Raw genomic sequence first — 144,179 nt, 5'->3', positions numbered from 1 at the left:
CTTAAACTTCAACAATCACATCGATAATGCTGTGAGGGCGCAAACCAATCACTGTTTTATTGGCAGAGAATGCAAAAAATTCACTACAGTGACTGTGTACACTACACTAGTGCGTTCTCTTCTGGAGTACTGCTTTGTTGTGCGGTATGGGATCCTTACCAGACAAGATTGACAGAGGGCATCGAAAAAGTTCAAAGAAGGGCAGCACGTTTTGTACTATCGCAAAATAGAGGGGAGAATGTCACGAATATGATAGGCCAGTTGGAGTGGCAGTCAGAGACGTTTCTGATTGCGGTAAGATCTTTTCACGAAGTGTTGAATCACCAACTTTCTCCCTCGAGTGCGAAAACATTGACTATGCCAACCCACATAGAAAGCAAAGATCATTGCAAAAAAATGAAACAAATCAGAGGTTCCACAGATATACACTACTGGCCATTAAAATTGCCACACCACGAAGATAACGTGCTACAGACGTTAAATTTAACCGACTTGAAGAAGATGCTGTGATATGAAAATGGTCAGCTTTTCAGAGCATTCACACAAGGTTGACGCCGTTGGCGACACCTACAACTTGCTGACATGAGGAAAATTTCCAACCGATTTCTCAAACACAAATAGGAGTTGACCGGCGTTCCCTGGTGAAACGTTGTTATGATGCCTCGTGTAAGAAGGAGAAATGCGTACCATCACGTTTCCGACTTTAATAAAGATCGGATTGTAGCCCATCGCCACTGCGGTTTTCGTATCGCGACATTGCTGCTCTCCTTGGTCGAGATCCAATGACTCTTAGCAGAATACGCAATCGGTGGGTTCAGGAGAGTAATACGGAAGCCGTGTTGGATCCCAAAGGCCTCGTATCACTAGCAGTCGAGATGACAGGCATCTTATCCGCATGACTGAGTCAACAGATGGGGCCGTTCGCAATACAACAACCATCTGCACGAACAGTTTGAACGACGTTTGCAGCAGCATGGACTATCAGCTCGGAGACCATGGCTGCGAGTACCCTTGACGCTGCATCACAGACAGGAGCGCCTGCGATGGTGTACTCAACGACCAACGTGAGTGCACGGACGGCAAACCGTCATTTTTTCGGATGAATCCAGGTTCTGTTTACAGCATCATGATGGTCGCATCCGTGTTTGGCGACATCGCGGTAAACGCACATTGGAAGCGTGTATCCGTCATCGCCATACTGGCGTATCACCCGGTGTGATGGTATGTGGTGCCATTGGTTACACGCCTCGGTCACCTCTAGCTCGCATTGACGGCACTTTGAACAGTGGACGCTACATTTCAGATGTGTTACGACCCGGGACTCCACCCTTCATTCGATCCCTGCGAAACCCCACATTCCAGCAGGATAATGCACGACCGCATGTTGCAGGTCCTGTACGGGCCTTTCTGGATACAGAAAGTGTTCGGCTGCTGCCCTGGCCAGCACATTCTCCAGATCTCTCATCAATTGAAAACGTCTGGTCAATGGTGGGCGAGCAACTGGCTCGTCACAATACGCCAGTCACTACTCTTGATAAACTGTGGTATCGTGTTGAAGCTGCATGGGCAGCTGTACCTGTACACACCATCTAAGCTCTGTTTGACTCAATGCCCAGGCGTATCAAGGCCGTTATTACGGCCAGAGGTGGTTGTTCTGTGTACTGATTTCTCAGGATCTATGCACCCAAACTGCGTGAAAATGTAATCACATGTCAGTTCTAGTAAAATACATTGGTCCAATGAATACCCGTTTATCATCTGCATTTGTTCTTGGTGTAGCAATTTTAATGGCCAGTAGTGTAGATGGAAGATGGGCTCAAAATAATCTTCCATCCGGCTTCCCTCCACCGCCGCCGTACGTCAATAAATCGCCCACGAGTCTCCTCGATAATGCTTGAAGAGAACGGAAGGTGCCGAGCAACGCAGTGAAGCAGTCTCCGTCGGTCAATACTCTGCTCAACGGCAACGTCCGACAACCAGGCGGTGCTTGCGATTCTGCGTATATGAGTTTTTTACTCTGTGCAATTTATCTACCGCAGCTTACGCCGACTTTGCTCTGCAGGTAGCTTTCCGTAAGCACCGATAAAGCGGTTCCCACGGCACGGTCGGGCGCAGTATACACTACTATCGCCCCTGACTGTGACTAGTTTATCTGCTAGTACGACTGAATATGTATCAGTCGATCACAGTGCTGGTAGACGTGTCCGTCTCGCTTTGGTCTGAAGTGTCAAAGACACAACCCCCCTTGAACAATCAAACCAATCAGGTATCTACAGAGAATAACATAATCCCGTATCTGTATCTACATCTACAGCTACGTTCTGCAAGCCCTTCTACGGTGTGTAGCGGAGGGTACTTCTGGTGCCTCTAACTGATCCCTGTTCCAATCACGAGTAGCACCTGACAGGAACAACGGTCTCTAAATCTCCTATGAGATCTAACCTCTCTGTTTACTCGTTGTGGTCATTTAGTGGGAGGTTGTTACTAAGAGGAACCAATAGGTTGCTCGACTCTTACCGGAAGGTACTTTCTCGGAATTACAATACCAAACCTCTCCGTGATGCTTGATGCCTCACGTATAGCATCTGCTATATCTACATCTACTCTGCAAACTACATTTATGTGTCTGGCCTTCACAAATCTCTATTATTCCAATCTCGTATAGTGCGCGGATAGGACGAACACCTAGATGTTTCCGTACGATCTCTGATTTCCCTTATTTTATTATGATGGTCGTTTCTCCTTGTACAGCTCAGCGTCAACAAAATATTTTCGCATACGGAGGAGAAAGTTGGTGATTGGAATTTCGTCAGACGAAAAACGTCTTTGTTTTAATGATGTGCAGGCCAAATCCTGTATCATTTCAGTGACACCCTCTCCCGTATGTCGCGATAATAGAAGACGTGCTGCCCTTCTTTGATCTTTTTCGATGTACTCCGTCAGTCCCATCTGGTAAGGATCCCACACCGCGCAGCAGTATTCTAAAAGAGGACGGGCAAGCGTAGTGTAGGCAGTCTTTTAAGTAGACCTGTTACATTTTCTAAGTGTCTTGCCCATAAAACGCAGTCTTTGGTTAGCCTTCGCCACAACATCTTTCTATGTGTTCCTTCCAATTTAAGTTGTTCGTAATGGTAATTCCTAGGTATTTAGCTGAATTTACGGCCTTTAGATTTGTTTGACTTATCGTGTAACCGAAGTTTAACGGATTCCCCTCAGCACACATGTGCATGACCGCACACTTTTCGTTTTTTAGTGTCAACAGCCACTTTTCGTGCCATTCCGATGTTTCTTCTAAATCGTTTAGCAGTTTGTTTTGATCTTCTGATGACTTTATTAGTCGATAAACGACAGCGTCATCTGCAAACAACCTAAGACGGCTGCTCAGATTGGCTCCCGAATCGTTTATATTTGGAAATTTGTGCTGAGTTCCTACGGGACCAAACTGCTGAGCTCATCGGTCCCTAGGCTTACAAACTACTTAATCTAACTTAAACTATCTTACGCTAAGGACAACACACACACACATGCCCGAGGGAGGACTCGACCCTCCGAAGGAGGGAACCGCGTGAACCGTGGCAAGGCACCTCAGAATACGGAGCTGCCCCGCGTGGCAAATCGTTTATATAGATAAGGAACAGAAAAGGGCCTATAACACTACCTTGTGGAACGCCAGAAATTACTTCTGTTTTATTCCATTACTTTCCGTCAATTACTATGAACGGTGGCCTGTCTGACAGCAAATCACGAATCCAGTCACATAACTGAGATGATATTCCATAAGCACGCAATTTCACTACAAGTCGCTTGTGTGTTACAGTGTTAAAAGCCTACCGGAAGTCCAGAAATATGGAATCAATTTGAAATCGCTTGTCGATAGCACTCAACACTTAATGTGCGTAAAGAGCTAATTGTGTTTCACAAGAACGATGTTTTTTTAAATCCATGTTGACTGTGTGTCAATAGACCGTTTCCTTCGAGGTAATTCATAAAGTTTGGAGTTTGTTGAGCATCTCTGTAACACGCTTCCGCGCCCTCAACGTTTCGGTCACAAAACCCGCCGCTCTTCTTATTATTTTTTACTTTTATTTTATTTATTTATTCATTTATTTATTTTTTTTTTTGTCATCAGTCTTGTGACTGGTTTGATGTCGCCCAATGTGAATTCCTCCCCTGTGCTAACCTCTTCATCTCAGAGTAGCACTTGCAACCTACATCCTTTATTATTTGCTGGATGTATTCCAAGCTCTGTCTCCCCTACGATTTTTGCCTTCTAAAGCTCCCTCTAGTACCATGGATGTCATTTCTTTATGTCTTAACAGATGTACTATCACCCTGTCCCTTCTCCTTATCACTGTTTTCCACATATTCTTTCCTCTCCGATTCTGCGTAGAACCTCCTCATTCCTTACCTTATCAGTCCACCTAATTCTCGACATTCGTCTGTAGCACCACATCTCAATTGCTTCGTTTCTCTTCTGTTCCGGTTTTCCCAGAGTCCATGTTTCACTACCTTACAATCCTATACTTCAGACGTACATTCTCAGAAACTTCTTCCTCAAACTAAGGCCGATATTTCATATTAGTAGGCTTCTCTTGTCCAGGAATGACTTTTTTGACGTAGCTATTCTGCTTTTGGCGTTCTTCTTGCTCTGTCCGTCATTGGTTATTTTACTGCCTAGGTAGCAGAATTCCTTAACTTCATTGACTTCGTGACCATCAATCATGATGTTAAGTTTCTCACTCTTCTCATTTCTACTACTTCTCATTACCTTCGTCTTTCTCCGATTTACTCTCAAACCATACTGTGTACTCATTAGACTGTTCATTCCGTTCAGCAGATCATTTAATTCTTCTTCACATCACTCAGGATAGCAACGTCATCAGCGAATCGTATCATTGATATACTTTCACCTTGTATTTTAATTCCACTCCTGAACCTTTCTTTTATTTCCGTCATTGCTTCCTCGATGTACAGATTGAAGAGTAGGGGCGAAAGGCTACAGCCTTGTCTTACACTCTTCTTAATACGAGCACTTCGTTCTTGATCGTCCACTCTTATTATTCCCTCTTGGTTGTTGTACATATTGTATATGACCCGTCTCTCCCTATAGCTTACCCCTACTTTTTTCTGAATCTTGAACAGCTCGCACCATTTAATATTGTCGAAACCTTTTTCCAGGTCGACAAATCCTATGAAAGTGTCTTGATTTTTCTTTAGCCATGCTTCCATTATTAGCCGTAACGCCACAATTGCCTCTCTCGTCCCTTTACTTTTCCTAAAGCCAAACTGATCGTCACCTAGCGCATTCTCAATTTTCTTTTCCATTCTTCTGTATATGATTCTTGTAAGCAGCTTCGATGCATGAGCTGTTAAGCTGATTGTGCGATAATTCTCGCACTTGTCAGCTCTTGCCGTCTTCGGAATTGTGTGGATGATGCTTTTCCGAAAGTCAGATGGTATATCGCCAGGCTCATATATTCTACACACCAACGTGAATAGTCGTTTTGTTGCCACTTCCCCCAATGATTTTAGAAATTCTGATGGAATGTTATCTATCATTTCTGCCTTATTTGACCGTAAGTCCTCCAAAGCTCTTTTAAATTCCGATTCTAATACTGGATCCCCTATCTCTTCTAAATCGACTCCTGTTTCTTCTTCTATCACATCAGACAAATCTTCACCCTCATAGAGGCTTTCAATGTATTCTTTCCACCTATCTGCTCTCTCCTCTGCATTTAACAGTGGAATTCCCGTTGCACTCTTAATGTTACCACCGTTGCTTTTAATCTCAGCAAAAGTTGTTTTGACTTTCCTGTATGCTGAGTCTGTCCTTCCGACAATCCTATCTTTTTCCCCCATCACAATTTAACATTCATCTCTCTCTTAACTCTCTCAATAATTCCTATTTTCATCATGCACTCTTTCAGTCTCTTAATCTCTGGAACTAGTTGGCTTGTGCTACTGTGATAGGTATTGGCTTCATATCGAATTTGGTTACGATAATGCACGACTATGCTGTTCATAGTAGCTTACCCGCATTCCTATTTTCTTATTTGTTCTTAGAGCTACTTCTGCATTACCCCAATTGACTCTGTACTTACAATCCTGTATTCAGGTATTGGTCCTGCCAGCGAACTTCACCAATTCCCACTATATCCAACGTCAGTCTACCATGACGCTTTTTAAATTTTCTAACCTGTGTAAACGATTTAGGGGGTAATGTGAGCAGCCCTCTTAGAATTTTTGCAGATAGTACTGTCGTTGATGTGTACTAAGTCATCAGAATATCAAGAGCAATTGCAAAATGATTTAGACGTGTTTAAGGCGAGAAGTGGCAACTGACTATAAATAAAGAAAAGTGTAAAGTCATCCACATGAGCACAAAACAGAATCCGTTAAATTTCGGTTACACTATAAATCGTAGAATTCTAAAGCCTTTCAGCTGAATACCTAACGATTACAATGTACATCTTAAACTTCAACAATCACATCAATAATGCTGTGAGGGCGCAAACCAATCACTGTTTTATTGGCAGAGAATGCAAAAAAATTCACTACAGTGACTGTGTACACTACACTAGTGCGTTCTCTTCTGGAGTACTGCTTTGTTGTGCGGTATGGGATCCTTACCAGAGAAGATTGGCAGAGAGCATCGAAGAAGTTCAAAGAAGGGCAGCACGTTTTGTACTATCGCAAATGTCACGAATGTCACGAATATGATAGGCCAGTTGGAGTGGCAGTCAGAGACGTTTCTGATTGCGGTGAGATATTTTCATGAAGTGTTGAATCACCAACTTTCTCCCTCGAGTGCGAAAACATTGACTATGCCAACCCACATAGAAAGCAAAGATCATTGCAAGAAAATGAAACAAATCAGAGATTCCACAGATATACACTACTGGCCATTAAAATTGCCACACCACGAAGATAACGTGCTACAGAGGTTAAATTTAACCGACAGGAAGAAGATGCTGTGATATGCAAATGGTTAGCTTTTCAGAGCATTCACACAAGGTTGGCGCCGTTGGCGACACCTACAACTTACTGACATGAGGAAAATTTCCAAACGATTTCTTAAACACAAATAGGAGTTGACCGGCGTTTCCTGGTGAAACGTTGTTATGATGCCTCGTGTAAGAAGGATAAATGCGTACCATCACGTTTCCGACTTAAATAAAGATCGGATTGTAGCCTATCGCCACTGCGGTTTTCGTATCGCGACATTGCTGCTCTCCTTGGTCGAGACCCAATGACTGTTAGCAGAATATGCAATCGGTGGGTTCAGGAGAGTAATACGGAACGCCGTGCTGGATCCCAAAGGCCTCGTATCACTAGCAGTCGAGATGACAGGCATCTTATCCACATGACTGAGTCAACAGATGGGGCCGTTCGCAATATAATAACCATCTGCACGAACAGTTTGAACGACGTTTGCAGCAACATGGACTATCAGCTCGGAGACAATGGCTGCGGTTACCCTTGACGCTGCTTCACAGACAGGAGCGCCTGCGATGGTGTACTCAACGACCAACGTGGGTGCACGGACGGCAAACCGTCATTTTTTCGGATGAATCCAGGTTCTGTTTACAGCATCATGATGGTCGCATCCGTGTTTGGCGACATCGCGGTAAACGCACATTGGAAGCGTCTATTCGTCATCGCCATACTGGCGTATCACCCGGTGTGATGGTATGTGGTGCCATTGGTTACACGCCTCGGACACCTCTAGCTCGCATTGACGGCACTTTGAACAGTGGACGTTACATTTCAGGTGTGTTACGACCCGGAACTCCACCCTTCATTCGATCACTGCGAAACCCCACATTCCAGCAGGATAATGCACGACCGCATGTTGCAGGTCCTGTACGGGCCTTTCTGGATACAGTAAGTGTTTGGCTGCTGCCCTGGCCAGCACATTCTCCAGATCTCTCACCAATTGAAAACGTCTGGTCAATGGTGGGCGAGCAACTGGCTCGTCACAATACGCCAGTCACTACTCTTGATAAACTGTGGTATCGTGTTGAAGCTGCATGGGCAGCTGTACCTGTACACACCATCTAAGCTCTGTTTGACTCAATGCCCAGGCGTATCAAGGCCGTTATTACGGCCAGAGGTGGTTGTTCTGTGTACTGATTTCTCAGGATCTATGCACCCAAATTGCGTGAAAATGTAATCACATGTCAGTTCTAGTAAAATATATTGGTCCAATGAATACCCGTTTATCATCTGCATTTGTTCTTGGTGTAGCAATTTTAATGGCCAGTAATGTATTTAAGTGTTCCTATTCCCGGAGCGTTTTTCGAGAGCAGAACGGGAGTTGAATAGTCTCGAGGTTGTTCATTGAACCCCCTGCTAGGCAGTTAGATGAGAATTGCAGAGTAGGTATAGAACACTAAGATTTTTTTTCTTTTGTTCTTTCTATCACTATCAAACCACAACAAGATATAGATGTTCTATATTGCCTTGATAGTTACAATGAGCCGTCCCATTTACTCACGCTCTGACACTCCACTCTTTTTCAGACTCGGGAGACAGCAGCAAAAAACACCCTGTGATTGCGTTAGCGTCACTAGAATAAATTAATGGGGTAAGAGGTGACCCTTATACAAAACTGGTTTATTTTCCATATTATCTTCAATGAAGCACACTGGTCTACACAGAGCGTGACAAGACAATTTCAGGACAACTGTCAAGATAACGTATTACCTCCTGATTAACAGAAATAACACTAAACACAACGATATTAAATTTAAATGGAGGTTCTCTACAAGTTGTTTCTTACACCTAGACAGTGAAGCACTGAGTTGGCCAATATTACGTCAAATCATCCTATTCCAGGTTCTAAGTTTGGTGCTGTTTAGAGTGACAATCAAGTATATGGATGGTGGTTAGTTTTTGAGATAAGGTAGGCAAAAGACTATTCAAGGTTGTTCTTGTTCACAGAAGACGCAAGCTGGTGATCCAATATGTTTTTCGCCTCTGGCAGCGGCATTTGCCTTTACCTGCGACGTGTTGTCGCCTGTATGGCTGTCCTCGCCCTCTGAAAATCCTATAAAAGGTTAATCAAAAAATTTTATCAGTTGAAACTGCCCTATGTTTCTCATTAGGTGATAAAACATGCACTCATCCCTAGTCTAGAAAATATGGCGGTATACAGGCGCATAGATGGAGCAGCATGTACATTTCAATGGTCTCTCAGTTCTCATGAGAACAAGTAACTACGTGGATGATTCGTTTCTCCGCTATTGGAGCTCAACGACTCTTCAGCTAATTTCTTGGTGAATATCAGCCGAAGTGAATGCAGTGTTCACACAAAATTCCTTTTTTTGCGTCATGCAGAGCGTGAAGCGCCCTGTTCTACACTTGATGCTGGTTCAGAGGACAGTCGTCGAACTTTTCAGTATTCTGTCTTTCGTAACAAATTGGCCCTACTTGTGTACTTTCGTGCTTCGTGTCACGGCTTTTTTTTTTTTTTTTTTTTACCAATGGCAGCGTTTCGTTCATCTCGTGGAAACTACCCCGTCAATCGCTAAGGGTGTACCTTAACATTGCTGTAATCTCGCCACTTCTACTCCTTCCGAGTTTATTTCAGCCAATCAGATATATTGTGCCCACTCCTGAAGCTACACGCGTACATCATGTGAGCACCACGGATCTTTCCAGCGATCAGAAAATGCGAGTCTCTTTTAACTGCATCTCAGGCCTGTTTGTATCCATCTTGTAAGTCCCCAACACAACTTTCTAAAGAATTTCTCCGTTACAGGCAGCACTTGCCGGTCACCTGCTCCCTCCAGTGGAGTGCCTGTTGCGTTCACCACAGGTCACACTCTGCTAAGAGTCTCCCACTGTACGTGGGCCATGGCCTGTGCAACAGGCTGGATCACAACGGCCTCGTATCACTAGCAGTCGAGATGACAGGCATCTTATCCGCATGCTGTAACGGATCGTGCAGCCACGTCTCGATCCCTGGGTCAACAGATGGGGACGTTTGCAAGACAACAACCAATGGCAAAACGTCATTTTTTCGGATGAATCCTGGTTCTGTTCACAGCATCATGATGGTCGCATCCGTGTTTGGCGACATCGCGGTGAACGCACATTGGAAGTGTGTATTCGTCATAGCCATACTGGCGTATCACCCGACGTCATGGTATGGGGTGCCATTGGATATACGTCTCGGTCACCTCTAGTTCACATTGACGGCACTTTGAACAGTGGACGTTACATTTCAGACGTGTTACGACCCGTGGCTCTACACTTCATTCGATTCGCGTACATTTCAGCAGGATAATGCACGACCGCATGTTGCAGGTCCTGTACGGGCCTTTCGGTATCCAGAAAATGTTCGACTGCTGCCCTGGCCAGCACATTCTCCATATCTGTCACCAATTGAAAATGTCTGGTCAATGGTGACCGAGCAACTGGATCGTCACAACACGCCAGTCACTACTCTTGATGAACTGTGGTATCGTGTTGAAACTGCATGGGCAGCTGTACCTGTACACGCCATCCAAGCTCTGTATGACTCAATGTCCAGGCGTATCAAGGCCGTTATTACGACCAGAGGTGGTTGTTCTGTGTACTGATTTCTCAGGATCTATGCACCCAAATTGCGTGAAAACGTAATCACATGTCAGTTCTAGTAAAATATATTGGTACAATGAATACCCGTTTATTATCTGCATTTGTTCTTGGTGTAGCAGTTTTAATGGCCAGTAGTGTAGATGGAAGATGGGCTCAAAATAATCTTCCATCCGGCTTCCCTCCACCGCCGCCGAACGTCAATAAATCGCCCACGAGTCTCGTCGATAATAACGGCGCACTTACCGATGCTTGAAGAAAACGGAAGGTGCCGAGCAACGCAGTGAAGCAGTCTCCGTCGGTCAATACTCTGCTCAACGGCAACGTCCGACAACCAAGCGGTGCTTGCGATTCTGCGTATATGAGTTTTTTACTCTGTGCAATTTATCTACCGCAGCTTACGCCGACTTTGCTCTGCAGGTAGCTTTCCGTAAGCACCGATAAAGCGGTTCCCACGGCACGGTCGGACGCAGTATACAGTACTATCGCCCCTGACTGTGACTAGCTTATCTGCTAGTACGACTGAATATGTATCAGTCGATCACAGCGCTGGTAGACGTGTCCTTCTCGCTTTGGTCTGAAGCGTCAAAGACACAACCCCCCTTGAACAATCAAACCAATCAGGTATCTACAGAGAATAACATAATCCCGTATCTGTATCTACATCGACAGCTACGTTCTGCAAGCCCTTCTACGGTGTGTAGCGGAGGGTACTTCTGGTGCCTCTAACTGATCCCTGTTCCAATCACGAGTAGCACCTGACAAGAACAACGGTCTCTAAATCTCCTATGAGATCTAACCTCTCTGTTTTCTCGTTGTGGTCATTTAGTGGGAGGTTGTTACTAAGAGGAACCAATAGGTTGCTCGACTCTTACCGGAAGGTACTTTCTCGGAATTACAATACCAAACCTCTCCGTGATGCTTGATGCCTCACGTATAGCATCTGCTATATCTACATCTACTCTGCAAACTACATTTATGTGTCTGGCCTTCACAAATCTCTATTATTCCAATCTCGTATAGCGCGCGGATAGGACGAACACCTAGATGTTTCCGTACGATCTCTGATTTCCCTTATTTTATTATGATGGTCGTTTCTCCTTGTACAGCTCAGCGTCATAAAATATTTTCGCATACGGAGGAGAAAGTTGGTGATTGGAATTTCGTCAGACGATTCCGTCCCGACGAAAAACGTCTTTGTTTTAATGATGTGCAGGCCAAATTCTGTATCATTTCAGTGACACCCTCTCCCGTATGTCGCGATAATAGAAGACGTGCTGCCCTTCTTTGATCTTTTTCGATGTACTCCGTTAGTCCCATCTGGTAAGGATCCCACACTGCGCATGCGCAGCAGTATTCTAAAAAGAGGACGGGCAAGCGTAGTGTAGGCAGTCTTTTAAGTAGACCTGTTACATTTTCTAAGTGTCTTGCCAATAAAACGCAGTCTTTGGTTAGCCTTCGCCACAACATCTTTCTATGTGTTCCTTCCAATTTAAGTTGTTCGTAATGGTAATTCCTAGGTATTTAGCTGAATTTACGGCCTTTAGATTTGTTTGACTTATCGTGTAACCGAAGTTTAACGGATTCCCCTCAGCACACATGTGCATGACCGCACACTTTTCGTTTTTTAGTGTCAACAGCCACTTTTCGTGCCATTCCGATGTTTCTTCTAAATCGTTTAGCAGTTTGTTTTGATCTTCTGATGACTTTATTAGTCGATAAACGACAGCGTCATCTGCAAACAACCTAAGACGGCTGCTCAGATTGGCTCCCGAATCGTTTATATTTGGAAATTTGTGCTGAGTTCCTACGGGACCAAACTGCTGAGCTCATCGGTCCCTAGGCTTACAAACTACTTAATCTAACTTAAACTATCTTACGCTAAGGACAACACACACACACATGCCCGAGGGAGGACTCGACCCTCCGAAGGAGGGAACCGCGTGAACCGTGGCAAGGCACCACGGAATACAGAGCTGCCCCGCGTGACAAATCGTTTATATAGATAAGGAACAGAAAAGGGCCTATAACACTACCTTGTGGAACACCAGAAATCACTTATGTTTTATTCGATTACTTTCCGTCAATTACTATGAACGGTGGCCTGTCTGACAGCAAATCACGAATCCAGTCACATAACTGAGATGATATTCCATAAGCACGCAATTTCACTACAAGTCGCTTGTGTGTTACAGTGTTAAAAGCCTACCGGAAGTCCAGAAATATGGAATCAATTTGAAATCGCTTGTCGATAGCACTCAACACTTAATGTGCGTAAAGAGCTAATTGTGTTTCACAAGAACGATGTTTTTTTAAATCCATGTTGACTGTGTGTCAATAGACCGTTTCCTTCGAGGTAATTCATAAAGTTTGGAGTTTGTTGAGCATCTCTGTAACACGCTTCCGCGTCCTCAACGTTTCGGTCACAAAACCCGCCGCTCCTCTTATTATTTTTTACTTTTATTTTATTTTATTTATTTATTTATTTTTTTGTCATCAGTCTTGTGACTGGTTTTTATGTGGCCCACCGTGAATTCCTCCCCTGTGCTAACCTCTTCATCTCAGAGTAGCACTTGGAACCTACATCCTTCATTATTTGCTGGATGTATTCCAAGCTCTGTCTCCCCTACGATTTTTGCCTTCTAAAGCTCCCTCTAGTACCATGGATGTCATTTCTTCATGTCTTAACAGATGTACTATCACCCTGTCCCTTCTCCTTATCACTGTTTTCCACATATTCTTTCCTCTCCGATTCTGTGCAGAACCTCCTCATTCCTTACCTTATCAGTCCACCTAATTCTCAACATTCGTCTGTAGCACCACATCTCAATTGCTTCGTTTCTCTTCTGTTCCGGTTTTCCCAGAGTCCATGTTTCACTACCTTACAATCCTGTACTTCAGACGTACATTCTCAGAAACTTCTTCCTCAAATTAAGGCCGATATTTCATATTAGTAGGCTTCTCTTGTCCAGGAATGACTTTTTTGACGTAGCTATTCTGCTTTTGGCGTTCTCCTTGCTCTGTCCGTCATTGGTTATTTTACTGCCAAGGTAGCAGAATTCCTTTGTATACTGCTTTGTAAACGATGTGCAGTAGCCTGAAGCAGAAGAGGAAACGAAACTTCACGGGTTGAGAGGTTTCGTGGTGTTATTCCAGAGATTACAAAAAAAAAAAAAAATGGTTCAAATGGTTCTGAGCACTATGGGACTTAACTTCTGAGGTCATCAGTCCCCTAGAACTTAGAACTACTTGCCGGCCGGTGTGGCCGTGCGGTTAAAGGCGCTTCAGTCTGGAACCGCGTGACCGCTACGGTCGCAGGTTCGAATCCTGCCTCGGGCATGGATGTGTGTGATGTCCTTAGGTTAGTTAGGTTTAATTAGTTCTAAGTCCTAGGCGACTGATGACCTCAGAAGTTAAGTCGCATAGTGCTCAGAGCCATTTGAACCATTTAGAACTACTTAAACCTTACTAAGCTAATGACATAACACGCATCCATGCCCGAGGCAGGATTCGAACCTGCGACCGTAGCGGTCACGCGGTTCGAGACTGTAGCGCCTAGAACCGCTCGGCCACCCCGGCCGGCCCAGAGATTACAATATTGAATCTAGGCCACAAACAATTTGGCAGTTGAAGCGCACATATCTGTACGATTTGTAACTCTCTCTGTCCTGGATGCATGCCCTGATTGCATTTGAAAGCGTGTCGTAAAGCCTTTTGTATCTCCCCTTGAGACCAGATGGCCCATAACTGTTGTGTCTGGACATTTATATCCTGTATATTGGCAGTGGGACTGATTTGACATCAGAACTGGTCCCACACATAGGCTATTGGGGCAAGATACGGAGATCTTGCTGGCCCAGGGAATGCCTCAATATCAATCAGACAGTTCACAGAGACACATGCTATGCGTGGACGAGACTGTTGAAAAATGGCACCGCGATGCTGTCACGTGATAAGTAATTTCTGAGGAAGAAGGGTGTCATGTGGCGTAACACTGTGTTTCCGAGTGGTTACCGGTACTGACCTGAATTCGTACCCAATGGCTCCCCACACCGAGACACTGTCTAAAACGTTGGAAGAATGGGACGTCTCTGGAGGTAGCAGCCGTAGTCGTCGACTGGTCATATGGGGCAGTGCAGAAGCGCAATTTACCGCTGAACGCATTGCGGCGCTATTCATAAGCACTCCATACTTCCCATGACGACACCATTACAATCGCAACCGTTTCTGTTTCGACGTTAACGGTATCCCACGCATTGGAAGGTAATTCCCGAGCCAAGATGGTGCTAGTGGCTGGCCAGTGTTGGAGGATGACACAAAATGTTGCAACCACTGCATTATCTGCTCTCACATGGCAAGAGCACGTAGTTGTGAGAGTTTACGATCTAATCGCCGCACTAAATGGCTATCCTCCCTTCTGGTGATCAGACGTGGACGACGGGAGCCTTAAGTGTGCCTGCCATCGAGTTCCCATGTACTCCGACAGCAGGCAACTGTCACATCCGGATGCCTTGATACATGCCGATTTTGCACGATTTGACCAGCCGGCCAAATTGACACCCACAATGAGTCCCCTTTATAACTGTCACGTGCTGATAAGCTGTCTCAGATGCGTACTCTGCACCTCCGTGTCCTTCACAGTGATCACTCAACATGTTACGCCGTTCGCACCCTGTATATATCCCACCAGACGTGGTAACAAAACGCTAATCTCGAACAACACTAAGGCACTCTGGTGGCCGTTTTACCAGTTCAAAATGGCTCTGAGCACTATGGGACTTAACATCTATGGTCATCAGTCCCCTAGAACTTGGAACTACGTAGACCTAACTAACCTAAGGACAGCACACAACACCGAGTCATCACGAGGCAGAGAAAATCTCTGACCCCGCCGGGAATCGAACCCGGGAACACGGGCGCGGGAAGCGAGAACGCTACCGCACGACCACGAGCTGCGGACGCCGTTTTACCAGTCACAGAGATGGTGTATTCGTGTAGAATTATACTGAATCCGACTATGTTGCCCCGATGCTTTGGATTTTTTATGAGGCAGTTTATTTTTGTATTACTTCTACTAATGCAAACTGGTAAAGAACGTACGCTAACGAGCAATACTCAGACTTCTGTTTTGGGATCACGGGGGTCAGGATTCGAAAATTCATATCGATTCAGGTGTTTGAAGACACGTCGTGACCCAGGTACTAAATGTGGCAGATGGTACACAAAGCGGGGATGGCACATCAAAGGACTGACCGGCTTATTTGTGGACCTGGGTTACTTTGGAGCCTAATAGGTAAACATACAGGGGATGGAGAAATGTGTGGAAACAGCGCTACAAATGCAGTTTTGAATATAATGGCAAATGCTAGACAAGCATGTAGGTTTCGCTACTGTATTTGACTACAAACGGTCCTAATGCAATGTCCTCAATACGTTGCAAATATCGGTCGTGGTCAGAATAGTATTCCGTGTGGTTGTGAATCCACTATGTCGGAGATAAGAGGATCCGAATGTGGTCCGATTGTTGTTGGTGCTGTGGTGAGCGTTTCGGCAACCAAGTGTAGCGGCACCACCGTTTAGGATAGGGAAAGTTAGTTTTGTGCGATATTCTGAGCACAAGTTATAGCCAGGTGTGGGCCAGATTGCAGTAAGTTACCTGACCAGCGGTTGCGGAGTGGGATGGAGGCCACAGGGCTGTCGAACTGATGAAAAGAGTAAACGCAGTGGTTTGCATGGTGCAAGATATGGGCAGAAGGGGCCCACTGGCGCAACCAGGGTGTGGGGCGTGCGTGACTCGGAGTGATGATTTACCAAAACAGAGGTGAGCAGCTGAGTATAAATAGGTGTTGTTTTCTAACGAGATTCATTCAAGTGTGGCAGCTCTCCTGGATGGCTGGGTGTCTAACTCCTCTGGGCTACACACAGCAACAGATGGGGCGGCAGCATCCCAGTCCATGGCGGGTCGTTGGTTCAACCCTCTGAGGCCGTGAGCAGTCGTCTCAGCTCCCAACACACGCCGGAGACTTCCAAGGCGCCGGATCGTGGGCAGTCTTTGCCACCGTGTTCCCAGCTACACCAGCCAAGGAAGAAGCAGCAGCGGGGCCGGCCTACAGCTCCTGGAGGAGCAGCGCGGAGTCAACGGGGACGGTGGCCGCTGAGTCGGCGGCTGGCGCAGCCATCCTGACGTAACTGGAACTCTGCAGCTGGCGTACAGGGCCGGCTCGACACAGCACTGCGTGCACAGGCCACTGGGGCGCTACCTCAGCAATGCGGGGGCCTTGCGACGCAGACCGAGGTGAATGCAGCAATGTAGTGGAAACAATAAATCATTTTGAAAGTTCTCGCCGAGTTCTAACATGCCACATTCTGGCACCAGACTACACAAGGTAGCCGAAGTGTTTGCTGTTTCAGGAGGCATCGTATCGGCTTGCATATGACAGCATGCATATCTTATTACGCCATAAAGTCAAGCGCGGGAAAGCTAGTCGGGAACGACAGAGAAGAGAAGGCTGTGAGAAGACGTCAGACGTCACATGCTGACCGATCCCTCTCCAGGACGCTAACGCAACAGCAGCGGCTCCTTCGCGAAGAGGACACAAGCGCCACGACCGACTGGTCGCGGCTCAGTTGGGTAGTAGCTTCAAGACTAGCGAAGAGTCAACGCTCGTTACTTCACTTGTGCACTCTATGTAACAAATTTGTGATTCTATATGCTGAAGAAATTAGTTCCAATGTCGCCCTTTGCTTGCTACACATCCGTATAATTGACAAAGTTAAGTTTTGTCTCTTTTCATTTTGTAATAAAACTCTTTAACCCAATTTATTTGATCTATTTGTCTGGCGAACCGAGTACGACGTATTCACTAGACACCCCATACTTGACGTCAAGGCTGGAGCCATAATATATCTAACGTTCTCCTAAACGCCTCGCATAACAACGGGATTTTACGGTGCATATACTTCAGGTTCTGTTGGTTCTATTGGAAAAAAAGGGAGGGTCTAGTGTTTCGGATGGCTCTTGGGCTAAGTACCATTTGTATACTCAACGCACGGATCGTCTTACTGTCACTATCCTACACTACAGACCTGAAGTATGAATATTCGTACTACACACTTCCTCCTACTTAGACAAATGGAGTGAATCGGTTGGTTCTTTTTGCATTTCATGCCGTCTACGGTGGGTTGGATGGGACTTAGGCAAACCCTTAATGTGATTTCCTCAGTCGCACTGCGAATGTTTGTTTTCAGCTCTTCAATTGTGAGTCAGTTGATACTGTAGACTTTACCCTTTAAATTACCCCACAAATAAAAATCAGAGGTGGTTCTAGGCGCTTCAGTTTGGAACCGCGTGACAGCTACGGTCGCAGGTTCGGATTCTGCCTCGGGCATGGGTGTGTGTGATGTCCTTAGGTTAGTTAGGTTTAAGTAGTTCTCAGTTCTAGGGGACTGATGACCTCAGACGTTAAGTCCCATAGTGCTCAGAGCCATTTGAACCATTTTTGAACCAAACCCTTAATCCACTGACTGGAATTTTTAATATTTATTTCTAATATCCAGTTTCCGAGATACAGATGTTCAAAATTACGTTACCTGTACCTGTAAAATACACACGTAAAATCCCGGACGAGGTGAAAACGAAGTCCATAAAGTGACTTAACAAAGAGAAATATGATTTCAAGGGTCTCCTTTCTCATCTAGAAGCCCCATGATGTGGTATTGAAGTACTTCCAATTTTTTTAACTTAAAATTCGGCCTGAGGTGTAAAACTAATTTTGCATTATTTGAATTTCACGTACCTGAACTAACAACATTTCTTTTGATATTAGTTTCATGACCTGCTGCAGCATGGGAAAGAAGGGAACCAGTAGAAAAATGCTCCTATCTGAGCTCAAAAAAAATGCAAATATGTTCCTGTTTATTTTAAAAGCTCCGTCTGAAATGTGGGTAACACGTGCAACATACTTCCTTAGCATATTCAAAAAATTTTCAGAAGTTTTGCCATTTGAACATATTCGCGCTTTTTATGCGGAAGAGAGGTAGACATTACCTGTGGCAAAGAGACAGAAAAGTAATAAATAATGGACGACGAGGGAGGAAGAGATTAGTTTTTAACGTCCCATCGACAAGAGAGTCGTTAGACATGGAGCGCAAGCTCGTGTTACGGGAGGTTCAAATGGTTCAAATGGCTCTGAGCTCTATGGGACTTAACGTCTGAGGTCATCAGTCCCCTAGAACTTAGAACTACTTAAACTAACTAACCAAAGGACATCACACACATCCATGCCCGAGGTAGGATTCGAACCTGCGACCGCAGTGGTCACGCGGTTCCAGACTGAAACGCCTAGAACCGCACGGCCACACCGGCCGGCTGTTACAGTAGGATAGAGAAGGAAACCGCCGTGCCCTTTTGAAGGAACCGTGCCGGCATTTTCCTTAAGCGATTTAGGGAAATCACGGATAAACTAAATCGGAATGGCCGGGGGACTGGTTCGAACCGTCGTCCTCCCGAATGCGAGTCTAGTGTGCTAGCCACTACTCTACCGCGCTCGGTAAATAATGAATGATATTAGATACTGACTGTGTTATAGAAAGAGTGAAGGAGACAATGGGCAGAAAGAGAGGAGCACAGTGGACGTAGTTGACAGTGAGAGAACAGTGCTAGGCAAAGAGTGAAGGAGACAGAGTTAGGGGGAAGAGGAATAAAGAGAAAGTGGAAGTGGGAGTGAGCCAGTGACAATAAGAGACAGCCTACATGACAGTGACAGCGAGGAAGAGAGAGGCAGTGACAGAAGAGACAGCAGCGGTGGGAGAAAATGAATGAGATAGTAGCAGTAGGAGGGAGGAAGAGGGAGACAGCGACAGTGTGAGGAAACAGTTGTAGTAGGTCAGAACGAAAGGGACAGTGGCTCTGGCACAGGAGATAGTGACAATTAGGGAGACACAAAGAGATTATCACAACGAGTTGGACTGAATGAGTGAGTGAGATTAGGCATGGGGGAGTTGCATGATACAAAGAGCCTCAATATGTCCACATGCCAAAATTTTTGGGAAAAACTTTAAAGATTCCGAGGAAGGTACAATGAGTCAGCTGAGACCCCACTTTTCAGTGAAGTCTTTAAAATAAGCGTATTCGCATTTTCTGCGCTTCGACAGGAGCATTTTTCCGTTGGTAGTTAATTGATGGTTAAGAAATATTTCACGCGGATAGTATTGTCAAATTACTGTGAATATTGCTGCTATTCGTGGGAATATGAAACGGTCTCGAAGCTTTCTTTATTTTTTACTTTTTCTATTTGATTTTGTATTCCCGCAACATTTCGATCTAACGATTTACTATATGGCTTCTAATCCGGGAAAGAGGTATCGACACTCTGAAAGTAAACAAAATTAGTCAGTTGCAGGCGCCTAAATTTAGAGATGCAGTTGTTGAGAACAATGGGATGAAACTTAATTTCTGGCAGTGTTAAGACGTACCCTGTGCCGAAATTGCTACCTGCGAATGTCCAAGTAGTTTGCCGCGCTTAAGACGCTTAAGCGCAACCTCGTCCCAGCACAATAGAATATCGAGATAAACAGTTAAATAAAAAAATAAGAAACTAACGTTGCTAGATGTCAGTGGAGAAACGCAAGAGAGGCGAACCTGGTTTATCAGTAGTACGCAGGTAAGGATAAGTATTGAATTAATGTAGACGTACGCAACACGTAATAGAGGAGTTCTCTGAAATGGTAATTATTCCTCCCAACCTATTGCAGAACTCCGGATTAAATAGATCTCCACTCTTTCATAATTTTCTCTTTAGCATGAACATAAAGTATTGCGGGTATCGATCAACCCGTTGCTATGGAGGAAACTTCGTAAACGTAGAACTCGATAAGCGTACCAGAAAATACTTTCACATACGTTTACGATGTGCTTATCGTACTACTAGAAGTAAATTTGAATTATCTTGAACCAATAATCTCCCCTTCTCCTTCCAGTATTAATTGCCAAAAATAAGTATCGTACATGATAAGTAATTCAACCAGTTAAGCCTATCTCCAATACCCTCACAATAGCTTCCTTAGCTGTACTTCAGAATACCTTTGTCGTCGAAATAAACAATTCTCACATACCGTACGTTAGTTAAAACTCCAAAATTATCACTTAATTGTTGATATAGGACATTTGTGAATTAAAAAAAAAAAAACAGATGTGGAATAAACTTCGCTAAACGCAGCCTCTGGTATTCAGTTATCTACTTATTCCTTACGTGTTACTATGTTAAGACTGAAAATTATGCTCAGTTCTTTTGAAAAAGTTTTAATACTTTCTTAAATAATATCTGCTTTTTCTATTAACTCAATACTTCACTGAAATCTCTTTTTACTGTCGTAATGACTCGTGGCGTATTAAGCGACTCTTTGCGCGTTAATCTCTCTATATACACAACTGTCAGCTGGCAGTCTATATCTCACCTCTGACCTTAACGAGCTTCCGCTAGATGTAAAACAATTTCGTTAAATTCTCTCCCTTTCAAATTTGTTATAAAGTAATATGTATATTTGAACGGATATGAAAACTAGTGGGACTTTAGATTTCACCTGCTATAGTTAATTACACCTCTTTATCTGCAAAAACTAAATTTCAGTATTAAAATCTAAATGGTAAGAGACTTTATAATGTCATGGGATAGCGATATGCACATAGAATGGTTCAAATGGCTCTGAGCACTATGAAACTTAACATCTGAGGTCATCAGTCCCCTAGAACTTAGAACTACTTAAACCTAAAATAACCTAAGGACATCACACACATCCATGCCTGAGGCAGGATTCGAACCTGCGACCGTAGTGGGATATGCACATACACAGATATAGGTCGTAGGGCGGACACAAAATACAAACGAGCAATGCATTGGCGGAGCTGTTATTTGTACTCAGGTGGCTCATTTGAAAAGGTTTCAGATGTGATTATGACGGCACGACGGAAATCAACAGACTTTGAACGCGGAATTGGACGTAGACGTATGGGACATCCCACTTGCTAAATCGTTAGGGAATTCAGTATTCGGAGATCCAAGGGTCAAGAGTGTACCGAGAATACTAAATTTCAGGCATTACTTCTGACCACCGACAACGCAGTGGCCCACGGCGTTCACTTAACGACCGAGAGCAGCGGCATTTGCGTGTAGTTGTCTGTGCTAACAGACAAGCAACACTGTGAAATAACCGTGGGAAGAATAACGCACACGTTAGGATAGCGTGGCGAAATTTGGCGTTGACGGGGTATGGCAGCAGACGACCGACGCGAGTGCCTTTGCTGTCAGCAGGGCATTGCCTGCAGCGCCTCTTCTGGGCTCGTGACCGTATCATTTGGATCCGCTTCTTACTTTGTTTTTTGTGTCACGGTGGTTCCAACTGGTTTCATGCGGCTCACCACGAATTCCTCTCTACTGCCAACCTCTTCGCCTCAGAGTAGTACTTGCAACCTAGATCCTCAGTTATTTGCTCGGTTTACTCGAATCTTGTCTTCTTTTGAGCTTTCACCCTTTATAGCCCCCTTTAGTACCGTGGAAGTTATTCCGTGATGTCTTAACAGGTGTCCTACCATCCTGTCCCTTTTTCTTTTCAGTGTTTTCCATATTTTCCTTTCCTTGTCGATTCTGCGGAGAACCTCCTCATTCTTTACCTTACCGGTCCACGTAATTTTCAACATTCTTCTGTAGCACCGCATCTCAAATGCTTCTATTCTCTTCTGTTCCGGTGCTGTGTTCTAAACGTACAACCAGACATCTCTTCCTCGAATTACGGCCTATGTTTGATACTAACAGACTTCTCTTAGCCAGGAATGCCCTTTCTGCCAATGCTTTTTATGTACCCCCTGTACCATCCCTCATAGGTTATTTTGATGCCTAGCACTATTCCTGAACTTCATGTACTCCGTTATCACCACTCATGTTCTCATTTCTGCTACTGCTCATTGCTTTCGTCTTTTTCTTCCATTTGCCCTCAGTCCATGTTACACACATCAAAAAATATTTTCCATCACCGCGGTTCCCAGAAATCGTGAAGATAGACGTTGACTGTGGTTATTGTATCACAGACACACTCCCTTTGACTGTTCGAAGATGTCACTAAACCCTCCCAAAGATGTAAACAACCATGAATGAGCAGCGTCTATTAGACGGAGGGGTCCGACAGCCGATCACTTCCAGTCATTCCACCAGGAAGGATGTACACGGCTCGGCTGTAGTTCAGCTACGCCTAGACGGTCAATACCGCGGTTCGATTGCGTCCGCACTGTTACTTCGTACCAGGAACAGCTCTCAACAAGAGAAGTGTTCGGGCGTCTCGGAGTGAACCAAAGCGATGCTGTTCGGACATGGAGGAGATACAGAGAGACAGAACTGTAGATGACATGCGCCAGCCCCAAGGGCTAGTACTGCAATAGATGACCGCTACCTACGGTTATGACTCGGACGAACCCTGACAGCAACGCCACCATGTTGAATAATGCTTTTCTGTGCAGCCACAGGACGTCATGTTACGACTCAAACTGTGCGCAGTAGCCTGCACGATGCACAACTTCACTCCCGACGTCCATGCCGAGGTCCATCTTTCCAACCACGACACCACGCAGCGCGGTACAAATGGACCCAGCAATATGCTAAATGGACCGCTCACGATTGGCATCACGTTATCTTCACCAATGAGTGTCGCATATTTCTTCAACCAAACAATCGTCGGAGATGTGTTTGGAGCCAACCCGGTTAGGCTGAACGCCTTAGGCGCACTGCGAGCGAGAGCAGCAAGATGGAGGTTCCCTGCTGTTTTGGGGTGGCATTATGTGAGGCCGACGAGCGCCGCTGGTGGAGAAGAGGAGTTTGTGGCACAACTTGACTAGAAGAAGGGATCGGTTGATAGGATATGTTCTGAGGCATCAAGGGATCACCAATTTAGTGCTGGAGGGCAGCGTGGAGGGTAAAAATCGTAGAGGGAGACCAAGAGATGCAGATGCAGAAGGATGTAGGCTGCAGTAGGTACTGGGAGATGAAGAAGCTTGCACAGGATAGAGTAGCATGGAGAGCTGCATCAAACCAGTAACGGCTGTACGATACGTGAATGCCATCCTCCGATCGATAGTGCAACCATATCGGTGGCATATTGGCGAGGCATTCGTCTTCGTGGACGACAATTCGCGCCCCCATCGTGCACATCTTGTAAATGACTTCCTTCAAGATAACGACATCGCTCGACTAGAGTGGCCAGCATGTTCTCCAGACATGAACCCTATCGAACATGCCTGGGATAGATTGAGAAGGGCTGTTTATGGAGACGTGACCCACGAACCACTGAGGCATCTACTCTGAATCCGTTAAGGAGTGCGACAATCTGGACCAACAGTGCCTTGATGAACTTGTTTATAGTATACCACGAATACAGGCATACAACAATGCAAGAGGACGTGCTACTGGGTATTAGAGGTGCCGGTGTGTACAGCAATCTGGACCACCACCCCTGAAGGTCTCGCTGTATGGTAATACAACATGCAATGTGTGGTTTTCGTGAGCAACAAAAAGGGCGGAAATGATGGTTATGTTGTTGTCTATGACAATTTTCTGTACTGGTCCCGAGGTGATGCAAGACTTTTTTGGTGTGTGTACGTACTCACTAAATCGTTAATTCCGTTCAGCAGATCCTAGACCACTCACTATAAAACCGTGACCAGGACAGATGAGTTCCGATTTCTTTGTTAGGAGCTGATGGTAGGGTTAGAGTGTGGCGCAGGCCAATCGAAGCCATGGACGGAAGTTGTCAACAAGGCACTGCGTGGGCTGTGGTGTGTGCTGCGTTTACATGGAATAGGTTGGATCCTCTCGATGTTCGGCTACTTGGAGATCATTTCAACCATTCATCGACGCTAAGTTCCCAAACAACAATCGAATTTTTGTGGATGACAATTTGTCAGGTTTTCGCGATTGCTTGAAGAACATTCTGGACTATTTGAGCGAATGGTTTGACCACCAGATCGCCAGGCATGGATCTCAGATCGCCTGACATGGATCCTATCGAAAATTTATGGGACAGAATTGAGAGGTCAGTTTTTGCACGAAATCCTGCACCGACAACACTCTCGCAATTATGGACGACTATAGAGTCAGCATGGCTCAATACTTCTGTAGGGTACTTCGTACGACTTGTTGAGTTTTTAATGTAACTAAACATTTTCTTAAAAAATTTCATCATTCATTCCACTACCATAGGTGTTCAGTTTCCAGAAACTGTGATACCCGTGTTCTTTTATTTCCAACCGAGAACCCAAACATAATTTTTTACAGGTTTAGCTTTGATAATGCTTTCATAAACTTATGAAATTTTCCATCCCCTATTTCACTCACTTAGGGGACTGAACTTCCAAAAAACACGGTTTTTTCTTAATTGCCAACCGAGATGTCATACCAGTTTTCATAGACGAAGCTTCAAACATTCTTTGGTAGTTCTTTAATAATTATTTGTTTTCAAAAACATTTCGCACATTATTTTACCCCGTTATTAGTTGAATTTTCAAAAATGCTGAAACACTTGTTTCTTTATTTCTGACCGAGACACCAAATACCAGTTTTGGTAGCGCTAGCTTCAAAATTGCCTTAACAACGAGTATTTTCAAAAAATCTTTCATCCACTATTTCACTCTTTTAGATGTGGTATTTCGAAAAATACCTTCTTAAACGACGTTTACAGTATAAGAACAACATCCTCTCCTAATTTCACATTTCGGGCATTAACGTTTTGGGCTGTGCGTTAATGAGTCAGTGAGTCGGGACGTAGCCTATTATACACTATGTGATCAAAAGTATCCGGACACCGCCAAAAACATACGTTTTTCATATTAGGTGCATTGTGCTGCCACCTTCTGCCAGGTACTCCATATCAGCGACCTCAGTAGTCATTAGACATCGTGAGAGAGAAGAATGGAACGCTCTGCGGATCTCACGGACTTCCAACTTGGTCAGGTGATTGGGTGCCACTTGCGTCATACGTGTGTATGCGAGATTTGCACACTCCTAAACATTCCTAGGTCCACTGTTTCCGATGTGATAGTGAAGTGAAACCGTGAAGGAACATCTACAGCACAAAAGCGTACAGCCGACCTCGTCTGTTGACTAACGGAGACCGTCTACTGTTGAAGAGGGTCGTAATGTGTAATAGGCAGAGATCTATCGAGACCATCACACAGGAATTGCAAACTGCATCAGGATCCACTGCAAGTACTATGACAGATGGGAAGTGAGAAAAGTTGGATTTCATGGTTGAGCGGCTGCTCATAAGCCACACATCACGCCGGTAAATGCCAAACGTTGCCTCGCTTGGTGTAAGTAGCGTAAACATTGGACTATTAAACAGTGCTGAAACGTTGTGTTGAATGGCGAATCACGGTACTGAATGTGGCGATCCGATGGCAGGGTGTGGGTATGCCGAATACCCGGTGAACTTCATCTGCCAGCGTGTGTAGTGCCAACAGTAAAATTCGGAGGCGGTGGTGTTATGGCGTGGTCGTGTTTTTCATGGACGGGGCTTGCACCACTTGTTGTTTTGCGTGGACAGGCCTACAGTGATGTTTTAAGCACCTTATTGCTTCCCACTGTTGAAGAGCAAATCGGAGGTGGCGACTGCACCTTTCAACACGATCGACCACCCGTTCATAATGCACGGCCTGTATCAGAGTGGTTATACGACAGTAACAGCCCCGTAATGGACTGGCCTGCACAGAGTTCTGACCTAAATCCTATAGAACACCTTTGGGAGGTTTTGGAACGCCGACTTCGTGTGAGGCCTCATCGACCGACATCGATACCTCTCCTCAGTGCAGCTCTCCGTGAAGAATGGGCTTCCATTCCCCAAGAAACCTTCCAGCACCTGTCTGAACGTATGCCTGCGAGAGTGGAAGCTGTCATCAAGGCTAAGGGTGAGCCAACACGATATTTAATTCCAGCATTGCCGATGGAGGGCGCCAAGTGTCCGGATACGTCTGATCACATAGTGTATATACACCGATGAGTCAAAATATTGTGACCACCTGTTCCATATCCTGTTGGTCCACTATGTAAACACAATACAGCAGCGATTGTGTTTTGCATGTATTCTGCAAGTCCATGGCAGAATTCCAGAAGTATGTGGCACCAGATATTTACGTACCGGTCTAGCAATTCCCGCAAATTACGGGATGGTGATATGCAGGCCCTTAGCTGGTGACCGATATGTGTTCCATTTGGTACAGATCAGGCACATTTGCTGGCCAAGACATCAATGTCACTATAATGTCCTCAGACCGCTGTAGCACTATTGTGACCTTGAAACACGAACAGTTATCCTGCTGAAATACGTCATCGCGGTAGGGGGGACACATCAAGTAGGAAGCGATGCAGTTGGTCCACAATAATATTCACATAGTTCAGTGCTGTCATGATGCCTTCGATTATCACCACAGATCCAATGGAAGTCCAACCTAGTGTACCCCGCAGCATAGTTCCGCCCTCACTGGCCTGCATCTGTGGCGTGGTGCATGTTTCGTGCAGCCGTTTGCCTGGAAGGTGGCGTGTAAGGACGCTGGTGTAACAAGAAATGCGACTGATTCGGTAGGAGTCACATTTCTATTGATCAACGGCGAAAGCTCAGTGATGTTGTGCCCATTGTAATCGTAACTGACGATGTCGCTGGGTCAACACGGGAACACGTACAGAGCGTATGATGTGGAGCTCCATGTTCAACAATGGCCTTTGAACGGTGTGCTTCCGGCCGCTGGGGGGAGAGGTTCTGCCTCGGACATGGTTGTGTGTGATGTCCATAGGTCAGTTACGTTTACGTAATTCTAAGTCTAGGGGACTATAGTGCTTCGAGCCATTTTTTGAATGGTGTGCGAAACACTTGCGCCTGCACCAGCATTGTGCTTTGTCTTCAGGTGTGCCACAGGTCGCTGCCTGTTCTGGATAACACAGTGGGGGATCCTCCGACTTCTACGTTTTGTGATGAGGCGTGGTCGTCCAATACCACGCCGCCTACTCGTTATTTCACCACCCTTCAACCACTCTCCATAGCTGCCTGGGACAGCACTATGCCAATAGGCGACCGGCTCCGTAGTTTCAGAGATTCTTTTTTCCAGCCGCAGAGCCATAACAATGTGCCCTTTTTCAAAATCGACCAATGCATTTCCGCGTATTGGCCGGTATTTCCGTTGTAATGATAGCCCATTCGTCTCCCTTCGTCTTAAAGTCTTTCCTCACTGCGTCACATGCCCGCAAAACCACCAGGAGCGATTCAGCTTCGCAGTGGGCAGTGGTCATAATGTTTTACCTCAACACTGTATAGAATCGGCTATAAGTGATGCGAAACAATAAAATTTAAAAGTTATCTGACTAATGTCACTTGTATAATTGACAGGGAGTGAGAAGAAGAAAAAGAGTGGTAAATACGTAGTAACTCATAGAATGAAAGAGGACTACCCAATTTTGTGAAAATATAAAAATGTAGAAAATACACCAAATTCTGTATCAGTACATCAAGAACTTTACTAAAACAATAGTAAAAGAAGAGCTGCAATATTTTATAACAAGTCGCCAAACAAGTCATACAAGTGTTTGTTTCTAAAAGAAACTTCCTCGTCCAACAAACTCAAGAGTTGTTTTTTATGATGAGCATAAATTTCAATTACGTCGAGGGTATCTAATAAGTGCACTTTAACGGTGTTATGTAAAATTTTTAGCTTGTCTTGAATAGCACCCCCAGGATGTTTACTTTGTGTTAAGTGCTGGCCAAAAAGTGAATTGTTGCAAGCAGCCCCAGTTGTATGTTCTTCAAAACGAATGAAGAAACTACGACCAGTTCTCCCTATATAGGAATGAGTTTAGACAAATGGTGGGAAACTTGCAGAGTTGCACGCTGGGAGAAGAACTGAAAAGGTGATGGCAGCCTCTGTCAGAAGACCGGAAGAAAGCACTGGCTGAATGGGCTCGGAAGATGCCGACAGCACGCCGAAGCTGGCAGACGAACAAGAGCACAATGTGGAAAATAGTGTTGATCGTGAACGCGTAGTGCACAGTAGCTCAACTACAGTGATATTAAAAAACTGGCCAGGTGCGAGTAGGACTCGCGAACTGAGGATTCTGTGCAAACTTAATTCATGCAACCCCGGAATCGAGAACTGAACGATTTTTGCCTGTTTTACATGTAGATACAGGCAAAGTACCGGTACTGGGAATTCCAAGAAGGTATCAAAATCGCTACAATAGTTCTTCAAACTAGCTCGAACATACAAAAAGAAGCGAGGAGGAGTCTTCAGTTAATACAAGAGCAAATCAGAAAATCTTTGCCTCGGGGTTACTTTTTTTTTTATTTTTTTTTTAGCCGGTTTACGGCTGGAGCAAGGGACGAACGCCTATCGCGATCTACCGGGAAATGCAGCCCACATGCCACATGTGGGGAAAACTGTCTTGCTTTGAGAACTTGAGGTGGTGGTGTTGTGACGGCCGTGAAGTCTGATAATGAGCGATTGGGGAGTTCCACGTTCGTCTCTGTCTGACAGCAACATCTCCTGCGTTGATGCAATGGTGAAAGCAGACCGGCGTGTGCGCATCACTTCTGAGGGCAGCCGTCAGGCGAAGACGCCGAGGGATTCTCCATTTGGGCAAGGTGACTCTGCTCTACGACAATGCGAGACCACATGTGGCAAACAGAACTGCCGAAAAGATCTGGGCATTTCACTGGGAGATGTAGGACCACCCAACATACAGTCCAGACCTCACTCCTAGTGATTTCCACGTTTTCGGGCCGCTGAAGAAATTCCTGGCAGGGCAGTGATTCACAAGTAACGATGAAACCAAGACAGCAGCCCGATGGTGATTGCTCAGTCAGCTGGACGGATTCTACCGCAGGGACATCTTAAATTTAGTGCTGCGATGGGACAATTGTGTGAACCGGTGTGGGAACTGTGTGGAAAAGTAGTGTAATGCACTTAGAATAGGATGTATATTTCTATACCTTACTATGCCTAGTAAAAAATAGAGGACAAGAGTTTCCAATTTGCTTTGGTAGATGCAGAAAATGTAGTAACATATTTTTCATCTGCTTACGAAAACATGACTGCAACTTACAATTTACGTTTGCATGCGGTAATTCTCGTCTACGACCCATCTGACGCATGATGAATGCAGCCTACGTTCTAAAGGCAAAAACATCTTTTTTATGCGATAGAATTACAAAGTAAAAATTTTCAGACTTTCTACTCTACTTGTAGTCTACTGTGGAACCTTGCTTCTTGCTACATTTCAAGATTCTAGGTCCATGGGGTACTGCAGATTTTATGACTGGGTTTCGAGTATCAAAATTGTGGCATAAATGGCAGTATCTTCCGATTGCATTGACAGAAGCTTCAAACTTTTACAACGCCAAGGCACCATGGGCTTTAGCATGTGACATAAATTTCAATTTGATATGCCACACTCTTCCCGAGAAAAAGGGGTCTTAACAGACGGACAGACATAGAGATCGATGAAAAATGATAAGAAAGTGTTATTTTAGTGTAATACCTAACAATTTTAGAGTTTTTTCCTTCACTTATACCGTAAAATTTGCGTGTTGCCACATTTCATGATGAGTGAGTTTTCGAGTATCCAAGTATGTCACGTAAGCTATCGCATCTTTTGTTTGAACTGACATACAAACTTAAAATTTTTACACCGTTAAGGGATCACAGACATTACTATTTCTAAAAATTTGAATTTGCTACATCCATATGTTTAAGAGAAAAAGGGGTCTTAACAGAAGGAGAGACAAACAGGTAAAAAGAAAAAAAACGACAAAAAATAATTTTTCGTGTTATGTACTTATGAACTAACAATTTTCGGCCCTTTTTCTTTTCTTGTACTGTTAAACCTTGCCCATTGCCAAATCTCGTGATTCCAGGTCAACAGTTGCTCTACCATCTAAACTACCCAAGCACGACTCACGCCCCGTCCTCACAGCTACACTTCTGCCAGTACCTGCAATTGCCCGCGAAAGGCAAATGTCCCGAGTTCGAGTCTCGGTCTGGCACACAGTTTTGATCTGCCAGGAAGTTTCAGTTGACCGCCAGTTTAGAACTTTCAAGCCCACGTCGTGGCTGCTCTCCACAAGTTCTTCACTTGTCAGAAGCTTCCGTCGCAGTCTCACAAGGAATAGATCGCTTGCCTTCGAGGACTCTCCCGGGACTGCCGGTTCTATTATGCCAACCCAGGGTGTAAGCAGTTGTGTGGCTCGGCCGTCGTTCACGACGATACCCTGCGAACAGATCTGTTGAAGCAGAAGGATCCCTCCCCGTTCATCTGCGGCGCTCCGAGGTGTTTGCCGCACGGCCGCCCCATCGTCGCTCGGAGCTTCAGTCGCCGGGACGGCAGCCACACTGACGGCCCGCAGCGGGCGCCGCCGCTGCCGCCGCCTCCCGACCTGGTTACAGGTTCTTGGGCTCAGCACCGTCAGAGGTTACCCTCCTGTCGTCAGTGCTTTGTTACGCACAAGCGCTGTGATCGTCGTTTTCGGCGGGTGGTCTGTTTTGCCTGAAGGATGAAGGGTCATTAGTTTGACGTTTGCTGCACCTCTTCATCAATGAAGTTGGACCTCACAGCGTTGGACCCTCCAGACTCAGGGGATTCTGACCAGCTGCCGAGCGTTTCCTTTGTCCAGACGGTCCTCCCACGTATGGCAGGGTCCATTGCTCTGATAGTCCAGATCAATGGGAGTCTAATGAAAAAATAGCTAGATCTACAGATGCACCCCCATGTGCGATAGCTCCTGCTAGAGGGGGTAAACTGTCCACCCTGTACCAGCACCATTATCTACCGTAGAAGATGTAAGAAGAAGGCTTAGTGTTTCCTGTTGGACATATGGTCCTCAGCTACTATTACTGATGGTGACTCTCACCGCCGCTTGGGTGCTCCGACACTCTGCCCATTCAAGACCCCCTTGAACAGCTATAATAATAATAATAAAATTATCTGCGTGCAGGGGTGGTTCCTTGAGCAGGTGCAGTATCTCTCTCATGATGTCACCACCCACGTTTTGGTCCTGGTCGCCCCACAGCCACTAATCTGTTGGGGATGGATCTTTTTCATTCTCTTGGCCTTGAGATCCATGATTCGTCCCCAGCGGTCCAATCTGTGTTCCCTGACGCTCTTTCATAGGAGCTTTTCGATTCCTTCCCTGACATCTTCTCTGATTCCTCTCCGGGGGGTGTCCAGTTTCGAAGCACATATCGAATTACTTCCGTCAGCAGTTCTGAAGTTTCACAAGGCTCGTCCTGTGCCTTTCGCCCTGTGGGGCACCTTACACAAGGAGCTGCTTCGTCTCGAGGAGGCGGGAGTTTTGACACCAGTTCACCGCTGTCGCTGGGCTTCACCCATTGTCATCCTCAAAAAGCCAAATGGGTCCCTCTGGCTTTCTGGCGATTTTAAGGCCACCATCACTGGCCAGTCATTGACTCTTATCCAATCCTGAAGGTGCATGATATTCTGTCCAAGTTGGCAGGTGGAAAGATCTTCGCCAAGATTGATCTTAATGAAGCATACCTCCAGCTGCGAGTCGATGCCCCCTCTAAAGGGGTCCTATCACCAATACTCCCTTTGGGCTCTTCTGGTACAACTGCTTGCACTTTGGGATCGCCAGCGCGCCAGCCATCTTTCAATGCTTTTTGGAGTCAGTGAGTCAGAAGGTCGCCGCCACCGCTAGTTACTTAGACGACATCTTAGTCGCAGGGATGTCGGCCCCAGACATTTTGACGACTAATCGAGGTTCTGCACGCTGCAGGGTTGTAGTGCAACAGGGCCAACTGTCAATTTTTTGTGCCTCAAATGACCTATCTCGGTCGTGTCTTGAGTGCTGCGGGCATTTACCCCACACTGCAATACCTCGAGGCCATTCAGCGGCTCCTTAGGCTGTCAAACGTCTGCCAGCTCAAATCCATCCTGGGTCAACTCAACTAAAATCGGCGTTTCATCCCACATGCTGCGACTCTGGCGGATCCTCTGCATCGCCTGCTTCGCAAGATGTTTCCTGGACCTGGTCACCGGAATGTGATGGGGCTTTCAATCATCTCAGATCTGCTCTTCTTGCTCCATCATGCCTCATCATATACGATTCCACCAAGCCTCTTATTTTGGCCGTTGATGCGTCAGATTATGGGCTGGAGGCCGTGTTGCCTCATATCGTTGACGATGTTGAGCGTCGAGTGGCTTTCGCCTCGAAAACTCTATCACATGCAAAGTGCAACTATAGCCACACTGACGAGGAGGCCTTAGCCATCGTATTTCGCTTCAAGAAGTTCCACAGCTTCATCTACGGCCGTCTGTTCACGCTCTACAGGGACTGGAAGCCCTTGGTCTCCATGTTCAGTGCCATATCTGTCATCTCTACACAGACCACTCGCCACCTGCCCTGCTGGGGGTTGTTCCTTGCAGGATACACCTACGACATCTGTTACCGGGTCACGACCCTCCACGCCAGTTTTAATCTTCTTTCTCGACTGTGGGGGTGGATTCAGACTTCAATGCTGATCCGGTTGCTTGTTTTCATTTGAATGACATGGCCTCCTCCTCTGCCACTGCCGCGCTGCAACTGAAGACCTGGCTCGTAGCATGGCACACAGCCTCAGACTCAGTTCTCATGATGGTTCTGCACCACGTTCAACTTGGGTGGCCCTCCAATCGTCATCAGCTGTCAGACCCAGAGGTTTGGGCTTAGTTTCTCACTGCAGTGACTTTTCTGTCTGTGACGGGGTTCTTCTTCTCTAAGGGGACACTGGTCATTGGCATATCGTGATTCTGTCCTCCCTCCCTCAGCAGGTTCTCGTGTTCCTACATGTCGGGCACTGGGGAATCATCCTGACGAAGCACCTCGCCCACTGACATGTCTAGGGTCCTACTGGCTCATTTTGATGGATGCCAGCAGTGGTTTTCCGTATGTCACACACATGTCTTTCACGACCACCACTCGCACCATTCCAGCCCTTTCTCATATTTTCGCCATCAAGGGTCTACTGGAGGTGGTTGTGATGGACAAACGGCTTCACATCAGCAGAGCTTACTTCCTTCTGTGCTATGTCGAGGATCCAGCTGCTCCATACAGCACAGTTCCATCCCACATCCAATGGGTTGGCTGAAAGGTTTGTCAGCACATCTAAGTCGCAGATGGCCAAACTGTGTCAGCATTACTCGCAGGCAGCTGCCCTCGACCTCTTCCTGTCTACTTATCATTCTTCTGGTGACAATGGGTCTTCTTCGGTGGAGAAGCTGCGCGCTCGCCTTCATCAGACACTTTTGTCACCCTGTTTTATGCTTCCCCTCGTCAAGTTGCTCTGGTCTCAGCGCACCTGCAGTTCTCTCTGCAGGATCCAGCCTGGACGTTGGTGTTTCCCAAGTACCACCCCCACTGGGTTCCCACTAAGATCTCCACGCTTCTCAACCGCACCATGGCAACTGTCGTCCTTGACAACGGTTCCCTCTGTTGGAAGCTCTTCGACCAGCTATGCTCCGTCGTGGGCTGAGTATGGGGCTGTCATTGTCTCTGGCGCCGCGCCGACAGTCTGAGGTCTTCTGGTAGGCCATTGGCTCATCGGACCTCCCTTCGCCGCAGCCTCCGCCATCACAGCCGCCTATGCCGACTTTTGCAGAGTCCCGGTGGGCGGGTCTCTCGCCTGTGGATGTCGATGAGGTTCCCCTCGCCACCAGCATCTCCACTGCCAACCGTTGCCTCGTTCCACCAGCCGTACCTGGGACCGACGTCGAGATGTGCCTTCGCCTCGCCTCTGGGAGGAGTGGCGGGAAGGACTGCTGCAGTCACTACAGACGCCTACTGCCGCGGCAACACACCAGACAGACTAGTGATGCGGGTTGCCGGCTTTGCTTTGAAGTCTGGCCGACGCAAGAGTGTTTATCAGCAAGTACCACAGTTGACAACAAACACGTAGGTGCGGCCACCGTCCATCAGAGGGCATCAACCAACAGCAGAGCAAGGGGGCGCGACGATCAACGAACTATTTCGTGGCGATCACGTGTGTGCAAATAGTCGCGGATGTATCCTTCCGCCTGGGGCTAGATAAGCCGGCGCCCAGCTGTTCAGCGGGCAGTTCTGGACTTGCCTAGTGCGCAGAAGATCTGCCGGATAAGCGGTGTGCCACCTCGACTATCATCTCTTCTGCAGCGATTCCGATACGTATCTTCCGTCGTGTTACGCAAGCGACCAGCTGCTAACTGCCGACTTCGACGTGTAACAGTTGTACAGGTATAGAGTCGAAGGGAATTCTGATTGCAGGAATTAGTTGTTATTTGCTTGATCCGCAGAAGGGATCCTTATCGTTTTGCTGGTTTTGAAATGTGCGCTATGTTCGTGGTTTATCGTAGTTTCCTTCATAAATATGTTAGCAAAACGAGTTGGTTCTTGATCTGTAGATTTAGTAGAATTGTTACTGATGTGTCGACAGATGTGCCGACACAGTGTGGTTTGAGCAGACCGAAATGCACGCTATAAGCTCACGCAGGATGGCGTGAGGTCTGAAACAGGATACGTGATGAATGCTATAAAGAAAAGTACGTAGCTTCTGGAATACTTAACTTTAATCCATCATTTGTATACATCGTTCTTGATGAGACATGCTTCATACGATAACTATCAATTGCTATGGCGCCTTGCTAGGTCGTAGCCATTGACTTAGCTGAAGGCTATTCTAACCATCTGCTCTGCAAAGGAGCGAAGCTTCGTCAGTGTAGTCGCTAGCAAAGTCGTCCGTACAACTGGGACGAGTGCTAGTAAGTCTCTCGAGAGCTGCCGTGTGGTGGCGCTCGGTCTGCGATCACTGACAGTGGCGACACGCGGGTCCGACATGTACTAATGGACCGCGGCCGATTTAAAGCTACCACCTAGCAAGTATGGTGTCTGGCGGTGACACCACAGTTACTACTGCATTAGTGAGATGAATTGGTCTCTCTAAGACAGCTTCCGTTATGTCTCTAACTTCTCTGGTTATCTTGCTGCGCCCATATCGGGGCATATGTGCAGCCAATTAGTGCAGCAAGTTGCTCGTCTCTTCCCGGAGCGTGTGCTCTCAGTTTCAGAACAATCTTTCTCCTGGTGAACAATGCCTCTCTTGTTGGTCTGCCACTGCAGCTTAACATCCCACAAACACGATTGCAATTACTAAACTATCGAATGAAGGACCGCGATGATCTTCTTTAGATTTTACCTGTCTTCTGTGTTACTACTACCGGGTAATGCTTAAGAGTCCGACCAGCAAATGTCAAGAATTGCTGAATGAGCATTTGGTGTTATTGTGAAACATCAGTAGTTACAGGCGCATGCGGTCTACACTAAGGCGACAAAAGCCATGCAGTACCTCCTAATATTGCATCGGACCCCCTTTTGCCCAACGTAGCGCAGCAACTCGATATGGCATGGACCTGACTAGTCATTCGAAGTTCCCTGCAGAAATACTGAGCCCTGCTGCTTCTGTAGTTGTCCATAATTGCGAAGGTGTTGCTCGTGCAGGAGTTGACCTCTCAATTATGCCCTATATATGTTTGAAGGGTTTCAAGTCGGGCAATCTGGCTGGCCAAACCATTCGCTCCAATTGTCGAGAGTGTCACACCAGTCGCGAACAATTGTGGACCAGTGACATAGCACATTGTCATCCATAAAGATTCCATCCGAACATTAAGTCCATGAATGGCTGTAAATGGTTTCAAAGTAGCTGCACATAGCCATTTCCAGTCTGATCGGTTTAGTTGGGCCAGAGGGCTTAATCCACTCCATGTAAACATAGCATTATGCCGCCGCCACCAGCTTGCTCAGTGCCTTGTTGACAACTTGGTCCGTGGCTACGTGGGACCTGCGCCACACTCGAACCCTACCTTCAGCTCTTACCAACTGGAATTGAGGCTCATCCGACCAGGCTACAGTTTTCCAGTCATGTAGCGTCCAACCGATATGGTCCCGCAGTGACGCTGCAGACGATGTCATGGTAGCAAAGACACTCGCGTCGGTCGTTTGCTGCCGTAGTCCATTAACGCCAAATTTCGCCGCACTGTCCTAACGGCTAAGTTCGTTGTACGTTCCGCAATGATTTCTGTTATTTCTGCATTGCTGTTTGCTCTTAGCACTGATGCACAATGTGATCAAAAGTATACGGACACCTGCCTGATAATGACTTAAAAGTTCGTGGAGCCCTCCATCGGTAATGCTGGAATTAAATATGGTGTTCGCCCACCCTTAGCCTTGATGACACCTTCCACTCTCGCAGGCATATGATCAGTCAGGTGCTGGAAGGTTTCTTGTGGAATGGCAGCCCATTCTTCACGGAGCGCTGCCCTGAGGAGAGGTATCGAAGTTGGTTGGTGAGGCCTGGCACGAAGTCGGCGTTCCAAAACATCCAAAAGGTGTTCTATAGGATTCAGGACAGTCCATTACAGGGATGTTATTGTCGTGTAACCACAGCGCCACAGGCCGTGGATTGTGAACAGGTGCTCGATCGTGTTGAAAGGTGCAATCGCCATCCCCGAATTGCTCCTTCAACAGTGGGAAGCAAGAAGGTGCTTAAAACATCAATGTAGGCCTGTGCTGTGATAGTGCCACGCAAAACAACAAGGGGTGCAAGCCCCCATCCCCCCCTCCCCCCCCCCCCCCCCCCCCATGAAAAACGCGACCACACCACCGCCTCCGAATTTTACTTTTGGCACTACACACGCTGGCAGATGACGTTCACCGGGTATTCGGCGTATCCACACCCTGCCATCGTATCGCCACATTGTGTACCGTGATTCGTCACTCCACGCAACGTTTTTCCAGTGTTCAGTCGTCCAGTGTTTAAGCCTCTTACACCAAGTGAGGCGTCGTTTGACATTTACTGGCGTGATGTGTGGCTTATGAGCAGCCGCGCGACCATGAAATCCAAGTTTTACCATCTCCAGCCTAGCTGTCATAGTATTTGCAGTGGATCCTGATGCAGTTTGCAATTCCTGTGTGATGGTCTGGATAGATGTCTGCGTATTACACATTACGACCCTCTTCAACAGACGAGGTCGGCTTGTTCGCTTTTGTGCTGTACGTGTCCCTTCACGTTTCCACTTCACTATCACATTGGAAACAGTGAACCTAAGGATGTTTAGGTGTGTGGAAATCTCACTTACAGACGTATGACACAAGTGACACCCAATCACCTGACCACGTTCGAAGTAAGTGAGTTCCGCGGAGCGCTTCATTCTGCTCTCTCACGATGTCAAATGACTACTGAGGCCGCTGATATGGAGTACCTGACAGTAGGTGGCAGCACAATGCACCTAATATGAAAAACGTTTGTTTTGGGTGGTGTTCGGATACTTTTGATCACATACAAGGGTCGCTGCTGACGGTGAAGACCGTCGGCCACTGCGTTGTCCGTGGTGAGAGGCACTCTCTGAACTTTGGTTTTCTTAAGACACTCTTAAAACTGTGGATCTCGGAATACTGAATTCCCTAATGATTTCCGAATTGGAAACTCCCATGTGTCTAGCTCCTACTACCATTCTGCGTACACAGTCTACTAATTACGATCGTGCATACATAACCACATCGGAAACCTTTTCATATCATATGTATGTCACTATCCTTTAATTTTTGGCAGTTCAGTGTAATTTTGATGAACTCGTGAAAGCACTTTTCATAACTTCGAGATCGATTGCAAATCGATTGCTTCAAATGAATAATCATTTGTAAACTGTAATGTAAAATTCTACTTAATAAATGTGCGTAGCGAGCGGAAGGTGTGGGTTAGGGAGTGGCAGTGGTGATAACAAAGTGCCGATGCTGACGTCAGAATTCCTGGTATGGTCTCAGTGCACGTGGCCGGATGCGATGATGTCATGGCTTTTAATGGTAACAAAGCGCTGATGCTGATTAAGAAGTTGCTGATGTTCATTTCAGCATTTTTCTGCCCAGAGACCACAGTGATTCGCTACTATCGTAATGCAGTGGAACTGCTTCTTTCAGAAACGGTGAAAACCATTGGATGCTCAACGTCTCCTGATGAAAGTGTTCACTAAAAAACCTGAAATACCCTCTAGCAATGTACACCATATTTAATTGTAAGAGCTTCTAGGCAATAGGTCTACACACGGAGAGGAATAGAGCGAATACTCTCACCTTTTTTAAAAATATCAGTGGACTTATGTACAGGGACAGATTACTGACTGGAAATGAAGGAAAAATGGTCCTGTGAACATGTGTCCGGTAATGCATCGTGCCACGGTAGATGGCGCTGACGAACGAAAGTTCCTCTGACGACTTGCCGTCTGTTTTTTGTTGTGTTGAAGACTGTGTGATTGACGCAGCGTACTGTAAACAGCAGAATGGTCCGGTATTAACGTAGGAGCAAGCCGAGATGGTGTTTGTGTATGGCCAAGCAGATGGTCGAGAGGCAGAACGGCTGTACCAAAACAAGTACCCTAACAGACACCAACCACTTCGCGCTACATTTATAGTCCTTTTTGGGCGTTTGTGTGATCGTGGGTCTTTTCAGGCAGACGAACGTACAGGAAGGCAGCAGACTGTGCGTACACCAGATTTGGAGGAACGAGTTCTACAGAATTTTGTGACGAACCCTAGCACAAATTCAGGCAAATGGCCCGCAAATATGGTGTAATCCATGATCATACAGACGGCTTTAAGCGTTGTGTTACGTGGTTGCTCTCTGTGGCGGTACTTGTAGTGGTATACCCGTGCTGCCTCTAGACCGTTTCCATCTGCTTGCCCGTACACAAACACCATCTCGCCTTGTTCCCGACATGGATACCGGACAATTCTGCTGTTTACAGCTCGGTGCGTCAGTCACACAACCTGCAACACACGGCACGTGGTCAGAGGAACTTTCATTCGTCAGCGCCATCTACCGTGGCACGATGCACTACCGGACACACGTTCGTAGGTCTTTTTTTTCCTCACTTCCAGTCAGTAATCCGTCCCTGCAGTTTGTCAGTTTTATTACTGTTCACCCTGTACACCCAGGACGCTCAAAAATTTAGTGCCCAACCTTAAATTCAGGACGCCCACAATGTTCCAGTTTCAAAACAATGTAGGAAGAGAATCATTGCACAGAATAACGTCAAATTTGAGCAGGATATTTTTGATGCAGCAATAAATTTACTGAACAAAAGAATTAACGAAAATTTTACCGAATCATGGCACTGCAAGTGTCGTAACGTAAATGGGGTCATCCCAAAATGACAAATTACTCGCCATACGACAACTGTAGTTCGAACTGCACATTACACCATCCATTCTGTTCAATGTGCATGACTGCACATGTGTGGTAGTCAACATTTGTGGCACTGTTGCTTAGGCAGGCCCTTCCTCCACAGCGAGGTCGCACCACATGGGATGGGGAAAATCCATTTATAATTGTCCTGAGGCCAAAAACCGCAAAAACCGCATCCCCTCCCAGATGATACCCTCTCTCCTATCAACTCTGGTCCTCATCTTCCTCTCCTTTCCTCTGTCCTTTCCCCAGGCTCCCTCTTTCCCCCCTTCATCCTGTTTTCTCCTCACCTAACTTCTCTCTGCCTCTCTTCTCCCCCCCCCCCCCCCACCACCGAGTTCTTTTGCATTTCCCCTCCTCTGCCTTTCCCCACTCCCTGTCGCGTCTGGCCAGCCCCCCCCCCCCCCTCTTCCGGGTCCTCACCTCCATCGGCTCCACCTCCCTCCCCCCACTTCGTTTTTCCTCTCCCTCCCCCCCTTTTTTTCCCCATCATCTCTCCAGGTTCCCCCTGTCTGCCCTCGGCTGTGGTATGTCATAGTTGTGCCAACTTTGTAGTGCAGTGTTCAAGCGAGGTACAGTGTTGTGTGTCTTTCCAAAGTGTTGTGGTTCAAATGGCTCTGAGCACTATGGGACTTAACTACTGAGGTCATCAGTCCCCTAGAACTTAGAACTACTTAAACCTAACTAACCTAAGGACATCACACACATCCATGCCCGAGGCAGGATTCGAACCTGCGACCGAAGCGGTCACGCGCTTCCAAACTGACACGCTTAGAACCGCACGGCCACACCGGCCGGCCAAGTGTTGTGAACAGAAATCATGCTGTCGCTGGGTGCGAATTTTATATTTCTTGGGAACAGAAACCAGATTGTCGCCGTTTTTTATTGTGTATTATTTTACCTGTCTGCTTCCCTGGTATTTTATTTGTTATATATTTTAAGTTCCACAGTTTTCCTCCATTTTACCATTTAAGTCACCGATTTTATCGCCTGCTTTTATTTTTTATTATCTTCTTCTTTTTAAAACAAATTCTGTAGGCTGAAGAGCGGCGTACTAAGCTGCTGCCAGCCCGCCCCCTTCGGGAGGAATCGAAACTGAATAAAGAAAAAAAACGCATAAAATGCAAAATGGCATCGGTTTCTAATAGCCGCGAGACTGGCGCAAGATGTGTTCAGTATTATGTGCACCGCATACTGCCACAATTTGAAATCCAGAAACCGCATGTTACATAAGAGATCAAGAGATCAGTGTCTTGGGGGTCACGTAAGGAATGCGTTGCACAATGCGGGTCTTCAGTTCAGCCACGTTCCTAATTAGAGCGTGAACACAACTTCTCTCAGACAGCCCCACAGATCACAAGGTTTAAGAACAGGAAATCTGGACTGCCAGACCGTATGGAAATGACGGCTGATAATTCTGTAGTGTCCGAAATGCCTCTGCAGCAGCCGCTTCAAGAGCTGTGAAGTGTGAGGAGGAACGCATCTTGCATAAAAATGATCCTACCCACAAACACATGCTGTTGAAGGGCTGGAAGACGTTGGTGCGTAAAACAGCGTTTACCACTAAAACATACGGCCCGACCATAAACGATTCCGTCAACACGCACAACACAGACCCCTTTGAAGAATTAATTCGTATCGGTTGATGTGCGTGCAGATATTCTACAATTCTTCATATTGACATGTCTCTGGGAACGAAAATGAGCTTCGTATGTCCACAGAATGCTCCATGGCCATTCATTGTCAACTTCCATGTGAGCAAGAAATTTCAGAGCGAACATTTGTCTTGCTGGCAGGTCATCAGTAAGAACGCAGGATGTTTCGTAGGATGTTATGCATAGTGCTCGCAGGCATGTCCAGTTTTTCGAAAATTCCCTACGTTCACTACATTGCTCGAACCCTCCCGCAACATTGTGGCTAACATATTCGACAGATGGCGGATCAACTGCTTCCCTCCCTCTGCCACATTGCACTTCAAAGTAACCTGTCTTGTCGAATTTTGTAATCACTTTCTCCAGACTCTTAGCAGACATCAGAACAATGCCTTTTTTCATACCGTTGAGCGTCCGGAACTTCTGCAGGATTACTGGCGCACAGCCACCGCTCTTGAAAAAGAGCTTTACCAGCAGCTTGCGGTCCTTCATGGACGCACTCGTGTTAAGCGTCTCGGGTGCGACCTGTGGAACAGGCGCGCGCCGCGCTCTGTTGGTGTGCGTATTCTGACACTTGAAGCTCCGTCTATTGGACAAACTTTTTTTTGTGTTCCGTGCCGTTTCCCCCTGTGTCAGTAATACGCTGCTCAAGTCTGACATCTTCTGAGCTGTGGTTCCCTTTCTACAGCGTTTTAGACACCCCGCATATTATGACGGAGCCAACGACATATGTGTTGCTTGAGGCTTTCCCGACGGACATGTTCTATATGGTTCTCGGGCGAGAAGTCGGATGTCATGGTGAAAACTCCACAATATTTCATCAGCGCAACTGGCCGACCTCTTCAGGTGCGACGAACACACAGCTAAGTCCTGTTTTTTTTTTTTTTTTTTCTTTATTGTTTTTTGACACCTTATACAAAAGGTGGGCCGGCAGCACCAATATTACGCCGCTCTTCGACCACAGTCAGTAAAAATAGAAACAATGAAGACGTAGAAAAACATAACATAATGGTGGACAAAAAAACAGTAGACACATGAGTAAAAAACATGGGGCCATTCACAGGTGTAGTAAAAAATAAAAACCGGTCAGCACTGTACACGAACACTGATGACTGAGATAACACACGTGAACGGTGGAGCGTGGGGCGGTGAAAACACTGAAGCACTAACACGATGGCACACACACAGAACCGATGGTGGTGATCTCCGGCTTGCGAATGTTCACTTGACGTGTGTGAGTCTGGGGACCAGCCGAAAAAAGGGGAAAAGGTGGGGGAGGAGGGAGAGGGTAGAGTGTAGATGTCAGTGGCAGAGGAGATGGGGGGGGGGGGGGGAAGAAGGTACGGGGTGGTAGGGGAAGCCAGGGGGGAGGAAGGGAGGAGGAGTGTGCCCAAGGAAAAAACATAGGATGTGGAAGAGAAGGATCAAAGTTGGTAGGAGGGGTAGATGGAGGGATGAGGGCATCATCAGGGAGGGGGAGTTGGCGGAAACCACCTTGGGCGAGGGTATGGAGAGATGGAGAGCAGGTGGGACGTGGGAATACAGGCATGGCAGTGGATGGGGGTGGGAGAGGATGGGAGAGACAAGAGGGTGAGGGGGATCAAGTTCACGGGGGTGTAGAGGATCTGTATCTGTTCGAGGAAAAGGAGGAGGTTTGGGAACGGAATAAGGTCATACAGAATCCGTGAGGGGGAGGGGAGATGGATGCGATAGGCAAGGCGGAGAGCATGGTGTTCTAGGATTTGAAGGGATTTGTAAAAGGTAGGAGGGGCGAAGATCCAGGCAGGGTGGGTTTAGCAGAGGACAGGGCGAATGGGGGATTTATAGGTGTGGAGGATGGTGAAGGGATCCAGACCCCAGGTGCTACTAGAAAGGAGCTTGAGGAGACAGAATTGGGATCGTGCCTTGGCATGGATTGTCCGGAGATGGGGGGGGGGGGGGGTCCAGGGGAAAAGACAGTCAAGGGTGACGCCAAGGTACTTCAGGGTGGGGGTGAGGGTGATAGGACGGCCATAAATGGTGACATAGAAATCGAGGAGATGGAAGGAAGTGGTGGTTTTGCATACAGTGATCGCCTAGATCTTAGAAGGATTGACCTTGAGTAAGCACTGGTTGCACCAAGTGGTGAACCGGTCAAGATGGGATTGGAGAATTTGTTGGGAGCATTGCAGGGTGGGGGCGAGGGCAAGGAAGGTGGTGTCATCGGCGTACTGGAGAAGGTGGACGGGGGGTGAAGGAGGCGGCATGTCCGCCATATACAGAAGGTAGAGAAGAGGGGGGAGGACAGAACCTTGGGGCACACTGGCAGAGGGGTAGAAGGTGTAGGAATCCGTGCTATGGACGGTGACATAGGAAGGACATTGGGAAAGAAAGGACCCGATCAGATGGATGTAGTTGATAGGAAGGGTGAAGGTTTAGAGTTTGAGACCGGAATGCCATACATGGTCGTAAGCACGCTGAAGGTCGAGGGAGAGGAAGATGGTGGATCGACGGGAGTTGAGCTGTTCAGAAAGGAGATGAGTGAGGTGAAGATCATTGGCAGAGAAGAATGGTCGAAAGCCACACCTGGTAGTGGGAAGGAGGCGGTGCTGGTGGAGATGCAGGTGGATGTGTCGGGTGAGGATGGATTCCAGGACCTTGCCGAAGACCGAGGTAAGACTGATGGGATGGTAGGCGGAGACAGTGGATGGCGGTTTGTCGGGCTTAAGGAACATCAGGATATGGGAGGTTTTCCACAGGTCAGGGTAGTAACCTGTGGACAAGACCACATTATGTAACCTGGCCAGGGTGGAGAGGAAGGAGGCGAGAGCTTCACGGAGGTGGCGATAGGTAACACTATCATGACCAGGAGCAGTGTTGCGTTTCATGCAGAGTGTAGCAATGATATCCTGAGTAGTGATGGGGGCATTGAGTTCGTTGTGTGTAATGTTGTCCAAGTACTGGAAGCCAGGGGCGGCAAGAGGGACAGAGGTGTCAGTTCGATCGCGGACATCTGGGAAGAGGGAGTAATCGAACTGGGGTTCATCAGGGAGGGTAAAGATATCGGAGAGGTAGGAGGCAAAGTGATTGGCCTTACTAAGGCTGTCAGGGAAGGGTTGGTCATTATAATGGAGAGGGTAGTAGGGGGTTGGTTTAGATCTTGTAAGGCAGCGGAAGGCTGACCAGTACTTGGACGAGTTGATAGGAATTGTAGCATTAAGAAGGGTGCATGTTTGTCGCCAGTCCCGGCATTTTTTAGCCGTGAGCAAGTTCCTGATGTGTCATTTCAGTTGCCGGTGGTGTCGTAGTGTGTCCAGGTCACGTGTGCGAAGGAAGGCATGGTAGAGACGGCGGGATTCATGGAGGAGGAGGACAGCCTGTGGGGGTAAAGTGGGATGGTGGGGCTGGATGGCAATGGAAGGGTCTCCACGGCCTCAGACAAGGTCTGCTGGAGAAAGGAGGGGGCATGGGTAACATCATAAGGGTGGTGGTAGGTGAGGGGGTGGCTATCGACCTGGGTAGAGAGGGTATCCCGGTAGACATTCCAGTTGACACGGGAATAATTATGGACATATTTCGGGGGAGGGTCGATGTGAGGATCAGGATGGGGGTGATTGTCTGAAATGGTGAGGAGAACAGGGAGATGGTCACTACCAATGGGGTCCAGGACATCCCCCGCTATGTGGCCAAGGAGGTAAGGGGAGTAGTGGACGACATCTGGAATGGTATTGGATTCAGGGTGGGTGTGCTGGGGAATGGTAACAAGGTTGCCTTGAAGGGAGGAGAGGAACCAATGCTACCGCCATAAATGGGCGGCGGAACGACTATGGATGTTGAGGTCGGTGGTGATCACGTAGGAGGAGAAGGGATGGTCGATGTGGGAAAGGAAGTCAAAAGGAACAGGGGCGTTAGGGCGGACATAGATGGTGGCACAGGTAATGGTAAGGCCGGGGAAGAAGAGACTAAGGATCAGGTGTTCCGTGGGGTCGGGAAGGAGGAGTTGGAGCAGAACAGGGATCTGGCGGTGGTGGCCAATGGCTACCCCGCCTCGCGCTATCGGGAGGGGATTGCCAGAGTGGTGGAGGAGATAGGGCGATGTGTGTATGGTATGCTGGGGCTGAAGAAAGGTTTTATTGAGGAGGAAGGCATCCACGCAATGGGTAGTGAAGGTGTATGCATGAGGAGGTTCTTATTGGTAGGAAGGGAACAGATGTTATTAAACAAGATACAGTGCTGTCACACCATGACAGGGATTTAGACAAGGGTGTTGAGATGGGAGAAGGTGAAGTGGGCTTGGTTATGAGAATAGCTGTCATAGGTGTTGAAATGGAAGACAGATCGGGCAATGATGGATATCTGCTGGATGGTGTGGGGGTGTTGGAACAGGTGGACATTCTGGGGGACGATGGTAACAAACATGATGATGCCCTTAGCAGTGGCGGGAGGTGGGGGACGAAGGGAATTGCCAGGAGGGGTGGGGGTGTCCAGAGGGCAGACGGGGACAGTGAGTTCAGGTGTGGTTGGGGAGGGGGGGTGGGCCTTGCACTTCTGGGAGTAGGTAGGGTGCAGGTGGTTGCAGATGTTGCAGGAAGGAGGGGACTAGAGGTAGGGACACTGCTGGAGAAAGTGTGCCCGTTTACAGTGTGGGCATACGGGGGCCTTGTGGCACTCAGATGTTGTGTGTGCATTGTAGCACGGCCATGTCTGGCATCGGAAGGTTTGAGGAGGGGAACGGGAGTGGTCGACTTTGTTCCATCAATCAAATAGGAGGGCACCCTCCTTCAGGAGATGGTCGATGGAAGGGGCATGTTCAGAGAACACTCCCATAAGGCAGGTGGGGCTGGCAGGGTTGAAAATCCGGCGTAACGCCCATATTTCTAAGTATGGGTGCACCTTAAGCTCCGCCAACACCTCCTCCTCCGTGATCGTCGGACTAAGCAGTGAGGGTCAGCAGGTGACGTGGTGGTTGGGGTTGGCGGGAGGGGGATGGGGAAGGAGCAGGGGTGAGGGGAGGCATTGGGGGTCAAAGCAGGTAATGGGGATTCTGGAGAGGGTGTCTGTGTGAAAGTTGGGGCTGGGGGTGTTTATAAGAATGGAGTCTCGGCAGGGAGTGAGGAGGGAGATGGGGCTCTGGGAAAGTGCTGGCAGAAGAGTAGGGTGAGGTTCCAGGCTTCGAGCAGTGTGGGATCCGGACGGGACAGGAGGTATTTGCAGAAGGAGGAGGAAGAGGAGGAAGAGGAGGTGGTAGAAGGGACAAGTGGGGAGACATCCATGGCATCCACAGGGGTGGGAGGAGGAAGAGGCTGAGATTTTTTGGGAACAGAGGCGGCGGGTGTGCCGCTGGAACGCTTAACAGCGACGGAAGCGTGAGAGGGGGCATGGGGGACAGGAGCAACCAGATGGTGGCGTGAGGTGGCAGGTCCTGGTGTGGGAGCCGGAACTGGTGTGCTAAACCTGACTAGAGCCCCCTATTTATGCCAGTCTTAGGCAGGAAGTGCGCATGTGTGCAGGCGCCAAATTCGATGGCCAATAGCGACGAAATCAACTGATAGCTGGATGGACAACAACGCTACCTGCAAGACGAAGAACCAAAGACTTCGGCGCACGTGCGGAGGCTGCCGCTGCTGGTCTGCACTGCCATCGGCTGCCCCAGCAACCTCTGTCGGAAGCAGCAAGCAGAAATGCGCGTCTGTGTTGGCACGTGACCATCCTCCCATTGTCAACAGAATATTTATGTTGCTGGCGAAACGTCATCCATCGTATGACCAATAGTACTCCTCTCTGCTCGATGCGACTTCAATATGGCCACTGCTGGATCCCAAGCTGTACTGCGCTGAAAGCCCGTGTCTGTTTACAAGACTCGCCGAGCCACGTATTTCCACTGCTTCCTTAATAACACTGTCCCAGTACGATCTCGTGAGACTCTTGGTGTGTTGATAATTCATAGAATGGCCTGTACTGAGACAATGCTCGGCCACTGCAGACTTCTCTGGTTGCTGCAGCAACGTAAATATTCTGTTAACAACGGGAGGATGGTCACGCGCCAACATGGACGTGCACTTCTGCTTGTTGCTTCCGACAGAGGTCGCTGGGGCGGCCGATGGCATCGCAGAGCAGCAGCGGCAGCCTCCGCGCGTGCACCAAAGTCTTTGGTTCTTCGTCTTGCAGGTGGCATTGCTGTCCTTCCAGCTATCGGTTGATATCGTCGCTATTGGCCATCGAATTTGGCGCCTCCATGCATGCGCACTTCCTACCTAAGACTGGCATAAATACGGGGCTCCTGTCAGGCCTTAGCAGTGTGTTCATCGCACCTGAAGATGTCGACTAGTTGCGCTGATCAAATATTGGTGAGTTTTCACCATGACATCCGACGTCTTGCCTGAGAAACATATATACAACGACATATATATATATTTATATATATTGCTGAACAACCAGGCATCGGAAAGGCATATTGGGTGACCACTAAGCATTTTGCTCAGAGCAGTGCTTCGAAGCTTGTGCAACAGAAGTAGTATTTCATAATAAGTCCTTCATAATAGTAGGTGTATACAGATCACCTTCAGGAAATTTTAACCTCTTCAAAATAAAATCTCGAAGCTCTGCTGTCCCATCTCATAGTAAAAAAAAAAGGAAATAGTGGTTGCTGGGGATTTTAATGTAGACTTACTGAAAAGCTCTGTCAATGAACAATTATTGCAGTCAGTAAAACTATCATTCACTTTAGTTCCTACTGTGAATTTTGCTACTGTTGTTGTTGTTGTTGTTGTGGTCTTCAGTCCTGAGACTGGTTTGATGCAGCTCTCCATGCTACTATCTTGTGCAAGCTTCTTCATCTCCCAGTACCTACTGCAATCTACATCCTTCTGAATCTGCTTAGTGTATTCATCTCTTGGTCTCCCTCTACGATTTTTACCTTCCACGCTGCCCTCCAATGCTAAATTTGTGATCCCTTGATGCCTCAGGACATGTCCTATCAACCGATCCCTTCTTCTAGTAAAGTAGAGCCACAAACTTCTCTTCTCCCCAATCCTATTCAGTACCTCCTCGTTAGTTACGTGATATACCCACCTAATCTTCAACATTCTTCTGTAACACCACATTTCGAAAGCTTCTATTCTCTTCCTGTCCAAACTGTTTATTGTCCATGTTTCACTTCCATACATTGCTACACTCCATACAAATACTTTCAGAAACGCCTTCCTGACACTTAAATCTATACTCGATGTTAACAAGTTTCTCTTCTTCAGAAACGATTTCCTTGCCATTGCCAGTCTACATTCTATATCCTCTCTACTTCGACCATCATCAGTTATTTTGCTTCCCAAATAGCAAAACTCATTTACTACTGTTAGCGTCTCATTTCCTAATCTAATTCCCTCAGCATCACCCGACTTAATTCAACTACATTCCATTATCCTCGTTTTGCTTTTGTTGATGTTCATCTTATACCCTCCTTTCAAGACATTGTTCATTCCGTTCAACTGCTCTTCCAAGTCCTTTGCTGTCTCTGACAGAATTACAATATCATTGGCGATCCTCAAAGTTTTTATTTATTCTTCCTGGATTTTAATACCTACTTCAAATTTTTCTTTTGTTTCCTTTACTGCTTGCTCAATATACAGATTGAATAACATTGGGCAGAGGCTGCAACCCTGTCTCACTCCCTTCCCAACCGCTGCTTCCCTTTCGTGTCCCTCGACTCTTATAACTGCCATCTGCTTTCTGTACAAATTATAAATAGCCTTTCACTCCCTGCATTTTACCCCTGCCACCTTCAGAATTTGAAAGAGAGTATTCCAGTCAACATTGTCAAAAGCTTTCTCTAAGTCTACAAATGCTAGAAACGTAGGTTTGCCCTTCCTTAATCTTTCTTCTAAGATAAGTTATAAGGTCAGTATTGCCTCATGTGTTCCAACATTTCTACGGAATCCAAACTGATCTTCCCTGAGGTCGACTTCTACCACTTTTTCCATTTGTCTGTAAATTATTCGCGTTAGTATTTTGCTACTGTGAATTATTAAACTGATAGTTCGGTAATTGTCACATCTGTCAACACCTGCTTTCTTTGGGATTGGAGTTATTATATTCTTCTCGAAGTCTGAGGGTATTTCGCCTGTCTCGTACATCTTGCTCACCAGATGGTAGAGTTTTGTCAGGACTGGCTCTCCCAAGGCCGTCGGTAGTTCTAATGGAATGTTGTCTACTCCCAGGGCCTTGTTTCGACTCAGGTCTTTCAGTGCTCTGTTACTCTCCACGCAGTGTCGTATCTCCCATTTCATCTTCATCTACATCCTCTTCCATTTCCATAATATTGTCCTCAAGTACATCGCCCCTGTATAGACCCTCTATATACTCCTTCCACCTTTCTGCTTTCCCTTCTTTCCTTAGAACTGGGTTTCCATCTGAGCTCCTGATATTCATACAAGTGGCTCTCTTTTTTTCCAAAGATCTCTTTAATTTTCCTGTAGGCTTTATCTATCTTACCCCTGGTGAGATAAGCCTCTACATCCTTACATTTGTCCTCTAGCCATGCCTGCTTAGCCATTTTGCACTTCCTGTCGATCTCATTTCTGAGACGTTTGTATTCCTTTTTGCCTGCTTCATTTACTGCATTTTTATATTTTCTCCTTTCATCAATTAAATTCAATATTTCTTCTGTTACCCAAGGATTTCTACTAGCCCTCGTCTTTTTACCTACTTGATCCTCTGCTGCTTTCACTACTTCATCCCTCAGAGCTACCCATTCTTCTTCTACTGTATTTCTTTCCCCCATTCCTGTCAATTGTTCCCTTATGCTGTCCCTAAAACTCTGTACAACCTCTGGTTTAGTCAGTTTATCCAGGGCCCATTTCTTAAATTCCCACCTTTTTGCAATTTCTTCAGTTTTAATCTACAGTTCATAACCAATAGATTGTGGCCAGAGTGCACATCTGCCCCTGGAAATGCCCTAAATTTTAAAACGTGGTTCCTAAATCTCTGTCTTACCACTAGATAATCTATCTGATGCCTTTTAATATTTCCAGGATTCTTCCATGTATACAACCTTCTTTTATGATTCTTGAACCAAGTGTTAGCTATGATTAAATTGTGCTCTGTGCAAAATTCTACCAGACGGCTTCCTCTGTCATTTCTCTCCCCCAATCCATATTCACCTATGTTTCCTTCTCTCCCTTTTCCTACTGTCGAATACCAGTGACCCACGTCTATTAAATTTTCGTCTCCCTTCACTATCTGAATAATTTCTTTTATCTCATCATATATTTCTTCAATTTCTTCGTCATCTGCAGAGCTAGTTGGCATATTAACTTGGTACTACTGTAGTAGGTTTGGGCTTCGTGTCTATCTTGGCCACAATAATGCGTTCACTATGCTGTTTGTAGTAGTTTACCCGCACTCCTATTTTTTTATTCAATATTAGACCTACTCCTGCATTACCCATATTTGATTTTGTATTTATAACCCTGTATTCGCCTGACCAAAAGTCTTGTTCCTCCTGCCACCGAACTTCACTAATTCCCACTATATCTAACTTTAAACTATCCATTTCCCTTTTTAAATTTTCTAACCTACCTGCCCGATTAAGGGATCTGACATTCCACGCTCCGATCTGTAGTATGCCAGTTTTCTTTCTCCTGATAACGACGTCCTCTTGAGTAGTCCCCGCCCGGAGATCTGAATGGGGGACTATTTTACCTCCGGAATATTTTACCCAAGAGGACGACATCATCATTTAACCATACAGAAAAGCTGCATGCCCTCGGGAAAAATTACGGCTGTAGTTTCCCCTTGCTTTCAGCCGTTCGCAGTACCACAACAGCAAGGCCGTTTTGGTTAGTGTTACAAGGCCAGATCAGTCAATCATCCAGACTGTTGCCCCTGCAACTATTGAAAAGGCTGCTGCCCCTCTTCAGGAACCACACATTTGTTTGGCCTCTCAACAGATACCCTTCCGTTGTGGTTGCACCTACGGTACGGCTATCTGTATCGTTGAGGCACGCAAAACTCGGTACTAACAGCAATGTCCATGGTTCATGGGGGGAGGATTTTGCTACTAGGATATGTAAGTGCTCTGACTGCTATTGATAATATCTTTATAGACAAATCTAGGGAAAAAAAGTCATATCACAAAACCAGTAGTAAATGGGCTATCTGATCATGACATGCAGCATCTTGTATTAAATGTTGAAACTTGTCAGGATAAAAAAATCTATTAAATCTGAGTACAGTAGGGTAACAGGTGAGTCAAAAATTGAGAAATTCAGGAAATTGCTCGAAGACTTAACAATACATGTGACTCAAATGGAAAATACAAAGCATTCATTAATAAAGCTGCCTCCACTTTTGCAAATTTTTTTCCCCTAAAGATAACTCAAATCACACAGAAGTCAAAAAATAAACTTTGGATTACACAAGGTAACAGTGTACGTGAAGGATAGACCACAATGTCTTTAACTGGAAGGACGTCCGTGTTGAGCTGGATAAGGGTAGGTGGCCACTGGTGTGGCCGGGTGTAGATAACTGTTCACTTTTAACCAAGTTCAAATTGGATGAACTTGTCCACACATGGTCGCAGTCGGCAGAGTTGGTGGGGCACATTGTGCCAAAAGTCACTGGTAGATCCACTGTGGCGAAAACAATGTGGGCTGGCACACGAAGTTCATAAATGACGAAAACAAGCACAAAATAACTCACGATGAGACGATGGTGGTTATCACTTAGGATCTGTTGGAGATAACATACACTAAGTATCGAATACGCATTTATTAATCACTTATGTATAACAAACATGGCAGTAGAACGAGTTACGCGCCGAAAGGAAAACAGTCCAAAGAAGCAAAGTTATGAAGATAGGGTGCTCTGCGCCAGAGACGCCACATGCTCCTCTGCTAAATTTTTGTAGCAGTATCACATATCCTACCTCATCTTCATCTGCTTCCTTTTCCCATTCCATAAAATTTTACCTTATATAGACCCTCTGTGTATTCCTCCTGCCTTCCCTTCTTTGCTTATAACTGGCTTGTCATCCAAGCTGTTGTTACTCATGTATGTGTTTCATTTATCTGCAAATGTCTCTTAGTTTTCCTATCGTTGACACCGACCCTTCTCATAATCATGCAGGTTTTAAGTTTTGAATTTCTCCTCTGGCCAATCGTGCTTTGCCATTTTTCACTTTCTTTCAGTCTCAGCTTTTACAAGCCTGTAAAACATTTTCCCTGGTTCATCAGTTGCAATTTTATATTTTTCTGTTTTCGTCTGTTTTATTAAATATCTCTCGTTATCCAAATGTTTCTACCGCGCTTTGCCTTTTTTGCCTGTTAGGTCGCATTTTGCTTCTGCCATATCACCTCTGAAAGGACCCAGTTTTCTTCTGTTGTAATCCTTTTCCCTGTTTCAGTTGAATGTTGCGTAATTCTCCCTTCAGAACTCTCAACAATCCCTGATATTTTAACTTATCCGGTACCCATATCCATAATTTCCAACATTTTTGGTCACTTCTTCAGTTTTAGTCTGCAGGTCATAAACAATATATTACAGTGAAGGTGCATGTCTACCATTGTAAATCATTTACAGTTAAAAATCTGATATAGAAATCCCTGTCTTACCATTTTTCCATTTGCCTGAAACTTTCTGGTGTCGCCAGATAAAATTGAGGAATACAATAAACCAATTGTTAACAAGGATCTAATTATGCTCTGTGCAAAATCCTACCAGGCAGTTTCTCCTTACAATCATTTGGGTTATTGTACTATTTTTTTTCTTGTTTTCCTGATACGAAAATATTTACGTCCCTAGAATCAGAAATGGTTGTTAAATATTCTACAAACATGGCAACTGGAATTGATCATATGGGTTAACCTATAATATTCAAATTATCAACAACAGATTAAACGTGCTTCTGTAAGTTTTCAGTGTAACATAAATAAAAATTTAAATTCTTGAGGTCTGAACAAAATTAATTATTGTACCTGTATTCAAGCCCATCAAAAATACAGGTGAACACTGCTGAATTCAATTTTATATTTTGGTCTCTATGAGTGGTTTTGAGCAAAATATTGCATTGCTGGATCAAAGAAATACATGAAGGAGTGGGTGTTGGTGTCACTGCCTGGTATATGTAAGAGTTCCTAGTGCTTATGTGTCCTACAGCATGCAACAGTTTAATCAGCGAGAAATTGGGCTGCCTGTTAGTTTCCTCTTAATGTCGCATCAGCATTTATTCTGACTATACTTCTTAGTAATTTCAGTGACAAATCTATACTTATAAAAATATGTGAGTGTGTTTGTTCCAGCAAAGCTCTGGTACGCCTGGAGTAACTTCAAATGGTCTTGGTTCACTTATACATCTTAATATATGGAAAGCATGCTGTTGCTGAAACACACCCTTAGCGGCTATAATGGCGGTGTGAATGTAGGAACGTCGCGGCATGTAAAAATAATGACACAAAGTACATTATTGTCCCATCCTCAGTTTTGTGCTTGTTGAATCTGTTGGTAAGAGTAAAAATGATATTCAACCCTATATGTCACCAAGGTTGTTAAGAGTACACAGTTTCGCTGGGAAGCCCTTACACATCGTCCACACAGTCCAGATCTCTCCCCATGCCATTTCATAGTTTTGGAGTCCAAAAGAGATAAATTCACGGCTGCTGATATGCTTTGGATGAAGAGCTGCACACCTGAGTACACTCATGGTTCCGTAGGCAGCCGCAAATATTTTTCCTTGAATACACTGACGACCTTGTCGCACAGTGGGGTAAATATATACAGTTATTACGATTATCTTTAAAATAACAAACAGTTTACTTACCCTGTTTTTCCAACAGTCTTGTTTCCATATGACTGTTCCTTATATTTTGCAATTCAGCCATTATGTTGCACTGTGTTAGTTCAAAATGGTTCAAATGGCTCTGAGTACTATGGGACTTAACTTCTGAGGTCATCAGTCCCCTAGAACTTAGAACTACTTAAACCTAACCAACCTAAGGACATCACACACATCCATGCCCAAGGCAGGATTCGAACCTGTGACCATAGCAGTTGCGTGGTTCCAAACTGTAGCTCCTAGAACTGCTCGGCCACCCCAGACGGCCACAGTGTTAGCATTTACATGAAAAATACTAGTTTTCACACACAGTCTTGTTTGAAAAAGATATGTTCCTACTGCTGAATGCATGGCAGTGTCGAAAACCTGCTTAAAATATCCACCACTTGGGTGGCAATGGAAATCTGCTCTTCATTATTGCACTATATAGTTCTGTGTGTTGTTTTTGAATACTTGGAACATCCAAGTAGTAAATGATTTCCCATTTCCTGTTTATGCTCTGCACATTAAGGAGAATTTGTTTGTGTTAGTCTATACAATATCACTTTATTTGAACAATGCACCAGCCCTATGCTAGCATGTTAATTAAGGAGGTCACTATTTTTCAAGACTAGAAACAGTGACTGAACGCTGAAAGGCATAATCAGTCTTAAATGATGATGATGATGATGTAGAAACAGTGGATGTACAAGTTATATGTCGGAATGGATGACCTGAATGTATCACAGTGTCTGCCATTTCTGTTCATGATCAAACCACCACTGAATGAAGCACCGCCTGTTATTGTGCATCCAGCCTGTAGAAGAAAGGAGTCCCATCCTGTGCTTTGTTTTGTAGCTGGCCTATAATTTCAGTGCAGTGTATGCCCATGTTGGCCTTAGCCCACACTAGGTTACTGATTTCACAGCATGTGTTTGCCTTTCTGATTAGCTCCAAAACGTTGTTTGTACATGACATAACGGGTATAACTGCAGATATTATTATATGTGGTGAGTTACTATGTACATACATGAGTGTGTTGATTGTTTTTTCTTTCTGTCTCAAACAGTCTTCCTACAAACATGTCGCAAGCTTTATGACCTGATATTTTCCACATGGTCGTAACTGCATTGTGAAGGGGACTACTCCTGTCAGTATTCACTAACCGTCTTGCGTCCACACATGAATATTTGAACACCTGACCTGGTGGCCAGAGGAAAACAGAGATTAATGGCTTGCTTCTGCCATGTGTACTTGGAGGTACTACAAAACCTAAAAACATACTACTTGTAATAGTATAATTATGTAATAGTATTATTATATAATAGTACTACTACTCTGCAAATGACATACATTCTGGCATAATGTTATTCAATGCACCATCCCTAGTCACCGATTGAAGCATCTGTACTTAAACCCATTGCACCCTGTTTATCTGCACACTCCATATTTTATGATCTAGATATTTTAAGGTATTTTTGGGTCTCAAATTTCGAATCTCAACATGGTGCAAAAATTGGTAACTTACTTTAAGTGCTCATAAATATAAAATCATGCACTACACAAAACAGAAAAAATGTAGTATCATATCACCACAATATCAAATCCCTACTGGAATCGATGAACTCACAAAATATGTGGGCACAACAATTTGTAGCAAATTTATGGCTCCTTTAACACTCAATGAGAAACGTTGATAACAGGAGAGCTTAGCCAGGAATAGATTGTGTACTTCTGTGGAAACAAAAGCTACAGGAGATCAAAATAAGCAAGTCAAAGGATCTGTCAAATTGAATAACAAACACGAGAAATGCCTTAATTCTGATGAAGAAAAACAAATTACGAAAGACTGTCAGAAGACAACGGAAAGAGCTTAGAACTGATTCCCATATGCCTGATAGTCTTTCCAGCACTCAAGCACATATGAAAGAATGCTTCTTTATTTATTTATTATGGCTTTTGGTTTCATGACTACACAACCAACCCTAGGGTAAACACACCAGCAGCAATTGCATAGTTTGAATTATTATCTAAGTACAAATTTCAGTGTGGTTATGGTGAAAAAAGTTTAAATTTTATAACACTGATATACACACACTCCACTTATCTCTGTGCAAAATTTAATTTAAAGTCAGTTACAACAAAAGATGCATTACTTTAAGTTAACAAATGCATACAAATACACTGCACTTTATGTGCCCAATTTGCCTTCTGGCTGGCAAGTGATTGGATCATAGATTCAGCAGCCACTGATCACACAACATATCATGATGAACGATTTTCAGCACTTTTCCATCCCCTTCTGAAGTCCATATTGCTAATAATTCCGCTAAAATGCTATTAGGTGATGATGAATCTAGTTGAAAGTATTCATGATTAGCACTGATATTAAAATGAAAATGAATATTTCAAGTACATGAAGAAATCCATTGCCAGTAACATTGGCACCTTCCCTCTGCACTGCACTGACCAGTGGCTTATCTCCATCCCCATCCTGCCAATCAAATTCTGCCCGCTGTCCATGTTGCCTGTCTTCCATGCCGGGCCATTGCCATGTTTTGCCAGCACATCCAAATCTGCTTTCATGAGCAGCCAGAGAGCTGTCCAGCTGAGATGGACTCTCAACCGTATCTCTTTCTAAATTTGTAAGCGCACGTTGATTGTTGGCATCACCAGTTTCTGCACTGTGATATAGTGACGAGTATATGCCACTCTCGTCACTATACTTCAAGTGCCACGGTTGTGTCTGGCTACTGTAACTGATGTCACTCTCATTGCTATACTTCAAGTAGGTGTGCTGCGGTTGTGTCTGGCTACTGCAACTGGCGGCTGTTGAAGACCTCACTTCCTGCAGCACCATGTTACCCTCTACCCGGAGTGCAGTGACCCCAAACAGGATCTCTGTGGCACAGCTAGGTATGTGGCTCTCTCCCCACATAAGTCCATGTGCTGGAGGTCGAATCCTCGACCATTGTGGATGAACATATTTGGGCTTCACTTTCTTCCCCTTCTGCGAAAGAGTCGTTCTGATCTTCCCATGTAAGAGCATGCTGCGCACCTGAAAACAAATATGAATCTTAAACATATAACTGCAACACAGTGGTAGACCTGCATCTATTTTGTACTGTTTTTACGATGGGTGTTGAATAAGTAATGCTAGACTACTTTTTTCTGGGGCTATTTAAGTTGAAGAAAATGCGGAATTTGTTTTGGGATCGTCGAACATTACTGCTTCAGCCCTTATAGTTTCATAAAGTTCCAATAGCTGGTGGAACTATATGTTGCCTTCAAAATGTCGTCTGTAACGGAACTGCGCTCGAAGCACAGAGCTGTCACTGAGTTTCGTTTGACAGAAAATCACATCATTGCAGATATTCATAGGTGCTTGCAGAATACCAGTGAACGAAAGCATGGCAAGTCGTTGGGTGAGGCATCTGCCATCACAACAAGGAATAATGTGTATTGGAATCTTGAATAACACCAATCTGCTTTTAGGAAAAAAAAAAAAAAAAAAAAAAAAGTGTTGCGTTACTTATTGAACGCCTCTCATACATAAAATAGTGCATGTGCTGACTGTTGCCACTAATCTATGTTTTTCCAAAAAACACATCAGCTAAACCAATCCTGGGTCATCCCTTGTGTTCTACAATACATTTATTTATTGTTTAGAGTGAACCCTTCAGTGCACTGAATTCAGTAGTATTAAATTCGAAGTGGAGTGTCACTACTACAGTATGATCTTAGCTCAGCGATGACGGAAGAGTCCAGAGATATTCTGCGACAATCAGTGGTATTCAACGAGAGGTAGGTCTTCTCAGAATATGTGTTTGATGGCAGCCAAAACATTAACAAGAGATTCTTTACGATGGCACTCAATGATGCGATCATCACTTAATGAATTTACAGAAGCAAATTAATGAAACACACACACACACACACACACACACACACACACACACACACACACACACACACACACACACATCCATCTGCACATACACAGACACAAGCAGACATTTGTAAAGGCAAAGAGTTTGGGCAGAGACGTCAGTCGAGGCAGAAGTACAGAGGCAAAGATGTTGTTGAATGACAGGTGAGGTATGAGCGGCGGCAACTTGAAATTAGCGGAGGTTGAGGCCTGGTGGGTAACGGGAAGAGAGGATATACTGAAGGGCAAGTTCCCATCTCCAGAGTTCTGACAGGTTGGTGTTAGTGGGAAGTATCCAGATAACCCGGATGGTGTAACACTGTGCCAAGATGTGCTGGCCGTGCACCAAGGCATGTTTAGCCACAGGGTGATCCTCATTACCAACAAACACTGTCTGCCTGTGTCCATTCATGCGAATGGACAGTTTGTTGCTGGTCATTCCCACATAGAAAGCTTCACAGTGTAGGCAGGTCAGTTGGTAAGTCACATGGGTGCTTTCACATGTGGCTCTGCCTTTGATCTTGTACACCTTCCAGGTTACAGGACTGGAGTAGGTGGTGGTGGGAGGGTGCATGGGACAGGTTTTACACTGGGGGCAGTTACAAGGGTAGGAGCCAGAGGGTAGGGAAGGTGGTTTGGGTATTTCATAGGGATGAACCAAGAGGTTACGAAGGTTAGGTGGACGGCGGAAAGACACTCTTGTTGGAGTGGGGAGGATTTCATGAAGGATGGATCTCATTTCAGGGCAGGATTTAAGGAAGTCGTATTCCTGCTGGAGAGCCACATTCAGAGTCTGATCCAGTCCCAGAAAGAATCATGTCACAAGTGAGGCACTTTTGGGGTTCTTCTGTGGGAGGTTCTGGGTTTGAGGGGATGAGGAAGTGGCTCTGGTAATTTGCTTCTGCGCCAGGTCGGGAGGGTAGTTGCAGAATGCGAAAGCTGTTTTCAGGTTGTTGGTGTAATGGTGCAGGGATTCCGGACTGGAGCAGATTCGTTTGCCACGAAGACCTAGGCTGTAGGGAAGGGACCGTTTGATGTGGAATGGGTGGCAGCTGTCATAATGGAGGTACTGTTGGTTGTTGGTGGGTTTGATGTGGACGGATGTATGAAGCTGGCCATTGGACAGATGGAGGCCAACGTCAAGGAAAGTGGCATGGATTTGGAGTAGGACCAGGTGAATCTCATGGAGCAAAAGGAGTTGAGGTTGGAGAGCAAATTCTGGAGTTCTTCTTCACTGTGAGTCCAGATCATGAAGATGTCATCAATAAATCCGTACCAAACTTTGGGTTGGCAGGCCTGGGTAACCAAGAAGGCTTCCTCTAAGCGACCAATAAATAGGTTGGCGTACGAGGGGGCCATCCTGGTACCCATGGCTGTTCCCTTTCTTGGTATGTCTGGCCTTCGAAAGTGAAGAAGTTGTGAGTCAGGATGAAGCTGGCTACAATAATGAGGAAAGAGGTTTTAGGTTACCCACCAGGCCTCAACCTAAGCTAATTTCAAGTTGCCGCCGCTCATACCTCACCCGTCATTCAACAACATCTTTGCCTCTGTACTTCCACATCAACTGACATGTCTGCCCAAACTCTTTGCCTTTACAAATGTCTGCTTGACTGTGTGTGTGTGTGTGTGTGTGTGTGTGTGTGTGTGTGTGTGTGTGTGTGTGTGTGTGTGTGTGTGTGTGATGTGGAATGGGTGGCAGCTGTCATAATGGAGGTACTGTTGGTTGTTGGTGGGTTTGATGTGGACGGATGTATGAAGCTGGCCATTGGACAGATGGAGGCCAACGTCAAGGAAAGTGGCATGGATTTGGAGTAGGACCAGGTGAACCTGTGACAGGTGTACCTGTCGTTTTTCCCCCCTAAGGTAAGTCTTTCCGCTCCTGGGATTGGAATGACTCCTTACCCTCTCCCTAAAACCCACATCCTTTTGTCTTTCCCTCTCCTTCCCTCTTTCCTGATGAAGCAACCGTGGGTTGCGAAAGCCTGAATTTTGTGTGTATGTTTGTGTTTGTTTGTGTGTCTATCAACATGCCAGCGCTTTCGTTTGGTAAGTTACATCATCTTTGTTTTTAGATATATTTTTCCCACGTGGAATGTTTCCCTCTTATATATATACACTCCTGGAAATTGAAATAAGAACACCGTGAATTCATTGTCCCAGGAAGGGGAAACTTTATTGACACATTCCTGGGGTCAGATACATCACATGATCACACTGACAGAACCACAGGCACATAGACACAGGCAACAGAGCATGCACAATGTCGGCACTAGTACAGTGTATATCCACCTTTCGCAGCAATGCAGGCTGCTATTCTCCCATGGAGACGATCGTAGAGATGCTGGATGTAGTCCTGTGGAACGGCTTGCCATGCCATTTCCACCTGGCGCCTCAGTTGGACCAGCGTTCGTGCTGGACGTGCAGACCGCGTGAGACGACGCTTCATCCAGTCCCAAACATGCTCAATGGGGGACAGATCCGGAGATCTTGCTGGCCAGGATAGTTGACTTACACCTCCTAGAGCACGTTGGGTGGCACGGGATACATGCGGACGTGCATTGTCCTGTTGGAACAGCAAGTTCCCTTGCCGGTCTAGGAATGGTAGAACGATGGGTTCGATGACGGTTTGGATGTACCGTGCACTATTCAGTGTCCCCTCGACGATCACCAGTGGTGTACGGCCAGTGTAGGAGATCGCTCCCCACACCATGATGCCGGGTGTTGGCCCTGTGTGCCTCGGTCGTATGCGGTCCTGGTTGTGGCGCTCACCTGCACGGCGCCAAACACGCATACGACCATCATTGGCACCAAGGCAGAAGCGACTCTCATCGCTGAAGACGACACGTCTCCATTCGTCCCTCCATTCACGCCTGTCGCGACACCACTGGAGGCGGGCTGCACGATGTTGGGGCGTGAGCGGAAGACGGCCTAACGGTGTACGAGACCGTAGCCCAGCTTCATGGAGACGGTTGCGAATGGTCCTCGCCGATACCCCAGGAGCAACAGTGTCCCTAATTTGCTGGGAAGTGGCGGTGCGGTCCCCTACGGCACTGCGTAGGATCCTACGGTCTTGGCGTGCATCCGTGCGTCGCTGCGGTCCGGTCCCAGGTCGACGGGCACGTGCACCTTCCGCCGACCACTGGCGACAACATCGATGTACTGTGGAGACCTCACGCCCCACGTGTTGAGCAATTCGGCGGTACGTCCAGCCGGCCTCCCGCATACCCACTATACGCCCTCGCTCAAAGTCCGTCAACTGCACATACGGTTCACGTCCACGCTGTCGCGGCATGCTACCAGTGTTAAAGACTGCGATGGAGCTCCGTATGCCACGGCAAACTGGCTGACACTGACGGCGGCGGTGCACAAATGCTGCGCAGCTAGCGCCATTCGACGGCCAACACCGCGGTTCCTGGTGTGTCCTCTGTGCCGTGCGTGTGATCATTGCTTGTACAGCCCTCTCGCAGTGTCCGGAGCAAGTATGGTGGGTCTGACACACCGGTGTCAATGTGTTCTTTTTTCCATTTCCAGGAGTGTATATAAAATGAAATCATAAAAGTTACCGGTATTATAATTTTGCAGTACAAAAACATTTACCATAACTTCCTTGAAATTGAATGGTATGAAATTTCAATATATCCATAACCCATTAGATTCATATTATTGATCATTTTTATTCGAAGACACATACCTCATTCTCGTAGATTGAGCGCTTTTGAGGCAGAAGTCTTTATTATTTCATCATGCCAGTTTGACTTAAAAGCAGACTGATTAGCAATTTAACATATAGTCCATCACCTACCCAGTTAATTATTACTATTGTAAATCTACTTTCTTTGTGTTTAGTATGCCTTGTTGGTGTGTGACTGCTTGAGCCTGTGACTGAGTGTTCGTATTTGGGGTCCTTATAGGAGTGTCAGGCAGTGCAGTAACAGAGAAGTTTGTTTATGCATGTAGTTTGCGATTGATTAGATGTATTTTAGCAAACTAGTACCAACGTTTTGCGGATGTTCAGATTAGTAGTAAAGATAGTGTTGCTACAGGTTCTGGAAAACAGGGAATATCAGGGAATTTCAAACACGTCGGAAAATATTAGGGAAATTTGAATTACTATTACTTCTCCCCATCCTACAACTCCTCTCAGCTTGCAGTCAGTGCTGCCACCATTTCTTGCCGCTAGCCTAGCAGTGCCAACGACAGGCAGGGAGATATGAGAAGGGTTTGTTTGGGTCTGAGTCTCAGAGACAAGACGGCACGGCCGGAGACTGCAGTCATGTATGCATGAGCTGTCTGAATTATTGTGTGAATGTGTGTGTGCTCTTGTTTTCTGACAAAATATGTGGCTGAAAATTTAGTCTTGACAGTGTGATTCTTTTCTATGTGGCTGTCTGCAGCTTGGCACCGTCTTTATGGTGAGTTCCTACCTATCAGTATTATTGATTCTCAGAGTATTTGAACAACTTATCTGTTGCATGGATTAATCACCATGGTCTCATTTCATCAACATGGTGTCTGTGGCTCGCCAATAGCTGGTGGCACTATTGGATTTCCATGACGGGCCAAAACTGGAGGCTGTTCCTGCAGTTATCTGTAATGGGTTCGGCCTGCCAGTCTGAAGCCATTCGGTTCTCACTAATGTGTAGGCCCTGCCCATCGGATCTAGTCTCACCCATCTTCCCACAGGCCAAGTCTGTTTGTATGTGCCATAATCCAGTGAATTTTCATGGTTTTTCCATGGACCCAACATTGTGCTGCTCCTCAGCAGGACACACTCAGAGATTGGGACTGTCTCATCCCCAAGTACATTGTACAGCGTGGCGTTTTATTCACATTATGGCACTTCAAAAGTAGTTTATATGTTAAGAAGCATCGACAAGAAGAAGAAGAAAATTGTTTCAGCCACTGGCGGTTCTTAGGTTATGAACTCATATATTTGTCGAAAGAGAAATTACACAATACCTGTAAATTAACAGATATAAAACAGCGGGTAATAACCGACAATAATGATCATAGTAGAACGAACATTTGATTGGCAAACATCTACAATGTTGGTTTACACAATTCTTGCCAGCCTTATACACTTCTTTCAAGAGGCCTGAGGTTATATCTCAAATCAGTGAAGGTATTATACATCTGTCTTGCAACTCCAAGGAAATCCATATTTCTGTCACCACATGTGTTTCATTTTATTGAAATAAAATAACATCAGTTATCTAAATGAAACACATACGATATACCATTTGGCTTGCTTTCTCCATCTAAAAGCGCTTCATTACAGAAGATGTTCATGTTAATTCTTAAGATTTTTACTCACATAAGGAAACGCCATCTGCTTGCTTTTTTTTTTTTTTTTTTTTTTTTTTTTTTTAGATATTTCCTCGTTTGCAGTTTTGTTTCTTGTACTGTAGCTACAAAGACACATTGTCAACTTATCAAAATTTGTCCACGAGAAATGCTAAGGCATTCCCAGAGTCCAACGAAAGCTTACAGAAGTCACCACTGTCATGTGAAATTTTACAACAACTGGTAAAGACACATCAGAATCAGGTTTTGTGTCAATATTTTTTGAATGAACACAACACACATCATCTTAACTGAACTACTATATAGAAACACACTGCACAAACCGCAAATTTTCTAGAATCTGTTCATCACATGCTTAGAGAAACACAAGCTGAGAAAAAAATCATAAACCACTTAGGGAAGAAATAAAAAAAAATCATAGGAAGAGAACAGAAAAATCACAGAAGGAAATGACATTGAAAATACAAAATTTATCAGTAATGGAAGAAATTAAAAATGATAATCAGCCAATAAACAGTTCTGTAAATCAGCGTAATGACAAGGACAAATTGTCAGCTAAAATCAACACTGTAGTTCTGAGTGAAATAGTTACACAGATAAAAGAACAGAACAAACATATAAACACAACAGTAAAAGAAAGTAGTGAACAAGTGGAAACTTTGACACTAAGTTCTGAAGAATTAATCAGTGAAACACATTTGCGCAATGACAAAGTAAAAAAAAAAAAATTCAAGGAAAACAATGTATCATTGCAGCTAATGGAGAACAAGAAATTGAACATCTGGCTGTCCCAACCTGTGAAGAACATGAACAAAAAACAGCTGTCATTTCGAGTAAGATATGCCGAAACTCAGATAACTCTTCACTAGTTTGTTCTTCACATATAAAGATACACGAAGCTTTGATGCAGCATACGGACAGTCATGTAAGACTTTATGGAACAAAAGCTTACACACAGTAAAAGAAATTGCAATTGCAATGATCTTGGTCATTCTTACATTTTTTTCATTTTCAGTACCTATTCATGGCATTTAGGTGACTTTGTTAGAACAGTTTCTCTCGCAGTCAAAAACTGAACAGGATTGGCGGCATACCAGCAAAGGTTTGTGGATACGGAAAGGTTACAGTTATGTTTACAAACATTTTCATACAGTCAACTTAGGCAATTATTTTCTTATACAAAAATGCACTCACACATAAGACATTGAACAGACCTTGCGCAGTTATACTTACCATTAGAGCACAATAATAACGGAAATTCAATTTCATGGTAGACTCGTCTTCTGTCGCTAACCATTTAGTCGATAAGTACAAGGAACTTTCTTCTACTGTCCTAATGTCAATATGTTGTTGTTGTGGTCATCAGTCCAGAGACTGGTTTGATGCAGCTCTCCATGCTACTCTATCCTGTGCAAGCTTCTTCATCTCCCAGTAACTACTGCAACCTACATCCTTCTCAATCTGCTTAGTGTATTCATCTCTTGGTCTCCCTCTACGATTTTTACCCTCCGCGCTCCCCTCCAATACTAAATTGGTGATCCCTTGATGACTCAGAACATGTCCTACCAACCGATCCCTTCTTCTAGTCAAGTTGTGCCACGAACTTCTCTTCTCCCCAATTCTATTCAGTACCTCTTCATTAGTTATGTGACCTACCCATCTAATCTTCAGCATTCTTCCGTAGCACCACATTTCGAAAGCTTCTATTCTCGTCTTGTCCAAACTATTTATTGTCCACGTTTCACTTCCATACACAGCTACACCCCATACAAATACTTTCAGAAACGACTTCCTTACATTTAAATCTATACTTGATGTTAACAAATTTTTCTTCTTCAAAACGCTTTCCTTACCATTGCCAGTCTGCATTTTATATCCTCTCTACTTCGACCATCATCAGTTATTTTGCTCCCCAAATAGCAAAACTCCTTTACTAATTTAAGTGTCTCATTTCCTAATCTAATTCCTTCAGCATCATCCGACTTAATTCGACTACATTCCATCATCCTCGTTTTCTTTTGTTGATGTTCATCTTATATCCTCCTTTCAAGACACTATCCATTCCGTTCAACTGCTCTTCCAAGTTCTTTGCTGTCTCTGAATTACAATGTCATCGGCGAACCTCAAAGTTTTTATTTCTTCTCCATGGATTTTAATACCTACTCCAAATTTTTCTTTTGTTTCCTTTACTGCTTGCTCAATATACAGATTGAATAACACAGCCCCATCTCACTCCCTTCCCAACCACTGCTCCCCTTTCATGTCCCTCGACTCTTATAACTGCCACCTGGTTTCTGTACAAATTGTACATAGCCTTTCGCTCCCTGTATTTTACCCGTGCCACCTTCAGAATTTGAAAGAGAGTATTCCAGTCAACATTGTCAAAAGCTTTCTCTAAGTCACCAAAGCTAGAAACGTAGGTTTGCCTTTCCTTAATCTATCTCCTAAGGTAAGGTGAAGGGGCAGTATTGCCTCACGTGTTCCGATATTTCTACGGAATCCAAACTTCTACTAGTTTTTCCATTCGTCTGTAAAGAATTCGCGTCAGTATTTTGCAGCCGCGATTTATTAAACTGATAGTTCAGTAATTTTCAGATATGTCAGCACCTACTTTCTTTCGGATTGGAATTATTATATTCTTCTTGAAGTATGAGGGTATTTCGCCTGTCTCACACATCTTGCTCACCAGATGGTAGAGTTTTGTAAGGACTGGCTCTCCCAAGGCCATCAGTAGTTCCAATGGAATGTTGTCTACTCCCAGGGCCTTGTTTCGACTCAGGTCTTTTAGTGCTCTGTCAAATTCTTCACGCAGTATCATATCTCCCATTTCATCTTCATCTACATCCTCCTCCATTTCCATAATATTGTCCTCAAGTACGTCACCCTTGTATAGGCCCTCTATATATTCCTTCCACCTTTCTGCTTTCCCTTCTTTGCTTAGAACTGGGTTTCCTTCTGAGCTCTTGATTTTCATACAAGTGGTTCTCTTTTCTCCAAAGGGCTCTTTAATTTTCCTGTAGGCAGTATCTATCTTACCCTTAGTGAGATAAGCCTCTACATCCTTACATTTGTCCTCTAGCCATCCATGCTTAGCCAGTTTGCACTTCCTGTCGATCTCATTCTTGAGACGTTTGTATTCCTTTTTGCCTGCTTCATTTACTGCATTTTATATTTTCTCCTTTCATCAATTAAATTCAATATATCTTCCGTTACCCAAGGATTTCTACTAGCCCTCATCTTTTAACCTACTTGATCCTCTGCTGCCTTCACTACTTCACCCCTCAAAGCTACCCATTCTTCTTCTACTGTATTTCTTTCCCCCATTCCTGTCAATCGTTCCCTAATGCTCTCCCTGAAACACTCTACAACCTCCGGTTCTTTCAGTTTATCCAGGTCCCATCTCCTTAAATTCACACCTTTTACCAGATTTTTCATTTTTAATCTACAGTTCATAACCTATAGATTGTGGTCAGTGTCCACATCTGCCCCTGGAAATGTCTTACAATTTAAAACTTGGTTACTAAATCTCTGTCTTACCATTATATAATCTGTCTCAAACCTGTCAGTATCTCAAGGCTTCTTCAATGTATAGAACCTTCTTTTATGATTCTTGAACCAAGTGTTAGCTATGATTAAATTGTGCTCTGTGCAAAATTCTACCAGAAGGCTTCCTCTTTCATTTCTTACCCCCAATCCATATTCACTTACTAAGTTTCCTTCTCTCCCTTTTCCTACTACCGAATTCCAGTCACCCATGAGTGTTAAATTTTCGTCTCCCTTCACTATCTGAATAATTTCTTTTATTTCATCATACATTTCTTCGTCATCTGCAGAGTTAGCTGGCACATAAACTTATACTACTGTAGTAGGCCTAGGCTTCGTGACTATCTTGGCTACAAGAATGCCTTCACTATGCTGTTCGTAGCAGCTTATCCACGCTCCTAGTTTTTTATTTATTATTAAACCTGCTCCTGCATTAGCCCTATTTGATTTTGTATTTACAACCCTGGATTCACTTGACCAGAAGTCTTGTTCCTCCTGCCATCGAACTTCACTAATTCCCACTACATTTAGCTTTAACATATTCATTTCCCTTTTTAAATTTTCTAACCTACCTGCCTGATTAAGGGATCTGACATTCCACGCTCCGATCCGTAGAACGCCAGTTTTCTTTCTCCTGCTAACGACGTCCTCTTGAGTAGTCCCCACCCGGAGATCCGAATGGGGGATTATTTTACCTCCAGAATATTTTACCCAAGAGGACGCCATCATCATTGAATCATACAGTAAAGCTGCATGCCCTCGGGAGAAATTACGGCTGTAGTTTCCCCTTGCTTTCAGCTGTTCGCAGTACCAGCACAGCAAGACTGTTCTGGTTAGTGTTACAAGGCCAGATCAGTCAACCATCCAGACTGTTGCCCCTGCAACTACCGAAAAGGCTGCTCCCCCTCTTCAGGAACCACACGTTTGTCTGTCCCCAGATACCCTCCATTGTAGTTGTACCTATGGTACGGCCATCCGTATTGCTGAGGCACATAAGCCTCCCCACCAGTGGCAAGGTCCATGGTTCGTGGGGGGGAATGTCAGTATGTTGAAAGTAATTTACTGACTTGAGAGCCATGATTAAGAATGAGTCATACTTGCGGCAAAGAACATTCCGAAACTGAAAAATTGAAAACTTTGATTACAAGCATTTTATGACTTTAACAAGATGTGACCCAGTTAAAAGTAAAAAAAAAAAAAAATGAAAAATCACTGGCATTTAATAAATATTTTACCCCATTAGCAAAGATGTAGAGAAAAACAAACGGCATTTTCATTTAAGCTTGACTGTGGCACACACATAAGAATACACAACAGGAATGTACCACAGAACAGCACCTTGGAATTCCAGCAGTAATTAATGAGTCACATCACACAAAATATAATGCTCCTACAGCACTAAACTTTTTTCACTCGTAAAAATATCTAGAACATCTTACTGATCATCCCAGGAATTTTGCTCTCAGTAAACATTTTGTAATATGAAATTTTCGAAAGTAAAACGCAGACTGGCGAGACAGGGATGCAGCTTTGAACACAATTATTTTTACGTACAACATTAGCAGTCATGACTTACAAAATGAAAGTTGCCTATTATATTTATGTCATTTATTGTGTTTGATCAAAATGTATGTTCTCTGTATAAATTGTTACTATAGGATGTGGCACCATTAGTACAAAAATTATGTAGAGTATAGTACTGTTGGGAGCTCTCATGAGTCATTTAAGATGTGTAAGGAGGAAACAAAGAGAAAAAGGTAAGAAAGATAAAGAAATGGCTGGATGACAACAGTGAATGAAGGTATCGTGACTTGAGACAATACAGGCTACCGATATTATTATAGGACTCGTAGAGTTGTACATGACAATGTTGTAGAAACTGAAATGATTCGGACACACAAGAGCAAGGGATGTCATCATATTTCGCATGTCAAACCGTATATAGAATAATTAAATTGAAATGATTCAGACCCACAAGAGCGAGGGGTGTCATTCTATTTGGCATATCAAACCATATGTGGAATAATTCTATTTACCAATGTTGTACCCATGTAGAGGACTACATGTCACCTATTCAAAAATATTTCTTGCATTGCAGAGCACAGCAACAGTTAGCAATAAACAATGCTATAGCACTGCATGACAGAGCCACTCCCGTCGCGCAACAAACTTAATTTATTCCGCAACAGATCAAGTGATTTGCTGCAATGATGCATACGCTGGAGAAACTGCTATGAACTTTGAAATTTCATCTAGAATCCAAATAGAAATAAATAATTTCTAATAAAATGAACATTGACAGTATTTTTTTAAAACAGTTCAGAGAGGGAACACTGGTTATCAGCAATGCACTGTCCTCTCCAATATTATTTTTGGCTATACACAGTGTTGTTAATACAGAGACATATAACATTTTCTACCACTTTTGATGAGGTGTACATGATGTTATAGGATGGTAATTGTGTTGTCTGGAAAGAAAAGTGATAGGTATTTTGATGTAAGAAGTTTTTCAGAATGAGGTGTGCTAGTGAATCTATGTTTACTGAACAGTAATATTTATGATTATAGGCAAGGGGTGTTGTTTGTGTGGAAATACGTTGATGAAAATAGAGCAGGGAATTGTTATTTGAAGTGTATATTGAGACAGAGGCAGCGAATATTACAATAAGATAATGTTGCAATAGGACACTGAGATTTCTGTTGGTGAGGTACATGAGATTTATGATACATACTGTAATAGAATGAGGCAATGATTATGATGATTAATGAGGAAAAAGAGTGAGTGAGTAATGGTTAGGGCACAGGGACCCTCTTTCTTGTTGTAGTCAGTTTTTATGCCATGCGGATGCATTTTGTGTCTATAAGTGTAAAACGTAAATTTTTAAAAAGGTGTGGCTGGATGACAATAGTGAATGAAGGTATCGTGACTTGAGACAATACAATTATTTCTTTCATGTGGAGTTCATAAGTATATGTTGCAAATTATTCAACCTTTTTACTAAACAGATACTGTCACTTTTTTCATCTGAGCAACACAGCATGTAAGAGTTACGCTTTACAATAATTTGAGAAGTGTATATTTTTGTCTCCATTTGTGCACAGAAAATGTTTTGCAAAGATGTGGCTCAGCATTGATTGCTACTCTGTACTGTGAAACACTCTTTAATATGTGGTACCACATTGAATTTTTTGTGATTTTGTCTTTGTGGTAATGTCTATTTTCTTGTTTATACTGATGAATGACATTGTTTTTTTCTGATTTATATGCAGCCCAAATTTAACTTCTACTGAAATCTGTAAGCTAATCTCTCTTTTCTTTGTCTAACATATAAACTTTATGTATGTACAAAATGAATCATTTTTTTACATTTCAGCTTTATTCTTTTTGCAATGGCATAGTATAAGATGCTTCTATATCTGTTTTTCTAATAACATGTGTGGCATTGCAGACTGTCCCCTTCTATTTACATATGATGTAACACAATTACATAAATTACTTTAACTTAAGGAATTTTCAGATTGTATTTGCCTATTATATTTACGTCATTTATTGTGTTTGATCATAATATGTGTTCTCTGTATAAATTGTTACTATAGGATGTGGCACCATTAGTACAATAATTATGTATAGTACTGTTGGGAGCTCTCATGAGTCATTTAAGATGTGTAAGGAGGAAACAAAGAGAAAAAGGTAAGAAAGAACAAAGAACTAGCTATAAAGATTAATATGACAAATGGTTAGGTAGGACAAAGATGAGAAATGGCTAGGTAGAGCAAAGACAACAAATGGTTAGGTAAGGCAATGGTGCTAAAAAGTATGAACTTGTGAGAATGCCTGATACATGTGACAGAAATAAGCAGAAAGTACAGTAAACAGTGGTATTTGTTGAAAGTCTGATGAAAATATAGGCAAAAGTATTACAAGGTGCATGAACTAAAGCATGAAATATATCTAGATAGCAAGCTAATTACTGACCGTATTAGGTATAATCATAGGCTCACATTTGTCTGATTGCATAAACTGACTGCATAAAATATTCTTTGATGTGAACCATGGTTAGTCTCTAATCCATGTTTTTCCTACTTATATATTTGTGTTCTCCTTATCTGTTGGTGTGACCACTATCCTTATTTGTTTATTTTTTGTATGTGATCACTATCCTTACGTGTCTCTTTCTACCTTGCTCCCTACACTTTTTTGTATTTCACTGATGTCCACACAAACATATATGTTTGAATAGATTTAGAATCTCCTATAGGGCAATTCTGTACAGATATTATAATTGTTTATTATCATGCCTATTACAGTACACTGTGTCACATGACTTACATGTCTAATGTTTCTGTACTTCATTATTATAAAACAATGCTGCTATATTTCTCTGAGTTTTTTTAGAGACATACAATTGAGAGTTGCCAGGGCAGAAGAAATATGTCTATTGAAATATTGTTGGGTCACATGTTGACATACTTTACTGACACAAGTCGCAACTGACTCTTACAAAGAACTCTATGATACTGCAAGATGGTTTTGGAGTTATCAATGGACCTGCAATCTGCTTCAAGCAGATACAATGATGTTTTACCGTTTGTGCATGTGGGGCTATCAGCTGAGTGTTGTGTTTAGTCTCACTGAGTCTGCTTCCACATCATTCCTTACAATAGCGACATAACTGCAACAACCTACAGAAGGACACTCTTCTACCTACTTTCATCATGCAAATCACTATTCACATATGTGACTATGTAAGCCTTGTGTGATACAGACACGGTCACCTACTTCCTGCGTGCTACAAAATACTACTTCAATACAGAATGTGACATATAAACTTTGAATATAACCCTATGCAGTAATCATTCACACAGTGGTGAATATTGTATAAATTTTCACTTATAGTCTTTTAACTCATATTCCTGTAAAACAATTTTACCCCTTTGTATTTGTAACGTGTTTTGTTTGTTCCAGTCCACAATGTTTAGAATTTTGTCCTCATCCCATTCCTACCTGAAATGAACCTCATACAAAATTCTACTGGGGGAAGGTGGGGGATATGTAAGGTGATCACATCATTTTGATTTTTGTATGTCACTGATGTGCATGTCAGAGAGAGAGCAAGATATGTTACTGTTAAATAATCTTTGGTCATATGCAGTTTGATACATTCTTAGTTTACGTGTGGTAGGTGATGGTGCTGTGTTGACTTGTGATTGTATCTGTTAGATAAAGATTTATTGTAAACGACAACAAGAATGAATATAAAGGTGAAAGGAAAATAAATTTTTAATAATGTAATAGTTTTGAAGAGAAGAAGTTCGAGGTAAGACTGCAGCACTGTGCATCTAATTTTTCGGAATGATTATTGTCAGCTAGTTAACTTGCTCAAAGCTGAGAGAAAGATCACCTCACTTCCCTGAGTCCTGGATTAACATATGAATTGATTAAGCTATTTGGTTTTTATAGAAATTCTGTTGACACTGTACCCTCTGTAAATCATTGTTCACTTTGTTGAGCATAGTATTGTTCAGACCCATGTTATGTGTGTAGATGATGTGAAGTATTACTCTGTCTTTCTGAATATATACTTCATTCTAAAATTTTTGTCTTGTTATCATTTCATAGGAATAACTCTCCCAAACCAGTTGTTTGTCATTACGCATTACCACAACGTACAGTTTGGATATGTATTTAGAAACAGAAATCTAGCTTAGCAGCTGCCTGCTTACTGTTTGCCATTGTGCTTTTGAGAAATATGCAACATTGTTGTCAGGATGTGAGATAAGTAAAAATTTTGATTAGGGTCAGATAATTGTTTTACTTCAGTTGTGCTTTTAACATAAAAAAGTTGCATCCAGATCAGTTCAGTTCAAATTAGGTTGTGTTTAGTCAGAGGTTAGTACACTAATTTAAGTCGAACAACAGTTCATGGGCACATAGTTTTGGTACATAGTTTATGGAGTGGGAGGTAAAGTTGCGCTAAATTTCAGACAGGAACAAATATAGTGGGGAGATTACAATTGATTCCCCATTCCTCAATGGCCCGATTATATACTTTCCTTGCCGCTTTGACTCACCAGATGAGTACATAGGCTAAGTGTAATAAAATACATTGTACATTTAGTCCTCCTGCTGTTTTATAATATATCATACTATCTGCAATACCCAGTTTTCCCTGGTTCACAATATATCGCACGTTTGACAGCATGTTGACCATTTTCCCTATCAGATATATTCAGACATACATTCCATTAGACCTAGGATGTATACAGAACATTCTAAATTACAATGATACAATAGAATATAATCTAAATAAAACAGATGAGAATAAAAAGTTACTTAATTTAATAATAAATTTGATTTTTATTGTATACATCGATTTATTTTTCATTTTTTAAACTACACTTGCATGCACAGTGTATTTGTAGTTTTGTTGTTCAAAGTATAAATGAACAAATTTTGAGGTGACCCAACTCTTGAGGATGTGACTTAAAACTGGTCTTGTGAAAACGCGCGATTCCTTTAAGTTAACACCACAATATCAGAATCTTTGAACTTGTGTTTTGCTGATGGTCATACTATAAGGCAGATTTACTGGAAAAGACAATCACATTAAACTGAAGGGCAGCCCAGATGCGACTGACTAAAGCAGGCTGAGCTGCTATTTATATTGGCAATCTAAATTTGATTTCGATATTCTATAACATTCGGATATATTTGATTTTGGGAATTGTTACTCCCAATCTGACATTACTAAAAGCTCTCTTTTACATCTGCCATTAACGTTTTCTCCTTTCTGATGATTCTTGCACCACATTTTTTGGGATCCTGCCTCCTTCCAATCCCATTTCTTGTCCACTCAACATAATCCTTTTAAGTTTTGTATTTTCCATAATGTTAAATTCTTTTATTAGATCATACTCTTTCACGTTTTCTTCGATTGCTCCATCTTCCAATGATGAGACCCTTCACCACTCCAAAAATTTTACGTACTACTTTGCTCTTAAATATCCTTTAGAGTCCAGATTTTTACATGCATATGTTAAAACTGGAGTGAAAGTGTTCTATAAAGGGTCATCTTGGCGTTTCTTTAGACGTATTTGCTCTTTCTGATATCACAGAAGGCATAAAAGGTTTCGTTTTAATGTTATCTTTTGCATTATGTCTGTACTTACAAGGGGAGCTCCTCATCGAATCCCCCTCAGATCTATTGGTAAGAAGGTCCAATGGATAGCCCATCAAAAGGTGAACACAGATCAAGCATGACAACAGGAAGAAGGTGTACTGAACTGTGAAAAAAGACGAAAACTTGAAACAGTGAAACGGTACAAGCTCAAGATGTGCGATATCGAGTGAACTGGTAGAGCCACCGCGTGGTGGCCATGTCGTCATGGTATTGGACAGCAAAGCAGGAGACTACTCATGCCCAACCCCCTTTTTTTCCCCACATAATTATGAGCTTTCCATGAGGTCACTGGCGTGTCCATTCACCGTATTTAAATTTGTGTTTGTGTCGTGGTGTTAAAGTCCGTTTGCAATAGCGAGGTGTAAGGAAGGGACCTATAATGAAACATGATTCTGCACACTGACTCTATTAGCAAACAAAAGGAAGTGGTTCTCGAATGGGAATTGCAAACATTTGATGACAAGTTACTTCGAAATGCTGCCACCAGGTTTTAGAGATAGTATTCCTGTGGACACACCAATACGTTGAAGTGCCCGAACTATCTGATCAGTACAGTCCCTTCCACACAACGGCCTCCCAGTAGCGTGGGATTACAGGACTACGCCACAACTCCCAGCCAACCGAACTCTCCACCGGAAAATACGCCTGGTGTGTCATTCACAACATTGGTGACATACACGTCATATGATAGGAATTTCTTATCGATGCACCTATTTTTACTCCTGGTGAGTTAGTGAAATACGCCCCCTTGCCAGATCTAGACTCTCCTATGGATGTGGATGCAATCACTCCAAAAGAAATTATGAAAACGTAGTACTTTGTCGCAGAATCTGCAACAAATGAACGCAACAGTCTCACAATCACACAGTCTTCCCTGTGCGCTATCAAAATATGTTTTTAACATTTTTGAATCTGTCTACATGTACACCATCAAATCCGGCATATGTTCAAGCAAATTTGAACTTGTCCTGAAATTTCAGAAAGCGAAGCTGATTATGTGTGAGAGCTTGGACATTGATAATAGGTGCTCCATCATTTAAATAGTACTGCTCTGTATATCCGTGCAGCTTTGTAAAATGGTAGAGTCTTCTCACAAAATATTTCACTTGTCTAGAGCCACACACATTTAACAGTTGCACAAGAGATGTACAACTTGGACAAATAGGAACCAAGTCCACTCCCACATCAAAATAGTATAATTCCTGATCCTTCTGTCCGGTGTAGCTGCCAAGGAGTAAAGAGAACTCCTTGTTCGCTAAGCAGCATTCATTAAAATCTTTCACTAGTATTTTCTCCATTCTGTCTGACGCACTATAATTCACAATGACATTGGGGGTTTGCACAAGTATCCTATTGACCTGTTGCTGAACTTAGAGCCCAAATACACCATTTTACCTGCAAACTTGAGTAAAATTTAGGTAAAAGAAATTCTGCTTGGTCAAGGCAATATTGTATGGTGCAACTGTGGGAAGTGGCATGCAGCTGGTCTACACTACATTTAGTGACATCTCCTCCAATGAAGGACTATGTGTGGGTCATTTTCATTTCATAGTAAAAACAGGACTGTTTTGCGTTGATGATATATCTGTATTCGTATTGTTGGAATTTGACGTTAGGTTCTGTAACAAACTTCTTGGAACAGTCTACAAATGAGCGTAGTTTTTGCTTACATATTTGCTAATCTTTCTGCTCGTAATTTTGTATTTCGTTTTGAAAGTGAATAACTTTAAAGCCCAGACCGATTTTTTTAGCATAATGCATCACCAAATTTGTGAGTCTGTATCATGCAATGCACTTAATTCATTTCTGGCTTCAATAAATTGTTGGTATTGTACCTATATGGTTTTCTAATTCACTTAACTTCCATCTTCAGGTTCCTCCTCGTTCCACGAATTCTTTACAGTATTTAGCTGTGCTTTCTTCGTCCATCGCTTTAAACTTCTTGAATTTATTTGTAACTCCACTTCATAACCTACGTTTGCGTCTTTTAATTGGTATGGACAATACTGTGTATTGGAGCATTTCTTTCATGTAACCCAACAAAATGTCATCAGATTGACATTGCAGCGTCTCTTTTTCATGTTCTTTGTATGGATCATCAACATTCTCATCATCTGGTACACACAGCCCTGTGTAAATCAACACCGCATCTTTATCACCATTTCATCAATAAATGTTGGAAACAATCATACAAATATTACACAGTTATCCAATCGCTTAAAGAACTTGTACTTTAGGTTGCATAAGTTCGGAAAATGTTCATGGATCTTGTTATGCAAGCCGTGAGCTATATTTGCTGGATTCATATTACCCACGGAATATCACTCATGTATTTAACACGCCCACATGTAGAGGCACAGACAATCCACTGTCAGCCAGGTAGCTTCGTCAACAGGAATCTTCTCTCCGCCGTGCACTGTAGTCAGTTGATATCCGTTGTGTGTCTGATCCGTTTTGTTTTGATGTTTGTTTGTTTAGGCGTAGTGTCCTCATACCACAGTGCGGTTATCTTGCACTGGACCTACAGCTTACAGTGGTGTCTGAACCATCACCAGTTTTGTATCCGAGATCTTGTGTGTTTTCACCAGAATTCGACACTGGACTCCCATGATTAGGTGGCTATTTGTACTTGCGTTCCAGTTTGGAAGCTTTGACTCTTGAACTCCTATGTTGTAACATAGTTCACAACAGTTTATTGCCGGCCGCTGTGACCGAGCGGTTCTGGGCGCTTCAGTGCGGAACCGCGCGACTGCTACGGTCGCATGTTCCAATCCTGACTCAGGTATGGATGTGTGTGATGTCCTTAGGTTAGTTAGGTTTAAGTAGTTCTAAGTTCTAGGGGGCTGATGACCTCAAATGTTAAGTCTCATAGTGCTCAGAGCCATATGAGCCAGTTTATTTGTTGTTTTCATTTCTGTGAGAAGTCTATGCAGCATATCACCTGCTCTCTCTATACATCACATTTACTTGGAACTGTAATACGTTCTTACCACATTATTCATATTCTATAACCAATGTACAGTATGACAATTTCCCAGATTACAGGAGAACAGACACGTCAATGGCTGGATGAACAGTTCATAATTTTGTGGATACAAAATATGGGGCGCAAGGGAGATCTGAACAGGAATCTCCCTTTTTGCAGTCCAACATCGTGACCATAAAGTACGACGTGATGCCTCTTCCAATTCGCTCTGTGTTGCGCATCTTGAGATTAGACGGTTCACTGTTTCCAGTTTGCTTCTTTTTTCACACTTCGTTACACCTCCTTCCTGTTTTCAGGCCTGATGTGCGTTCAGTTTCTGACAGGCTATCCACTGAGCAATCTTACCACTAAATGTGATGGGGAGTTTCCCTTGTTAGGAATCCCCTATTCACACATATTAAATTTCATTTATTTGTTCCAATGTTTACACTTTTAAAATTATCATTATCTTGGTTGTTGACAGTGTATAGTTGACAGTGTATGTGAGCACAGAATATTTTATTTTATTGTTAACTTACATTAACTTCACTGTAAACCAACTGAAGGTGAAAATAAGAAACGGAAATTTGGACCCTCAGGAACACTAGAACATTTTCAGGTATCAGATTATTTGAATATTGCAATTCTAGTCAAATAAAATCATGTACAATGCCAAAACGACAATCATCATGGTTTATGGAGACAGTAACTGATCTCAAATGAGCAAACAATATAATAGACTCACATAACATGAATTTATTTAGGACAAAATTCAGAAAGTGGTCTTCAGAGATGAATAAGAGAGAAGGAGAAAAGACCCTCTTAACATCTACCAGCTCTGGAAAAAGGGATCAGAATATATAAAATGAAGTGAGTCATGAGAAAGAAGAGTGTACGTAGCAAGAACTGAAACATTCACTTAATGTGGTCTTTAAAAGACTGTTCGAATAAATAAATAAACATTAAAATACTGTGAATTTTCTGTACCCATGATATGATCACATCACAATACCAGTACAGCAAAACCACAACCAGAACAGCACTGGAGCACAACTGGCCACATAATGTTACAAGAGCTCTATAGAAGTTAATGTGAGACTGTAAAAGTCAATAATTTTTGCTGGACCAGGCTTTCAACCCCTATCTCCTGCTTAATGCGAGTAGTTGCCTTAACTACCTCGACCATCCGGACATTGGAAGCATGTATTAAGTTGAGAATTTGAGTCAGCTGGGAAGCATGTCCAGAAAGCTGTGGCGGTTAAGGAAATTACTCATGTTAAATGAGAGATACGGGCTCGAGAAGTAGTCTGGTTCAAATTTACAGTTTTCACCATTGAATTACTGCAATGCTCAATTGTAGTTAGCATCGGGCTTTGTTTAGAAACAGGTATTGTAATCTATTGCTATGCTTACCGTATGGTGTTCTTCCTCCCTGGCCTTTTCGGCAATGACTCTGAGCGAATGTCTTGGCATTTTTGCAGAGATCACGGACAGAGCAAACTGGAAAACATCAGAATACGTCAGTAGAGTGAATTTTTTCACGATATTACTGATGATAAACAAAATAATTAGTAAGAAAGAGTTTATAGAATAAGAAATTATTCATTGATACCATAAGACTTTTCCAACAAAATACAATGTAGATTCAAACATAATTATGAAGCACCCTTCAAAGTATATGGAATTTGTGGCACGCTTTTATGGAAAACATGACAAAGACCTGGATAGTAAAGTGACTTCAGTGGCTTTTTATGTTGTGTTACTGCAGCACAGATAAAATGAACATGTTGCAGCATGTCCACGTATTGGCCTTGTCAAGTGAGTCTACTGTTCTGCTCACCTGTGATTTAATCATGTGTCTCACCTCCACATTTGCACTTTTAAGAGCGTATGAAAACACAGCACCATTGGTTTTGGGAAAAAAAAGACGCCATGATCTGTTAACATATACTGTTTCGAGCAGTGTTGGGTTTTTTGGCAAAGAATAATTCATTTACGACTGTTGTGAATCTACTGGTCATAATAGTTGTCAGTTACACGGCATTGTTTATTCAGTGAGCTGTGCTTCTATAATCTTTAATACCATTCACTACTAAACACTGATTGCACATAAATGCAGAGTTTGACAGAAGCATGACCTTTAAGTGTGGCAGAATGCGCCTTCAGATTTTAAAATCACTGTTATTCAGTTGTAGCTATTCCAGGCATGGAGGTGTGGTGTTTCCCTTGCAGAAGTGAAAGGCGATTACGTAGGAAAGTTAAACATGTTCGTAGAAAACTAAAACCACCAACAAAATCTCTCTCTAGTGCAGTGAACATATAAGCTTCTCTTGTAAAATGGTTATTACTTTCCAAATACATCTCGTAAACATTGAAATGAAATTGCGTGCAAAAACCTTAAACTACAAAACCCCTCCTTATTTTCGTTAGTCACGTTAACAAGACTCTTGCGGCATCCTGGTAGGAATGATGTGTTATGTTACGGGAACGTTGTTTTGGTGACTTATGATGTACATAATAATTTTAATTTTCATGTGCCACTGCATTGCTCGTTTCATCTGTCCTGTACCTGGAAATGCAATGGAAGGATTTTGTGTGTAGCTGGGACAAGATGTTTGTAATAACCTTTGTGAAGATCTAGAGATGGTAACCCAGTTTTACTGAAATCAGTTATCTGCAATAAAGTTTTTATAGCGATCTCGGCTAAGAAGTTCTTCTTCTTCTAAGTAATCACTACAGATCACCCTTTGTGCTCAACATGAGTACACCAAACCTTCCAATCTGTCGCTGGCGATATGGACTACGCAGAGGAAGTGCGATTTGGAAATTTCCATAATTACAGCATTTTGACAGAGAGGTGCGACTGGGAAAGAATAGCAACCACCAAATAACTGACATCAAGAAACAATTCACGAATATGTCTTAATTTATTATTTGCTCTACCAACATTTATTGAAGGGGTTAAGTTCGCAGGTCGGAGAAAGGTAGGAAGGCATGCTGTAAGTGACGGAGGGACGCAAAGACCCATTAAAACAGTGCATAGAAAAAATAAAGCAGACTTCTTGGCCCGAACATCAGGGAGGGCCAAACCTCTCACCAGCTGGGATCTCACCATAACCTCACAGCGCACATGGAGAATAGAGTTTCGCCAGATAAACTTGCTCTATAATCGTTGTAGCTCCCAGGACATCATTGCAGGAATGTGAAAAATTTGGCCGAAAAAATAGGCTTTGCTCAACACACAACTTTCCAAGATCCAAATCCCATGAAGTAACGAGAGAACAATGCTTGTGTTGAAGGATCACTCCTTGAATCCTGTCAGTGAGGCACTTCCCGGCAGACAACGATCAATTGTAACGCCCAACAATGGATGGCGGGCGACCGCCGCAGCCCATGGAATGTCAACTGCGGCACATTCCAGCAAACTGTTTAACCGACACTGCCGATCGGTACTCTGTGGTCCTGTAAGATGACAAAATGTATCCAAAACGTCCTCGAGCACCAGTAGTTGTCATGAGGAAAAAGAAGTACCATAAGGTCATCGGCATATGCGTGAACGATGAACCTTTCTCCCAAATACGACCGTCCACCCAATCGAGCAGCTATGGTTCGTAATAAGGGTTCCAAGAATAGCACAAATTATAACATAGATAAAGGGCTCCCCTGTGGGACACCTCGACACATTTCTATAGGTGGAGTAAAACGACCGATCACATCAGTAGATGCCTGAATACCAGTAAGTAGAGAGGTGAAGTTCCGTCGGGCAGAATCATTAAAACCAACACCCATCAGAAAATCATGACTAACTCAGTCAAATGCATGATAACATCATTAGAATGCAAAGCTCCCAACACAGGAAATGTGGAAGCAATCGAAATGGGATCACGACATTCAGCAATGGTAGCCAGGAGACTACGACCTGGGAGACAACTTTGATAACACGCGGCAGTGCCAGCAATCAAAGCCTAAAACAGCTATTTATCACTACGATTTTATAATAAATATTGAGTATCATTAGCGGTCAGACCTGAATCATGGACAGACATCCGGTCTTTTGTAGAACTGAAAAAATTTTTCCGATCTTAAATGAGGGCGGACTGTGTACCCTGATACCACTTCATTCACCAAGAATGTTATCATGTCTCCTTTCACAGGCTGAAAACGAAAAAAAAATTCTTTGCAAAGCCCATCTAAACACGGAAATTTGCGTGAAGGAGAGCGAACTACAATGTTATGATACCTCATTACGATAAATGCTGTCAAAAGCTCCTCATGGAGAGCTAGTGTAACAACACCATCAAGGAGGGCACTAAAATCAGCAGATAATGTACTGTCTGATACCACTTTAGTGTAAAGATTGGAAAAATACCAGTAGAGTTCACGCATTATATCCTGTTGGGATGACCACTCAGGACCATCTATAGAACGAAGTGACAGAGACATGCCAACTCATCCTGGGGAGTCGAACGTGGCTGGGTTCACAGAGGCGAGATTGGGGACAGGTGACTATAAAATCTTCACCGTTCTGAGTTCGCCGGCGTTTAAACTGTAGTATCAGTGCCGGCGCCAAATGACAGCAGCAGAGCCTGCATCTGAACATTCCGATAATGACAGAGAGTCGCGCGGAGTGGGGGACAACGTCTCCCCAACGTCTAAAGCTAAATCGGTTTTTTCGCAATAACTGAAAAAGTAGATGAGGTATCTTCATGGAAACGCCTACCGTATGTTTTATGATGAAGTTAACCTGATTCCAAAGTATAGCTTTAATATTGCGTGATTCTAACATTTCAAAAAAATGGAATAATTCAAAAAGTAAAAGAGCTTGCTGAAAACTTTTATCATGCATTTTTACGATAAACTGCATCCAGTTCCTAAAGTAAAGATTCTTAGCTTTAATATTATTTGCCCCTTAGAATTTTACAAAAAGTAGGTTTTTGAAGGCACCATGTTGAGATTCACAATATTTTAACTTTCCATACTCTTATACTATACGACCAGTCTCTGAGACAATACTTAAACATTTTATGTCATTTAAGCAAAGCATCTAGTGCAATCTCTTTGCTAGTGGCTCAAGTGATTCGTCACGAGCCCTATTGGACTGACTTTGGCCATGCAACTGAGAAAAAACTCAATACTTCACTTGTCGCACTATTGCCGGCTTGTTTTCCCACAGGTAAAGTATTTACCCACAAAATGCAAAGGTACAGAAACCAGATGGCAGTTATAAGAGCCGGGGAACATGAAAGGGAAGCAGTGGTTGGGAAGGGAGTGAGACAGGGTTGTAGCCTCTCCCCGATGTTATTCAACCCGTATATTGAGCAAGCAGTAAAGGAAACAAAAGAAAAATTTGGAGTAGGTATTAAAATCCATGGAGAAGAAATAAAAACTTTGAGGTTCGTCGATGACTTTGTAGTTCTGTCAGAGACAGAAAAGGACTTGGAAGAGCAGTTGAATGGAATGGACAATATCTTGAAAGGAGATAAGATGAACATCAACAAAAGAAAACGAGGATAAGGGAATGTAGTCGAATTAAGTCGGGTGATGCCGAGGGAATTAGATTAGGAAATGAGACACTTAAAGTAGTAAAGGAGTTTTGCTATTTGGGGAGCAAAATAACCGATGATGGTCGAAGTAGAGAGGATATAAAATGTAGACTGTCAATGGCAAGGAAAGCGTTTCTCAAGAAGAGAAATTTGTTAACATCGAGTATAGATTTAAGTGGCAGGAAGTTGTTTCTAAAAGTATTGGTATGGAGTGTAGCTATGTATGGAAGTGAAACATAGACGATAAATAGTTTGGACAAGAAGAGAAAAGAAGCTTTCGAAATGTGGTGCTATCGAGAAATGCTGAAGATTAGATGGGTAGATCACATAACTAATGAGGAGGTATTGAATAGAATTGGGGAGAAGAGGAGTTTGTGGCACAACTTGATTAGAAGAAGGGATCGGTTGGTAGGACATGTTCTAAGGCATCAAGGGATCACCAATTTTGTATTGAATGGCAGCGTGGAGGGTAAAAATCGTAGAGGGAGACCAAGAGATGAATACACTAAGCATATTCAGAAGGATGTAGGTTACAGTAGGTACTGGGAGATGAAGACGCTTGCACAGGATAGAGTAGCATGGAGAGCTGCATCAAACCAGTCTCAGGACTGAAGACCACAACAACAACATGCGTACACAACTTTCCCACTAGAGCGCGCCCCGCTAAGCACAACAGCACAGGCGCAACGCTTATCCGTCTCCGCACTACGAGATGACGCTGTCTTAGAGACGGACCAAATTCTGCTTCCGCCGATCCGCGTATTAGTATGTAACGCAGCCTGTGAGATTGCTGCTAATGTAGAACCTTTTCTCCTCGCAGATCACACTCGCGCAGTGATACAACAACGCGCGAAGTATTATAACGAGTGTACAGACCTCCGATTAGTAAGTCTGCATTAGTCTGCATTTGTCTGCATTAGTCTATAGTCAAGTTTCAGTCTGCGCCTAATAAGATTATCATATTCCTGTACGTAGCCATGAAGAGAAATGTATAGACACTTTGTCACGTATCAGAGATATGTGAGAATAAGATTAACGTACCAAGACCAAAGGAATTTCAGATTGTCAATTGTAAACAGCATCCAGAATCAAGTTACGTAATGACTATATTTTATATTATTTTAATAAATGTGTGTGAAAATTAATCAAGTTCTATTTAAAGTTGGTCACCGTCAATCTGCTACTCTAAGCGTGCAAGTTGCGTTTCTATCGTCTGACCTAAAGGCAGAAGATAAACACGCCACGACAAGTCCACGAGACATATTGCTGACACTCGCCTACTTCGTTAGAGCGACAAGTCAAATAATCTGATGGTGTGTATACCGAAGGTCTTATAGTATGCACACCACACAAAGGTTCTGGGTTATAGTCCCAGCCAGAAAGGTTTATGTTAGTTACAACTACGTAAAATGTGATGCGTGAATTTTTTTTTGTTTACCTGCATTTGAGTACCTACGCCCTTCCACGCTGCCTTGGCTCTCCATGACGTATTGTTCAGCGAGAAGATGTGTTCGTACAGGGCCCAGTACCCGCCCCGTTCGAAGGCGCCCAGCAGCTCTGCGGGATCGTGCAGCCTCAAGCGGAAGTCCCCCAGCTGTGTGACGTCACCTCCCGCCTCCAGCAGTGCTTTCACGGCGGCCCAGCGACCGCCCTCGGCGGCGTACCTCATCGGCGTCCACCCGAGCAGGCGGTCCTCCGCAGACAGCGCGCCCACCGCCGCACGCCTGCACAGCCGCCGCAGCAGAGGCAGGGGGCAGCGCAGGCGGTGCGCCGCCGCCAGGTGCACGACGTTGCGCCCGCACGCGTCTGCCTGCCCGACGTCGCCACCCTCGCCCAGCAGCGCTGCCATCTTGCGCTCGTCGCCATCCAGCAGCGCCTCCAACAGTGGCAGGCCCCTCGCTGCCCTCCGGTCGAAAGACTCGAGGAAGAACTCCAGTCTCTTGTTCACGTAGGCCTTGCGGTACACCCTCGCACGAAACTGTTTTCTATCTGTGACGAAGCACAACTTGGCAAGGAAGTGTTCGGCGAAGGTCCTGTGCAGGAATGCGGGTTTCCCGTTGGTGAACTGGTACACGATTCCAGATTTCACAAAGTAGTCCGTATCGAATGGCAGCTTTGTCGGTACAGCCGCAGTGTGCGACAGAACTGATTCTGCGAGAGCCATCAACTGTGCCTCGTGCTGCTCCTGCTTCTCCACGACCTCTGCCTTCTTCCCGGGAACGGAAATGTTTTGACACAATTTCTCCTCGTAAAGCCTTCTGAAGTTATTTCGGAAGAAAGTTTCGTACAGAGTCACAATGTCCCATGTCTCAGCTACTTCCTGTGACAGATTTACGAACATTTCGGCGAAGAGAGGGATTCTCAGAAGATCCCTTAAGCTCTTGTTGAGACCGGCGATGGGTGGAATGTTTCCCCTCAGCGGGTGGAGTGTGAAGAATTCTTTCAGCTCTGAGTCACTGAAAGGCTCCAGCGAGTGCGCCAATACGCCCATCCGCGCCGCCAAGACCTTCAACGCTGCTGGCCTCGTCGTCACCAGGAGCTTTCCCTTGCGTGGGGCCACGAGAGCCAGCACTTCGATACACTTGTCGACGTAATCCGGGCACACCTCGTCGAAGCCGTCCACGAGGCAGACGACTCGCGGGGACCGCAGCAGGCTGTGGCGAAGCAGTGCGCACTCCAGTCTGGCCAGCTCGTCCTTGTTAAAGACTGCTGCCCTCAAGATGTCTTCTACAGAACTGTCACTGTCATCTAAAACTGTGTAAAACTCCAACAGATTAATTCTCAGTATCCAGCAGGCAGGGTCCCTTCCTTTTATTTGCTCCGCCACATGTGACAGCACCTTCGACTTGCCCACTCCGGGCCTCCCCTCTACAATTACCGTATTGCTCGCGGTGTCTAATGCCTTATACTGCTCTACCTTCTGCTTGACTCTGTGCTCTCCAATCCTGTCAGGATGCCCAAAATAGTAAACAATGTTCCATTTCTTGTTAGAAAACTGTAATACGTAGATTTTCAAAACTGGCCATGTTCTGGCAGCTTCACGAATACTCTCCAGCTCCTCAGTTAACACAATTAGTGGCCAATCGAATTTGAATTGAGTGCGGAACCAGCTTTTCATCTGCGCAAAACTCGTGACCGAATGTATGCCTATTTTACATGACAGTGCCCCATAGGATGCGCTGTCGATGACGCACACATCCCAGCGCCCCAGAGACGAGAAGAACTTGTTTGTCACCAGGCGACGGTCCACCAGCTTCCTGGGCACGTAGTAGGCGGGCAGCGTTTCCAGCTCCCGGCCCATCCTTAGAGGCGGTGACAGCTGCGCCAGAGCCAGCAAGAGCCTCGGCTTGCCGTCCAGAAGCGATTTCAGGGCATCGACATCTGCCACCTGGTCCCCTAGGCGGCATTCGTAGCAGTCCCCATTCAGTCTGACTTCGACATCCAGAAGCTTATTCCAACTGTTATCGCTGACGTCACATGTTTGGAAGGTGTCGTCGAAGCCTTTATTTTCCCTCGACGACACAATGATGAGGCGGCGTTCATTTTCTATCTGGGCCGCCAGCTCAGACAATATGTCAGAGTCTTTTTCGCTGTCTACAAGCACCTGTAGATGATTGAAATAGGTTAATTACATTTAAATATTTTCAAACTTTCCTTTTTTATAAATGGGTCATGCAAGATTATTCCAGAAAATATGAAATTCTACTCACCTAAATTTTTGTATACTCAAACATACACTAGTGATAAATAACAATTTTTGCAGCCAATATCGTATGTTAAAATATTTTCATCCGAAGATGACAGTTAGACCAGTCAAAATTGGTCACTCAGGACATAAAAATATTTCAAAATGCAATCATGGCTACAAAACTTCTTATAAAAAATTAAAGACCAGATCACACCCAGCAACATGTGCAACATATAAACACTTTTGACTTCAATATAAAAAAAGAGCCTTCAAATTTCTTGTTTCTTCTCACACCAATAATTTTTACATAGAGTTATTCTATCAGTTATCTTCATACGATTCAATTTTTAATTTTGATTTCTTTCCAGGATAAAAGATAAAGCCCGATAAGATGTATTGGCACTAAGAGCCACCATTTGTTCCCAGTGAAATAAGAGGTTTTGTGGGGGACAGCCATCATCAGCTAGCTGCACCAAACTTATGATACAAGAGAACTGAAATTCCTAGTATTAGGAGACTTTGAGAAGCAGCTTATTCAAGAAAATGAATTATCTGGAAAGTAGTAGGAAGTCATCTTCAATAAAATTCTTCAGGGTATCAGACCGCATCGTCATAATTTAAAATGCGCCAACGTTTCGGCCAGCGTTACAGCTAGCCTTCATCAGGGCCTTACGTTAACTGCTAAATGAACACACTTGGTTCCTTAAATAGCTGCACGAGAAAACCGTGTCGTTACTTGATTGGCTGTAGAAGGTAGAGGAGGAGGGGTGAAAGGTATGCTTTATTGGTGTTTCCTTTATTATCTGTCATTGGCTGAAATAGGTGTTTTCTATTGGTCTTTATATTAATGCACCCCGTTGGAGGAGACGGACGAATAGCGAACAGGTGATGGCTGTGACGTCACACTGTTTCCATACTGTCCAGAAGCCGGCTGCGGCGTGCCATTGCTTTGTGTGCTCGCGACCATTAACTGCGGCTCTCCGCGTGTCTGCATGGGCCGCCACGGCTCTGCCGCCGCTCCGTAGCCCTGCTATTGCAGCCAATCAAGTAACGACACGGTTTTCTCGTGCAGCTATTTAAGGAACCAAGTGTGTTCATTTAGCAGTTAACGTAAGGCCCTGATGAAGGCTAGCTGCAACGCTGGCCGAAACGTTGACGCATTTTAAATTATGACGATGCGGTCTGATACCCTGAAGAATTTTATTGAAGAAGACAACGGCCGCGGAAGCCTACGCTTACATTTAGTAGGAAGTCACATTATGTCGACTCATACACTTTCCCACTCCATCATAACTAACCTGAATAATTTACGATGTGGATTACCTTCCAAATATACACTCCTGGAAATTGAAATAAGAACACCGTGAATTCATTGTCCCAGGAAGGGGAAACTTTATTGACACATTCCTGGGGTCAGATACATCACATGATCACACTGACAGAACCACAGGCACATAGACACAGGCAACAGAGCATGCACAGTGTCGGCACTAGTACAGTGTATATCCACCTTTCGCAGCAATGCAGGCTGCTATTCTCCCATGGAGACGATCGTAGAGATGCTGGATGTAGTCCTGTGGAACGGCTTGCCATGCCATTTCCACCTGGCGCCTCAGTTGGACCAGCGTTCGTGCTGGACGTGCAGACCGCGTGAGACGACGCTTCATCCAGTCCCAAACATGCTCAATGGGGGACAGATCCGGAGATCTTGCTGGCCAGGGTAGTTGACTTACACCTTCTAGAGCACGTTGGGTGGCACGGGATACATGCGGACGTGCATTGTCCTGTTGGAACAGCAAGTTCCCTTGCCGGTCTAGGAATGGTAGAACGATGGGTTCGATGACGGTTTGGATGTACCGTGCACTATTCAGTGTCCCCTCGACGATCACCGGTGGTGTACGGCCAGTGTAGGAGATCGCTCCCCACACCATGATGCCGGGTGTTGGCCCTGTGTTCCTCGGTCGTATGCAGTCCTGATTGTGGCGCTCAACTGCACGGCGCCAAACACGCATACGACCATCATTGGCACCAAGGCAGAAGCGACTCTCATCGCTGAAGACGACACGTCTCCATTCGTCCCTCCATTCAGGCCTGTCGCGACACCACTGGAGGCGGGCTGCACGATGTTGGGGCGTGAGCGGAAGACGGCCTAACGGTGTGCGGGACCGTAGCCCAGCTTCATGGAGACGGTTGCGAATGGTCCTCGCCGATACCCCAGGAGCAACAGTGTCCCTAATTTGCTGGGAAGTGGCGGTGCGGTCCCCTACGGCACTGCGTAGGATCCTACGGTTTTGGCGTGCATCCGTGCGTCGCTGCGGTCCGGTCCCAGGTCGACGGGCACGTGCACCTTCCGCCGACCACTGGCGACAACATCGATGTACTGTGGAGACCTCACGCCCCACGTGTTGAGCAATTCGGCGGTACGTCCACCCGGCCTCCCGCATGCCCACTATACGCTCTCGCTCAAAGTCCGTCAACTGCACATACGGTTGACGTCCACGCTGTCGCGGCATGCTACCAGTGTTAAAGACTGCGATGGAGCTCCGTATGCCACGGCAAACTGGCTGACACTGACGGCGGCGGTGCACAAATGCTGCGCAGCTAGCGCCATTCGACGGTCAACACCGCGGTTCCTGGTGTGTCCGCTGTGCCGTGCGTGTGATCATTGCTTGTACAGCCCTCTCGCAGTGTCAGGAGCAAGTATGGTGGGTCTGACACACCGGTGTCAATGTGTTCTTTTTTCCATTTCCAGGAGTGTATTTCATGGGCAAAACATGAAAACAAATTCAAATTCCTACATCAAACAAACATTACTGTTGGAAACGCTTATCTGTAACATGGTACTCAACTTTTATTTCAGTGCTAGCTCCGATGCCCTGATGTCAACCTGTATGGTCCGTATCACACATACATGTATAAGGAAGTCGTACTCTGATAGAATTACACAATAAATTTGTTACATTGTGACAGTGCTGACTAGAGTCATTACTTAATGTACAGTATTCAATAATTATAAACTAGAATATACTTATAATACACTGACTTCGGGGACCAAACACAACAGTAGTGTTAACACAAATTTGTCAAAATAAAGCTCGCATTACGCCAAAGACTTAATTTTTAATAAGAAAAAAAATTCTGTCATGATCCATATACACATTTATTTAAAAGCGATGACCGATTTCAATCTGTTTTAGGTCATTATCAGGCCATACTCTGCAATAGGAGTAAAATCAGAGACCCACAGGGATATCTAAACAAGAATTGTGACTTACTAAAAGTACCATTAGCAATTGTTTTTGAGTCCTAGTGACTGGTTTGATGCGGCCTGCTGCAAATTCCTGTCCTTCGCTAACCTCTTCATCTCAGAGTAACGCTTGCGACATATGTAAGCAATAATTTGTATGCATTCAAACTTCTGTCTTCCCCTACAGTTTTTACCCTCTACACCCCCCTCTACCATCACAGAGGCTATTCCTGTTGTTGTGAAAAATGTCCTGTCACTCCGTCCCTTCTTATTGCCAGTGGCTCAAATGGCTCTGAGCACTATGGGACTCAACATCTTAGGTCATAAGTCCCCTAGAACTTAGAACTACTTAAACCTAACTAACCTAAGGACATCACACACACCCATGCCCGAGGCAGGATTCGAACCTGCGACCGTAGCAGTCCCGCGGTTCCGGACTGCAGCGCCAGAACCGCTAGACCACCGCGGCTGGCTATTGCCAGTGTTTTCCATATGTTTCTTTCTTCACTGATTCTGTGGTGAACCTCCTCATTCCTTGTCAGTCCACCTAATTTTAACATTCTTATTTAGCTCCGCATCTCAAACACTTCGATTCTCTTCCTTTATGATTTTTTCACTATCCATCATACACTATTGTACAATGCTGTGATCCAAATGTGCATCCTTAGAACTTTCTTCTTCAAGCTAAGGTCTATATTTGACGCCAATAGGCATCTCTTGGCCAAAATTGCCCTCTTTGCCGGTGCTAGTTTGCATCTTATATCCTCCTTGCTTCAGTCTCATGGGTTATTTGGCATCCAAGGTAGCAGAATTCCTTAACTTTGATATGAACTCATGATAGTCGAGACTGCACTGTTGATCAGTGGAAATGTGTAGTCTTGCCGAATGGATCACATTTCTTACTATACCAGGTCGATGGTCGTGACCTGATAAGCTGTCATCCAGGTGTATGCCTCGTGTAAAATGTGCGCTGTACCACAGTCGCACAGCAGTGGGGGCAGTACTCTGCTGAAGGGAACACTCCTCTGGGCCTGCAGGAGACCTGTAGCAGTAATCAAAGGCACCGTGCCATTTTGTGGACTACGTAAACATTATTGTGGACCACCTGCATACCTTGTCGACATATGTCCTACCAGGCGGCAATGGCATCTTCTAGCACAATTGCTCTCCCCATCATAAAGCCAGAATCGTGCTGGAGTGTTTGGGGACCATGACAGTTAACTCATGTTCATATCTCGGTCACCAAAATTGCCTTACCTGAATCGTATGGTGTACATATATTGGATGCTATTGGGCACCAGCTCTGCACCCACAACCACTGGCCTTAATTTGCAGGAACTGTGTGACCAGCACATTCACATCCGAAGGCACAAATCTCCAGAAAACTTCCAAGGACATGTTAAATCCATGTCACGCAGAATCGCTGCTGCGTTGAGTTCCAAAGGCTGAACCAGTACACTCTTAAGCACATGGTAATAATGTTTTAATTCATCAATGTTCATATGTATCATATATATGTATTTCTAAATACTTTATGCATAAAGGAGACCGTGGTCCGAAAAGCAGAAGTGTTGAGTTGCTGACAGGCACACACAAAAGACAGAAAACTTACTAGTTTTTAATGTTATACTTTGACAACATAGATAACAATGCATAAAGATACACACACACACACTCACACATTCACATGTGCACACACACACACACACACACACACACACACACACACACACACACACACACACACACACACCTATGTCCCTACATGAAGCCAGCTAGACGAACAGTGCCAATGCTATTTTGCAGTAGGTGGATTGGTTGTAATGAGGGTAATGTTAGGTGTGGTGGGTGGAGTGAGAGGGAAATGGGAGACAGGGAGAAGGACTGGGGTTGGATGGCTAGCAGCTTTGAGGTACACGGCTGGTTTTCTAGTTAGGAATGTGGGAGGGTGATGTGGCAGGTATATGGCCTGGCACAACTGTAGCCTCTGGTGTGAAGCGACACACGCTGAAAGCGATGTGGGTATGTGAATTGGCAGGGGATGACAGGAGGAACTATTGGGCGGAGGTTCAGGGACTGAAGCCAGGACGATTATGGGAGTGGAGGATGTGTTATGAGGTTAACTCCCATCTCTGTCATTCAGAGGAGCTTGTGGTACAGAATCCAGATGGCTTCAGTTTTGAAGCAGCCATACACAACATGAAAACAGATCCAGGCCTAATCATCCTATCTGAAGACGAAAGATCTATCACTGTTATGGTGAGTTGTAGTGACTACCTAATCGAAAGCCTCTGCCAACTGATTCCTTCAGAGAGCTCCCATTCTAGAAGCTAGAAGTCTAACACAAACTTCCATCCTCACTGAAATCCATAGGCCCTTACCAGAATCTCTCACCATACCCCAATGACACACCACACACACACCTTCCACATGCTTTCCAAAATCCAAAAATACATCCTTACCAAAATCCAAAAAACCCACAAATCCAGATGCCCCACTGCAGCTATTGTGCTTGCACTGAAAGAATTTCTGCTCTTGTTGACCAGCACCACCAACCAAATGCCCAAAACCTAGCCTTCCACATCAGAGATACTAGACACTTCGTTCACTGACTTTCCACCACTCCACCCCTTCACCTCCTGGATCCCTACTCGTCACTGTTCATGCCACCTCCCTATGCACCAACATCTCTAATGACCAAGCACTTGTCACTATTGAACAATACCTCTCCCATAGTGCCTTCAGACTCCAAAGCCACCAGCTCTTTCTACTATCTGATGCTGCTTTCAATTGTTCTCATGACAGCTGTCATGATTTGTGATATGAAGTATTTTCTTTGATGCCATCAAAGAGAAGAGTACGTACAAAGTTTTTAAAAAACTATGTCTTTCATACTATTATCATGCTAAAACGTACCAGCCATCGGCAAAATGGGCCCCAACAGCAGAGAATTTGGTGCCGGAGGTCTGGGAACCGCTCCAAATCCACCATGATGTGTGTCTCGTGAACCAGGGCTTGGTGGATCTTTGTAGCAGAGAGAGCCGCTGTTCCTCTTTCTAGAGGCCTCACCCACGCTGGGTTACAGGACTCCACGTGGTCTCGAACATCTGCCACACTGCGGTACTCGAGACTGGTGGTCAACGCTTTGCACCCGGTCACCTGTGTCCTGACGTATTTGTCTACAAGTGCCTGCCAATCGCTCCAAGCACTCGTCAAACACTCTCCCTTACGCTTGTTCATCCACTTCCTAATGCTCTCGCACAAACTGTCACTGATGGATCTGCATAGGTCACCAGCGCCCAGCAACTCTTCCAGCTCCTTGTCAATGTCACTCAATATTTGGACGGAATTCCTCTGCTGGCACAGCAAGTAGAAATGCTCCACGAAGCCAGTGTTCTCTCCCACTGCTTTCCACACCTGTTCGTTGTTTGGGTTGAGCCTGTAAATGTTGCCACCAGCCTGTAGCAGCTCCAGTTCTGGAGTGCTGTCCACATCTTGGCGTTCCAACAAGCTGAGGCTGCTGTCACCCAGAGAGGCGTTCGTCAGCAAGACGAATGTGAGTCTGCCCATCTCGAGTGACTCGCTAATTTCTCTGTAGGAGGTGCAGTACTTACTGAGCCCAAAGTCGCAGTTCTGGGCCCCAGACAACAATGCGGTACTGTGGATGAACGCGGATTTCTTGTGCTTCAGCTGGATGAACATGATGCGCGCTTCAGGGTGTCCCTTAGGTCGCCACACCAGGACCACATCGTCGAACTTGCCTGCATCCCCGTTGTTGGCAGACAATTGGAAGATCAGCCCGCGCCTCAGGCAGCGCAGGAACACCAGGGCCAGCACCCTCTCCTCGTATCGGTCCCCCTCTCCTGTATTGTGTGCTCCCTTATTGTATTTCACTGCAGCAGACCTACAACGGAAAAGATGATAAGGATGGTCATTATGGTGATGATGATGGTTTTATTATAATCAAAGGTAAGAGTATGTGCATCCTTGCTGAATATGGATGTATGCATTTAGTATGAAGATAAATCAAACAGTATTTGCACAACATTTTTCTACTTTAGTACAATATCAGTATGAAATTTATAATGGCACCATTTTCCTGGACAAACAACCTGCCTGTCAGTGCAATCAGTCTGTCATTGCACTAGTTTTCCAGTACCCTTAGAGACAAGTATCTCAGTTGAGCAGCAAGCGACGTTCAGTATGTTAACTCTAAGACGGCAGAGTTGACGGGGGGGGGGAGGGGGGGGGGGGGACAAGGCACGCAACAACACATTCCTCTTGTTTTCCACCTTACGCCATATGAATCCCATAGACAAAAGTACTTTTCTCAGCGAGACAATACTCCACTTCCAGCCTATTTTGTCGTGCAAAACTGGAAGCAGTGTTCGCAGGCTCGGCACAATCTTCCGCACTGAATAAAATTCCGCTATCGTGTCGCGAATGACACGCTGGATGAAATCATCGATCATTATTTCGATTTCTCCACTTCTTTTCCTAAGTTAAAAGAGAGAGAAAGATTTATAAGAAAATGCCTTCTGCACTGCATGTATTTTTTTGAATTTGGAAATGTACTGTAATATGAATGTGTTTCGAAATAATACAGTAACCAGTGGTGTTTCCATAAAAAGCAATACGGTAGCAAGGAAAAATGAAATATAAGGTAATTCGGATGAAATAGGGGGCTCCTTCAAAGTGATCGCGAACAAAATATCTGAAATGGAAACTCACCTTTTCTTGCCAGGCGTTTGTGGTGATACGCCACGACGATTCTTGGAAAACTGTTTGAATCTTCCAATGTTACGCATGCTTTGTCCTGTGTATGTAGCAGCTCTCACTGAAGATTTGTAAATGGGGTGAAGCAATTTTTTCTGCTCCCTTTCCCTTTCACAGCCATCAATCACACGCAATATAATTTTGCGAGCATCGCTACGTAATACTGGTTTCCTTCTAACCCTAGGCCTACCGGTAGGGGTTGTTGGCGACTCCCGAGATGGGCCAGCAGCTGCCTCTTCACTAATTTTGATAATGTTTAGCACAACTGCAAAATAAAAACATGCAGAACAGCACAGCGCAAAACAATAACGACGCAGACGACAATGGCTACCTTGTACAACAGTCAGCTACGTAATGTTGGCAGCAGTCGAAACTGCGTGCCTACGGAAGCCTCCCGACGTTTAAACACTGCTCACTCCTTTCATCTCTTTCTTCACTAAAACCAGACTGCAACCTAGTGGTCAGCACCACAAAAATTTATAATTAAAAACATACTGTGCTGTGAGACCCCTCAGTCGTATAAGGTGGAGACGTAATTATTTTGTATTGGCTTATTCAGCGGAATTTCGCAGTGGACAAGCTGATACGAGTTGGCATTCACCTCTCAGTCTTCGCTCTCCGTCACATGAAATCCCCAGAGGTACCCACATAAACACATGGCACTTCTTTTGGCAAGATCGCAAGACTTTTAAGAGAATTGTTGGTGGAAGTTTGGCTGTTTCATGTGAATTTGATTCCACGGAAGGCTGATTTTAAGCATATCAGTTCGCACCAATCAGGCCCCACAATAACACGTCACTCACTGCTTTCTTAATATAAATGTCGCTGTAAGAACTTACTTGCCACTTGAGATCACAAAGAACAGTAGGAAAATGTTTTTAAGATTGAAGTTGGTCAAAAAAGGCCTCAAATCTTCATAATAGCAGAGAAGGCTCAATGTTTTGTCATCGTTAGGTATTGAAAGTTCTATTTTAAGAGAAGTAAACTATGTAGTAGTTAGTATATGTAGCTTCATTAGTATCAAATACAGGCATGAACCAATTAGCCAATAATATTATTTAAGACTTTCATTTTAAGGCAAATTATTTGCGAAACTGTTGTACTTAATATTAATATAGGTAAATTTTGTGTGGTCAATACAGTCCATTGAATACCTCAACTTACAAGTTCGCTTCTGGTTACAATATGACTTTTTTTAGAATTGAAAACCAGACTATTTCATGACATGAATCTCAGCTCTTATTCTGCTTAAAAAATATGGTTGTTCGTTATGATCTTGGTAAATCTTGTTGAATACCTCAATGATTTCAGTTCGTTTTATTTTTCATCTCATAAATTCATTCAGTTACAAATGATACACCAAAGTTCTTTACGCTTAGCGCTTAGCAAGGGAATTTAGTATTACAAATATTGTAATGGAACAAGTTGCAAAGAAGTAAACAAAAGAAAAATAACAAGACAGTGGTCCCATCTGACATGTCGAAGCCCACTCTGAAATTTTTTACGCAGGACCAATAAAACGAAAGAAATGCACTGTCCAAATTTTACCTGCTAAGACACACTGCAAGTATCTTTTTTAAACTGTTGAAGCTAGTCGTTTTTGTCGGCCGAATAATCGCTTATGACAGCTGTTTGTACAGCCCTTCGTGCCTAGCTTGCGATCAGCCGTGAGAAGAGAGCGTAGCGCCACATAGTGCTAACATCCGGAGTAACACAAGCAAATCTGAAGCAGCTAATCTATACAATAATGTCACGTATCATAAATATTTTGAATAGGAAGCAGTCTACTGCAATAGCTTAACTGTTGCATACGTAATTCTTACAAAGGTGACCAGAGGAAAATAAATCAAGGCTGAGGTTCATTTTAAATTATAGATGACTTACATCAGTCGTGACTTTAATATTTGAAATGTATTTACTACACACACACACATCATTTTACAACAATTCCCGTAGCAGAGTGCATATAATAATTCATGACCAATTTGTATTTTAGTAAGATTGAAACATTTCCTTGTTTTAGAATTGTGTTAATACCTTCAGCTGCTGACGGGCGTTGATGCATATCAATGGGGAGAGGTGAAAATGTGTGCCCCGACAGAGACCCGAACCCGGGATCTCCTGTTTACAGGGCAGACGCTCTATCCATCTGAGCCACCGAGGGCACAGAGGATTGTGCGACTGCAGGGACTATCTTGCGCACGCCTCCCGCGAGACCCACATTCTCACCTTGTATGTCCACACACTACGTTCGTAGTGTCCCACCCCAACACACGTATTACTCGTGGGAGACATTCTTACCAAGTCCCGTAAGAATTCGGGGAATATGTGTGCATCCGCACAGAAGAAGGAGGTCATGGCTATTGCCAGAACTACATACTTATATGGATGTGGTGTCTGTTCTTTCGGACATCTCCTCTTCATTTTTACTTGAAGTAAAGTTCGTTCTTTTGCGATTTCTTGCATCTGCTTTTAACCAGGTTGAATAAGCTTTGAAATCAGCAATGTTCGTCTCGATAGCAATTTGGAGGGCCCAGTCTCGTAGACCTCCGGTGCACTGCTTGTCACGAGCAGTTCTACATTGTTGATATCTGAAGAAAACAGCTCTAAAGAAATTTTGTGAAGATTCTTTATTCAAGTTTAGGTGTTTACATTATTTATTAATGGGGGTAATGGGACTTTGTGACCACCCTGTACAGTAAATCCTACGGACTGTTTTTCTTTCATAGATCTGCGAGTTTCATTTTGACACGTATTTCTTACTTCATACACACTGGTGTCCAAAATTAAAGCAACAAAAGGAAATTTTGCATGATTGATTTTATTTTACCAGAAAACACTATAAACAGGTGACAGTAAAGTAGAAGCAATGTAATGAATGGAGAACGTAAACAACTGAAACATGCATAACGGTAGACAAAAATGTTCTTCGTTTTTTCCAACTTTACAGGTTTGCACCACGTTCCCACAAATGGCTAATGTGCTCACTATAGGATGTGACCACATCTGGCAGCAATACAGGCCTGATAAACGACGGGGTATGCTGTAAAGGATGTCATCAGTCTCATATTGAAGCCATAGCGGCCATTCTTCCCGCAGAGCTATTTGCAAGTCTGGGAGAGTGGTTGGTGGATGCTGACGTGATGCAACCTGTCTCCTTAGTGTATCCCAGACGTACCCTATGGGGCTCAAATCGGGAGAGCTAGCAGGCCACGCCCGGCGGTCAGTATCTTCCGTTTCCAAGAAAGAATCAACCAGCTGTGGTCTATGAGGTTCCTTCAGTACGAAGTCTGATTCCACAGCACCTCGTAACAACCGTACATGAGGTCACAAGATCTCGTCACCACAGCTGACAGCAGTTAAACCTTGCCGATTCACCCCTACAAAGTCATGAAGAGACGTTCGAGAGGTCAATATAATCCCTGCCCGCATCATTAAGAATCCTCCTCGATATCGGTATCTTTGAACAATATTTGGGTCCCGAAATCGTGTTCCACGTTCCCTCCAGGTGTGATTCCGTCGAGAACCACTCTCCAGACCAAATGGGAATCATGTGTGAAAAGAATATTGGCCCTCTGTTCGACGGCCCATGTGGCATATTGATGACTCCACTCTAGACGTTTCCTCTGTGAAGATGCGTTAGAGATACACATACGAGGTGTGGCTAGAAAAAAACCGGACTAGTACTGGTGAAACAATAAAACAAATGCAATAAGGCTGAAAGTCGCGTGGCCTGTCACGTGACTCTCGCTCCGCCTACTGCTCGAGTTTCATCTGCCTCCTGCACTCAGTCTGCCCGTGGCGTCTGTTTTAAGTAGTTGACGTTTTGTCTGTGCGTCGGAAAATGTTGAGTGTACAGAAAGAACAGCGTGTTAACATCAAATTTTGTTTCAAACTAGGAAAATCTGCAAGTGAAACGTTTGTAATGTTACAACAAGTGTACGGCGATGATTGTTTATCGCGAACACAAGTGTTTGAGTGGTTTAAACGATTTAAAGATGGCCGCGAAGACACCAGTGATGACACTCGCACTGGCAGACCATTGTCAGCAAAAACTGATGCAAACATTGAAAAAATCGGTAAACTTGTTCGACAAGATCGCCGTTTAACAATCAGAGCAGTGTCTGAGTTAACAGGAGTTGACAGGGAAAGTGTTAGGCAGATTCTTCATGAAAGTTTCAACATGAACAAAGTGTGTTCAAAAATGGTTCCAAAGTGTCTCACAATTGAACAGAAGGAACGCCGAAGAATGATTTGTTCTGACATCCTGGAAAACATTGAAAGTGATCCCACCTTCTTACAAAATGTTATTACTTGCGATGAATCGTGGTTTTTTACTTACGATCCCGAAACTAAACGCCAATCGATGCATTGGAAAACTCCTGGTTCTCCACGACAAAAAAAAGCACGAATGTCAAAATCGAAATTCAAGGCAATGATGATTGTTTTTTTGACATCAAAGGGATTGTGCACATTGATTGGGTACCAAAGGGACAAACAGTGAATCAGCATTACTACATTAGCGTCCTGGCTACCCTACGTGAGCGAGTATGGAGAAAACGGAACGATTTGTGGAGAAAAAGTCATGGATCCTTCAACAAGACAATGCCCCAGCTCACAGTGCGTTGTCAGTGAAGACGTTTTTGGCAAAACACAACATTCCCGTCTTAGATCATCCACCCTACTCACCTGATTTGGCCCCCTGTGACTTTTTTCTTTTCCCTAAAGTCAAGTCAGCTTTGAAAGGAACTAGATTTGAGACTGTTGAAGCAGTAAAAGAAAAAGCGACGGAAGTAATGTATGGACTTACCGAAAATGATCTGCAGCATTGCTATGAACAGTGGAAAATTCGTATGGAGCGGTGTAGAGACCGAGGAGGACAGTACATTGAAGGAGATAACATGAAATTGTAAATAAATGTTTTTTCCAGCATCAGTCCGGTTTTTTCTAGCCGCACCTCGTACAGCAGGCCTTCGACAATAAAGACTACTCTGCCGAAGCCTGTTCTACAGCGTTTGCCTCGATGCAAAACGTCCAGTGGGTGCTTTGAAGTCAGATGCCAGTTGCCATGCAGTACTAAGGTGGTATCGTCACACCCTTACGGCCAATTAACGGTCCACTCTTTCCGATTTCACACGTGGTTGGCCCTGCCCTGGTCTTCAGGATACAGTTTCGCTCTCAATAAACTGTCACCATATCCGAGAAACAACAGAACGATTCACATTAAGCCATCGGGCCACATCAAGTTGCGATTGTCCTGTTTCCGTTATTTCTATGGCCCTTTACTGCAGAGCGTCTGCTAGGCGTCTTCTCTGTGGCATACTGCACCGTCTGTGTACACAGCGACTGTGTTTGTGGGACTGCCCAGCAAACACTACTCCGTTTGACAGGTGCCCTGACGTCATGGTTGGCGTGCTTGTCCGTTGACTGGAATACAACCGCGCAGAACACTATCGTACGGACATCTGTTGACCGTTTGTTGCCTTAATTTTGGACACCAGTGTAAGTCTTTCATCCACTCAAACAGTTCACTAAGATTTTATAAAGCAGAACCGCGTTTGCACTTGAGTGCTAGCCACAAGGAATATCAATTCAGTTTCAGCTCCATTCTTGACACTTGTGCTGCCTCAAAAGCAACTGCTAATTGTTATGGCTAAATGAGTTGCAGATCTGAGTGAACACTAACAGCGGACAATTGTTTGAGAGAAACTATGAACAAAAACTGAAATTAGCTTCACAAACTACACTCCTGGAAATTGAAATAAGAACACCGTGAATTCATTGTCCCAGGAAGGGGAAACTTTATTGACACATTCCTGGGGTCAGATACATCACATGATCACACTGACAGAACCACAGGCACATAGACACAGGCAACAGAGCATGCACAATGTCGGCACTAGTACAGTGTATATCCACCTTTCGCAGCAATGCAGGCTGCTATTCTCCCATGGAGACGATCGTAGAGATGCTGGATGTAGTCCTGTGGAACGGCTTGCCATGCCATTTCCACCTGGCGCCTCAGTTGGACCAGCGTTCGTGCTGGACGTGCAGACCGCGTGAGACGACGCTTCATCCAGTCCCAAACATGCTCAATGGGGGACAGATCCGGAGATCTTGCTGGCCAGGGTAGTTGACTTACACCTTCTAGAGCACGTTGGGTGGCACGGGATACATGCGGACGTGCATTGTCCTGTTGGAACAGCAAGTTCCCTTGCCGGTCTAGGAATGGTAGAACGATGGGTTCGATGACGGTTTGGATGTACCGTGCACTATTCAGTGTCCCCTCGACGATCACCAGTGGTGTACGGCCAGTGTAGGAGATCGCTCCCCCACACCATGATGCCGGGTGTTGGCCCTGTGTGCCTCGGTCGTATGCAGTCCTGATTGTGGCGCTCACCTGCACGGCGCTAAACACGCATACGACCATCATTGGCACCAAGGCAGAAGCGACTCTCATCGCTGAAGACGACACGTCTCCATTCGTCCCTCCATTCACGCCTGTCGCGACACCACTGGAGGCGGGCTGCACGATGTTGGGGCGTGAGCGGAAGACGGCCTAACGGTGTGCGGGACCGTAGCCCATCTTCATGGAGACGGTTGCGAATGGTCCTCGCCGATACCCCAGGAGCAACAGTGTCCCTAATTTGCTGGGAAGTGGCGGTGCGGCCCCCTACGGCACTGCGTAGGATCCTACGGTCTTGGCGTGCATCCGTGCGTCGCTGCGGTCCGGTCCCAGGTCGACGGGCACGTGCACCTTCCGCCGACCACTGGCGACAACATCGACGTACTGTGGAGACCTCACGCCCCACGTGTTGAGCAATTCGGCGGTACGTCCACCCGGCCTCCCGCATGCCCACTATACGCCCTCGCTCAAAGTCCGTCAACTGCACATACGGTTCACGTCCACGCTGTCGCGGCATGCTACCAGTGTTAAAGACTGCGATGGAGCTCCATATGCCACGGCAAACTGGCTGACACTGACGGCGGCGGTGCACAAATGCTGCGCAGCTAGCGCCATTCGACGGCCAACACCGCGGTTCCTGGTGTGTCCGCTGTGCCGTGCGTGTGATCATTGCTTTTACAGCCCTCTCGCAGTGTCCGGAGCAAGTATGGTGGGTCTGACACACCGGTGTCAATGTGTTCTTTTTTCCATTTCCAGGAGTGTATGAACGCGCCGTGTCGTGTTATTTGTTTGCCGATGCACCCTCAGCCAAGGATATGGGCCTGCCGTGTTGCGCATGCGCAGTCCGTGCTCCGGTAAGGGTGTACATGCCTACAGCCGCCTAGTGAGCTACTAATTTGGTAATTTTCCACATTTCTTAAAAAAGCCTGTAGTATATCTTAGCAGCTAAAATCTTGACAAGGTCTTTCTTTCGGCGTATTCTTCCTGTATAAAAAATTTCAGGGTATGCATCGACAAGTCGGATTGGACCATTCCCTTCTAAGCAATAAACTTTAAATGCTGCGTCTTAGGCTTTTAGTTCGATAGTTGTTCTAAAATGGCATTTGTGCATGTTAATCGACACACAATTTCCCGTGCTATAGTCCGCAAAAACACGTCTTGCCCAAGGACCTATTTATCATAAATACATGTCTATCTTAATTCATCTTTAAGCGGACCAAAAAAATAAAGAGGCTCAAAACATTCCAAAGCATATCGCTGTAATGTGAGTCTTTACTGAGGACCACATTTCCGAGTAATGTTCAAGAATGTGCTCCCAAAAACACTGTGGGCATCATGTTTCCTGCAGATTGTTGACTTTTTTCCCTTTGTCCAGAAACCTGTGGTTGACTTCACGCTCTGGCATTTACTCTCTAATTCAAAGCCATGAAGCAATGTTTCATCTCCACTGACGATTCGTTTCAAAACCATTTACTTCTGTTAGCATGACAGAATTGTAACGAGTGACAGATCCTCACACGATTGCGCTTATGCTCCTTATTCTTCTGTTAGCATGACAGAATTGTAACGAGTGACAGATCCTCACACGATTGCGCTTATGCTCCTTATTCTTCTGTTAGCATGACAGAATTGTAACGAGTGACAGATCCTCACACGATTGCGCTTATGCTCCTTATTCTTCTGTTAGCATGACAGAATTGTAACGAGTGACAGATCCTCACACGATTGCGCTTATGCTCCTTATTGAGTTGTGTTGGCACACGTCTTGCACTAACTTTACGGAAGTTGCACCAGTTGTAAACAGCTTCACAGGCAGATGCATGAGTAATGTACTGTCATGCTGAACAGCATCCGAACGACCTGAATTGCGTTTCGCCTTCTTCGTATGCAGCCCACATGACGAAACTGTCTTGCAGGTTGCAGGTCTTGTGCTCTCTTTTCGGTACACCAGTTTGACTGAACAAAATGATTACTACAAGCGACCACAAGGAATAACTGCGCTGTATACTTATCAATATAGATACAAATTAACATCACAATAAAGGAAAAATCAGAAAATACGATTTCAGAGGTGACACAGTCATTACGCTTGTAAACTGAGATTTATTACAGCCGGCCGAAGTGGCCGTGCGGTTAAAGGCGCTGCAGTCTGGAACCGCAAGACCGCTACGGTCGCAGGTTCGAATCCTGCCTCGGGCATGGATGTTTGTGATGTCCTTAGGTTGGTTAGGTTTAACTAGTTCTAAGTTCTAGGGGACTAATGACCTCAGCAGTTGAGTCCCATAGTGCTCAGAATCATTTGAACCATTTATTACAGTAAATGACATTTTAAAAAGCAAATATGAACTTGACATTATATCGAATTTGTACTGGACTAACACCTGGGCCTCGAATCGAGCAACTATTGTTCCTAGCAACTAATTATGAATGATCTTAAACATCGTTTCAATCACAAGTAACAAAGTGTGCGCTGGTTTAAACTTCAAATGACACAGCATAAATTTTTGTTTTGGTCGTGAATTCGAACCAAGCACCTAATCAGACTTAACCAAGCACAATCAAATGCCAGCTATCAAAAATTTTCGCCAATAGCGGGTAGACTGAAACTGAAATGTCACTACGAAAATCTTTTGTCTTGCCTGGCTTTTAGCACGACGCCTATTGTCGTAGACGTACGTAGCTGTAATCATTTCAGCGCACCACCAACCTACACAGAGCACTCGTTCCTGACTGTGTCGTAAAGTTCTGTTTTCCTGGAATTTTATTGCAACCTGTACGAAACATTAATTTTCTTGCTCGTCCAAATCGATGATCACTAGCTGTTTGGCTACCCGAAGCGTGCATTTCACTTGATTTTGTAATCAGTGAAGTCATATCACGAAGAGTATTGATGTACGTAATCCATCGGGGTAAAGTTTACCTAAGAAAATCGGACAAGTGCGAGTAGATCTCCATCACTCAGGGTTCCGTACAAATTTCGTAGATGAGAATAATAATAATAATAATTTTTGTAAACCCTCGTCGCCAACTTTTGTAAAGGCCTCGTCGTTACTGCTGTGAAGGCCGAGTTGCCACTGTTGCTACGGCAGGCTAAGTTTGTGGGTTCGTGAAACGGCTTCTGGTGCAGTACACCGCTAAGACAATTTCTCCCTGCCACTATTACATAGCTATGCCCCAGGGTCATGTAACAGGATAGGAGAACGAAGGTTCTACAACACTCCAACAAATTAGTAACAAAGTCACACAAATGAGTTAAAAGGTTTACTTATCTTTGTGACTTGTTGAATAATTAAGTCTGCAACACTGCATGTAATATAACACAAAAAGGCCTTCAATATCTAAGTGCAAATAATGGTAGGTGAACCTCATATTACATAGCAAATGCAATTACAGCTGTCTGTTCACTTGTAAGAGTTCACTAACCGACGTTCCCTGTCTGTCAGCCCTGGACGATGATCTGTATCCAAGTAGGCGAGAACTGCTCTTCTGCCTTCCCAGTAGGCTTCTGTCCGTTGTCTTCAGGTCATTGGCGGATTCTACTCGCCCGAAAATTGGCCGAGACTAAGTCGATATCTTCATCCTTAGCGCCTTGACTGTGTCTTGTCGGGCGACATATTAGTAATAATAATAATAATAATAATAATAATTTCGTGCTGAATGCTCAAAAATTCCAGAAAACAGATATTGACCAAATAGAGTTGGTAAAAAATTCAAATATCTAGGGGAGATAATCCAAGAAAATGCTCCGGAAAAATCTACACTACAGGAAAGGTTGCAGAGAATGGGGAGAGCATATGGTATCACCAAAGACTCTACAATAAAAATAGCCTATCCGAAAATGCAAAAATAATGCATTACAACGCAGTAGTGAAGCCAGACTGCCTAGATGTAAGGGAATGGTTCAAACGGCTCTGAGCACTATGGGACTTAACATCTGAGGTCATCAGTCTCCTAGAACTTAAAACTACTTAAACCTAACTAACCTAAGGACATCACACACATCCATGTCCAAGGCAGAATTCGAACCTGCGACTGTAGCGGTCGCGCTGTTCCAGACTGAAGCGCCTAGAACCGCTCGACCACAACGGCCGGCGCAAGGGAATGCCTGGCTTAATTTAGATAAAACTACTAGAAAGGAGCATTATAAGGAAAATATTAGGACCATTAAACACAATAGAAGATTGGAAATTACGAAGTATTGCTGAAATATACCAAAATATGGAAAATATTTCAAACGTACTGTCAAAGAAAAGATTTTCAAATATTTGTGGGGTAAGAAGTCCACAACATGGTGGGTCAACGAAGTAAGAAAGGATTTAGCAAGAAACAATATAAAAACCGAATATATAAACAACACAGAAGTGTTTTCGGAAGAAGTATTGAAAATTGAAAGATTCTAAGGCAGGATAGTTAAAAAGACTGGTTGAAAATGCTCTGAAGACAGGAAAAAGAAACACAGTGAACAGATGAAAGCATACTGGAAGAAAATAAAAGAATAAAGAAGGAAGAACTGAAATTGGAAAGTGATCCTCTGATGGTCTATTCGCAGTACAAAAAATTTGTGCAGCTGAGTGCCCAGGTGCAAGTGCTTCAGTTGGATGCCACTTCGGCGACTTCCGTGTCCCTAACATTTACCAGTTATCCAACCAGGGGAAAGAGACCAAACGTTTAGAGAGAAATCCGAATCACCTCTTGTTTCTGTCGATTTCTCGCATCGCTGGGATGTGAAACGGGGCTGAAAAGGAAGATTGGAAAGCCCACGATCCGATTGTGAATCGACCCCACGACCTTTCGATTTCCAGGCACTCCTTTTATCGCTGGACCACCAGGGCCGACAGGCTTGTCATGCCAGGGGGACCGGGTTCGATTCCCGGCTGGGTTGGAGACTTCCTCCGCTCAGTGACTGAGTGCTTCTGTCGTCTTCATCATCCTCATTTCATCCTCATCGACGCGCAAGTCGCCGAAGTGGCGTCAAAGCAAACGACTTGCACCAGGCGAACGGGTCTACCCGACGGGAGGCCCTCGCCACACGACATATCATTAATTTCATCTATAGGATATGACGACTGAGTTTGCGAGTATCAAAATATGTGACCTATATGGCCGTATCTACTGACTGCACTGATTTAAAAGCCTAAATTTTTTACGCCGTCGAAGAATCGTAGACATTAGTACTTTCCATAAATTTCGATACCTCGGCCCGTTCGCGAGAAAGAGACGTCTTAACAGATCGACTGACAGTCGAACAACGAACGAGAAATAAAATCGATTTAAGGAAATAACGGAAAACCTAAATCAGGATGGTCGGATAGGGATTTGAACCACTGTGTGTTAAATTCATAAACAGGAAATAATGGTGGACGCTAACAGGCGAAAATAGAAGCATAGACCAGTGGAATCCTCAGAACGTAGCGTTATGCATCTAGTGGCATAAAGATGTTTTGTGCTAAGAAGAGCAGTTGGCATTTTTCTCCATAACTGTGGAGCTCTGCGGTCGTGAAGTAGGAAAAGCGGCCGAGGAAACCGCAACTAGTGTTGCAGATACACGAGAACATCCGCCTACACTCTGCTGATTTCACAAAAGAACCTATCTACGACTTTGGCTGCAAAGATATCTCTATCGCACTTCTCCCTCTTATCTAGTGCTCTGAAACGTTTATCTTTCTGACTCCTTATCGAACCACTATCAATACAATTTCTTTGTGCACGAAAGTGAACTTTAAACTTAGACTGACGATGTCTTTTTCTCCCAAGCAGTAGTTTTCTACAGGCGTTCAATCCAAAAACTGCTTGAGTGTTTTAGTAAAAAAAAAAAGGCGTGTGGCGAGAGCCCACCGGCGGGTGGACCTGATTGACGGGTGGAAGTCTTTTGCTCTGACGCCACTTCGGCGACTTGCGCGTCGATGATGATGCAGGCGACACAAACACCCAGTCGCTGAGCAGAGAAAATCTCCAGCCCGGTCGAGAATCGAACCCGGGCCCCTCAGCATGACAAGCCGGCGCGCTGTCCACTCTTCTTTTGCTGAACTTTTTTAATTCATAAATAGTTGCAACAACATTATAAAATTGCTTATTATAGTGACATACGCATAAAGATAATCTTCTACATTACTGGAATCCTTTGCGAAAACAAAACATTTCTTGAAAGTGATGTCTGTCGATTGATCGTAAGTGTTTTTCATAGATCAGATTTTCTCTCGTTTTTCCATGTTCTGAACCGCATCATCAAAAATCGGAGTTCACATGACGGTTGTTCTGAGGAAGTTGGCGTATATATCATAGTAATTGTTGATGCGTAGTAGCTTGTGAAGCTGGTCAGGGATGTACGTCCAAAAATCTCCTTCGCTCCTTTCTTCACTGGACAGTAGGTAAAATACCACGAATCCCTTCCACCAGTTGCCGGCCGGGGTGGCCGAGCGGTTCTAGGCGCTACAGTCTGGAACCGCGCGACCGCTAAGGTCGCAGGTTCGAATCCTGCCTCGGGCATGGATGTGTGTGATGTCCTTAGGTTAGTTAGGTTTAAGTAGTTCTAAGTTCTAGGGGACTGATGACCTCAGAAGTTAAGTCCCATAGTGCTCAGAGCCATTCTTTCCTTCCACCAGTTGACGACATTGTTCTTCGAGGCGAGGTATAGTTCTTCCTCCGGGTATAAAAGGTACGTTGTTATCAAATACGGCGGTATTCTCTGCACAGATGCTTTTTTTTTCTGATTGACAACGAACTGTTATTTGCATTTCCACAGACAAATTGATGTTCACCTGTGTCAATCAGGTTGCAAGCGGTACACAAAGCGGAATCCGCCAGATGAATGGAATGTAGTCTGGAGTTCGTTGGAAATTTCCTATTCACAAAATGATACCACAATGACCACACTTTTGTTGGTAAATGCGGGCGGTGTATGTTCCTTCAGATATCACGCCAAGAGTGACCGACGTATTTTTGTTCTGTGATGTTCTTTGTCTGAAGGTTTACTAAGTTTTGGTAGTCTTTCTTGACTTTGATGACATCTTTCTCGGGAGAAATGTTTTGGGTCCATTTGGGATATGATGAACGTAAATTGGCTGGCCGGTGCTATTTCATTTAACAGAAATGCGGCAACTCTGTTGACTCACCGCTTCCACAGTTCATATGTTTTACAGACATACAATGCTTGTGCTTTATTGTACACGTCTGTGAGATTCAGTCCACCGTTGTCAGTCGGTAGAGTGAGCGTCTGGTATTTGAAGATGTGGCTGCGGCTGACGAAGTGGCCAAAAGCAGCCAAAAATCTTTCGTCACATCCCTCCGCATTGGCTGGACTCGCGCCACGTAATGTATCTTAGAGGACAAATACACTACTGGCTATTAAAATTGCTACACCACGTAGATGACGTGCTACAGACGCGAAATTTAACCGACAGGAATCAGATGCTGTGATATGCAAATGATTAGCTTTTCAGAGCATTCACACAAGGTTGGCTCCGGTGGCGACAACTACAACGTGCTGACATGAGGAACGTTTCCAAGCGATTTCTCATACACAGACAACAGCTGACCGGCGTTGCCTGGTGAAATGTTGTTGTGATGCCTCGTGTAAGGAGAAGAAATGCGTACTATCACGTTTCCGACTTTGATCAAGGTCGGATTGTAGCCTATCGCGATTGCAGTTTATCGTATCGCGACATTGTTGCTCGCGTTGGTCGAGATCCAATGACTGTTAGTAGAATATGGAATCGGTGGGTTCAGGAGGGTAATACAGAACGCCGTGCTGGATCCCAACGGCCTCGTATCACTAGCAGTCGAGATGACAGGCATCCTATGCGCACGGCTGCAACGGATCGTGCAGCCACGTCTCGATCCCTGAGTCAACAGATGGCGACGTTTGCGAGACAACAACCACCTGCATGAACAGTTCGACGACGTTTGCAGCAGCTGCGGTTACCCTTGACGCTGCATCACAGACAGGAGCGCCTGCGATGGTGTACTCAACGACGAACGTGGGTGCACAAATGGCAAAACGTCATTTTTTCGGATGAATCCAGGTTCTGTTTACAGCATCACGATGGTCACATCCGTGTTTGGCGACATCGCGGTGGACGCACATTGAAAGCGTGTATCCGTCATCACCATACTGGCGTATCACCCAGCGTGATGGTATGGAGTGGCACTGGTTACACGTCTCGGTCACCTCTTGTTCGCATTGACGGCACTTTGAACAGTGGACGTTGCATTTCAGATGTGTTACGACCCGTGGCTCTACCCTTCATTCTATCCCTGCGAAACCTTACATTTCCGCAGGATAATGCACGACCGCATGTTGGAGGTTCTGTACGGGCTTTTCTGGATACAGAAAGTGTTCGACTGCTGCCCTGGCCAGCACATTCTCCAGATCTCTCACCAATTGGAAACGTCTGGTCAATGGTGGACGAGCAACTGGCTCGTCACAATACGCCAGGCACTACTCTTGATGAACTGTGGTATAGTGTTGAAGCTGCATGGGCAGCTGTACCTGTACTCGCCATCCGAGCTCTGTTTGACTTAATGCCTAGGCGTATCAAGGCCGTTATTACGGCCAGAGGTGGTTGTTCTGGGTACTAATTTCTCATGATCTATGCACCCAAATTGCGTGAAAATGTAATCACGTGTCAGTTCTAGTATAATATATTTGTCCAATGAGTACCTGTTAATCATCTGCATTTCTTCTTGGTGTAGCAATATTAAGGGCCAGTTTTTCAGTTACATTCAACAAACCAACGACAAACGCTACACAAAGATGCCTTGTTCTAATACATATTATTTACAGTTTATCAGGATATCCTTATGACAAAAAGCTAATTTAATAAAACAAATAATATCTGGAACACGAACATGCGCAAAACATTAAGCATTAGCAAGACATGAAGTACTTGTGAGCCAAATGTGGTCTGTGTAGTGAAGTCCTGTGTCCTACCTAACAATCATTTCTCGATTGCCATTAAAAAACATATAAACCTCACAGTAAGAGTATACTCAAGACTAGACCAAGTTAAGAAATTATTCAGTGCCACACACAATCAATTGGATTGTGTATTCACAAAAAACTAAGATGTGAGTCGGTATAAGCAAAAAGGTGTAGTTTTTAACAAGTATGCAAGAACAAAATTTTTTAAATTTTTTAACTTTAGGTCTAGGGGTGCTAAAACGACATTCTGATGAGACTTAAGATTGTGAAGTTAAGATTTCCTTAACTCACTATAATAACTTTTCTTATGTGTTGTCCGCACCTTTTTTTATTTCCAAAACCACCGCACGCGTTTCGATATTCCGTCATTTTCACAGGCTACAAACACAAAACCGGTATCAGAAGATATGATAATAAGTTACCTTTCACCACTAGAATATGGCATTCTCGCTTGCTAGTGTTAAGTCAATCATATAAAATTGTATCACGTCAACATTCCCAATCACGAGACAAGTGCAAACTGCTACCAAGGAAAATTTTGGAAACGTAGTAGACTAAATCGCTGGACGGCGCTGCATACTTCGTACACATCTCATTTTGTTTTGTTAACAGCCACAATTTTCATCATTAGATCATATAAAATAATTTCATCAGTAAACATGAAAATCACTTCACAATGTTTTGCAAAAGGTATTTCTTTCAAAACAATGTGTGGTCGAAATTAATATAGTGGGAGAAGGCGCTGATTGGTGCTGGATCCATTTGTCTGTGAAACATTTTTGACAATTTACAGCATATAAACTACTGGCATCAGTAAAAGTTAATTAATATCATTTTATAAGAATTTACAAAGTCTAGAAATACAGCTGAGGCATGTAGCATTCACTAATAAGGAACAGATGGCGCCCAAGCGCTGCTATTTACGCCAATGTGAGCAATTGCATGTCTACACAGGAAAATCAAACAATTTGAGAGGCGCAATCTTGCAACACTATACATCAGTTCCATCAATAATATACGGCAACCATCCCACATTGCACTACGTGATTGAAACGCATTAACCCTCAGAATCAATTTAAAAGCTCAATGGTTTTTGATGTGGAACCTTGCAGCTCGATAAGAGAAGACGTGAAAAGCAGACCGCTGCCATCCCTGCACAAAGCGGGCGCGCAACTACACTGCTGGCCACCATAAATGCAACACCAAGAAAGACAAGACGTAGCACAACAAAATTTATTTTGTAGATAACATGTTGACCAAGTATCAAATGATTACGTTTACAGACGTCTGTGACATGTGGTTCCTGCCAGAATCAGTAGCCAGAGTAGCCGCCATTGTTGGAGATCACCGCTGCCACACGTCTCGGCATTGAGTCAAAGAGACGTTGGATGTGTTCCTGGGGTACAGCAGCCCAAGCAGCTTCCACACGTTGCCAAAGATCATCTGGTGTGGCAGCTGGGGATGTAATCTAGGTCACTCGTTGAGCAACCATGGACCACATGTTTTCTATCGGCGAAAGATCCGGAGAGCGAACCGGCCAGGGAAGCACTTCAATCTGGTTATTGACGAAGAACCCTTGGACAATGCGTGCCACGTGTGGTGGCGCATTATCCTGTTGAAATATGGCTGTGGCCGAGCCCTGAAGGTAAGGAAGGACAACTGGCTCCAGCACCTCGGATATGTAGCGCCGGCTATTTAAAGTACCGGCAATGCGTACTAGAAGCGTGCGAGAGTAATATCCAATACCGCCCCATACCATAATACCCGGTGCAAGACCAGTGTGGCGGTGCATAATGCAGCTGTCCAGCATCCTCTCTCCACGGTGTCTCCACACTCGAATCCGACCATCGTGGTACTGCAGACAGAAGCGTGCCTCGTCAGTAAAGACAATGTCATTCCATTCTGCCGTCCACATCCGTCTGTCATCACACCATTGGCGACGGAGACGTCTGTGGTTCTGCGTCAATGGTAGACGAAGCAATGGACGTCTTGCGGACAGACCACTCTGCCGTAAACGGCGTCGAATGGTACGCGCAGACACTGGATGATGCGTTACAGACGCAATGTGCTCTGCTATGGTTCGGGATGTCACTGAGCGATCCGTCATTGCCATGCGCACAATTTACCTATCAGCACGTGCAGTGGTGCACCGAGGTGAATGCGATCGACCACGTCGGTCCGTCGTACCCTTCTGCATCCAACGGTCACATATCCGCATTACAGTTGTTTGGTTTCGTCCAACACGACTAGCGATTTCTCTGTATGATAATCCACAATCTCGGTAAGCCACTATCCTTCCTCTGTCGAACTCGGATACTTGATCAAACGATGTTCGCTGTTGTCTACGAGCCATAACTGATCGTCTTGTGAAACAACCACGCCGGCCGAAGTGGCCGTGCGGTTAAAGGCGCTGCAGTCTGGAACCGCAAGACCGCTACGGTCGCAGGTTCGAATCCTGCCTTGGGCATGGATGTTTGTGATGTCCTTAGGTTAGTTAGGTTTAACTAGTTCTAAGTTCTAGGGGACTAATGACCTCAGCAGTTGAGTCCCATAGTGCTCAGAGCCATTTTTTTTTAAACAACCACAAGGTAAACACACGTGCCGAACGTACACTCGTCGAAATCGCCAAGCCTTAAATGGCGCTATGAGGTGGCGCCACAGGCGCGCGTGATGTGCGTCTGCGCTGAAATTCTAATCAGTTGCATATCTCATCGCTGCAAACCCATGGTGTAAATTTCACTTGATTCGGATGCTTCCTTCAGGGTGTTGCATTTACGGTGGCCAGCAGTGTAGTTAGCTAGCACTTGGTAATGCTATGATTATGCTCTCATTGTGGTATTGTTGATTAATAGAGATAATTGCTAATGTTAAATATGCTGTGAGTAATGACCTTCTTGGAATCAAATAATACGAGGGTAATCCAAAAGTAAGGTCTCCTATTTTTTTAAAAGTACATAGACCTGTTTATTTCTGCAATGGTTTACATCAGTTTACAGCTTGAACATTTAGTTATTTTTCGACATAGTCACCATTTCTGTCGATGCATTTTTGGAGACGCTGTGGCAGTTTTTGTATGCCCAGGTCATACCAGCGCGCCGCCATGCTGTTTAGAATGCTATGAACCTCTTCTTTCACATCGTTGTCGGAACTGAATCGCTGGGACCACAATTAACGGTGACAGGTACTGTGAGACTCTGAAAAAACTCAAACGGGCAATTCAGAACCGGAGAAGAGGAATGTTGAGCAAGGGCGTACACATTCTCCATGACAACGCTCGCCCACAACTCGCTCGGCAAACCGTTGCTCTCCCGCAACAGGTTCAGTGGAACACAATCACCCACCCACATGCTCCTTAGATTAAAAGAACATTTGGCCGGAAAGTGATTCAGCTCCGACGACGAGATGAAAGAAGAGGTTCATAACTTTCTGATCAGCATGGCGCCGAGGTGGTACGACATGGGCATACAAAAAATGCCACAACGTCTACAAAAATGCATCGACAGAAATGGTGATTATGTTGAAGAATAGCTAAATGTGCAAGCTGTACACCGATCCAAACCATTGTAGAAACAAACAGGTCTAAGTACTTATAAAAAAAAAATAGGAGACCTTACTTTTGGGATTACCCTCGTACATATGACACGCCAATACTGAAAAGGCCGCTGCCCCTCTTCAGGAACCACACGTTTGTGTGGCCTCTCAACAGATCCCCTCCGTTGTGGTTGTACCTACGGTACGGCTATCTGTATCCCTGAGGCACGCAAGCCTCCCCACTAACGGCAAGGTCCACGGTTCATGGGGGAGTGGGGGGGGGGGGGGATGGGTGGCGGGTCAAAAGGACAAAAGGGCCAAATCCCATAACAAACACTGCCCCGCGCTGCACGACCAGGAATGCAAACAAGAAAACTATCCTTTGGTTCCAAGAGAGCACTGGGACGAGGATGATTTCAGTTGATTAAGTGATTTTATTTTTTTACATTAAATGATGGAATTTTAACTGTTATGTAACGACATGTGTATGCAATAAAGAATTGTGGATTAAGCAACTGTTTTGCGGTTTCTTCATTTTTCGAAATGTACTTGGAAAGTTGTGTCTGCCCCAGAAGAGGCGCTAACTTGTAGTGCATGGAAAGTGATGTGTACACAGGAACGAGTCCACAAAAATGTATTATACTCTTGGGAGCCTTCATGAAGGACGTGCTAGCTTTCAGTAAAATTCTGAACAATGAAAGAGAGGTGGCACAGAACTGATTATTTATCAAACTGAAGCACACGGAGTATGTGCAGAGACCGTCATTTCGCTTTTGTACCGGACGATAAGATTTGTTACGAAAATTATCTGTGGAATCAACAGGTCCGGTTTTAGGCCCAAGCGACACAAATCGCTGAATGGGGGAGGGGGGGAGAGGGGGAGGACCAGCTGGATTGGTGCCAGAGATGCCACGACTGTTAGATTTATACACAGGGCTATCACAATCAGTGGTCGCATTTGAACTGCGCACACCGGGCTCCACCTCATTACGATGGCATGTGAGCCGCGGACAGAGCCGGCTTACCGGCTTATCGACAAGTCCGATAATCGCCTCTCGACTTTCTCTGTCGCAACTTGTGAACTGCGAACGTTCCAGAAACACGTCGTTCTGCTCATCCACTCAGTTTTGTACTCTTTTATTTACTCATGACTCATGTCACATTCCCATTTCATCATGTCCAATATCTAGCACAGATAAGTCACAACACGCCAGAGAGTTATTACTTGAAAAACTTCTTCGGGCTGCCTTTGTTGAGTCCAGATTGAGGTGATGCAGTCCTTCACTCATGATTTCACGGCAGTTATCCCTGGTGAGTGAGTGCGGCAAGATGGGGAGAACGTGTTGAAGCAGAAACCTGCAATAGTAAAATTTACCGGCTACGTTTGTGACATGTATACATCCCCTGAAGCCTTGTTTCCGGCAACTATCTGGGCTGAACACTCGCCCATATCCAACCGCACCACCAAAAGTTGCGAAGCTTTCCATTCTAAACTGCGCGGTTCGTTTTATTCTGTCCATAGTTCTGTCTACCGTTTTCCGGAGATTCCGTGAAAGACATGGGTGCCACGCGACAAAAAAAGAAAGACTGTTCAGAAGGAAACATTTATACGTAAGCAGACTGATGTTTTAGTTGTAATTTGGGTGGCGAATATGGAAGACAATCAACCATCATCCTCGTGGTTAACGCTAACTGGCTAACTAATCCTCTGCCCGCAGTTCACATGTCCCCGGTTTATTACTCCTATCCGCAGTTTCACATAACCAACATAGGGCTGTCCGCAGTTCAAAAGTTGTGCAGCCAGTAGCGGCCGCTTGCAGCTCTCCTGGCTCCCCAAAGCGAGATTTGTATGCTGCAATTAGTAACGAAAATTGATGCGGGTGAGAACGTACGAGTGAAAAGGGCGGAGAGGGGGGGTGTCGCCAAACAATAAGTCGCTAATGTGTAAAAATGTTCTCGATCAGTCGCATCGTGTAAAAATCTTCTCTAAGCAGAAATGGGTATAACCGTAACAAGCAACGAATTACGGCAGCGAGCAACAAGCTCCTAAGAAGAGATAACCCCGCACAGTAATAGATACACTCCTGGAAATGGAAAAAAGAACACATTGACACCGGTGCGTCAGACCCACCATACTTGCTCCGGACACTGCGAGAGGGCTGTACAAGCAATGATCACACGCACGGCACAGCGGACACACCAGGAACCGCGGTGTTGGCCGTCGAATGGCGCTAGCTGCACAGCATTTGTGCACCGCCGCCGTCAGTGTCAGCCAGTTTGCCGTGGCATACGGAGCTCCATCGCAGTCTTTAACACTGGTAGCATGCCGCGACAGCGTGGACGTGAACCGTATGTGCAGTTGACGGACTTTGAGCGAGGGCGTATAGTGGACATGCGAGAGGCCGGGTGGACGTACCGCCGAATTGCTCAACACGTGGGGCGTGAGGTCTCCACAGTACGTCGATGTTGTCGCCAGTGGTCGGCGGAAGGTGCACGTGCCCGTCGACCTGGGACCGGACCGCAGCGACGCACGGATGCACGCCAAGACCGTAGGATCCTACGCAGTGCCGTAGGGGACCGCACCGCCACTTCCCAGCAAATTAGGGACACTGTTGCTCCTGGGGTATCGGCGAGGACCATTCGCAACCGTCTCCATGACGCTGGGCTACGGTCCCGCACACCGTTAGGCCGTCTTCCGCTCACGCCCCAACATCGTGCAGCCCGCCTCCAGTGGTGTCGCGACAGGCGTGAATGGAGGGACGAATGGAGACGTGTCGTCTTCAGCGATGAGAGTCGCTTCTGCCTTGGTGCCAATGATGGTCGTATGCGTGTTTGGCGCCGTGCAGGTGAGCGCCACAATCAGGACTGCATACGACCGAGGCACACAGGGCCAACACCCGGCATCATGGTGTGGGGAGCGATCTCCTACACTGGCCGTACACCACTGGTGATCGTCGAGGGGACACTGAATAGTGCACGGTACATCCAAACCGTCATCGAACCCATCGTTCTACCATTCCTAGACCGGCAAGGGAACTTGCTGTTCCAACAGGACAATGCACGTCCGCATGTATCCCGTGCCACCCAACGTGCTCTAGAAGGTGTAAGTCAACTACCCTGGCCAGCAAGATCTCCGGATCTGTCCCCCATTGAGCATGTTTGGGACTGGATAAAGCGTCGTCTCACGCGGTCTGCACGTCCAGCACGAACGCTGGTCCAACTGAGGCGCCAGGTGGAAATGGCATGGCAAGCCGTTCCACAGGACTACATCCAGCATCTCTACGATCGTCTCCATGGGAGAATAGCAGCCTGCATTGCTGCGAAAGGTGGATATGCACTGTACTAGTGCCGACATTGTGCATGCTCTGTTGCCTGTGTGTATGTGCCTGTGGTTCTGTCAGTGTGATCATGTGATGTATCTGACCCCAGGAATGTGTCAATAAAGTTTCCCCTTCCTGGGACAATGAATTCACGGTGTTCTTATTTCAATTTCCAGGAGTGTAGTTAGGCGAATGTGGCAGCGGGGCCGATTGTGCTCATACTATCCTTTAAGCAATCTGTCCACCTACCAGGATAGGTTTCAGCTTGTCTGCTCCTTCACTCTGCGGTAGTAGATACTGGTTTAGCCGACAAAAGCAGCGTCGACGAAAATTCGACTGAAATCCAGTACTCCGTTCATCATAAGGATAAACCTCATGTAAACATCACACTATGTATTCTTCCGCGTTTGCTGGAACCTCATTGGGTTTCGTTCCACGTGGAGCAGAAGTGCCGGCCGCTGTGGCCGAGCAGTACTACGGGCTTCAGTTCGGAACCGCGCTGCTGCTTCGGTCGCAGTTTCGAATCCTGCCTCGGGAATGGATGTGTGTGATGTCCTTAGGGTAGTTAGGTTTAGGTAGTTCTAAGTCTAGGGGGCTGATGACCTCAGATGTTAAGTCCCATAGAGCTTAGAGCCATTTGAACTAAATGTCGTGTTATTTCTCGCGGCAAATCCCTTGACTTTGCTCCAGATCAATTCTATTTGGTTCAGATAGCAGTGCAACGGTGATAATTGTAAAAATGCAGTATTTGTAAAGTGTGCTCGACACAGTGCAAATTTTTTTTTCGTTTTTTTACGACGCTTATCACTCTGGTTCGTGTGGGAACACATTTGTCCTATAAAACGGTGGGCACATTCATTGATTTATCATTTTTCTCCAAAAAATTTGTGTAATGTTTTCTTAACTTCAAAATCTGTAACAATCTTTTATAATGTATCCTCGTAAATATATAATATATAATTTATAATATATATAAATATATAAAGTATTCTTGTAAAAAGAGATCTATTGATGAATAATGCTACTACTACTACTAATATATCGATAATTAAGAATATGTATCTGCAATGAAAACCAGAATTCTGCGTGTGGTATGTTATTAAAAACCAGAAGACGTGCATTTTTCTTGAAGAAGATGATGGTTAAGTTAGAGTTAATTACCACATATTCATAAATGTCATATTTAAATGATTTAGGTATTCAAACGGAACAAAAAATTTTATTGATTGTTGTTCGATAAGGAGCGAGACAGCTATACGTTAGAGAGCAGTAGATAAGAAGAAGAAGTGTGTTAGGGACTGCATTCCTAGATAGGTTCTTTTGTGAAATCAACAGAGTGCATGCAAGCGTTCTCGTACATTTCCTTGGTTGCTTTTCGTACGTTTCGATCGCAAAGTGCGTCAGTTATGGAGAAAGATGCCAACTGTGATGCAGTTCTTACGCAAATCAGCATCTTTGTGCCGTTAGATGCATTGACCTAGGCCTCTACTTTTTGCTGTTAGAGCCAGCCATTATTTTCTGTTTATGAAGTTAATACACAGTCGTTCAAACACCCATCTGACGATTCTCATTTAGGTTTTCAGTTACTTCTTTCAATCTATTTCTTTGGCGTTTGTTGTTCTTTTACCTGTCTCACTGTCTGTTAAGACCTCTTCTTCTCAGATGTGATAGTGATGTTTTGGTTGTAGGGTGCTCAACTGCGCGGTCATCAGTGCCCATAAGAAGTCTCAGGTTTTACACGGTCCCATTTTTTTCCACCGTGCAATTTAGCCATTGTCACGAATGATGATTATGATGATGAAATGATTACGTCAAGAGAAACACCCAGTCACCGGGTAGAGAAAATCCCCAACCCGGCCGGTAATCGAACACAGGACCCCATGATCTACAGGCAGCAACGCAAGCTACTACACCACGAGCTGCGGACTCTTTTTCTCAGGAACGAGCAGAGTTATCGAATAAAAATTTATGGCAAATACTAAGATGTAAACTCTCTTCGCGGCGAAAATAATTTAAGCTTCTAAGTCAGTTCATTCAAAAGATACAGCCATATGCGTTACATATTCTGATACTTGCAAACTCACCCATCAAATCCTATGGATGAAGAATGTACGTACATGTCTGCCCTGGTGGTCCAGCAATGAAACGTGTGCCTGGAAACCGAAAGGTCGTGGGATCGATTCACAGTCGGATCGCGGGTTTTTCAGTCTTCCTTTCAACCCCGCCTTCACATCCTAGCGATGTGAGGAGTCGTCAGAAACAATACGTGATTCGGATTTTTCTTCAGAATGTAGGTCCTCTTCCCCTGGTTGGATAACTGGGGTAGGTTAGTAACACGCAAGTCGTCGAAATGGCGTTCAGCGAAACACTTGTACCTGTGTATTGAGCTACATGAAATTTTTTATTACTATTATTATTATTATTGTTACTATTACTATCTACAATCATAATTAACCCATTAAGTGCCACGATCCCCATTTGGGGACTTGTCTTTGTAACAGAAATTTTGGAATTCTAATAATGCTGGCAGCAAATGCTACCATTTCCCATTGTTGTCCAGACCTTTGTCGAGCGCTTGCATTGAAGATTCGTCACTTGTTAAACGGGTGAGTTGTACACTTATTTCTGTGAGGGAGGCACGTTTTTCAGCGTTACAAGAGTTGCACATTTTCAAATATATATACATATTATTATGTAAATAACTTCCAATATCTCCGTACAGGCGTGTTCTGTAATGGTTTGAGAAGATGTTTATAGATCATTTATTTCAAAGACCTATTTCATTTCTACATGACACCTGACTAACCTTCGTTGCCCATTTGGGGCTCATGTCAGTTTCCAAGTAAAACTTAAGTTTGCTTTTATTTGCTCCTCAGGCACAACGAGTCGCTACGAAGCACGTTCTATGTGAAAAACTGAAGAAATTGTAAATGACCGGAACATAATAGCCTCTTTTGGTGATGATGGTGATGTGAATGAGACTATTGACATTGTCTAACTCCCTCCAGATCGTGTAAATGAGATGTCTTACTGTGAAGATATCGACGAAAATATATTTGAAAGTACTGTTCCATCTGATGTGCCATATTCCTTGGAAATTCGTGCCAATGGAGGAAAGGAAAACGAAGAACATGCAGGCCAACAAAAGAAGAAATTGAAAGCTATTACCATTTCTAGTTGAACAACAGAAGATGCGGATTTCTCCAAAACCTATCCTGATAGAGCATAAATTGAACAGCGAAAATCCAATTTGGTAGCAGCACTAAAAGGAAAATCTGCTGTTGAATGCTTTGAAGAATTTTTTGATGAACAGGTATTGAAGTTTATTGTCAGCGAAAGTGTCTGACATACTATACAGAACAATAATCGCAGCTATGAGTTATCCAATGGATGCATAAAAAAAGTTCATAAGTATACTACTCTTCACTGGATACCATACTCTTCCACATGAAAAGCTATACTGAAATGAAGGTGAGGACTTTGATATAAGGTGTGTACGACACTGTATGTGTCGCAAAAGATATCTGGAAATAAAGCACCACCTTCATTTCAATGATAACACATGTCAACAGAATCCCATCAGACGAAAGGGATAAACTTTTAAAAATTCGTCCGTTGATGTATTTACTGAATAATAATTTTATGCAATTTCAAGCCCGCATCTCGTGGTCGTGCGGTAGCGTTCTCGCTTCCCACGCCCGGGTTCTCGGGTTCGATTCCCGGCGGGGTCAGGGATTTTCTCTGCCTCGTGCTGGCTGGGTGTTGTGTGCTGTCCTTAGGTTAGTTAGGTTTAAGTAGTTCTAAGTTCTAGGGGACTTATGACCACAGCAGTTGAGTCCCATAGTACTCAGAGCCATTTGAACCATTTTGCAATTTCAAGTTTCTCCCCGACAGCCTGAGTACTGATGAACAAATGGTACAATTTGGACACCATTACTGCAGTTCATTCGCGGGAAACCAGTGAGATTTGGATTCAAACAGTGGGTCATGTGTTGTTCTCAAAGCGGTTTCTGTTACCATATGTCCGTCCATGAAGGAAAATCGAAGGATACAAGTGATGTTTCAGTTCCGGGGTTGGTGGATCAGTTGTGTTGAATATGATTTCTGTTCTGCAGTCTCCTGATCTTCACATAATATGTTTCGATAGCTTTTTCATGAGCTTCCGTTTGATGAAAGAGCCCTCAGAGATGAGAGTAAGGACAACTGGAACTGCCTGTTTGAACGGAATGAATAACTGTCCAATAAAATCTGAGAACAGCATGAAGTAGAAACTAAAAGGAGCTTATGACTATATATTTGACAAGAATACAGAGATAATAGTAGTAATGTGGAAGGATAACAGTTGTGTAAAACTCTTGTCAAACAATGAGACAGTAAGCCGAATAAAGAAATGGAGCAAATCTGAGAACAAAGGAGTGCAAGTTCCACAGCCAAGGATGGTTTCAGAATATAACAATCATATAGGAGGTGTGGACAAACTGGACTGGAATGTGCAGAAATATCATGTGAGAATTCGAGGTAAGAAATGGTACTTCCCATTGTTCGTCAATGTATTAGATGACACACTGGTCAATGCGCACATCATCTGCTGCCTTTCGAATGAAAATATTCCACTGCTTCAATTCCGGAGGATGGTGGCAAGGCCATATCTTGTTCAATCATCCGCTGCTTCTGCTTCGAAAATCAGGGCGTCCATCTTACCCAAAATCATCCCTTTCACGTGTTCCAATTTAACTCAGGACTTCCGGAAATTGACACGTGAATGAACGCGCAACACTGGGGAAACAAAGAAAATGTGCAATTTGCAAGAAGAACGTGAGAGAACAGTGTTCTGTGTGCAATGTGGGACTCCTTATTGATTGTTTTTTTTTTGTGTGACACCAAAAATAAAAGAAAATGTAAAAAGAGAGTGACATGTGCCTTGATCCCCATTTGGGGATCGATTACAATAAACCGTTTATTTCAAGGTTATTGCATTTTTTAATTTTTTTATATTCCTTTTCCTCTCCTCTATGTCAGTCAGGCAACACAGAAATAAATGTTGATCGAAGAAAAGAAATATGGTACTTAATGGATTAAAATTGTACGGAACCCTGAATGCGCGAGTCTTACTTCCACTTGCCCGGTTTCCTTAGGTAAATTTTCGCCAGGTAGATTACTTCATTTAATATGCTGCATAAGAAAAGGTCACTGCACCTTACCTACGTAATTATATGACAGGAAACGAGGCTTAAAAAGAATGTGGTCGATATCTTGCCTTGGCGGTTACTCTGCGCCATATTGAGAAATACACCATAAATGCATGCATTGGCACAAAATCACAAGTGCAAATCAGCACTTCTAACATAAATTTCCGCATGCTACTGAGTTGTCAGTTCGTGCAGCTGCCTTTTATGTGATTTTATATCAGCGATTACAGAATCAAGTCAAAATTATGCATTGGGTAGTCAATCAGCTAATGACTATCGATGTGAACGTAAAAGAAAATAAATATATCGAGCTTGTTATGAGCAACTTCCAATGAATAAGAATTGTATTTCAGTGTGGAACATTCTTCTCTACGAGACAACAATGAACCAATGGTCTGTGAAGGTTACTGGTCTATTGGAACCATTCTAGCTATGTATGTGTAAGATCTGGGTTCGATTCACACAAAAGACAGCCATTTTTAACAAGCACAAAGTGACCCTCTTCACCTCTGGTAACGCAAGCTGAACAATGAAGGTCTGCACCCGTCCCATACCCATATCAAACTTAATGTAGGGGCGTCGGTGTATATTTGGGATCATGACAGAAGCGGAAATCACTCTACTTTGCAACTCTGTCACCAGTAAGCTTGCTTACACGAGAGATTTATTTTTATTAATTAGCCAATCGTCAGGTAAAGTGACAGGGCACTTATTTCTTATTGTATCCAATCTTGAGAGGTTGAAAATATTCGTGCTGGACTAGGATTCGATTTCAGATCCCTCCTTTCTTGACCATGTGAAACGACTCATTTCCGTCGTTTAACTGTTTCACCAAGATTCCGAAGTTCTCCAGTTCCCCACGGTGGATTGATAGCCATACGGAGAAATTATCTCCTGTGGCCCCTTGTTCTAACCATTTTTATAGTGAAACGAGTGCACCGGGTAGAGAGCAGACGAGCGCAAGACAGTTACGTTATGTGAGTTGCTTACAAATCAAACGAAACGCAGTACATGTCTTTCGGATATTTTTGAGCATGATATTACATGAAACGATAACACTTTTCTCCCACTCAAGGAGGACTGCTTTACGAGATAGGGATTTGCGGAAGGAAACGTATTTATTTCCCAAATTGTAAGACAAGAGCGTAAGGAAAGACCCGTAAAGAGGAGCGTTTGAATTTTATAACATTAAAAGAACGGAGAGAGTGAACTGCGGTGCACAGTTCTCTCGAACGACACCCCGACGTCTTCAGAACAGATTTGAACCCTATATATCTGAGTCGAAGGTCAAATCACGCCAATTCGTTACAGCGTTCTCCACAGAGATGTGTACATAGTTAGTGAGACTAACATATTGGCGTCCCAATACTGTCTGGCACTGTCAACTGGCTGGCGTAAAAAGAGATTTTGCAGATCTTTTAAATAATAAACAGAACACTCACCCATCAAGAGCAGAAGTCACTGCAGTTACTATCTCCCGTAGTGCAGACATTCTGGAAAATAAAAAGGAGATATGAAGCAAAAAATATCCAGTTATTCGAGGGCTATTTGGAAAGTAAGGTCCAATGGGCCGCGAAATGGAAACCACAGTGAAAATCAAAAATGTTTTATATGCAAGAGTGTGCTGCATCTTCCAGCTACTTCTACAACTAGTCGCCACTCCGATTTTGACATCTGTTGTATTGTACCAACTTCCCAATACCCTCGTCATAAAACGCACCCTCCTGTGCATTCCGACAATTTTCTACACTGGACTGCTGCTCGTTGTCTGTGTCAAAATATTGTCATCACAGCCAGCGGTTTATTTGAGCAGAGATGAAAATCGGAGAGAACCAAGGCCAGGGTGTGTGGTGGGTGATCAAACACTTTCGATCCAAAATGCTGCAGGGCCATCCTCATTGCCCCTGCAGTGTGGGGACGAGAATTGCCCTGAAGAAGGAAGTGCCTTACAGATACGATATGTGGGGTTGCATGAAATCAGGTGAAACCTCTCAGTGGGGGCCCCTACTCGGCAGGACACACTATTGTTCTGGGCATCTTTAAGTGCTCACTGTGTGCTCAGAAGTGAAAAGAGCGACGTGGCGCGATCGACAGGGGCGCTAGAGACCCCGCCCAACACATCTGTGCAAAGCTTCATCGTATTTTCAGTGTCGTTTCCATTTCGCGACCGATTGGGCCTTAGTTTCCAAAATGCCCTCTTATGTATAAAAATTGCACTGCACATATCTCCATAACAGTATGGAATGCGTGGCTTATTTGGAAACAAATTTATTACATTCACTCAGCCGGCCGGTGTGGCCGAGCGGTTCTAGGTCCGGAACCGCGCGACCGCTATGGTCGCAGGTTCGAATCCTGCCTCAGGCATGGATGTGCGTGACGTCCTCAGGTTAGGTTTAAGTAGTTCTACGTTCTAGGGGACTGATGACCTTAGATGTTAAGTCCCATAGTGCTCAGAGCCATTTGAACCATCTCGAACTTCCACTCATGGAACTTCCAGTCGTCAACAAATATACCGACTTGAATCTTTGCCTTCAAGCTTGAATTAGGCACTGCTCCGTTCTGTCTCGGGTTTGTTTCTTCAGCATTGTTAGTGGCGCATTAGCAGTGATATCAGTATTAATAGATTTACTGATGAACAGTTCCATATCGTCTATGGATTGACTAAATGCCATGGGAGAGCGACAGATTGGTGCTACATTGTGCTGTTCCCGCAGTGATGGCAACCACATCTTGCTACTTCCTGTACGTATATCTGCCTGGATACAATGGCTGTGGGGTAGGAGGTAAGCAGAGATCAGTTGCTTATTTCAGTGTCTGCCCACACCAGAGTTATGACACTGATAAGCATGACACTGCAAATGGCTGTGGAAGTCAAGCAACGACACGAGCTGGCATCACATGAAATAAGTATAACACAATCCATTATCCTAAAACAATATCGACTCGATCCTTTGTTAATGAAACTATATGGTTCGAGGGACCTTATCAAGTCTCAAAAATCTATGATGTATACAGGGTGTTACAAAAAGGTACGGCCAAACTTTCAGGAAACATTCCTCACACACAAATCAAGAAAAGATGTTATGTGGACACGTGTCCGGAAACGCTTAATTTCCATGTTAGAGCTCATTTTAGTTTCGTTAGTATGTACTGTACTTCCTCGATTCACCGCCAGTTGGCCCAATTGAAGGAAGGTAATGTTGACTTCAGTGCTTGTGATGACATGCGACTCATTGCTCTACAGTACTAGCATCAAGCACATCAGTACGTAGCATCAACAGGTTAGTGTTCATCACGAACGTGGTTTTGCAGTCAGTGCAATGTTTACAAATGCGGAGGTGGCAGATGCCCATTTGATGTATGGTTTAGCACGGGGCAATAGCCTTGGCGCGGTACGTTTGTATCGAGACAGATTTCCAGAACGAAGGTGTCCCGACACGAAGACGTTCGAAGCAATTGATCGGCGTCTTAGGGAGCACGGAACATTCCAGCCTATTGCTCGCGAGTGGGGAAGACCTAGAAAGACGAGGACACCTGCAATGGACGAGGCAATTCTTCGTGCAGTTGACGATAACCCTAATGTCAGCGTCAGAGAAGTTGCTGCTGTACAAGGTAACGTTGACCACGTCACTGTATGGAAAGTACTACGGAAGAACCAGTTGTTTCCGAACCATGTACAGCATGTGCAGGCACTATCAGCAGCTGATTGGCCTCCACGGGTGCACTTCTGCAAATGGTTCAATGGTTCATCCAACAATGTGTCAATCCCCATTTCAGTGCAAATGTTCTCTTTACGGATGAGGCTTCATTCCAACGTGATCAAATTGTAAATTTTCGCAATCAACATGTTGGGCTGAAGAGAATCAGCACGCAATTGTGCAATCACGTCATCAACACAGATTTTCTGTGAACGTTTGGGCAGGCATTGTTGGTGATGTCTTGATTGGGCCCCATGTTCTTCCACCTACGCTCAATGGAGCACGTTACGATTTCATACGGGATACTCTACCTGTGCTGCTACAAAATGTGCCTTTACAAGTTCTACACAACGTGTGGTTCATGAACGATGGAGCTCCTGCACATTTCAGTCGAAGTGTTCGTACGCTTCTCAACAACAGATTCGGTGACCGGTGGATTGGTAGAGGCGGACCAATTCCATGGCCTCCACGCTCTCCTGACCTCAACCCTCTTGACTTGCATTTATGTGGGCATTTGAAAGCTCTTGTCTACTCAACCCCGGTACCAAATGTAGAGACTCTTCGTGCTCGTACTGTGGACGGCTGTGATACAATACGCCATTCTCCAGGGCTGCATCAGCGCATCAGGGATTCCATGCGACGGAGGGTGGATGCATGTATCCTCGCTAACGGAGGACATTTTGAACATTTCCTGTAACAAATGTGTTTGGAGTCACGGTGGTAAGTTCTGTTGCTGTTAGTTTCCATTCCATGGTTAATGTGATTTGAAGAGAAGTAATAAAATGAGCTCTAACATGCAAAGTAACATATTTTCTTTCTTTGTGTGTGAAGAATGTTTCCTGAAAGTTTGGCCGTACCTTTTTGTAACACCCTGTGTATGCAGACTGAAGTGACAGGCTAATATTTGTACCAAGGCCAGGATTCGAACCCAGGGCTTCTGCTCACTAGGCAGATGCACTATGCTGTAAAAGTTACTTCGGGTATACGCTACAAAGCGTTTTGGGAACCTTGCCTTCGAGTTCTCCCTCGGGCACGGGTGTGTGTGTTGTGCTTAGCGTAATTTAGTTTAAGATAGATTAAGTAGTGCGTAAGCCTTGGGACCGATGACTTCAGCAGTTTGGTTCCATAGGAACTTAGCACCACCATCACCAGCTACTACCACCATGAAAACTGTAAACTTCCTATTAAGCATGCGACATTAGCTTTTTTTTCTTCCCAGAGCAGGAGGAAGTTTGTACCATTGATAACTGCAGCGAGCATTCCTCAATCATATCCAGCACCATTGCCTAAATTATTCAAAATGGCTCCCAACAATCTGTTTGGATGTGTGGTTATAGTGAAATCAAATGGCTCTGAGCGCTATGGGACTTAACATCTGAGGTCATCAGTTCTCTAGACTTTTAGAACTACTTAAGCCTAACTAACCTAAGGACATTACACACATCCATAGCCGTGGCAGGATTCGAACCTGCGACCGTAGCAGTCACGCGGTTCCGGACTGAAGTGCCTAGAACCGCACGGCCACCGCGGCCGGCCGCGGCATAATGTTTTTGTAACACCTCTGTCTGATGATGAGTCTCCAGTGGCTCGAAAACATTTTTATAGTTGAATAAATCGTTTCAAATCACTGAAAAAGGCGACATATTGCATGTTTGTTACTAGATAAATCGCCAATTTAAATCACAGTCGCAGTTCGTCATCCACAATGGGTACACTGAAATCAAGTAGGCAGTTCAAAGAGACACGTTCTGTGCATGGACAAGGACTCTCCTGTTGAAAATAGCACAACGAAACTACCGTATGAGAGGTGGCACACGAGGGAGCAGAACGTGCTGCTTCGCCGTCAGAGTTACCCTGAAGCGCCTAGAACCGATCGGCCACAGCGGCCGGCGGGGTTCTAGTCAAATGCATAACAATCCAAGCTGATTTTTCTCTGCCGAATCTGTTACTCAATGCCTTCTGAGTTGAGTACTTCTATGCTGTAATTACATCATCAATTGAATCTACCTGAACAATTAATTCTCGTCTAATTACGTTTATTTGTGAAATATGAGGTGTAGCATTGTCGAAGTTTCATTTTGTTGGGCATAAGACAAGCCTGTTCTTACTTCAAAATATTCGCTAAATTTAGTGGCGATGTCTGGTACCATTGGGAAAGGAACCTGACAAAATTGGAGGAAGAATCTAGAAAAGAAGAAAAACATTTTCAAGTGAAGCGGTAAGTGAGAGGCAGAGAAAGAAGGAAAGTAGTGCAAATGGTTTCGGGCTATTACATGTCCATCATCACGTGTGGTAAGTTTGTCGCCGAGGATCGCAGGACGCAATGTACCACCGGCGAGCGCAGAGCATATCCTATAAACACGTCCTATATTCGCCCATCGCGGCGCTCCGGGACACAGCACAAAGTTATCACTCCCGATGATGAGCTACTACATGCAATAGCCCTAAACCGGTCGTGGTTTAAGCAGTGAAGTATAGAAAACCCTTATATGTGAAGCGGTATTTTCAATCTCCTCTGTTGCGGATGTAACCCCAGCAGGATTGTTTGTAGTCAGCAAGAGTGCGAAAGGCTTAAAAAGTAGCAACAAGAAACAAATGTTCATATAATTTCCTCTCAAAAGTTGAGAAAAGCAGTCTGCAGAGCTCAGAAAGCACTTCCAATACGACCCAACAAGCAGGCAGTGGTATTACCACAGAGCTATTTCAAAATGTCGCCAACAAAAAAACATAGTGGATGGCGAAACATCATGCGAAGAGAATTCCAGTAACATTGTCTACGATATTTTTCAGGTAATTAAGGATTTTTTACGTCTTTAACACAAGCATTTATCAGTTCTGAGGCTAAGACAGGCTCTCATTATATCTCAGTTATTATAGTAAATATAGATGATGAAGTGTAGGAGAAAATTTTTTGTAGCAACTAACAATGCCATCTTTATGTATCTACATGACATAGTGTCTGTCTTATGTGAACCAACACCTGATGGGAGGAACGAACTGATTTTTACTTTTGGGATTTCTCGGTACGACAGGTGTTACGTAGTTGGCTTGAGTATACAGCTGTCTGGTATGATATTTAATGCCCATTTATGAATGTAACATTGTAGAGTAATTGTGGGTTTCAAATGGACATCTTTATGGACAGTGTAGCTATCGTCATGGGGCCGCCTAATAAATTCATGGAATAAATAAGCCTTTACTCTTGTTCTATAGTGTTCTTGTGGTATATTTCAATCATTTTTGAAGCTTTATGCCAATTAAATTTCTCACGGATAAAATGTCACATGTCTAATGCACACTATTATCTACTATAACATCTAATAAGTAGAAGAAATATGTAAATATAGTTATATTAGCGTGCAACAATAGTGAAAGTTTATGGCTACCAGTAAAATATCGTACATTAAAGTTGTACTAACACTTCAGAAAAACACATATGTTTTTGAGTGGGATCCGCCTTTAGAAAAACACGATTTTGTTTTTTGTCCCAGACATGTTTCACTGCAGTTTTTTTTAATTGTTATAGCTGTTAAACATAAGGAATGTTCTTTGCTGTTTAAATACATACAAATATTAGTTTCTAAATCGTAATTACAGGTTTTCGAGGAGCACATAAAATTATGTATTCATACTCTCTTACCACATGGTGTCCTTTTTCCTGCTGTATTATGTTTATATAGTGTATGGTTTTCTTTACAGATTGTCACCTACAACTATATGCAACTTAATGTAGGCGAAACATTTACGCAAAAATTACGATTTCCAAACTGTTGTTGCTATGCCTAAGATTGTGTGTGTGTGTGTGTGTGTGTGTGTGTGTCTAAAAAAAGAGGGAAAGGGGGAGAGAGAGTGTGTTTGTGTGTGAAAGAGAGAGAGAGAAAGAGAGAGGGAGGGAGGGAGAGAGAGAGAGAGAGAGGGAGGGAGGGAGACAGAGAGAGAGAGAGGGAGGGAGGCAGAGAGTAGGTTTGAGGATTTGTCATTATTATTATTATTATTACTATATTCGTGCTTTGCCCTTAAGGAGCGCAGTTGGACTAAACTACATGGCCAGTTCCTTTTGCTGCCTTCCTCGTTGCCCAAATTTCCCTCATTCGCTCGCTGTGTTTCTGTTTCCGGTCCTCTGTGCATGCTTCTTGTCGGCTTCGTGTCTTCGGCTTCATCTTGATTGCCTTTTTGGTTGCCCATATTTCTTTCATCTTCCGGCTGTGATCTTGTTTGCGTTCTTCGGTCCATTTTACACCTGTTCGTTTGTCACAGTATATCTCATGTAGTTTACTTTTCTTGATGATGTTTCTGAATTTTATTCTGTCGTTTATTGTGTCTGCTGTTATGTTGAGTTGGTTCAGGTCGTTTTTTACCTCTGCCACTCATTTGTTGTTTCTAGTGGTTGCCCAGTCAAAGATCTGTTTGGTCAGTCTGTGTGATGACCCAGTCAAAGATCTGTTTGGTCAGTCTGTGTGATGGCATTCTGTATAGGTGTCCATAGAATTGTAGTCTGCGTTTTCTAATCTTTTCTGTGATTGTCTCCGTATGTTTGTATAATTCCTCTGTAGGTTTCTTGATCCATATTTCATTGTTGTTATTATTATGATTGTATACATTTATTTATTTATTTTTAGTTTTGTGTGTGTGTATGGATGCATGTGTCTGTGTGTGCAGGTGGGGTTGAGGGTGGAGTGCTATAGGCTGGTATCATCTACTAATTCTTTGAGTGCAGAGAACAGAGGACCCCTTGCAGAGAGCTTGTCATCACAGCTGATAGACAGTGACAGGGACAGTGACATCTCAAAACACCGAACTTGAGAATGAAGAAGATGACGAAAAAAGAAACCGTAAGTGAAACATAATGTAAATAGACACAAACACACAAAAGCCTTTCACATAAATTATTAGTCTTAGGCATAGCCACAACAGTTTGGAAATCGTAATTTTTGCGTAAATGTTTTGCCTACATTAAGTTGTATATAGCTGCAGGTGACATACTGTAAAGAAGAGCTGTAAAGGAAAACAGACACTAGATAAACGTAATACAGCAGGAAAACCACACCATGTGGTTAGGAGGTATGAATACACAATTTTATGTGCTACTCAACCTGTAATTACGATTTAGAAACTAATATTTGTACGTATTTAAACAGTAAAGAACATTCCCTATGTTTAACAGCCATAAAATTAAAAAACCCTTGATGATGCTACAACTGTAGTGAAACATGTCTGGGACAAAAAAACAAAATCGTATTTTGCTAAAGGCGGACTCCACTCAAAAATATATGTTATTGTTAAAGTAAATACAGGCAAAAGAGCTTCAACATCAAGACGATTAATTCACAAAATTTTCTCAAATCGACAAAACCATATTTTTCCAAGTCTTATTGCCTGCCACATGTCTTGCAGATGAATTTTACATACAAAATAAAGTTGTGCGTTATCATTAGTGGAAATCCCAACTGTTTTAATTACTATCATTGTTCGTAAAATAAAAGGTCCATATCATGGGTATGTAACAAAAAAATATTGTGAAATGCCCATGAAAGAAGCTGCAGAAATGTTCAGTCAGGTCTTGATAAGATTTCAAAAGCGCTGCAAAGACAGGGTACATCAAAAAAGAAAAAAAAAGTAGTACCCTAAGACAATAATACCAATGAGTCGCAAGATGGTAAACTCATATAAATACCTTGGTGTAGCTATGTGAAACGCAACGACCGCATAGGCTCACTCCTAGATAAGCAGGTGGCAGACTGCAGTCCATTGATGGAATACTAGGGGAGTGTATTCAGTCTACAAAGGAAACTGCAGACGAACCATCCGTAGGACTCATCCTAGAATATTGCTTATGTTTCTGGGACCAATGCCAAACAAGGCTGACAGCGGATATCAAATGGATACAAAGAAGGCCAGCACTAGAGGTCACAGGTTCGTTCGGCGCACGTACCACGAAGATGTAAAAGAACTCCAGCGGTTCTAGGCGCGACCGTTACGGCCGCAGGTTCGAATCCTGCCTCGGGCATGGATGTTTGTGATGTCCTTGGGTTAGTTAGGTTTAAGTAGTTCTAACTTCTAGGGGACTGATTACCTCAGATGTTAAGGCCCATAGTCCTCAGAGGCATTTGAATATTTTGTAAAAAAACTGACTTTGCAAGTACTTGAAGATAGACGGTAGCTATCCCATGAAAGCCTAATTCGGAAGTTTCTAGAACCAAGTTTAAGTGATGAACCTACGAATATAATGCCACCCCCTGAGTATCTCTCCGATAGGAATCGCGCAGACAAGATTAGATTACTTTCAGCTCGCACAGATGCTTTTAAACAGTCGTTGTTCCTGTGTTGCGTGCACGAATAGATCAGGTAGAAGACCCATTAACTAGAACAATGGGACATACCCTCTACCACCTCATCACAGTGATTTATAGTGTATCTATACACGTAAATGTATATGGGTACAGTTAAGAATTCAATTGCTCCCAAGAGGTGCAGACCAGAAGCCTGTTGAACAGTGAGGTTAAGGTCCAGGAGCACCTGTTGATGATCGAATGCAGGCCAATAGGAAGCTCCTGGGTCTTATCCAGGGCCAATCGGCTTCAGTGAAGTCATAGATATTGATGACGCAATCAACAGAGCCTCTACTACTCGAGAAGTAAGTACATAATAGCAATCACGACTGACCTCAAGGATGCATTCGGCTACGTCTTGTGGCCCGCAATGTTCAATCACCTCAGGAATCTTTCTGTACCAAGGTGTCTGACGAGGGTGGTTTGTTAAGTTTGGCAAAAAAAAAAAAAAATTGTTTCGTCAGCAACCCACCTTACGTCTAAGCATAGACTCCTTTGAGGGATATACTCGTGGTCCAGAGATCCTCCAGTTTCTTCGCCCCATCAAAAAAAATTGGTTCTGTCAAATTCTTCAAAATACTTGTAGGCTGCAACTACCACTTCCTCATTTGATAAAATATTCTTCCCAGCAAGCCAAAGTTTCAAGTTAGGGAACAGAAAGAAGTCATTTGGAGGTAAGACTGATGAACAAGGTGGATGAGGAGCCCAATTCAAAACCTAATTCTAGCACTTTCGCCAGTGTCATCGCTGATGTGTGGGATGGTGCATTATCCAGGTGAATGAGCACATCTCTGTGTTCCAGTCTTCGTCTTTTTTCAGTCAACGCCAGTTTCAAATGTCCAACAATAAAGCATAATGCGATTCTGCCTTTTTACACATAATCTATGAGCATCATTCCTTGGGAACCCCGAAAGACAGTGGCCATCACTTTCCCAGCTGCAAAAATGGTCTTTGCCTTCTTCGGTGCACTTTCATCAGACTCCGTCCATTGTTTTAACTGCAATTTTGACTCTGGTGTGTAATTATTGACCCAGGTTTCATCAACAGTCGCAAATTGTCGCAAAAAGACTTGCGGATTGCGATTAAACATGTAGAGACAATGTGCTGAAATGTTGTGCCAAATGCGCTTTTAGTCGACTGTGAGCAATCACGGCAACTACCTTACACACAGCTTCTTCATAGCCAACGGTCTGTGCAGGACATTATGCATTCGCTCGGTTGAGATGCCTATAATCTCAGCATTCTCACGAATTTTTATTCGGTGGTGTTACATTCCCACACAATGGATTTTGTCAGTGGTTTCCTTTGTGGTGCCCTCAATTGGACGGCCAGGGCGCATCGTCTTCAGTACTTGTCGGACCACGTGTAAAGTCATCAATCCGTAAGTAAATGGTCCTAAATGACGGCGCAGAGTCCCATGAACTTCGTCCAAAACTGTTTTGATTTGTGTGCCATTCCAACCCTTCAAACAGCTTTTCAATATTGCTGCTATGGACGTACTGTTGAATGGTGCAGAGGAAAACAAAATAGTGTTAAAAAGACAACTAAAGACTGCCCATAAGACTCTGGAAGTGTGTATTAACTATTAAACCATCCACTATCTTGTGATATTCCTGGCTGTAGCCGCCAGTATTTTATCTTGCTAGAAGCTCGCCTTGATGCAGCTTGATACACGTGAAGTGGCATATGGTGTAAAAGTGGAGCGAGGTACAAGCAGCAGATGGTACAATATGTACCATTTCCGTGGCAGAGTCCGCCAGTCGTACTGAACTTGCTTCTGATTGGTCGGCGCCTACGAGTGTTAGGCACTAAAATGCCTAACTTCTCTTATTATTTATACACTTTTCATTGTATTTAACCCAGTTTTCAGTACGACAATCTCGCATGGTTACCCTACGAGTCTGCTCTTTTTGTTTATTAAATTTCGCTCGTTTTGAGAAACATAAGATTAACGATATAGCAACCGAAGTGCTTCGGACACCTTCGGGTCGCTTTGGCGCGCCTGGAAGTTCTTTGGCTGCGCTAGTCTGTCTGTTTCGGGTGCTCTTCAAAGCCGGACGTGTATCTCTGTTCCGGACGGACATGTCGAACTCTAGATCGCAAGTTGCCAGAAAAGTAAGCTATGTCGAGTGGTGTAGAAGGCAGTGTAAAAAGCGATATTTTAAAATATAACCAAACAGGATACCTTAATGAGAGGTGTCGCCTACCAACATTGTCAGTACTACAGATCTAGCTCTCTGTAGATACAGAGACTATCCTGGGCAAGTCGCATTCCACAAATAAAAAGCACGAACACAGGTTCTAGTTCGAGATGACAGGGAAGCACCTTGCCCCGAAGAAGATCCCACGACCGACAAGCTGTTTTCTGCGCTGGGGACACAACTTTAGAAGACGACAGGTTGGTGGAAAGAACGGTTAGGGACTCTTATTCAGTCTCTACAGATCCCTCCAGCTTCCAAATCTGACTCCCAACTCGACAACGTATAATTTATAATCTCCTCGATGAGGATAAAAGCGTTGGTGGGTTAGTGCCGTAAGCGGACAGTGTCCTGGTGCTGGTAGTGACCTATGTCGACTCTCGGGCTGCCCGGGTAAAGGGCTACAACTGTGTTCAGATTGGTGCACCGTTACTGTTTAGATAAAGAACTAGTCATAGCCGAACACTAAACTATCTGCACTAATGGCCATTAAAACTGCTACACCACGAAGAAGACGTGCTACAGACGCAAAATTTAACCTTCAGGAAGAAGATGCTGTGATATGCAAATGATTAACTGTTCAGAGCATTGACAAAGATTCGCGCCGGTGGCGACACCTTCAACGTGCTGACAGGAGGAAAGTTTCCAACCGTCTTCTCATACACAAACAGCAGTTGACCGCCATTGCCTGGTGAAACGTTGTTGTGATGCCTCGTGTAAGGAGGAGAAATGCGTACCATCGCGTTTCTGACTTTGATAAAGGTCGGATTGTAGCCTATCGCGAAAGCGGTTTATCGTATCGCGGCATTGCAGCTCGCGTTGGTCGAGATCCAATGACTGTTAGCAGAATATGGAATCGGTGGGTTCAGGAGGGTAATACGGAATGCCGTGCTGGATCCCAACGGCCTCGTATCACTAGTAGTCGAGATGACAGGCATCTTATCCGCATGGCTATAACGGATCGTGCAGCCACGTCTCGATCCCTGTGTCAACAGATGGGGACGTTTGCAAGACGACAACCATCTGCAGGAACAGTTCGACGAAGTTTGCAGCAGCATGGACTATCGGCTCGGAGACTATAGCTCGGGTTACCCTTGACGCTGCATCACAGACAGGAGCGCCTGCGATGGTGTACTCAACGATGAACATGGGTGTACGAACGACAAAACGTCATTTTCTCGGATGAATCCCGGTTCTGTTTACAGCATCACGATGGTCGCATCCGTGCTTGGCGACATCGCGGTGATCGCTTATCGGAAGCGTATATTCGTCATCGCCATACTGGCGTATCACCGGGCGTGATGGTACTGGGTGCCACTGGTTACACGTCTCTACATCTACATCTACATCCATACTCCGCAAGCCACTTGACGGTGTGTGGCGGAGAGTACCCTGAGTACCTCTATTCCAATCTCGTATTGTTCGTGGAAAGAAGGATTGTCGGTATGCTTCTGTGTGGGCTCTAATCTCTCTGATTTTATCCTCATGGTCTCTTCGTGAGATATACGTAGGAGGGAGCAATATACTGCTTGACTCTTCGGTGAAGGTATGTTCTCGAAACTTTAACAAAAGCCCGTACCGAGCTACTGAGCGTCTCTCCTGCAGAGTCTTCCACTGTCATCTCTTGTTCGCATTGATGGCACTTTCAACAATGGACGTTGCATTTCAGATGCGTTACGACCCGTGGCTCTACCCTTCATTTGATACCTGCAAAACCCTACATTTCAGCAGGATAATGCACGACATTATGTTTCAGGTCTCGTATGGGCCTTTCTGGATACAGAAAATGTTCGATTGCTGCCCTGGTCACCACATTCTCCAGATCTCTCACCAATTGAAAACGTCTGGTCAATGGTGCCCGAGCAAGTGGTTCGTCACAATACGCCAGTCACTACTCTTGATGAACTGTGGTATCGTGTTGAAGCTTCATGGGCAGCTGTACCTGTACACGCCATCCAAGCTCTGTTTGACACGATGCTCAGGCGTATCAAGGCCGTTATTACGGCCAGAGGTGGTTGTTCTGTGTATTGATTTCTCAGGATCTATCACCCAAATTGCGTGGAAATGTAATCACATGTCAGTTCTAGTATAATATATTTGTCTAATGAATACCCGTTTATCATGTGCGTTTCTTCTTTGGTGTAGCAATTTTAATGGCCAGTAGTGTATATCTTACTCTAACGGCAACTATCTCACGCTTGAAACTCTACGATTAGAGATTATATCACGGACCGAAGTCTGCAGATATTTGGGAGTGCAGCTGGATGAAAGAAAGAATTTCATAAGACACAGAGAGCAATTCACAGAGAAAGTAGGGAAAATTATGCACGGCCTGGTGCGAGGTGGTATACGAACTATAAGCTGCTGTTGGATGGCCGGCCAGAGTGGCCGAGCGATTCTAGGCGCTTCAGTCTGGAACCGCGCGACCGCTACGGTCGCAGGTTCGAATCCTGCCTCGGGCATGGATGTGTGTGCTGTACCTGTACAGGTTAATTACTAGTTACAAGTTCTAGGGAACTGATGACCTCAGATGTTAAGTCCCATAGTGCTCAGAGCCATTTGAATCATTTTTTTGCTGTTGGATGCTTTAAGGGCATACGAAACTGTTATAGTTGCCTTCGCAGCCACTGTACGGGCACACTGGCTGCAATTCTAAAACTGCAGATCCATCCTTAGATGACACTTACTGGGCTCCTCGGTACAACACCTGTCGATAATGATAGGGATCTGCCCCATCGACATTAGTGTACGATAAAGAGCAGCGTGCTGCTGGTTAAGGCGACACAGAGTCGAGCAGGTCCGAGTGAGTATACGGCTAAATATCACTCAGCTCCGGGTCGATGTCAACAGTGAGTCAATACACTGCTTGTAACTTATGGAAATAAAATAACTCATCCCAAATCTTCTTTCACTGCGCCTACCTGCGAAAGCAGGTCACCACCATCCTTGCGAGGAGAACTGGCAGTGAGTGAACTGCGAGAGTGCCTCCTTACGCAGAACCAACTCTACTTCCGCCCTGCCAACAGTCGCCTCTTGCAGTACGCACACAAGAAGAACAGCAGTAGAGAACAACCTTGAGCGACTCCAAGACTGCCGATTGCCACTGTCAAGGTTCTAGAACACAGAGTTATATGTTGACGGGTTTTGTTTTCACTTTCACTTCACTGTTCTTGCTTTCTTTCTTTTCTGCTTTTTATGTTAGCACAACTGCGGAATTTAGTTGTATATATTATTATTATACAGGGTGTTACAAAAATGTATGGCCAAACTTTCAGGAAACATGCCTCACACACAAATAAAGAAAAGATGTTATGTGGACATGTGTCCGGAAACGCTTAATTTCCATGTTAGAGCTCATTTTAGTTTCGTCAGTATGTACTGTACTTCCTCTATTCACCGCCAGTTGGCCCAATTGAAGGAAGGTAATGTTGACTTCGGCGCTTGTGTTGACATGCGACTCATTGCTCTACAGTACTAGCATCAAGCACATCAGTACGTAGCATCAACAGGTTAGTGTTCATCACGAACGTGGTATTGCAGTCAGTGCAATGTTTACAAATGCGGAGTTGACATATGCCCATTTGATGTATGGATTAGCACGGGGCAATGGCCGTGGCGCGGTGCGTTTGTATCGAGACAGATTTCCAGAACGAAGGTCTCCCGACAGGAAGACGTTCGAAGCAATTGATCGGCGTCTTAGGGAGCACGGAACATTCCAGCCTATGACTTGCGACTGGGGAAGACCTAGAAAGACGAGTACACCTGCAATGGACGAGGCAATTCTTCGTGCAGTTGACGATAACCCTAATGTCAGCGTCAGAGAAGTTGCTGCTGTACAAGGTAACGTTGACCACGTCACTGTATGGAGAGTGATACGGGAAAACCAGTTGTTTCCGTACCATGTACAGCGTGTCCAGGCACTATCAGCAGCTGATTGGCCTCCACGGGTACACTTCTGCGAATGATTCATCCAACAATGTGTCAATCCTCATCTTTACGAATGAGGCTTCATTCCAAAGTGATCAAATTGTAAACTTTCGCAATCAACATGTGTGGGCTGACGAGAATCAGCACGCAATTGTGCAATCACGTCATCAACACAGATTTTCTGTGAACGTTTGGGCAGGCATTGTTAGTGCTGTCTTGATTGGGCCCCATGTTCTTCCACCTACGCTCAATGGAGCACGTTATCATGATTTCATACGGGATACTCAACCTGTGCTGCTAGAACATGTGCCTTTACAAGTACGACACAACATGTGGTTCATGCACGATGGAGCTCCTGCACATTTCAGTCGAAGTGTTCGTACGCTTCTCAACAACAGATTCGGTGACCGATGGATTGGTAGAGGCGGTCCAATTCCATAGCCTCCACGCTCTCCTGACCTCAACCCTCTTGACTTTCATTTATGTGGGCATTTGAAAGCTCTTGTCTACGCATCCCCAGTACCAAATGCAGAGACTCTTCGTGCTCGTATTGTGGACGGCTGTGATACAATACGCCATTCTCCAGGGTTGCATCAGCGCATCAGGGATTCCATGCGACAGAGGGTGGATGCATGTATCCTCGCTAACGGAAGACATTTTGAACATTTCCTGTAACAAAGTGTTTGAAGTCACGCTGGTACGTTCTGTTGCTGTGTGTTTCCATTCCATGATTAATGTGATTTGAAGAGAAGTAATAAAATGAGCTCTAACACGGAAAGTAATCGATTCCGGACACATGTCCACATAACATATTTTCTTTCTTCGTGTGTGAGGAATGTTTCCTGAAAGTTTGGCCGTACCTTTTTGTAATACCCTGTATATTTAGTGTCGAACTGAAAGAGAAGGGTGTTGAGTCAGATGCGCAGTAACAGGTAAGTAAATAAGTAAAAAACTCATCCAGGCGAATTCTGGACTGGTTAACCGCTTCCGCCTCAGTTACACGATGCACAAACATTTAGAATACAAAATAACATATCTGCATATTAACACAAATACGCAGAAACATTTTAACACACATAAGACTACCTTTGGAGAGAACCTTGGGTTTCATCGTCCAGATCTTTGAATTTAGATTGTTGTAAAGAGGTGCAAGTTTTGGAATTTGTAAATGTACTTTGCTCATTTGTACTGCTTAAGTGGTAAGAAATGGTAGTGAAAGTGGTTCTGATACACTAATAAGCGCAGTGGAAACAAGGAAGCCTCAACTATGAGTGTTACATAAATATATGCTTATACACTATTGGCCATTAAAATTGCTACAACACGAAGATGAGGTGCTACGGACGCGAATTTAACCGACGGAAAGAAGATGCTGTGATATGCAAATAATTAGCTTTTCAGAGCATTCACACAATCTTAGCGCCAGTGGCGACACCTACAGCGTGATCACATGAGGAAAGTTTCCAACCGATTTCTCATACACAAACAGCAGTTGACCGGCGTTGCCTGGTGCAACGTTGTTGTGATGCCATGTTGAAGGAGGAGAAACGCGTACCATCACGTTTCCGACTTTGATAAAGGTCGGATTGTAGCCTATCGCGATTGCGGTTAATCGTTTTTTTTTTTTTTTCGGATGAATCCAGGTTCTGTTTACAGCATCGTGATGGTCGCATCCGTGTTTGGCAACATCGCGGTGAACGCACATTGGAAGCGTGTATTCGTCGCCTCCATACTTGCGTATCACCCGGCGTGATGGTATGGGGTGGCATTGGTTACATGTCTCGGTCACCTCTTGTTCGCACTGACGGCTCTTTGAACAGTGGACGTTACATTTCAGATGTGTTACGACCCGTGGCTCTACCCTTCATTCGATCCCTGCGAAACTCTATATTTCAACAGGATAATGCACGACCGCATGTTGCACGTCCTGTATAGGCCTTTCTGCATACAGAAAATGTTCGACTGCTGCCCTGGCCAGCACATTCTCCAGATCTGTCACCAATTGAATACGTCTGGGTACTGATTTCTCAGGATCTATGCACCCAATTTGCGTAAAAATGTAATCACATGTCAGTTCTAGTATAATATATTTGTCCAATGAATACCCGTTTTATCATCTGCATTTCTTCGTGGTGTAGCAATTTTAATGGCCAGTATAAATGAGAGCAATGTACAGGGTGTTCAATTTATCTTAAGACATAGAAACATCTCGAAAACTACACATCTGATCCAAACGATTTATAATTAACATTTGTTCATGTCAGAGGGTAACACCCAACGATACCCAACTCAACCCACCACCCACTTCATGTGTGTGTGCGTGTGTGTGTGTGTGTGTGTGTGTGTGTGTGTGTGTGTGTGTGTGTGCGTGAGTGCGTGGGGGGGGGGGGAGAGAACAACTTTGGAATCTTAAATGGGAACCCTCATTTTTTATGGCAGACTCGGATTCTGCGGAAAAAATATACAAGTTTTGTCTGAAACACTTTTTTCGTTTCCCGACAGATGACGCTGTGACCGAGTGATTAGGTCATCAATTTAAAAATAATCGTGTCGTATGTGGTTTCTGATCACGTCTCGTCGCAACTTAATGAAAGAGAATTATCGGTGATGGACGTAAACCAGCGGGAAGAGAGAGATTAAATAAATTTAAATTAAAGATGTTTTTAATAGAGTCCACAACGTAACTCTGTCACGAAATGGTCGCATGTAATGTACACCAGCGGAAAGGCGCAATCAATACCTTCACTGCGCGATAGCAGTGGAGATGTTACTCATGACAGTGCCGCTGAAGTTACTTTTCCGAAATTCTTCAGCAAAGAAGACGAAGTAAATATTCCAGAATTCATATCAAGAACAACTACAAACAAGTGTATGTTGAAAGTGGGTATTCTCAGTATAGCGAAGCAGCGTAGATCACTTGATAAAGGCACGGTCTCCGGTCCAGATCGTACTCCACTGAGGTTCGTTTGAGAGTACGGTGATACAATAACGCCAACTTAGCAATAATTCCAGTCGCTCGTCGCTCGTAAAAAGATCCGTACCCGAAGAGCAGGAAGTCACACCAATACCCAAGTAACGAAACAGGAATAATCAGCTGAATTACAGACTCATATTACTAACGTCAATTTGCAACACGTACTGTGCTCGAACATTATGAATCACATCGAACAAAACGATTTATTGACAAATAGCTATCACGGATTCAGAAAATATCGTTCTGTGAAACATAACGAGCTGTTTATTCTCACGAAAAAATAAGTGCCACCGTCAGTGAATGTCGAATTCATTCCACATTTCTAGATTTCCAAAAGGTTTCTGATACCGTTCCTCACAAGTGACTTCTAATCAAATTGCGTGCAAACGGAGTATCGTTGTGCGACTTGATTCGTGATTTCTTGTCAGGAAGGTCGCACACCGTTCGTAGTAACTGACGGAAAGTCATCGAGTAAAACAGAACTAACATCTGGCGTTCCCGAAGGTAGCGTTGTAGGCCCTTTGATGTTCCTGATTTACATAAACTATTTTGGAGACAAGGTGAGCAGCCCAGTTAGATCGGTTGCAGATGATGCTGTCATTTACCGTCTTGGAAAGTCATGGATGATCGAAATCAATTGCAAAATGATTTATACGAGGTATCTGTATGATGCGAAAAGTGGCACTTGACTCCAAAAGCCGGCCGGGATGGCCGAGCGGTTCTAGGCGCTTCAGTCCGGAACCGCGCGACTGCTACGGTCGCAGGTTCGAATCCTGCCTCGGGCATGGATTGTGGTATCCTTCGGTTAGTTAGGTTTAAGTAGTTCTAAGTTCTAGGGGACCGATGACCTTAGATGGTAAGTCTCATAGTGCTCAGAGCCATTTTTTGATTCCAAATAATCAAAAGTGGGAAGTCATCCACATGAGTAGGTACTAGGAGAATGCGCTAAATTTCGGTTACACGATAAATCACAAATCTAAACGGTGTAAATTCAACTAAATGATAATTATGCATTACAATTACGAATAACTTAAATTGGAATTATCACATAGATAATGTAGTGAGAAAAGCGTAGCAAAGACAGCGAATTATTGGCAGAAAGAAAGTGCTACAGAGCTACTAAAAAGACTGTTTAGACTGCGCTTGTCCGCCCTGTTCTGGAGTACTGCTGTGCGGTGGGGGATCCGCACAGTCAGGATTGACGGAGGACATCACAAAAGTACAAAGAAGGGCAGCTCGTTTTGTATTATCGCCAAATAGGGGAGAGAGTGCCACGGATATGCGAATTGGGGTGGCAATCATTCAAACAAAGGCGTTTTCTGGTGCGAAAGGATCTTCTCATGAAATTTCAATCAGCAGGTTTCCCCTCAGAGTGTGAGTATATTATGCTGGCGCCCACCAACGTAGGGAGGAATGATCATCATAATGAAATGAGAGAAGTCGGAGCTCGCACGGAAAGGTTTAAGCGCTCGTTTTTCCCTCTCGCCGTTCGAGTGTGGAACGCTAGAGAAATATAGGTGGTCGGATGAACCCTCTGTCAGATTCTTAATTGTGGATTGCAGAGTAAATATGTAGAAGCAGATGCAGATGAAAGAAGTGGTTGTTCGTACATACAAATTTACTGTGTAGCATTAGTTATTGAAACAGTGAACTTACGTTTTGCGATATCGCCGACTCGTCGTATGACACAGACACTGAGGGCTATCGCTAGCTACTCTTGTCCGAACCTGCAGAAGCTTGCAGCACGCTGCGCATGCGCTATGCTGTTTTCCTGTTATTACGTCAGCACAGGGCGGCCTCCAAGTGGCAACTGCCGGCGCAGTGCCTCATATCACATCTGCCCTTCCTGCTTCTGCATGTGTTTGTGCGTTTATCTCTCCTACGACAGACGTTCAGCGACCGCGTCCAGCTGGGACGTGGAGCTATGGACTTTTCATTGCGCCACAAAACTCTCACGCGTTTGTAACACTGTCTGTCAAGCTGCAAAACTAGAAATGTAACATTTCCAAGCGCGACGGCAAATACAGAAACTTTAGCAACTACTTTCTTTCCACCACTCTGAAACGTAGAAAGATCTTGATCGCACAGTTCTTTATTAATTGTTAAGCGTTTCAAAATTTCGGCTTCACACTGAAGCTGTGGAATAAAGTACACAAGGAAATTAACGATAGCAAATATGTAATAATAACACAAGTATGCATCTTAGTAAGCCATATACAGAATTTTCAGTTAATATCGTGCTTACATTTAAATCAAAATCCAGTAAAAAGCTAACGAAAGTGACAGCATAGACTGACTGTAATACACATCTCATCTCGTGTAAGCATATTTGACAGTGCCTTTGTCTATTCGTAGAGAGCCGGCCAGGGTGGCCGAGCGGTTCCAGGCGCTACAGTCTGGAACCGCGCGACCGCTACGGTCGCAGGTTCGAATGCTGCCTCGGGCATGGATGTGTGTGATGTCCTTAGGTTAGTTAGCTTTAAGTAGTTCTAAGTTCTAGGGGACTGATGACCTCAGAAGTTAAGTCCCATAGTGCTTAGAGCCATTTGAACCATTTTGTAAATGTCGTGTGACTACGGCCTCCCGTCGGATAGACGGTTCGCCAGGTGCAAGTCTTTCGAGTTGATGCCACTTCGGCGCCTTGCGTGTCGGTGGGGATGAAATGAAGATGATTAGCACAACACAACACCCAGTCCCTGAGCGGAGAAAATCTCCGACCTAGCCGAGAATCGAACCAGGTCCCTTAGGATTGACATTCTGCCGCGCTGACCCCTTTTTTTTTTCTTTTTTAATCGTTGAGTTTGGTCGCTGCGGACGTCACATGGCATCCGTTAAAGTTCGTTTGTTGATCGTTCCACTCTTTTTTTTTTTTTTTTTTTTTTTTTACAGGGGCCAACCAGCTCTCTGACCGAACACGTTGAGCTACCACACAGTTACCGGGGGCGGATGGTATACATAGTGATGAAACACATGTCAAAACATTGTGAACAGCTTGACAAAGACACATTTATGCTATTTTTATGCAGGAGAAACTCAAATATTCACAGCATGAAATGTGCCACGTTAGCATCGTGATAATGCTACAGAGATCGTCTTTGGTCAGTAATGAAAACAGAAGACATATTTGCAACCATTTTCTGGAGTGGTACAAAACAAAGATAAAACCGATACAGATCAGAAGTAAAAAATAAGTAGTGAAAAAATAAGTTTA

At 44.3% G+C, this 144,179-nt stretch overlaps 1 protein-coding gene across 1 annotated transcript; it reads right to left on the bottom strand.

The window, feature by feature from the left end:
- Positions 1 to 56,223: 56,223 nt before the first annotated feature.
- LOC124551067 lies at positions 56,224 to 142,758 on the bottom strand. The gene is made up of 6 exons (XM_047125954.1): positions 142,625 to 142,758; positions 123,285 to 123,335; positions 92,617 to 93,604; positions 84,204 to 86,369; positions 78,636 to 78,722; positions 56,224 to 57,359 (listed from the first exon to the last, which is right to left on the bottom strand). Exons 2-6 carry the CDS (start codon positions 123,332 to 123,334, stop codon positions 56,658 to 56,660), a joined length of 3,993 nt encoding a protein of 1,330 aa, XP_046981910.1. The 5' UTR covers position 123,335; positions 142,625 to 142,758; the 3' UTR covers positions 56,224 to 56,657.
- Positions 142,759 to 144,179: the final 1,421 nt, after the last annotated feature.

Source organism: Schistocerca americana, chromosome 9 (assembly GCF_021461395.2).
Source record: "Schistocerca americana isolate TAMUIC-IGC-003095 chromosome 9, iqSchAmer2.1, whole genome shotgun sequence".
Classification (NCBI taxonomy): domain Eukaryota; kingdom Metazoa; phylum Arthropoda; class Insecta; order Orthoptera; family Acrididae; genus Schistocerca; species Schistocerca americana.
Note: the sequence above shows the minus strand (reverse complement) of the source record. Positions and strands in the feature narration are given on the sequence as shown.

Excerpts from the sequence above, each read along its gene's own strand:
- LOC124551067 (XM_047125954.1), bottom strand. The coding sequence starts at position 123,334 with ATGTCTGCACTACGGGAGATAGTAACTGCAGTGACTTCTGCTCTTGAT. Across the intron at positions 93,605-123,284 it reads GTGACTTCTGCTCTTGATGG|GTCTGCTGCAGTGAAATACA; the intron begins GTGAGTGTTCTG and ends TTTCCGTTGTAG. Across the intron at positions 57,360-78,635 it reads GGGAGGAAGAACACCATACG|GTGCGCAGCATGCTCTTACA; the intron begins GTAAGCATAGCA and ends ATTTGTTTTCAG.